The sequence below is a fragment of the Sylvia atricapilla genome, chromosome 1 (assembly GCF_009819655.1).
Source record: "Sylvia atricapilla isolate bSylAtr1 chromosome 1, bSylAtr1.pri, whole genome shotgun sequence".
NCBI lineage: Eukaryota > Metazoa > Chordata > Aves > Passeriformes > Sylviidae > Sylvia > Sylvia atricapilla.
The window spans coordinates 136,028,496-136,172,674 of NC_089140.1; positions in this window are offsets into that span (position 1 = coordinate 136,028,496).

A 144,179-nucleotide genomic window follows, 5' to 3' on the forward strand; every position below is an offset into this window, starting at 1 on the left:
ACTGTTATAATTCCCCAATATTTATCACTTATTTTCTGTAGTGAAAATATATTCAGTTTCTCACTGTCTTTTTCTGAGAAGCTTTTTATCCTAAATTGAAAATTCAGGAAAAAAAAAGTTGGAAATAAAATAGATAATTTAGCCTACATATTGCATACTTGCCTAAGCAACTACAGATCACCATGTGCTTGCTTAGCACCTCTGCTCAGGAGAGTGTGTTCAGGGAAAACTGTGAACCCACATCTGTGCTCTGTGTCTGCCTTTTCCTCATACCACCTCAGCTTTTTCGTTGTATTTTTCTGTCTGACAGATTAAGGAACAGCAAACCCCATTTTGCACAGCTTGATTCACACAGGACTCTCATTACCTATTCTCACATGTACACTCCCCTTATTTATTCTCTCTCCTGGGAAAGTGACTCATGCACTGAAGGGAGCACCCATCCAGTTATTCTGGAGGGAGCTGATAGACCCACTACCTGTTAAACCATCAGCTCAGTTGCAGTTGCTTCAATTCGAGAATATAGTCACAACATGTGGGAAGAATCATGAATCAGAAATTACTAAATTCAGAGCTATTACCATGAATCATGCTGTCACCTCAATGCAGGAATTGTCATTCTAGTGCTGTTCCCAGCATGCAGAAAGAGAGTGAACTGTATTAATTTAGAAAAATTGCTCTTTGCAGAGTGTGATTTTCATAAATATCTTAGACCAATAGGTGCCACCATTGCACTGTGACAGTCACACAAAGACTGAAAGAAAAAATGAGAGGAACTCTTTTGTGTCACAGTTCAGAAAATGCATTTTCTGGGGGAAAAAATAAGCAGGGTTTGGGGTTTTTTTTTCCCCTTTGGAAAACGCAATTTTGGAAATGCAATTTGGTTGTTGGGGTTTCTTTTTTTCGTTTCTTTTCCTTCATGTCTTATTTTTTCTGCCTGATTTATTTTAGTCACAATGTCACAACCTTGACATTTCTTTGTAATCATTCAAAGCCTTTGATCACAAGTATCCAAATGAATTAAGCTTTAGTAAACTGTGTGGATGTGCCTTTGTGTCATTTTGCTGCTGAGCCAACACTACCATGGAATAACTTCATTTGATTAATTTCTCATTCCTTTGGTGACCTAAATAGGGCTGCTCATACAATTCTTTATTGGATTTTTTTCATGGAAGTTACACTAGATATACTGTTGCAAGTTACAAGGTACCATGGAAAATTCTGTTGGGAACAGAATGTTTTGATATTGGTATCCCTTTGTTCTAAATGTAATGAATGGAACTATGGGTTAGGGGTATATTACTGACTTCTGTGCCCATACTAGATTATGCTTCAAAACCTCTGAGTACTGCTGTTCACTAAATAAAGATTGAAGAGAATAGGACTTTTCACAGTTAGAAATTCTGGAAATTAATTATTGATCCACTTAGATAACTTTAGAGCATACCATATTAAATGCAATTTCTTTTCCTCTTTTTAGGCAACTGTAATATCATGGTACTGGCTTATACACATATACTTGCAAAGACATTTCAGATGATGAGGTAAGTTTCCTGTACTACCCAACATACTTGTCTGAACCCAATTCAGTTTGAATCTCCAGGATCAGAAGAAAAATACATAATCAATATCTTTTCAGTCCTGATCTTTCAGTTCTTAACTCTTCCAGATGAGTCAGCACTTATTGAAGGTTTATGTGTAATGGAAATAGATGCAGAAAATATGATAAAGTAACTTCACTTTCAAGTAATTCCAAAATAATTTGCTAGCAGTTAATCAATACCAGTATAACCCGAATTACACCAAACAATATAAAGATAAAAGACTTGCCCTACTTTCTTTGGTTATTTAGTCTTATCTGCATGACTGTATTTTATTTGGTTTTATTTTGTTTAATCCTGTAATGTGCCACTAATGTACTAGTTGGAATACCCTACTCAATCACTTTCACATTGCAGGTATCTAGGGAGGCTAAGTTTTTCCCAGTAAACAAACCAGTTTTTACAACTTTTCCATGAAACCACTGTCAGGGAAGAAAAACAGATATATAATGTTCCACATCTGAGTGAATCAATGCCATTGTGGAAAGGAGTGCTAGGAGACACCATAAAAGCACCCTGCTTTATTGGCTGACAACAGTCCAAAAGAAGTGCTTGCACACATCCGTGCAGCACAATGTCTGGACCACTATGCATTATTAAAAGAAAAAAAAATTCATTTCTGCTACATCTCTGCCTTATCTAAAATAGGCATGCCATATGTCATTGGCTGCCTCTTTTCCCACTAAATTTATGATAGATCATGAATCTCTGCATTGTTTTCCATATAGAAGACTGCTTGGAAATATGTGCAACAGTTAAACTAAATAGGGTAATGGAATGTGCTGATACACCATTATTTTTATCATTTGCTCAACTACAAATTGGCAGTTTTGGTCTTTGTCAGCAGTACAGTGGCCTCTCTCATGCAGTGTCTGGCTGCAGCTTGGGGGGTTGGCTCAGTGTCCTGGTTTGACACCGGCCGAATGCCAGGCACCCATGAAAGTCGCTCACTCACTCTCCCCTGCAGAGGGAGAGGAGAGAAAAATTTAATTAAGTGTTCATGAGTTAAGATAAAGGACCAGGAGAAAACACTCCAAGGGCAAAACAGGCTCATCTTAGAAATACAAAGTGAGTTTATTACAATAAAATCAGAGGAGGATAATGAGAACTAAAACAAGACCTTAAACATCTCTTTTTTCCCAACCCCTACCTCCTTCCCACTGACAGCACAGGCAGACAGTGCATGGGGGTTTTGGTCAATCCATCACCCAAGGTTTTCTTCTGCCTGGCTCAGGGAGAGCAACCCTTCCCCTGTGAGACTGTGGGGTCCCTCCCACAGGAGACAGTTCTCCACTAATTTCCCTGTTGTGGCGCCAAATCTCACGAGCAACAGTTCTCCCAAAACTGCTGCAACATGAGTCTCTCCCACAGGCAGACAATCCTCCCAAAACTGCTGCGGCGTGGGTTGCTCTCCCACGGGGTGGAGTCCTCCGCGGAGAGGCTGCTCCAGCCTGGAAGCAGGGCCCTCTGTCTCTGTTTGGGTCTCCCACGGGATCACAGCCTCCTCCAGGCATCCACCCACTCCAGCATGGGCCTGTGGGTGGATCTGTGGATCCCCCGTGGATCCCCACAGGCTGTGGGTGGATCTCTGCATCCCTCATGGATCCATGGGCTGCAGAGGCACAGCTGCTTCACCATGGTCTCACCACAGCCTGCAGAGGAATCTCAGCTCCGATGCCTGGAGCACCTCCTGCCCTCCTTCTCCACTGACCTTGGTGTTGCCATGTTGTTTCCCCTCACATGTTCTCAGCTCCTCCTCTTCTCTAGCTGGAATTAAAACTGCTCCACCACATTGTCCTGATTTTCTTCTTTAATCTGTTATCACAGAGGCATTACCATCATCTCTACTTGACCCAGCCTCAGCCAGCAGCATGTCCATCTTCAGAGCCACCAATGATTGGCTTTGCTGGACATGGCGGAAGTTTCCAGCAACTTCTCACAGGAACCAACTCTGTGGCCCCGCTGCTACCAAAAACCAGGCTGTGCAAAACCAGCACCCTCAGGTGGAGCACCAAACCTGGGAGAGAGATATCCAAGTCTAAACAGAGTCAAAATGTTTCATCATTGGCAGACTTCAGTTACAAAATATCTTAGTGCTACTGGCATGTTTTTATTTCATATAAAATATTTCATGATACATAAACCTTCCTTTGTTCCTGTCAGCTAATATTTTCACTAAAAATACAAGTAGCTTTCAGAATCTGCATCTATCTGTCAGCTCATACATCAGGAAAGGTGAGCATACCATCAGCAAGTGATAGAGAAGCTCAACTCAGATGCAAAAGGCAAGCTTAGAGGAAAAGATGAGTCAATGAGTGAGCAATCAGACTATTTAATGCACCAGGTTGCCACTTCTCTGTGAAGTCGATTAGACATCTAACTCCAGGATAAGGGTAATAATGAAAGACCCTGAACATACCAAAATACTTACCCTGCTCTGCTTTCTACTCTGTGCTCTGGCCTGGAAAACAAATTACACTGCTTTCATACTCACTCTTGCACCCAGCCTTTCCTTTTTAATTTGCGTACAGGAAACCATCTAGTTTTTCTAAACTATCAAGGCTTTTCTGAAGTGTTACAGGGGTCTGCTTTGGTTGAGCATTTTAACGGTTTTTCTACTAATTACAACAACATGTAATAAAATAGTAAGCCAGAAAAATCTACAGTGTGTTTCCAAACTCTACTTTCAGTAAACCCCTTAGCAAACCCCAATCTTTTGTTTGTTAGTGTTTTGCAGCACTGAATGTTGCTGCCGAACAATTATAGAAGCCTCTCTGTCTCTTTCAGTAACATAATTATGGCTTTTCTAGTACTGCGTTGTACACCGAGGATTATCATCTCTGGTTGCTAAAGAGACAGTGAGGGTAAAATAAATGACTCTTCTAATGCAGGTCTTCAGAAAACAAAAGGAGACATCTAAAAACAAAAGTGATCAAATATTTTAAAATAAATACAATAGATTCTTGTATCTCATGGGCAGTCATTTTACAGAACTTTGTGATACACTTTTGATTAAAATCATGGATATTGCTGATATCACTGACACTGAAACAGTTGTCATAACAGGATAAGTAAATCGGTTTTCTGGACTTTTAAAGTATATGTTCTTCCTCTGGTAAGTCTTTGTGATTACCAGTATTTTTAAGCAGTCCTTTGTAATTTTTGTCAGCATTTTAAGAGAAGTGTTTTAAGCACATCATCCTGCCATTTAAAAAAAAAAATCTCTCAGACTACAGCATAAGTGGAAATATTTTCCAATTTTAATTTTTGTCTGGGAAAATATCTTAGTTGATGGAATATTCAGATCTTTCATTTATTTCCTTCTCCTATGTGTCTGCATTTCTCGCTCTCTCTTTTTACTTGGACCAATTTCAGGAAACATTTGAGCAAATGGTCCTTGTCATAAAGAAGCTGTCATCTGATGTCTGATTCAGAATGCATATAGAGATTTAGCTGAGTAGAAATTAGTTGGATGCTTAACATAAACCAACTGATTAAAGACTTATTTTGGTTCTATATGGTGCAAACTAGAATCTATCCTTCTTGTCCAATTAAGATATATGTAATCAGATTTTTTATTGCACTGGTATTTCAATATCATATTTCTTGAAAATCTTCCTTATATATGACTTCCATGTACTAATGGTTTCATTGACATCAGAGCATTAAATGACATGGCAAAGTCTTATGAAATATTAAGTAATCTCAGATCTTTTCATATTGTTAAGACATCAGTATATTGACAGTTGAATGATTGATTTTAGTACACTTGTTTTTCGTGTTGTCTGTGAGAAATCCTAAATGAGTCAGCAAGAATCAATACAGGTGCTCAGAGTGTGGCATTCCTCTCTTCCATTGTAATTATAGACTACGTGCTTCTTCATGCGTAAAAATCTCTATAATGAGGTTTTATAAGTATGCATTTGCAGAGATTTTTGTTTGTTTGCCTTTTTTTCCATTCTTTCAGGATCTTTTGATAAGCCTTAGGCACCAAAAATTCAGTGTTAAGGGTTCTTCCATTCACAGTCTCTTCAGATAAACTACAGATACTTTCAAATATATTGTTTTACATTTCAACAAAGGTGAAAGATAGTTCTTTAAAACAACAATAACAACAACAACAACAACAAAAACCCAAAAAAAAACCCCAAAAAACCCCACCAACCAACCAACCAAACAAAAAAAATAAAAAATACCCCACATCATAGGGGCAATCATTGCAATTCCATGGCAAAAAATACTGGTTGCTAAAAGCTGATTAGAGTTACACTAAGTTTGTTCATAACTAAAATATTGATGAAATTTTGTTCAGCAGGGTTAACCCAGGAAATTTAAGACAGTGGGTATTCATGAAACTTTTCTGTTCAAAAGCTCTTCAGTCATCAAACCAGAGTCTCATGGTGAACCTTGAAGAAATTTTATTTTTAAGAGAATTCTCTGTGGTTTGGTACTTTTTTCTGAAACTCTCATCCAGATAATTGTCCATACAAATTGAACTTAAATAAAGTTCATATCTCCTTTTAACTCTACTACAACTGTACAGCAATATTACAGTTGTGTAGAGACTTCTGACAGTGAGATCATCCTGAGAACAGGCAGCTGAGGCAGAGTATGGGGGAAACCCAAAATAAGAAGGACCTGGACCTGTTTGAGTGAGTACAGAGAAGGGGCAGAAGAGGGTCAGAGGCTGGAGCACCTCTTCTGTGAAGACAGTCTGGGAGTCTGGGGACTGTTCAGCTTAGGGAAGGTTCTGGGGAGATGTTAGAGCATCTTCCAGTGTTTAAAGGGGGCTACAAGAGAGAGGAAAAGGGGTTTTTGACAGGAGTATGTAATGACACGGCAAGGGGGGGATGGCTTTCAATTGGAAGAGGGTAGAATTTGCTTTGATATTAGGAAAAAATCTTTGCTGTGAGGGGGGAGGCACTGGAACAGGTTGCCCAGAGAAATCATAGATGCCTCAACCATGGAAGTTTTCAAGACCAGGTTGGATGGGGCTTTGAGAACCATAGTCTAGTGGGTTTGTTCCCCAGGCTGAATACCAGAAGCAATGTCATGTAGTCCGTTGGTTGGCATTTTATGTAGAGATTTGAGTGACTGATTCATCTTTCCAATATAGCCACAAAAATAGTTTAATACATTATACCATTAGAAATAGAGGGCAGATGACTACTGTGTTTACTTCATACAATTTACAAGAGGAGAGTATGGCCAAATCTGTAAATGGCTACCAGTCTTAAAAAATAAGAATCACAATTTTTGGCTGTTTTACATTTCAGATATTTTTTAAACGGGTCCTAGAGAAACAGAGAAACATTAGGAAAATATTTTATTTGTTTTGTGCAAATATTAAATGAGCAGAGTTAGATTCATAAGCCTTCTCATAAAAAGTTTCCGTAAGAATGTCTTAGATTTAAATATATCTTCCTATAGTCCTCAACAAATTTTTGCCATGGAACCAGCTAGAAAAAACAAGCAAGGTAGCAGCTATTCCTCTATAATTAAAATCTGCACTCCGTGAAAATTACAGACCTGTAACAGTAATGAACAATTATGCAATGAGTTGCTGCTTTGCATAGCTGAGACAAAGAGCTCACAAACCTTTTACTAAATCAGTTCATGAGTTCAAGAGAGTCCAGGTGACATTTTTCATAGCTAGGACTGTGTATGCACTAACAGTAGAAAATCTAGACTGTCATGAGTTCAGATGTCTCAGAACAATCTGCTTAAAGTGAACAGAATGAAGTAACATTATTTTGATGGACTGTTTTGATCCGGAAAGGAAAACATTTCAGTCATTCAAGAAATGCTAATAATGTATTAATTACATTTTCCTGGATTAATAATTATTTTTGAGAAACTGAGACGCCCAGATTAAAAGCTGCACAAACATAGTTAAAGGGAAAAAGTGACAGACAATTATTTATACCACCAGTTCCATTGGATCAGAAAACCACCTTAATAAATGAAGGCTCATTGAGAGGTGTTCAAGAACAGTATGGCAGATTAGTTTACCAGGACTAACACTTACTGGCGGGTGAGTTAAAGAAATCATTATTTGACTAGGAAAAAGGAAGGGGAAGGGAAGGGAAGGGAAGGGAAGGGAAGGGAAGGGAAGGGAAGGGAAGGGAAGGGAAGGGAAGGGAAGGGAAGGGAAGGGAAGGGAAGGGAAGGGAAGGGAAGGGAAGGGAAGGGAAGGGAAGGGAAGGGAAGGGAAACATTGGTTGTAAAATGATTTGTATCTATATCTATATCTCTTTGTATCTATATCTAAGCAAATATTCACATTTTGGGGCATGACAGAGTGCATTGTAGACACATTGAATCATAGAATGGCTTGGTTTAGAAGGAACCATAAATATAATCTAGTTCAAGTTAGTGCCCTGCCACGCCCAGGAGCACCTCTCACTAGATCAGTTGCTTAAAGCCCCACCCAGCCTGGCCTTGAACACTTCTGAAACAAGAGATCAGCCCCATCAAAACAAAGAATTTCTTGCTAACATCCAATCCAAATAGCTCATTTTAAGTCTAAAATTGTCCCCTGTTGTCCTATTGCTATCAGTCCTTGTAAAACAATTACATTGGGACAATGCTGTCCCATAGGAAAATGCTGTGCATTTTACTGTCATATATGGCAATCCTCTCTGCCCAATTAAGCATGAGAAGTGGCTTGTTCCCCATCTGAACCCGTCCCTGCACATTCAGGTTATTCAGGATTGATCTGCACAGTGTATGACAAGCAGAGTGAGGCAGCTGTCCTCACGTACATGCCAAGTCCCCAGCTCCCAGACCTAGGAAAGGCAATACCTGCTGCGCAAGCAGTCCTTCTGAGCAGATGTTGTGCATCCTGGAATTCCTTGAGTTTTCTTAAACAAGGAGTAATAAAGCTTATCTCATCTTCATTCCCTTGAACTCTTCGACAAAGAAACACCATGTCATTGGCTTCAGGAAGTTGCTTGCTTTAGTTTCCAAATTTGTACAAAAAATTGCATTGAGGAATACAATAAAGTACGTCAGTTTGGAAGGGTCTTCTTTGGTATTTTTGATGTTATTCTGGTAAGTTGGTTGGTTATTTAGGGGTTTTTTTGTTATTTATATACATATAGAAATGGAATGTTGATTTCCCTTATGGATTGATTTGGAGACTACCTCATGAGGTTCTGCCTAGTGAGTTCTTGCTTTGATTTTTCTTTTTTCCTCTGTACCAGGCTAAATCTAGAACAAGGGATTTGATAAGGAACAGAATTAAATTCAGTAGAGGTCTGTCAATCTGAACTAAAACTCTATTGTTTAATACTCCCTCTTTAAAAGTAATAAATATTTGATTTTTTGTTTAATTGAACCTTTTAAATTGCAATATGCACTGATGGCCTAAACAGTCTCAGTAATAAAATCATCAGTCTCAATAAACATAATTCTCTTAACTTTGTGAATTTTATAGGAGCATAAGTTTTATGTATTTGTATAAATATTTTATATTCTTTGCTGTATATAAGATTTGAAAGTAATTTCTTTAGTGCTCTAAAAAAACCTGAAGTAATTTGATTTTTTAATACCATGACTATCAAGTGCATATCCAAGCAATGATGTGTTACATACAAATACATCATGTTATATATGACTGTGTCAGAGGTGAAGCACTGTCAGGACTTCTAGACAAGCTGACTGATAGCAAAATAAAAAGGAGACTTTTGCTTTTGTGCCAGATCAGTGTTTCATGGATTTAAGGCAATATTTTTTTCCACTTTCTTTTTAAGTAAAAACTGTAGGAGAGAAAAGAGCAACATACCCTAATCAACTGGGATTTCATTGGACACAGAATAAATATGAAAAAAAAATCTGGTTTTACAAAAGAAATTACTTTTTAACTATCTAAATGGAAATGATTTCTCATCTGAAAGTCTATAATATTTCAGTTTTCTGAAAAAAACTCATTTAGTACTAGACCAGTTACTCAAATCTGTACACAAAGAAAAGATCAACAGAAAACTCTAGTTGGGGAAAAAGATTGCTGTTGCCAATGTGCTAAGTGCTGGTGCCAAGTAGCTGATTTATGGTTTTGTGCTTTTTATGATTTACTCAAGTCTTAGAGACTGACATATAAACTTTTTAAAATTAATTTTAAATTATCTCAAAAATGATATCAGCATTGAAGTGAATAAAATTAAGGGACTCCTAGTTGTTCAGTGTTAGAAGCTTGGTTACTATTACTTGCTACTGTCGGGTTCCCAGGTATCCATAGTAATTTGCATGCCCCTTACCTTCCCTCAAACATTTGTACCCCAGACCCCAGTTTCTTACTCCTTGTATTGTATGCCCCTTGCCATGGATTGAGTCTCTGCTGCTCCTCCCACTTGTCCTCTGTCTGCTCCACTTCCTTCTTCCTGCCAGTGCCTGGCCTGCCCGTCAAACTGCTGTTGCCACCCTCATGGAAAATCCAAGGACTCCCATGATGCTCTAAGCGGAAGTGCAGTTGCTGGCAAAATGGTCCAAAAGCCACGACCCAACACAAAATCTAGATAAAAGGGAGACACTATAACACCGAGAGTACCCTCAGCTACCTGGCGACTGATTCTGCCTCCTCCCCATGAACACAAAAAGACTGGGCAAAGGTGACACCCCTAGACCACAGGAGCCAAGTGAGTTCCAGAGAACACCCGTGAGGATGAACTCCCGGCTCTGCAGTGGCTCTGCAGCAATGAGAGCAGTGGTAGGACTGGCCCGGACCTCCTCCTCGGTGTAGCAGCAGTGGCATAGGCTTCTGCTTCTTAAATAAAGGCATTGAAGGAGTTAATATCATCTCCTGCCCTGGTCATTTCTAACAAGCATCAGCAAAATTCTCCACATAACTCATTTCAGATTTCTGCTCATTGTTCTTTCCCTTCTGGAGCTGCCTGGACCCGAATTCCAGAAACTGAGAAGTGACTTCTTAGACTGGAGTTTCCCCAGAGTCTTTTTCTTTCCTTTTTGTGAAAAAAAGGTGTAAAGACATGTCATGGCTTGAAACAGTATCTCTCTGCTAGGACCTAGAAAATTTTATAGAAAGGATAAGGACATATGGGGGGGGGGGCAAGTTTTGAATTTCACATGCAGTTCTGACCATTCAGATAACAGAAAGTGACTTTTGGGAATACCCATATAAAAGCTGAAGCTGGGTTGGAGACTTCCTCTTTTTTCCCTGTCCGGTGAGCAGGTAACACGTAACACGTGGGCAGCTGAGGAGAGCCCGGCTTGGGCCCTGGCTGCCCCCAGGGTGGTGGGACCGGCCGGGGCTCCAGAGACACTGTCCCAGGGGAGGCCGGGCTGCAGTCCGGCAGGGTGTCCAGGACTCCAGGAGCCATTGTCCCAGGGGAGGCCGGGCTGCAGTCTGGAAGGGCTGGGTCTCCAGGAGCCATTGCCCCAGAGGAGGCCGGGCTGCAGTCCGGCAGGGTGTCCAGGACTCCAGGAGCCATTATCCCAGGGGAGGCCGGGCTGCAGTCCGGCAGGGTGTCCAGGACTCCAGGAGCCATTGTCCCAGGGGAGGCCGGGCTGCAGTCTGGAAGGGCTGGGTCTCCAGGAGCCATTGCCCCAGAGGAGGCCGGGCTGCAGTCCGGCAGGGTGTCCAGGACTCCAGGAGCCATTATCCCAGGGGAGGCCGGGCTGCAGTCCGGCAGGGTGTCCAGGACTCCAGGAGCCATTGTCCCAGGGGAGGCCGGGCTGCAGTCTGGAAGGGCTGGGTCTCCAGGAGCCATTGCCCCAGAGGAGGCCGGGCTGCAGTCCGGCAGGGTGTCCAGGACTCCAGGAGCCATTACCCCAGGGGAGGCCAGGCTGCAGTCCGGCAGGGCTGGCCGCACGTCTGGGGCCTCAGTGGAGATCGGGGCCAGTTGTGGCAGGACCATGACTTGGGCATCCCTGGCTGCTGGCACTCCTTGCCCAGGGGAGGGTAGAATCCCTCTCCTGCCCCCACTCTACACTGGGCTTTACAGAGCACCTGTGAGCAGCTAGCATCATCAGATCGAGGGGTGGAAAAATAGAGTATCCATCAGCCTTCTCCCCACCAGCATGGCTTTTGAAACATTTGCAGCTGCTGAGGTGGAGATGACCTGACCACCGAAGACCCAGGCAGGATTAAACTCTTTCCTGATATATATTGAGACTTTAAACTGTACCCCTTCTTGGATAGGAAAGAAAAAGCCAAATTTGAGACATGTAAAGGGACAATATGGAGATCTCAAAGTTAGTAAAAGAAGAATAACTTTTAAGTAATAAAGATGACGAGTTGCCTTGGTTTTAGGCTGAAAATCTTCTATGGATTTTGGTAACTGGAAATTCTTTTAAATAGGGGACCATGTAAATTGGGGACATAATTTGTGGATTTGGGCAAAGGTATCTTTGATGAACTGAGTGAACATTTTTGTGCCTTCATGAGAGGTTGAACAGAGAGAGATGAGAAGAAGCCCTCTCTCAGTGAAGAAGTAAAAAGACTATCTCTGTTCCCAGAGCTAAAAACGATCCTTTGTTTGTTTTGAAACAGCTTATTTTTAAAAGGTATCACTCCAATTTGAAAAACCCATGGCCCATAGGTAGTCATGGGAAAGGCTGTGTGGTACGAAAAGTTTCCATACATGCAGATTCTCTGGGCAGGCTGCTTTTGTGTGAAAGTTACCAAAACACAGGAGTAACTTCTCTCTCTCAAAGACTGAATGAAAGACTGTTTTATAAGTGGTACTGACTTGGAGTTCTGAGTTTTACCTTTTTACATTGTTTGTAGAAAATGAACAGTTTGTAGTGAGAGAAAGAGTTGGTTTTAGAAATAAATTTGTGTTGTTTTTATTTTCTTGTTTTTTTCTCTTACTGCATGTTAATGAAATCTATCTAGTTTTGCTTCTAAGTTGAGCCTGCTTTTGCCTATTTCTCCCAAAATCCTATCTCTCCAATAAGCAAACCTAAACCACAACAAGACATCAACAAGCTCCATCAGCACCTGCAACTGCAAACCACCCTGTGCTGTGGGCTTGTGTTAGACCAAGTGATCTCTCACTCTGCCTTGACTTTGGCTTCCACAAAGCCTGAATGCAGGATCAGGGGCCTCAGACCTAGGAATAAAGCTTTCAAAAAACTCCACTGAATACCTCAGCTTTGTCTATGTCTGTCATCACCAGGTCCTCTCCCCACTAAGCAGTGGACTCAACAGTCCTTCTACCAGTGAATTTCTGCAAGCTTGTCTTCCTACCCTTGACATCTGTTCTGAGTGCTGACTCTCACTCTGCTTTGGCTTTTGGATCTCCAACCCAACACATACAAGCAACCTCTCTTCGGCAGCACTCAAGAGGCCAGTGCTTGCCTCCACCCCTCCTTGCACCTCCTTTCTGCATCTGAGCTCTGTCAGGAATTCCTTGTTTGTCTATGCCGACCTTCTGCCTCAGCTGATCAATTTCCTGCATGTCAGAATGAATCCTTCTGTGTTTTGAGGACATTGTCATTGAAGGCCAACCTGCTCTATGGTGCCATTTTTCTTTTAAGGACTTTCTCCCACAGGAACTCCCCAAGCAGAGCACTAAACAAACTGGCATCCTCTCCAGAGGCTTGTGGTTGTCGATCTGCTGTTTATCTTGCTTATTTTTCTCAGGATCTCAAACAGCATTGTTTTGTAGTAGCTGCAGTCAAGGCTGCCCTCAGTAGGCACTTACCAATCAATTCTTTATTCATGTGAAGTAAATCCAGCACATCTGCTTCTGTAGATTCCTGACATCAGAAAATTGTTTTGGTTCTCAGCAGAAACTTTGTATAAAGTTCTGCTCTCAAAGTTAGTGAGCCAGATGAAAAAGGGGGGGGGGGGGGGGTGTCTGTGTTAGTTATTTATTAACTATTCTCACAAATGGCCCCAGACTTGTTTGTGAGCCACAACACTTTGCTGTACCTGATATTCTGGTATTAACTTATGCATATGATTAACCTTCTTCAGACAAACATTTTCTTTTCATGAAAGCTTAAAAAAAAAAAAAAAAGGACAAATATATGTAAATTAATCACAGAACACAATTTATTTCTAACTTTTACAGTATTTTCAGCATAAATATACAAAAAAATAAAATCATTCTTGCACCTTTCTTACTAGGCATAGTTATTTAATTATTTTGGATTGAACATGGGGTAGTCTTTCTCATGTCTATTTTATGCTTGTTCAAATATGCATATGAATTTTTGATGTTTAGGTATAGAGCTGTATTAGTCTAATTTAATTTTTAAAAGGCTACACATTTTACGTGTTAGCAGTGCCTTATGAAATAAGAAATTTTTCTACTCCTCAGCTATCAAAAGTAAGGGTTTTTTGACTTATACTTAATAAATAAAAGTGAAAATATATCTTCAAAATAAATAAAAAACAACCAAACCCCCAATAACCCCTAGAATTTTCCTATTCTATTATTGCTGTTGAAAACAAAATAAAAATCTATATTTTCCAGGTGGTTTTAAATTTATTCTGCTTATAAGCTATGGGGAAACTTAAAAGGGTGCCATTTGTACAAAGCTACATTTTTACAAATTCTTTTTACTGAAAGGCTTAAAAATTTTGGTTTCAGTAAACAGAAAAATTAATTTGACTCAAGTCACTTTTTTTTTTCCTTTGGTTATAATGGTAGGAAGCTTCTTTTTCTTCCCCCTTTAGCAATAAAGTTGTAACATTCAGGATTTATTCAAGTAGAAAACATTGAATAATATGTAAGAAATCCTGAGTAACATCTGTGATTTAGCCAGTTTGCTAATAAAACATGACAAGATACATACAGAATGTCTACTCCTCAGGAACTGGCTGGACATTAGATATTGCATGCGGATTGGACATAAATAATAAAGAATTTTGCTGTGCTTCACTTCTCCATGTGTCCTTGCTTTTCTTCATTAAACTGACTTTATCTTAATCCATTATTTTTTGATCTTATTTTCTCTGCTGTCCTGCAGAGGAGGGGGAGTAAGAGAGTGGCTCAGTGGGCACTTAGCAGCCAGAGAATGTCAACCCATCACATTAACAAGAAAAAAAAAAAAAAAATAAAAAAATCAGGGTTTTACTAACTCCATGCATATGAAGGAGATTATCATGAAATTATTAAATTAATGTTGACAAGTCACACAGATTTACACAAAATCACTCAGACATATATTTTGGTAAACATTTGTTAAATCTTTTGTTCAAAAATTACACTGAAAGTGCTTTAGCAGTTTTTTATAACCCTAACAGGGGTGGTGGAGATCAATTATGTATTGGGACAAGAACACATTCATACTACATCATCACAAAAAAAGATGCCTTAAAATGAATGTAAAGAGTTTTTTGTTAAGATGGGAAGAGGTGAAATGTCTTTGATTCTGATGGCATTTTTGTGAATGACAGAGTTAAATTTTTATGTTCTTTATATGTAGAGGTTTTTAATATATATATTGTATAGAAAATTAGTATGCACATGGATTTATGCGCAGTTAATGTGCAGTTTATGTGCAGTTAATATTTTCTGGGAAAATGTTATTGTAAATCAATATGAAATCCTTAGCAACAAGCGATAATAGGAAATACTAAACAGTAGTTAATTAGTTTACAATTATTTGCAACAAAATAATATATAAATTTAGAATCAGGGTTCATGTCTAGATGCACATTTTGCAATGTATATATTCATTAAAACTCTTACCAAAGAATCAGAAAACTGCACCATGAAAAAAGATTTTGTTAAACAACTATTTAAATATTCACTTGTGTGTCTAATCCCACGTTAGTTCATGAATTTCTTAGTACAAACTTTTTATTTTCTCTTTTTATTTCTCCTATGTTTTTATTAGGTTTAAATGAGAAATATCTAATTCTGTGGGATCTTGTCTGTCCCATGCATGCTGTAAGAAATATTTGCATACATAAATAATTTCTTCTAAGTCTCATGAGATTTTACCTCTGCTTCAAATAAGCAAATGACTGTACAAGGAATCATCAGATCAGTGTGCTTCCACCATTTCCTGAAAACATGTCTAATATATCCTTCCTAATTCCTTTTCCTCAGTATGCATCAGATTTCAGTTAGCATGGCAATCCTATCATGGTACTCCATGAAACAATCAGAATAAACTGCTTAGAATACAGTGCACTTCATATATTGAAGTGCAATTGAGCTTGAGCACTTTTATAGAAAGAGAACAAAAAGCTGAAGGTAGTGACAAAGTCCCTAATTCCTTACATAGCACAGTATTACGCCACTAGCGGATTCTACATGTTGGAGTTTATACATTGTGTTAAAACTTGTTAATAATTGAATTTTTAAAAGGCATAATATGATGAGAAAAAAAAAATTGTAAGATTTCAGTCAATAGATTTTACTATCTGGTGCCAAAACATGCATTAACAGCTGACCAACAGCAAACTTCCCCACCTTTTAAGAGCTGAAGACAGAGGCAAAACACATAAAATTCCTATAAGTTTACTGGCTTCTTAGTGTGTTTAGATAGAAACAATGCCCTGTCAGATACAACATAATAATAATACCACATGACAAATTGTAATTTATTGTAACATGATGTGATGTGCTAACAAAATACAACTTGTAAATGCGTATTACCTATGGCAAACTAAGTCCTGTCAAAACTAATGAAAATTAAAATATTTTCCTGTCACTGATGAATAGAATTTATTTTTATACTATTTCTCTCTGACATGTAAATACATTAGGGTAATGATAAGGTAAGTCTAAAAACTATTTCTGTCTAAAGAAGTGGAATTTAGAGAAAGATCAAGGCAGTTTGGAGAAAGTTGGAATTTATGAAAGGGAGGCACAAGATGAAAATGTTGCACTTGGCTGGCTGAGGTCACATATGACATGGCATAACTTATACACCTGCAGTGAGATGCTATTGAGTTTCTCATATCATGCCTGAATACTGTCCTCAGAAACATTGTTGTCAAAAGAGATTCAGCTGAAATAGAATGTTGATTAACAGGCATAGTGACATTTTCCCATGAGTAGAACCTGTGGCAGTTCTGCATCTGGCTGGTATTTGGAAGATATTTCAGCTATTTTTCAAGTTCATCTCCAGTTGAAGATGATTAATGTGCTAACTAAAGGATTGCTGGAAGCTAAGCCTCAGGGCTGCTTGAGAGCATAAACTTTAGCTCAGAGTTAATCTGACCAGACTTCCAAGTAAGGAACAGGTATAGGAAATGATTTCTGAATGTTGTGTGCTTGGGAAGATCAGCATTCATGCCAGCAAATCTGAGTCTTTGAAGTCTTTGCCCACTTCCCAAATTTTAATTCTCTGTTATTCTCTTCAAAATCCTCTAAAACTTCATGCCAAAGCTCACACACACGGTGGTGTGCACACTTAAGCTGGGTCTTTTTTTTTTTTTTTTTTTTTTTTTCCTTAAGGTCCAGGCAGCATTGCTATATCATACTTGCTGTTCTATTTTAGCTTTTGCAGCAAGTGAGATTCATTTTCCTTACTAAAATATCTTTAGTAAAACATTCCTAATATATTTCTTGTGTCTAAAGGAATTATTAAAATTAGGAGTCATAGTAATGATTGCTGCATATTGTCTACATATATGTAAGCAAATGCACACATACATGTGTACAAATATGTATATAATTTGATATCCTTTATAATCATGACCTCTTTACAAAACAAAGATCTATCTTCCAAAGGAGAGAACACAGTTCTCAGAGATAAGTTGATAACTCAGCAGCAGAGCTTTTTTAAAGTAAGGAAGATGAGCTGCAGATCCATACGGTGCTTGGGATCTTTGCCAGGGTTCATGGAAAGGACTGGTCTTCCCAGGAATGGGCCGAAACAGCCGATGATATCATACACAAAGTGAATGATCTAGGCTGGAGATGCCATAACACTCATAATCAGGAAGGATAAAAGTATTGAACCTCTTGTTAAAACACTTGAATTTCCCACTTGACATTTGAATCTGTTCTTCCTTAGTGCAAAATATGATTGGTTAAAACATGGAGATCCAAAATATTGGAATGGGAAAATATTTGACATACCTCACATATTCCAGGCTTGGTTGTCTTTTATCTCTGATGCTACAAGAAGGGTCGCAAAAAATTTCACAAAATCCTTTTCTAAGCTTAATAATTGTGTATACATTTGAATTGTATTCTCAGTTGTAGTTGTCTGGTGTACACTTTTGTGGAAGAGGTTTTTGACAGGAGTTTTAAACTCTATATCTATTAAAATGCTGATTTTGATAAAAGGGTATTATTTACCTAGTACACAAAAGCACAGTAAGTTATTTTCTTTGCTTTTCAGTCATAGGAGAGAGTGTTTCAGAGGGATTTAGAGAAAGACCAACTGCTGTTATATTTACAACAGTTGAAGTAAGAAGCAATCTCATGGTAAATAATCGATTTCTTCTCTGTGGTCACCAGTAACAGAACCCAAAGGAATGGCCTGAAGTTGTGTCAGTGGGGGTTTAGGTTGGATATTAGAAAAAGGTTCTTCATCTTAGAGGGTGGTTGGGCGCTGGAACAAGCTCCTCAATGAAGTGATGACAGCGCCGAGCCTGAGACAGTTAGATAAGCATTTGGACGGTGTTTTCAGGCACATGGTGTGACTCTTTGGGACAGTCCTATGCAGGGTCAGGGGTTCAACTCAATGATCTCTGAGTGTTCCTTACAACTCAGGTTATTCTACAGTTTTGTGATTTATTTGAGTTTAAAGATTAAATAAGAATACATAGAATCAGAAACTGAACATCAGTACTGTGGTAGTGAACAGAAGTTTGAACTGAACTGTAAGTTAAAGGGAAGAATCATCAGATTAATTAAAAGCTGGATGAGCAACTCCCAATGAGCAAAACATTGTAGTGCTTGTCTGAGTAATCTTGAAGTAATTTATACTCAAATTAATGTTTAATTTATTCTTACACATGGCACAAAAGCATTTTATTCTTCAACTAACCGTGGCTATTATCACCCCTTAAAGAGAAAATGAACACTGGAAAGTGGACTGAATCAGACCCACCAGTGTATGTATATTTCTAAGGAAATGTTTCAGACAGCTCATCCCATGAGTGTGAACTTCTTTGCAACTACTAGTCAATGTCACTAAAAAGAAAAATTTGATAAATTTTAGATTATTCTGTCCTTAGTCAGGAGGAGTCATCAGGAAATCAAGACAAGGTGAGCATGAAAATGTATAAAATATGCTGATATACTACCAAATTATTTTACTGTAATTAGGTTTTTATTCCTACTGAAATACTTTGTGCTTTAATATTAGAGTTACAGTGGGAAGATTGTGTTGATGTTAATGTTGATGGGACAAATGTGTTAATGAAAAAATAGCTATGGTAAAGAAACTTATGAAAATGCATCACATCTAAAAAGATAAACTAAATCTCTATTAAACTGAAAATCAAATTTCCATTCATAACATCACAACAGATTATTATTACCTATGTGCATAAAAATGTCCCAGAGTTATGTCCTGGTAGAATAAGACTTAGAGTGGAGAAAAGATCCTGGAGCCAACTAATAAACAGATAAAAATTGAGTTGTACAATTGAAAGTCTAGTAGCATTTAAACTAATATGACATTAATGACATCATAGAAAAAAATTTCTTTTCAAAATTTCATAAAATTTCAAGTGCAGTCTTTAGAAAAATTACAATTTACAGACAAACAGGGCTCAGTTTGGGGGTTGTTTTATTGTGGTTTGGTTTTGGGCTTTTTTTTAATAAAATCTCCTTAGTGAAATGAAAATATTTTTTCCCTACAGTGGACATCTTGTTACCTGTAGATTTCTAATTTGAAATAAAAGAGCCTTTGTATTCACTACATTAATATACATTCCTATCAATGTGTTGGGGAAGACAGTTGTAATATTATGAATGTGTAATCCCTAAATCTGTTAAATTGTGATTGGCTTTATTATGTGCAACTGATTTGTCCGCCACAAAATTAAGCAATATAACTTCCTTACATTGCTATTATACTGAGAGTGAAATAGTTATTTACCATCACCATTTACTGTAAGCTGGAGTATTCCCAACATTTCTAGTTTCTACCTTTTCATAAGACTTACTTTATTTTTTAATTACTTAGCAAAGTCTGGTGAAGGAGACAACTGAGACATCTATAAAAATAAGTGGGAGAATATGTTTTAGGATAACTTGAAAAATAAACTATACTGAAATGGAATTATGGTGAGAATTTCCAGCATAAATAAGGGCTTCTTGCAACATACCATAGATGGAAGAAAAAAAAAGTAAAAAAAAATTGAAGAAAATAATTTTTTTAATAGGATGATGAAGGCAAAATGAGATTATTCAGCATGTACTTCAAGTTTTCCCTTAAATGACTAAAAAAAGCCCTTAGGAGGCCAGGCAAGGCTTTTACTATCATTTACAAGCAGTGTATTTTTAATATAAACTATACTACATATTACAATATTAAGAGAAGCACTACCTTTAAAAAGAAAATACATTTCAGATTCACATTTTATAATTTACCTATGGTCTCTTTCCTAGCTACATCTCTTATGAACAAAGGTTTGTTTGTTCAATTTATTCCATTCTTTACAAACAGGGTCTTTCACTTCGGATTCCACAGATCTTAACTTGCCACTTCTGCCACAGATTTCTAATGTGATGTAACACAAGATAACTGGAAGAAGTGATGTGAAATTGACACCTCTCTGTGTTTCATGGAGGAATGAGGTTCTCTGTTCTACACTGTGCATGAGGGGTAGAAAACATTGTCCTCTACTCATTCCATTGGGATTTGGGAACCAAGACACACTGCTTAGAGTAGGACTCAACCTTCATGTTGCTAAAATAGAGATGAATCCTTGATTCTCTCATCCAGTGTCATAGACAAGGTCACTCTCAGACCAAAAAAATATATGTGAAATAGTATATCAGGAAACACTTCTGATGTTTGCAAGCAAAACTGAAATATAATGATTTTTAATTATGTTCTTTGATGTTAAAGGAAGATTTTTCAGAATGCAAGAAATCTTTGGCAAAATAAAGGACAGAAGGCCTTACTTGGTGGGCCAGGATCTAAAAACTAAAAAGGCTTAGATTTCCTCTTCCCAGTAATGTTATTTTCTTTGATTTTTGGGGTTTTTGGTTTTTTTCATGTAGAGACAGTTCTACGTCAGAGGGGCCATAGCAAGTCTCATTAGACATTAGACATTTAAATACCTTAACAGAACAAAGAGCAAGTTTAAAACTGTAAATTCCATCCTTTTGAGTTTATATTCAAGCAAAGAGTTTGTGAAATGAAAAATGGGGGTTGTCCTAAATCTGTAGAACTGTTTAAATACTATTATATTTTGTTTTTAAAATGATCAAAGAAAATTAAGTATACATGTGATTAACCAGTGTCAATAGCATGCAAAGTTTAATTACCCTACCCTGAAGTACATCTAATGTCAAATTCAATTAAGAATGCCATCTGGAAAACTCTTTCATAATGAATTTCAAACAATTGACTGATCTTTTAATAATAGTTGATGGTTAGACATTCCGAAGGCCAGTGGGAAAACACTGCCTTTTAATGAGGAAAATTATAGCAACATTGAATTTAGTAGTGCTATTTTTTTTCTTTGAATGGCCTTCTACAACAAAATAATCAATTTGAGCAGAACCTTAGAAAATCGGACACTAATCAAGGCATCTTTGCCTAAGAAAAATGCAAAATAAAGGTAGTCTGCTGATAGCATCTTATTAAGACAAAGTAGATTTCTAAGTTTTGACTGATTTCAGAAGAGATACTTAAATATTGCTGAATCTATTAGAAGTGTCTTGGACTTTTTGAAGTAGAATCACTTCATAAAAACCTAGAGAAAAAAAAAAAACAAATTCTAAATAAATTAATTCTAAGAAAAAAGAAAATCCTACATAAACAATGGATGTGATTGTAAAGAAGCTAAGGGAAAGGGAGAGACCTTTAGAGTTGTTTCAGAAGAAACACTTTTATAACAATTTTCCCCCTCATAGCTTTTATTGCTGAGCAGATACCATAGGTACGAAATAACCCTTTGGTCAGTTTGGTAAGCTGTCCCAGCAGCGTCCCTTGCCATCCTCTACTCCACCCTCAACCTCTCTGTGTTGGAGAGGGACTGCTGGAGACACAGCCTTGATACTCAGTGAGTACAGCTCAGCACTAGCCAAGACACTGTTGTGTTATCAACACTCTTCTACCTACAAATACAAAAGAACAGTCTTATAAGTATTGCAGCCTTTGGTTTTGGTTAGCTTGGAACCTAAATAGCAGCTTACAAAAAGTTTCCCTGTTTTTACAGCCCTAGAACATTATATTATCTCACATCAATTATATACTGTGTATAGTCCTAAAATGTTTTACAATTCTACCATGAAAATTGCTATATGCCCATTATCATTACAAAAGAGGAAATAACACGTTATAACAATTTAAATGCAAGGAAGGGAACTCGCACTTGTGGTTCTTGTAAAAAATCTTCTTTGGATGATATTTTTCATCATAGCTGTAATTTAATATATCATATGCCATAGCTTGGAAATATCAAGTGATACCATAATCAATTGCAAATACATTCAAATTTTACCTTTTACTAAGTGGTTACTCCACCCTCAAATCTGAAATATGACTAGATAATATAAAGGAAATTCCGATATCCTTAAAGTACAGGTTGGGAGCAAAATCACTGAGGATTTAAGGAAAACAATCCTAGGGAACACAATCCATATGCTTTTTCTAATCCTCAGGAATATGTTTGTATACCAAGGCTAATAATTTGATTTATGTTGTATTTAAAAGCAAAGAAGATGAGCTTGAAGAATTTGGACCCAAGTGAGAGGTAAAGCTGAGATGAACAGTCTGTAATAGCCTTGCAACAAATCCTGAACAGTGCTTTATTCTCTAATCCATTGTTATTCTCCTTGGATTCACCTCTACTTTAGTTAAAATCTAACCAAACTGAAAAAGATCCAACCACAAAGAAGCAGAAAAACCCAAGCATGTGACTGTGAGATCAATCCTATAAATTTCTTGTTAAGAATAACTAGAAGACCTCAGAACTGTGCAAAACCCTTTCATTAGAATTCTTAATTGATGAACTTAACACATAGCCCATTCCTGTTTTGTATGCACTGCGCATAGTACAGCAGTGATGCATTTTGAGAAGGAGAGATATTATTTACCATTATAAAATGTCATGTCTTTTCCTGCCAAAACTCTTAGCCCATCTTAAAAGTAATTAGTTTTGTCATGACTATTCAGAAGTCATTAATAGAAAATTCTGGCTGATTAAGCTCGTCCAGGGCCAAGACTCACAAACAGTGATTCCTCTGATTTACATGGATTCCAGAGTAAATGTTTATCTGATACTGAGCCAAATTGCCTAAATCCTTTGTATTATGTTATTAAAGATTACTTTTGCTCTTGATCACACAATTTCACTGCCCTTATAAAAAATAGGAGAGAAGGCTCAAATACCTATTACTTACTTGTGGAGACTAAAGTCTAAATGTATTTAGCCATTGTTCAAGAGATAGCATTTCCAATAGTTTTTTATATTTCCCTGTTGGTAGGAGAAAGAAACTTGAAAAATTAGCACAAAACCTGTTTTTTTAAAAAAATCTCTCCCACTCCACACAGCGTGGAGTCTCTGTTGTCTATTGCCTTCTTCCCCATCTACCATCTAGCAATTTCATATATTCTATTGATAAGCCTCCAGAGAAATACTGGTTACACTGCATTGCTCACATTTTGACAACATCTGCAAATTAACCACTGCCAAAGTTAAGAACATGTAAGATAGTCTACATTCAAAGAAAGGGGCAGAATAAGGAAGGAAACAAACTCTGCGATGAGAATACAAAGGTTAATTCTTAGAAATTAATTTTTTTTCTGAAATTCATATCACTACTTAAATTGCTTCTTTCAACAAATTGCTTTCTAGATTTTTCTACAAAGCTACATGAGTTCATGAAGAGATAAACTTGAAAACTGTCTGTAACGTTGTGTGTATATTGTGGAACTGTTTGTTGATTAAGTAGAAATTGTGACATTTATATTCAAAAGTCTTCTCCAGTCAGACAAAGAACATCAAGAATCATTCTTAGATTTTGAGGTGTTTCTAAGTATTCTTAATTGTGTTCTGTGATGTCTTAGCTATAACAAGAAATACCAATCAAATTCTATATGCACAGTTATGAATCTCCTAATAATTTTAGTGTAAATATTTGTTAACACTGTTTTTTTCTGTTGTGAGTTTATAAGGTTTCAGCTTAATATTACAGATCATGAATTAATAATACCTGTTTTCTATTGAACTAAGGAGCCACATAAATTCCTGTTATTACTGTGAATAACAGAAAAGAGTGAAAGAAGCTATATAGTGAAAATCATTCTGAAGAGAAAGCTTTTAAAATTATACTGGCATTGCAGCAATGGAAGTGCACTGGGATTTGGATTAATAGTCTAAAATTTAGAGAACACAGGTGGAAACTAACATTTTGAAAGATTTCTACTCCCATTAGACCTGTAAAGTTAAAGAAGGTTTGAGAAGTTTTTGTACGTTTGGATAAGCAAAATGTTTAAGACAATTTCCCATGACAGTTTTGCTCACAGCTACAAGAACATGAAAAAGAACTCATTCACATGAATGATGCAACCTAGGAAGAAAACAAAATTACTTGTTTCTGTCTTTCAGCTACTTGCCAGACTGAAACATATTTGTATACTAACTTTTACTAAACTGTTTTCTTTTCCATAGACATCCCAAGACTTATATCATATCCATTTTCATTAAAGAGATAGATCTGTTGTAAAAATAACATAAAAGTGTAAAAGAAACCAAACTTGAAGATTATGTAAATCATTTGTGAAGAATATTCCACATATAGAATGAATCCTAGTCCCTCTTAAAGCAAATTATTAAGGATCATACATCAGCAAAAAAAGTAAGTTCTTTACAACCGCAAAAATGGCGTTTCATGTTAGTTTTTGAACAGTTTAGGAATGTTTTATTTCCTGAATACTATCTCTGTCAGCATTCTGGAAGTGAAAGAGTCGGAGAGGCATTGCTGCAGCATCCAACCAGATGTGTCTTTCTCTTCTGAACTTAGTTTTGTGAAGTGTATAAAAGCAAATAATAGAATCGATTACTCAGCTCCATAATGAATATTCATTGTGCATTGTTTGATTGCAGCCCCTGGCAGGAAGAAATAAAAATAGTACAGAGGCCTTCAGAGGATATATTTTCTCTCATTTCCATATGTCTCCTTTGACATCCTGTACTAGTTTCACTACTGTTTCAAAGAGTGAGAAAATTATTGGGATTTATACATAGAATCTCACTCAAAATCTGTTGAGAGCTACCAGTAGTCAGAAAAATATAGAAATTGTGAAGATTGACACTGAAAAGATATTTGTGATATCAGAGGTGATTCATCTGTCTTGTGGAAAAAGAGAATCAGTCTTAAGGTTGCCTGTAGACAGCCTCTAGTCCAGGAGAGTGCCGGTGTGTGTCCTGATAGCAATAGCGAACTGTCCTTTGGAACTGGCAAGGTACAAGACATAGATATAATATAACAAATTCCATCATTTCCTTGAAGATTCTTAAGGAAGAGAATTTTATGTCATTGCAGGATTTCCTGCCCATTTTTCTGTCCATTTTCTGCCCTTTGTCATAAAGAAACCTGGGGAATCATTTTGCTCTGTTATTGCATTTCTATTTGTAGGTCCAAAACATTGTTATTTTTGACTTGACGTGATTATTGAATTTCTGATGAAAAATCAGTAATTTTGTAAAAAATTTTATTTTTCATTCCAGAAGATCCTTTGCATTGTTCAGCTAGTTAATTGCAAGCATGGAGAGATTGGTAAAGCGTAGATTTCCATGTGTAGCGTGCAGCATTAGACCTTATTAATCCTACAATTCATTGTATCCCAGAGGAACCTGATTCTATATTATTTCACTCTTATTGGAGTACTGTTACCTCTTTAGGATAAGTGTGAAATATTCCTAATCAAATCTGGAAATTTTTCATAGTAATTTTGAACAAATAATTTACATCTGCACAAGGTAAAATAAAACCAGGTGAGGAAAGCATCCAAGAATTTAAGACTAAAAGAAATACATCAAAATCAGTCTGCTCCTCAACTACAACGCTGCAGATGTTGAACAGTATTATAATCTCAAAGAAAAAAAATATATTTTACTATTAAATAGGGTATATAAAGACAAATGTCTTTACCCATTGTCTCAAGACTTTCCCATAAGCTGCTTATTGTATACAACTATTTGTTACCTTCTGGTCTACATTCTTACCTGTATTTTTCAAACTAAGGAAAGAAAAATGGAGCCTGTACCATTGTATTTTATCTTGAGTGACTAACACCTTTCTTAGTGATCTGAAAGTGTTCTAGTGCTGCTAGGTACCCCATATTCTTTCTGCTTCAGCAGCTCAATTTGTCACCCAGGGTCATAAATTGTTACAGAGTCTATCTTTTAGTTTCTTGGTTGTCTTTTGGTTGATGGAAAATTACATGAGCTGGCAATGTGCACTTGCAGCCCAGAAAGCCAACTGTATTCTGAGCTGCATCAACAGGAACATGGCCAAAGGTCAAGGGAGGTGATTCTGCCTCTCTGCTCTTCTTTTGTGACATCCCACCTGGAGTGCTGCATCCAGCTCTGGTGTCACCAACATAAGGATATGGAACTGCTGGAGCAAGTCAGAAAATAAAATTTGAGATCTTTCCTACAGTGACTTGGTCTGAATATTGTGGAGGTTTTACCACCTAAAACTTTGCACAACATCTATACATATTCTGTTAGCGCATTACTTTCACTATATAAAAGTATACACCAATATATTCACATCTCAGACACAAGGGGATTGCTGGAGTTTCTGTCTGTGACCACTGTTACATGTCAGTGAAGCAGTGAATGAATTAAACAAGTGAGCATGGAACAATGAGAACTAACTAGGGATATGAATACTATTAAAAGTTAAAATAGTAATAGCATAATGTTCCAGTAATCATTGAAAGGGCTTAGTTAATCACCCTAAAGACTCGAAGGAAGTTTTTGTCTCTTTAAATTGAGTACAATTTGTTGAAGAAGAAAGAAATAATAAGGACTGTCAAGAGAACATGAAGACTTGAAACAGTGGAAAGATAGTTTAATAATTAAGACTTTAATTTACAAGCAATAAGATGAATCTTGCACTTATATCTTCTATGAGCTCTGGGACAAATTATTCCACATAGTACTCGTCTCAGCAAATGCTATCTGTAGTCATAATCAATACAGGAAAAGAGGTGCTGGGCTTATCAGAACGCTTGAGCAGATGTTTATGGTCCCTAGATGTATCCTTTTGGCTGTAGAAACCACCTCATGATTAGTGATGGCCTGATAAAGCAGCTTGGTGTCTCTCCCAGAAAGCAGTCACAGTACTAAGTGTAGCAGATAAAAAGACAGGTTAGGATAGCAGGCAATCAGAGTTCAGACAAGTAATTAAATACAGCTATATAGGCTTAGACTTAAGACCTGGAGTGCACCAGACTTCAGGCTGCACACTCTGAGTAGTATAGCTAATGCTTCTAGGACTCCAGGCATAAAATTGGAATATCCAACAGTTTGGTATCCCATGGGGAAGAGGAAAAGAATCAGTAACCACACAGTGGTAATCAGTATTAGTAACAGTAAATCCTACTTATCATCAATAGAGTAAGACTCGTAAACAAAAATTTTGTCAAAAAGAGAGTAGAAGAAAATATAAATGCAAGGATTAGGATGTTTATCTTAATCCATAGCAGAATGGTAAAAAAAGAACAGAATTATCATGAAGTAAATCTACTGAAAAATAAGTAACTCTCATCAGCAAAAGCAGATCATTATATAACTTATACTAAAAATAAAGGGCTATAACTTTGAATTTTCCAACCTTTTCTTTTTTTTTTTTTTTTTTTTTTTTTTCTCCCAAGGATAGCTCTGCAAAGTCATTAAGTTTTTGCTTCCATAAGCTGCCTAAGAAACAAAATGTCTGACCTGCAAAACATGTATAACATTTACAAATGGCTGCAACCTAACTCAAACCATGAAAAGTTAAAAAATATTGGGTTTTGTGTAGTGGAACTGAAATCCCACAGGATTGCACTGAGTTTCCAAATTTCTCCAGCTGTTCTTTAATGAATTGCTTCCTCACAAGGTTTCTGCAAACCAGCACATTAGCTAAGTGAGCTCTATGAGTCAGCAAGGGGAGCATTGGATGGTAGTTTCTAGAGCTGCTAACAGAATGTAGCTGCTTCCAGGAAAACTACTTCTGCCTTTTTGTGGTGTCAACAGTCCAATGGGCAATGAGGTGGACAGACAAGTCAGAAGAGAGTTGCTCTAGCCATCCAGAAAGCTTAGGAAGTTGATACAGTTTAACACATGGCCAGTGTGTTATGAGCTTCTTGTAAATGTATCAGTCTCTGAGGGTCCAGCCCTTGCAGAGGGGCTTAAAATAATTTGAGCAAGACTGCTCTTTAGAGCTGTTCTGTAAAGTAAAAGATTTAATAGATGAAAAAACCCAAACGTTACAGAAAACAAAAGCAAAGCTGGCACAAGGTGTCTGAGAAACCCTCTGACACCCTGCTAGAAACACTCCAAAAAGCCCCTTAGTTCCTTTGTGCTCCTTCCTAAATATTGAATGGTAATGCTTCAGGAGGTAAAATCTGTATTGCTGCCAAAATCCTGTATCAGAGGTACAGGATTTGAAGAGCAGGGTAAGGTTCAATAGATGCTTCTCTCTTGGCACTGAGCCAATCACTGTCAGAAGGGAATCAAAGTTTTTGGGTTCTTTACCTTATAAGAGATGCAAGGGGTGAGTCTTAGACTTTTCCCTGTATGGAAAACACTTGCTGGGTTTGGGAAATGCATTCCTACAGGAGACATTTGGTTAAATCTGCAAACCAGGACAGAAAAAGGGACAGCAGCTAAAGAAACCTTGAAATTTTCATTTCTGAAATGCATTTAACTAAATATTGGTCTGCAAACCTGCTCAAGCTCATGCCCTAACATCTGGGAATGCTCCTCCCTGAGAGCTCTGCTGCTTTGCTCACCAATGCTGTGGTCTTTTTGGCTGGTTCACAGGACGAACAGCTGTGGTGTGCATGGGGTTGGAGAGACAAACAACTCAGCAGATGGGGAGCAGCAGAAATTTGTAAAATGAGTTGTAGGAGCTTGGGAAAATCACTGTAAATTTGTTTCGAAGACTTGGGAAACAGAATGATTTCCGTATGAAATATTGATATGATTTAGCATTTCCCTGAAATATTTAATTTCTCTCAATATTTTTTACTGTCAATTGCATTTCTGTCACTAATCTCATGACCTATTCAAAGAAGTCAAACATTTTTTCTTGTTCCGGGTAAGTGTACAACAAGAAAAGCTGATACTTAATATTATTATCCATTTATAATTTGTACTTTTAATTTAAAGAGTCAATTTAGTCTTTCAAGAAAAACAAACTAAAAATGCCACCAAATGTCGTATAATTTGGGGCTGTAATATCTAACTGAGAAATCCAACCCAGGTGTTAAGACTGTCAGTATCCATTCTCTTGACCTTTTAGTTCTGAAACCATTTCCTTCTCCCTTGTTTCTGGAGATTTCTAGGCCTGCGAGCAAGTTCTTTTCTTTCTACTTTAAAATATCACTCTCTAGTTTTGGGGCTAAATTGAAAATCTATTTGTCTGATTTAACACTTAAAAATGTTCTTGGCTTTTGTAATATTACTGACTAAATTTTTTGCTGCTCTGTTGGGGGTGGAAAATAGCTGCACAACAATGGCACCTGGATTGATTTTCCTTCATTAACTTTGAAAAGACATAAACATCCTGAACAACCTATTCATTCAAAATTTATCATTTCTCCTTATGTTTTAATCAAGCTTTAGCAACTGATTTTATTCTTCAAAGAAGTCAGTAATAAAATAATGAATTATAATTCCACTAAAAATAAATTGAAACTGCCTCTCAGCAGATAACTTAGCCCTACTACAATGGAAACGTTTTAAGGATTTAAACTTAGGCACAGCACAATCTTCCATGTGCTTTTATGTATGCACATATATGTGCATATATGTACGGAAAAATGAAATTCATCTTCATAATTTCTATTTTTGTGATTTGCATTGACTACAATTTACAAAAATTTTATGTACACACACATATTTATATTAATATTTTTAATATTTTGATAATAGTTTTGAATTTATCTTCTAAATAACTTCTCAAATCCTTGAATGGGGAATTCACACAATTATTTTATGAAAATAAAAAAGAGAAGCTGTAGAAATGTGTAGAGAAATACATGCATTATCATACATACACACACATCCTAAAAATTATTTCATTGATTATCAACAGATATCAGAATGCCACCACAAATTTATGAGCTCTTAAAATTATTCTCTTTGCACAGTTCTTTCCTTCTTTCTTTTTCTTTCTTTCTTTTTCTTTCTTTCCTTCCTTCCTTCCTTCCTTCCTTCCTTCCTTCCTTCCTTCCTTCCTTCCTTCCTTCCTTCCTTCCTTCCTTCCTTCCTTCCTTCCTTCTTTCTTTCTTTTTTCTTGTTACTTCCTTACTTATTACTTTTTAACTTCATACTTTCTTAATTCTTTCCATCTCTTTTGGTCTATTTTGGTCTCTCTCTGTGTCTTTCCATCTATTTTTTTCTGTCTTTTTTTCTCAGCCTTCCAACATTGTCCAACAAGATTATTGTTTAATCATTTTTGATTCCCTGTCACATATAAACATTTCTGTGACAGTAAGTAATTGATTCAGAAACACAGATTTTCTTTTTCAGATTGCTAGGGCCGTTCCATATTCTAACCACTTTTGGAAGGCAATCAGAGAATCTAGCATGAAGGCTGAACTCATTCTTATGTAATACAGGAATGAATTTTCCTGAAAGTAAACTTCCAAGTCTGGGAGAGAGGGAAATTCCAGCAACAGAGCAGTGGAGATTTGTTCTACTCCTTTGGTTCTTGTTTGGAAGTACAGTGTCAGAAAAAGAGCTTCGGGATTATTTTAACTGGAAGCTTTGCCTTTGCAGTGTAGTGGTAACAGTGTGCTGAGAAATCATCAGCCTGGAGGAGCTCTCTTTATATTGATGGTAGTGAGGTACTTCAGAAATACCAATCACATGTCTGAATTTTTATGGTTTAGTTTTTCAACATCTCTTATCTGTGCCAGAGTATATGGCTCATTTGACAAAGATGAGAAGTACAGATTACCTGACCTGAGCTGTGCTCAGGCATTAGCATTGTTTTGACAACTCTGCAGAAGATGTTACAGCACATAAAAGCTCTAAAATATATTGGCAACTGAAGGGGAAATGTGCTATGACCTGACAGCAGATGATGCCTCCTAACCCATTCTACTAAATCCTGTAGCTCAGCAACTGATGGTTGAAGCTTTCTGTAGATTTTTATGAAAAATGTTGCAATTGCACTTTCAGAATTAATCTGTTACTCATCGCTGGAGTAGCAAAAACCTTGCAGTGTGATTTGTGCACACTATCTTCTTCTATAAATATTGCTACAGGAAGACTATGCATGTATGAAGAAATAAATGATAGATAAATATGAATGAAGCAAGTGAAATGAAATATTTTAAAACTCTTCAAGTAATATTCTTCAAAAGAAACTTTTAGATTTTAAGAAATTAATAGTAATGAGCCATCTTCAAAGACTTTTCAACATCTGATTCTTCCTTTTAAAAAATCAGGATATTGAATGCAAGTCAATTTACAACTTCATGAGACTCTAAATCGTTGACTTTCCAGACTATACATGTTCATGCAGCAAAGACTTGCCTTATTTCTACACTTCTGCAGAAAGATGCTGCTTCTTTTCCTGAGGAGATCTCAGTGTTCTGTCTTATTTTATGAAGTAAAAGGGTATGAAATAATTTATGTCTGGGGAAGAATTTCCTGTCTGGATCTGTTTTCTCAGGATAAGATAGCCATAGGCCCAACCTCCATCTTCAAAGTGGGAAGGAATTTCTCAGTGCCTAAAAAAGAAATGCAAATGGAATAAAAAAGGCTACCCTGAAAGCATTTTTAAAATGCTCTCTGTGGTTATGTGTTGTGTACATCTTCATTCTTCATAAGTGCATTCACATACCCCATTAACTGCTGTGTCAAAGTTGGCAAAAATTATATCAATTTACATACACAAGGCTACTTTTTATATTCAATAAGATGAAAATAAAAAAATAAAAATTCCAGATCAGTGAAAAGAAAGACACGAATTGCATACAGTTCTGAATTCCGCCTTATTTTCTTCAAAGCTATGATTCACAAGGCTGACAAAGACTCCTGTCTTTTTTTTAGGTAATTTTTATTATTCGGCCTGTCTAGACTTTTGACTAAGTTTTCTTTCAAATACAAAAATATAAGATAAAAATGCTTGAATTCAAATAGTTCTTGAATAGTTGTTTTTAGATCTTTCTGGAACAAATAAAAAAAAATCAATCTCATGTGTAAGTTAGTTAGGTAGTTGAAATCTTTCCAAAGAAAACATTATTTTTTAGAATACACTGAAATATCAAATATTGAATTCCATGGGATCCTCGCAATCAGAGAGACTTTGCCTTTAGGATACGATTTCTCCTTAGAATTATTAATTAGTCAGGTAATTCAGTGTTCAGACATCATCTCTAATATTTGTCACACAGAGCCAAAAGTCTACTTTAAAACCCAAGCTACAGTTTCATACACTACCTCACCACGTCCAGCATAGCAGCTAAGGTGTGCTGAGGGCAGAGTCTCTCTCATTTTCTCCTACTTCTTACAGTGTCTGTCAAAAATGAAATATGCTTCAGAGTAGACACTTCACTTTGGTCTCTCCAAGGCTGTATGCATGAGACTTTGATTTGTTTATTTTCCTTCCAACATGAAGGTAAATTTTTGAAATTTTTTCACCCTCTGACTTAATAAGGTGTAATTATTTAACAATCCTAATATTCTCATTTAGTCTCTTTCTTTAAGGCTACATAGCTCTTACCAAAATTTAAAAATAAATTCAGAGATTCTTGAAACAAGTTTGGACATCAGGGAAAATAAAATATCCTCCTTTAATCTCAGAGGCTTCTAATTTTAAATATTAATATGAAGATTTTTCAAAAACCTTTTAAGAATGAGTAAACCTAAAAAAAAATACTTGCTATTTGTGTCCTTAAGGCTTCAGAATTGTTTTCTGCAGTATTTTTATTCTTCTTTTTTAATAAAAAATGCAATAACATTCCTTTCCTTTTTCAAATTAAAATAGATTAACCTTTAGACACAAAGCCATTATGTAAAATCACAGTATCACAGAGCCACGAAATAGTGATGCTGGAAGGGACATTTGAAGGTCCTCCTTTCCAACTCCTCTTCTAAAGCAAGATCATGTAGAGTTGACTGTCCAGGATCATGTCCAGATGGCTTTTGACTACCTTGAAGGAGGGAAACTCCCCAACATCCCTGGTTAATCTGTGTCAGAGATCAGCCACTGCCACTGTATTTTGTGAGATGTCAGAAGGAACGTCCTGTGTTTTAGTTTTTGCCCTTTGCTGTCAGTGAACACCACTGAAAAGAGCTTGGCTCCACCTTTTGTGCACCTTCCTTCCAAGTATTTATAAGGTCCTCCCTCCAAGCCTTCTCCAGGCTGAGCAGTCCCAGCTTTCTCAATCTTTCATTATATGAGAGATACTGCAGTGCCTTAGTCATCTTAGTGGTTGTGATGCCTTAAGCTTTACCTTAAGATTTTGTGCTGCCTTGGGATGTAGTTCTGAGCTTCATATTAAGTGCTAGTGAGCTCTCTTCACAGAGTACATACACAAAACAAATCCTTTTCCTGCTGAGAACCAAGGACAGCTTTCAGCTCAACAGCATGAAAAACGGTGGACTGAAGAGAGAAAACAAAGATGAGATCTCACAACTTGAAGGTGTAATTAGACAGTTAAAGCCCAATATGCAAATGGACCAAAACTTATAAAAATGTAAGATCTCGTGATTGGTCAGCCATTTTTGGGACCATTCTTAGTCCACCTCGGGTGTAGTCCTGGCCAGGCTCCTGTCCTGCCCAAGGTGGATCCTGGAGGCCTTTCAATAAATACATACTTTTTTCTCTAGCTCTGTCCAGTCTCTGTTTCAGGTTAGCCTTCCAAGACATCAGTTTGGCTCTGTCCTATGGCTCTGTGTTGTAGTGAGGAGCCAAGAATGAACACAGTACTCCAGGTGTGGCCTCGCTTGTACTGAGAAGAGCGAAAGGATCACCTCGCTGAACCCAGTGACTTTTCCTAACAGAGCCCAGGATCCCATAAGTACTCTTGGCTGCAAAGGTACTTTGCTTGCTTGTGTTCAACATGGTGTTCACTGGGACTTCAAGGTCTTTTTCTGACAATCTGCTTTCCATACAGCTCCACCCAGCAGATATTGTTGTGTAGGGCTGCTTCTCCCTAGGTAAGCACCTAGGACTTCTAAAAAAAGGACTTCTCTCCTTTCACAGATTAAAAATCACAAAGTCTAGGTTTAGAATAAACTTTATAAATAATGACAAATAAGTATCTTTTCCTGAATCCTGCAAATATTGAAGATACATAAATCAGAAACACCATTTGGGAAACTGATCATACATTGTGTCTATGCACATAAAAACTGCCTGGATGGATTGGAAAAAACAGGGACAAATGCCTAAGAGAAGAGTTCACCAAAAAGAAGGAAAGAGGGGGCCTAGAAAGAAAGTGGTGAAGCTACTGGCTGGAGAAAATATCCTGGAGGTGGAGGAAGTGTGTGAAACTGGGGAAGATACATATGGATGAATAGAGGGGGAAGCTAAGGACTCTGGCCGGTAACACCTGAGACTGATGACTCCAAGGAGTGGCAATCTGTCCTGGCTTGGAATAAATTAGGGAAGAACCTCCAAAAGGAGTCCCCTAAACCAAGCCTCCACCACCCCTTCCCTCCCCAGCCCTGGATTCGGGAAGGAAAATACCTTGGAGGGAAAGTGGAAAAACCGGTTTATTGACAAAAAAACACTCCCCAACACTGAATAGTGGGAAAGACGGCTTACTGTGATGATGAGGAGGGTGCTGACGCATCTGTTGCGAGCCCCGGGACTTCTCCAACTTCTCAGATCAGGTCAGGTCCGGAGCCGGTTCAAACCTGGGGGGGAGGGGAAAGAAGGAAGGAGGGAAAATAAACCAAACAGAAGCAGCGGGGGGGGGGGGGGGGGGGGGGGGAAACGGCGGCAGGGGCAGCCGGAGAGCAAAGCAAAGCAAAGCAAAGCGAAGAAGGCAAAGGCAGCTGAGCTAGCCAAAGCAAGAGCCGAAACAGCAAAGAAAGAAAAGAAAGAAACTGCAGGCACCCGCCCAAGAGGGAGGGATTCAGCTGCGAGACATAACAATGTATCCAAGATATGGGATGGATATATGGGATAGGAGGCAGGTCAACCCAGAACACAATCCAAGCAAAATCCAACAAAACTTTGTCACTTTAAAATTGTCAGATGTATTTGAATTAATTTTTTAATGCAAAACTGAATAAAGTAAAACACTGATAAAAGAGTTTAAATTATCCTTAATAGCTGATATGCTCTTGAAATTCAAAAATAAACATTTGAGTAATGTTAATATAAAAAGCAGTGTTTATTTCTCTATATTTACGGTATTGATCCATCCAGGAAATTACTCCATAAAGCAGGAGATTTGTTTAAAAAATAATGGCCAATGTAATTGAAATGTATTATTATGATCATTGATGACAGTAACCTGATGTGGCTTAACAAATTTTTTTTTTGTTGTCTTTTAATGATAGTTACTAAGTAATCTAAAGGTGTAACTCTCATTGTCTGAAACATATAAAGAGTAATTTGGTTTTTTTGTCTTCTTGGGCATCAGCGACTATAGATACCTTGTTTTTTTTTATTACAGCACCATGTTAGAATTGACAAATTGTGGCAGATCTATAGCACAGCAGGTGCTGTCAGCCTTCCTAAGAGAGCTCTAGAAAAATAAAATTTTCAGTGTTATTATGCAAATAAGGTATACTTCCAGATGAGATAATTGAATCATGAATGATTTAGGTTGGAAAAGACCTTTAACATCATCAAGTCAAACCATCAACCCAGCCTTGCCAAGTACCACTGAAAATCTTTACACACCTCCAGGGATGGTGACTCAACCACTTCCCTTGGCAGCCTGTTCTAGGCCTTGGCAACCCTTTCAGGGGAGAATTCTGTCCTAATGTCCAATCCAAACCTCCACTGGTATGACTTGAGGCCATTTTTTCTTGTCCTACAAGATACCAAGACTTTTGTACCAGTTTAGATACAATGAACAGAAAATACTTTCCTTGGAATGATGTAATGTATCTTGAGGATCTCTTATCAAAATGTCTAAATACTGTCTAAAACCACATCTAACCAGTCAACATGACATAATAGTTAGTGACACTCTGCATTTCTTCTTTTTCAGCAAATAAATACGAGCTGGCAGGCTAACAGGCTATTTTACTTTTCCTGTATTCTGTGTTTGAAAAGACTACAACTGAGAAGTCCAAAATCTTCCTGGTAGATCTATCACATAGAAAACAAAATATATTTAGTAAATGGTATCTCTGCTTTTTGATTATCAAACATCTGTCAATCATGTTTTTTAGTTTTGACTTATAGCACAACAGTTATTGATTTCAAAACCTGTATTTTTATCATATCCAATCTTAACATTTAAATCCCTGCTATTTCCAGATTGTTTTGATAGTCCTTCCCATAGAGCAATCTAAAAATGACTATATATATATTCTCTAATCTTCCTTCCCTCATTCATTTGCTTCTCTTTGTTTAAGAAACCCTAGAAGTATTTCCGGCATTCATATAAATGTATTACCTCATCACTAGTTACTTTTTATGATTGAGAATGACTGACAGAATTTTTTGTTTTCAAGTTTTACAATTTATTTTTTTATAGATAAGTACCTGAAAATCTTTTGAAGATGATTAGAAGTAAATTATTGTTTTAAAATATGTTATTGAAAGATTTCTGTATAATATCTTATACTTCTGAGATTATAATTTTGTGTTTAGTAGAGCTATCTTTATAATGTAGTTAGATGGAGTGAAGTGCCATTTTGGAGTGAAGGGACTGATTTTATAGCATGTTGATTTGGCAGTCTCAGAGCGCAAAATCTCCCACATCAGCAACAGAAAGCTCAACATTTTCCATGATGCTTTGTTGAGACTCAAATCACTTCATTTTTTGGACCCTGCCAGTAAAGATGCCAATTTTACTCCCATATTGCAAGAGACAATCAAGGAAGAAGAATTTCAAGCTTTAAATTGATACTGATAAGTAGAGGACATGTTTTGAAGTTGAAGGATAAAATATTTCTATCTGAATTGGCCCATCTGAAAACCCCGTGTAAGCCACATATGTCCAGGGATTTCCATCTAGCAAAGCAAACTCACCAGTGGAATGTGGCATTTCTTAGCTTAATTACAATATTAATTACAATGCCTATTATACATATTATACATATACATATATATATATATACACACACATATATGCAATACATATATAATACATATATATTAAACAATATTATCCATTATAATATTAATAACAGTTCATTACAACCATCTGGATGGTTGTATATGCTGCATTAGGATATGCAGGCCACACAACTATTACAGAATATATTCTTGGATTAGTGGTCAAATAAATCCAATCATGTCTCTCCATGCTGTAACCTCCATAATACCATTACAGGGACATTTCCCACAATATGTATTAATTACAGAAATACTTCTAGGCACGTGCTTGCTTTTCCATTTGTATTAGATATGCTTCTGAAATTGCATGCTACACTTGGCTTTCCAGGACATCTTGAGTGAATTTCATGCCCACTAAGGGAGATACTAAAATGAAAAATTTGAGGGGAAGGATGGCAAGATCTAAAAGATTGTGTCTGTGCAGATGTTTGTGACAGTTTTAGATCCCCAGAAACATCTTGGTTGTCTCAAAAAATTGGGTGCACTGTCCCGTTACAGTTCTAGCATCTTTTTTTTTAAAAACCCAGGCATGCAGAAAAGCAAACAAACAAAGGAACAAAAAAACTCTGAAAGGTGAATTAGTACTCCATTTCTCCAGTCTGTGTGGTGGAAAAAAAAAAAAAGCATCTTAGGATCTATAATACAGAACTTCTATTCCATAAAGTAGTTTTGCTCCACTTGTCTCCTTGCTTGTTGATTATTCCCTGTGTAGATTTGGAGATGTTTGGAGTTGTTAGCAACACTCTCAAAATAATGACCTGGCTTGATAAATTCAGTCAAAAGTTTTTCAGCTTTTGAAGAAATATACTAAGACACAGTTATCCAGAGACAAAATGAAATTTTGTTTTGTGTAGGCAAGCATTCACCCCTATAAAAGAGGTCAGCCCAAGGAAATCCAATTGATATCCTAAGTATTAGAAAACTTAGATGAATCATTCTAAACAATGAAAGCACTGCAAGAAAAAAAAAAAAACCAAACCAAACCAACAAAATCTACTGAGCAAATGGTAAACATAAGGGAAGTTTCAGAATATAGTTGTAAAACCAGTTTTATATGATATTTCATGATTTTCATTGCCTGATACTTGAAATAATTTGTTGCATATTAGGGAAACCAAGTGTCATGGGTTGACACTGACCAAATGCCAGGCACCCATGAAAACCATTCACTCACTCCCCTCTGCAGAGGGGCAGAGGAGACAAAATTTAATGAATTTAATGTTAATTGGTTGAGATAAGGACCAGGAGAGATCACTCATCAAATACTGTTAGGGGCAAAATAGGCTCAACTTAGAGATATGAAGTGAATTTATTACACTAACAAAATCAGAGCAGGATAATGAGAAGTAAAATAAACCCCTGAAACACTTTCCCTCTACCCTTCCTTCCTTCTAGCTCTACCTCCCACCCCAGCAGCACAATGAGGCAGGGAATCGGGTTATTGTCAGTTCATCACCCAAGGCTTCTCCTGCTGCCCAGGGAGAGGAACCTTCCCCTGCTGCACCACAGGGTCCCTCCCACAGGAGACAGTTCTCCATTAACTTCTTCAATGTGAGCCCATCTCACAAGGCACAGTCATCCTCAAACTGCTCAGTGTGAGCCACTCCTCCATGGGGTGCAGTCCTTTGAGGACAGGCTGCTCCAACAGGGCTGCAGGCCCCTCTCTCCATGAGTGTCCCACAGGGTCACAGCCTCCTCCAGGCATCCAGCTGCTCCGGTGTGGGACTGACTCCTCCATGGGCTGCAAGCGGATCTCTGCATCCCCATGGACCTCTGTGAGCTGCAGGGCACAGCTGCCTCACCATGGGCTGTACCATGGGCTGCAAAGGAATCTCAGCTTCAACACCTGGAACATCTCCTGCCTCTCCTTCTCCACTGACCCTAGTGGCTGAAGAGCTGTTCCTTTCACATGTTCTCACTCCACTCTTCTCTGGCTGTGATTAAAACTGGGCAACAACTTTTTTGTTTTTCTTTCTTCTTAAATCTGTTATCACAGAGATTTTACTACCATTTCTAATTGGCCTAGTCTCAGCCAATTGGCCAATCTAATTGGCCCAGTCTCCATGTCTGTCTTTGGAGCCACCAAGGATTGGCTCTGCTGGATATGATGGAAGCTTCTAGGAGCTTTTCACAGAAGCCACCCCTGTAGACCCCCACCTCCAACCAAAACCAAGCCATGCAAAACCAATATACAGAATAAAATTACACTTACAATAATAACTTAAATTTGTTTCTGTGGATGTTAGTGAACTCCATTTAAGGTGATCTGGTACCACATCTTTATTATGCCTGGAATTACAGCTGCAAGCAAACAAAAAAGAACATTTTTTTTCCCCTCTCACTTTTTTCTTTAATTTGTTTCTATGTGTGACAACTCAAAAAATATACAGAATACAGGGTATATTCTGACATAGCTTGAATTTTTCCCTCTGGCTATCCATGCACTTTTAAAACATGACTATTTTTTTTTATAGAGTTTAATGTTTCTTGTGTTTAAATTCATGTTGCTTCTAACCTTTCTTTCCTTTTCTCACTCAGTATAAATTTCAATTCTTCAGGTCTTCCTCACAGTGTGATTCATCACCAATGAGAGAGTAAGAGGTTTTTAGTATCTGTGAAAATCACCTTTTACCTATCTACACATTCTCATCAGAATTTTGTTAAATTAAAAAAAAAAAGGACAGTTCTGTTCTAGAGAGTTCTAGGAGATTTCTAGATAGATTAAATGAGTTTATTAGTAATGTTTCCTAAAAATAATTCTTATGAAGTTCTAATGAAGCAATCAAAATTATTTTTATAGACAAAAGTGAAGAAATGGATAACTGTTTGAAAGTTTATTGGGTTTCCATGAGAATGTTTTGGTAGTGGGTAAGATGAAAGGTGATTTTTTTGAGCAGCTGCTGGAAGCTTCTCTTATGTACAGCAGAGCCAATGCCAGGCTCTACAAGACAGATCTGCTGTTGATCAAGGATGAGCCCATCAGTGGTGGTGGAGCCTCAGGGACAGCACATCTGGAGAGAGAATATGTGGGAGAAACTGTTCTGCAGAGACCAGATCTGTGAGAAGGGAGGGGAAGGAGGTTCCCCAGGCCCCAGGGCGGAGATTCCCTTCTAGCCTGATGTGCACACCACAGAGTGGCAGCTGTGCCCCTGCAGCCCATGGATGTGTGTAGTGGAGCAGAGAACCACTGCAGACCCTGGAGGTTCCACCACAGCAGAAGGATGTTCCCAAAGGAGGCTGTGAACCTGTGGGAAACTCACCCTGGAGCAGGCTCCTGGGGACCTGGGGCCCTGTGGAGAGAGGAGCCCACCATGGAGCAGGTTTGCTGGCAGGACTTGTGACCCTCTGGGGAATCCATGCTGAAGCAATTCATAAACAAATGCAGCCCATAGGAATTACACAGGAGAAACTCATGGAGGACAGTCTCTCATGGGTGAGGCTCTGTGCAGAACAAGGAAACAGAAGAAAAGTATTAACACAATTTGCTTGAAGCCAGGTAAAGGATCTTTCCCAGGATAAAAAGAATCCATCTAATTACTACAGGCAGTTTGCTTCAGGAGTAAAGCTTCTGACAGGAAAAAAAACTAAAATAATATCATAGGTTTTGTTGCTGTTTTTTTGATACTGTGGATTAAGCACTAGATAGAAATCTCTCCTTGTTTGTTACATTTTAGTGAGTGTGTGTGGGAAGTGCTGAGTGTTTTTTATTCCCTTAGGGGTGCCTTTTACCTCTATTTCACTGATGTTCTAGTCTTTCAGCCACACTGGGTGAAATTAAATCTAGCATATAATAGAAACTTTTATATTTATATTTTGTGAAAAGAAAAAGTTATTAGAAAAACCAAAGAATTGTTATTAAACCCAGGGTATTATTCTGTACTATGTGCAGCATAATGAGAAAGAGGGCTTTAAAAAAAATCTCAGAGATGTTCCAACAATTAAAACATCTTCATTTTGCTGATGCAAAATTGAAGCAGATCTAAAAATATCGATGAGGAAGAGCAAATGTATTTCATGGAATCATAAAATCATATAGGTTAAAAGAGACCTGTTAGATGATCTAGACCACAGTCAACCCAGCGCTACCACTGTAAATCCAGCAGTATCACCCTAAACCACTAAACCAGATGACCCAGCACCAGATCCCGACACCTCTTAAACACCTCCAGGGATGGTGGCTCCACCATCTCTCTGGGCAATCTATTCCAATGCCTGAGCACCCTAACAGTGATTTTTTTTTTTCTGATATCTAATCTAAACTCCCCTATCTCAGCTTAAAACCATTTTCTCTGGTCCTGTCACTGCAGACACAGCAGAAGGAACGGGGCCCCACCTCACTACAACCTCCTTTCAGGTACTTGTAGAGCTTAATGAGGTCCCTCCTGAGCATCCTCTGCTGTAAACCAATGAACCCAGCTCCATCAGCTATATGACATATTTCCCATACCTACCACAAACCTTGTTGTCTTTTTCTGGACACATTCCAGCACCTCAATCTCCTTTTTAAAGGGAGGGGCCCAGAACTGAAGGCAGCATTTCAGGTGTATCTTCACCAGTGCCAAGTACAGGGGACGATTATTTCCCTGGTCCTACTAGCTGCACTATTCCTGATAGAGGCAAGATGCCACCCAGACACCCTGCTGGCTCGTGTACAGACTTCATATTCCATTGCATTGCACTTTATATGCATTGGACATGTAACTTTGAGGACATATGCAAAACTTTAATATAATTTTCCATATTTTTCTATTTCATTTGTTATCAAACAGGTTATGTAGATAATCTCATCTTACACACAAAGTCTGAAAATTGAAATATTGTAGTAATATCTTTGACAGCTATTCAAAGTTTTAATTTATTGTATTAGAATGAATTATCAGTGCATGAAGTGGGGGACTAAGGAAAAGAATTATGAAGACTCACCATCTCCTGTCATCAAATATCCATTGGCCCATGTTACATTTAAATTCTTGTCACTTCCACATCCTATATCGGATGCTTCAGGCCAGCAGTCAAGTGTGCCGAAAAAACCTCGATGGTTGGCAAACAATTGCATTTGAACCAGATATAGAATGCTGTTTATTTATTTTTTTGTACTGTTCAACCAGTGCTTTAGCTTACTGGCTTGTTACTAGAACAACCATGATTTAATTTCTTTCCCAAGGTGAATATGAAAACAGAAAGTAAGAATGAAACTTTTGACAAATTTTGTCTATAATATTTATCAATTCTATTATTCAGATGATGATGAAAATTTTTATTTTATTCTAATATTTCTTATGCATAAAATATAGTACAGAGCTGAGGCTCTATTTCTGTTTTTACAATTCTTATACATTTGGAAAACTGAGAAGTTCAGCAAGGTTTATAGAGACTTGCAGAGTTTAACATGTTGAAAGAGAAAGTAGGTTAGTGTTCATCCAGGACAGGAACATACACACGGGAATCTTTTTAAATGCATATTTGATTAATAAACCAAACTGCATTTTACCCTGAAATCCTCACATAGCAGAAATTAGTCCTCTACTTCTTTTTAATTTTGCCAGAACTTTTAGAAACCTAAGGACTTAATCACAGTTTTGGTATAATTTTCTTAGTTAATTTGTAGGAAAAGCGTGAAAGAAATTCCAAATTATTAAAGAGTCCCATATTACCCATTGGTGCTTTACAATAACACACTGTACAGCTGGAATTCTGTCATACGGTAAAATATGTTTCTTCCCCATGACTGAGAGTCTGCAGCTGGAGTAAAAAAGTGTTCCTACAATAGGGTTTCTCAGGTTTTATACTTATTCCTGTACACAGATATGTTTGGAATTTTTTTCCTCTTGAAATCTTTTGGCAAAATGGCCATATTTGACACACCTGAACATTTCTATACCTCTTTATTAACTGTTGTCTTTTACATGTAGGAGCAACATATAAGAGTCACTGAAGGACTGAGAAAATTCAATATTCAAATTTATAGTTAATTATTATATTAGGAAACTTATATAGAGAAGTAGTTGATAAAGGTTTCAGAGTCTAATAGATATTGAAACGCATGATAATTCAAAGCACTTTTTCACAGTTGGGTGATCTAATTTCATTTGCTTTTCCAGTGCTGCTGTATTGTGCATTTCAGTTCAGTTTATTTCTAATCTTAACAGCTTTTCTTTTTTTACCCCCGAAAACTCTTTCAGTATTTGATATATTTTTATGAGAATTTTAGCTCTCTATTTTAAACCCAGTACATTTCTTGCCCTTTCAGGAAAACCTGAAAAGTAAACGTTAGTGCACCTAGCCGTTTAGAACACAATATGTAAATAGAACAAACCTCTCACATACATGATATTTAATTTGTTCTACTTATAGATTTTCGGTGTAAGGGGTTCATAAAGCTGTGGATGTTTCTCTTCCTCCACTGGTACAAATATAATGATAAACCTACTTCTGGGAACTGAAGTTGGACACTTTCATATATCTCCCACAGGGTTTCATTTCTTTATGCCTTGGAAAAGGTTCCTTCAAAAACAATACAAAAATTATAGCACACTCATTTTAATGTTCTCACTGCTCTTTTGTATCAATCAAATGTACCTATGTTATTTCATAGGAAAGTAAATGAACTAAAGTGACAGTATAACTGAAAGTTCCTTATTTATGAATGTAAAGGACCAATCCTCAAAAATTAAAAAAAACTATCTCCTTAATTTATTCTATTAAATACATTAAAATAAATTAATAATAATAATAATAATAATAATATAATAAAGCTTTTCAAATAGAAATATTTCAAGCATGTAACAGCTGACTAGGGTTTTGAAAAAGTGTTCAGCTCAATATCACTCTGAAATTGACAATTACAGTTGTGCAATAAAAACTTATTCTTGATATCTCATCTAATATCAAAAGAAACAAGACCACCCATGTATAGAATCCTAAAACAAAGTTGTGATTTTATTCAATGTTTGAGCTAAGGCAGCTTTAAATGAGTTTTGTTGGGTGTTTTGCCAGTTTGCTTTGGGGGTTTGGATTATTTGTTTGTTTGTTTTAAGAACTTATAGTGACTACTTATACGCAATATCTATGTCGTATTACAAAGGGGAATCCCTACCTGATGTCCTTCTCAGTAGTACAGGATGTGGTATATGAAGAAGGCTACTTATTGAACCAAAAACCTATATCTGCTTTTCACTTCAATAACTGAAAGTTACTGCTGCAAACCCTGTGAGTACAACAGACATTAGAAGGCCTTAGTGATAACAGAAGATGAGAACATTCCATCTTTAGCTTGTTTCATACTTTTACCCTCAGATTCAAGATGTCTATGCAAGAAATAGAAATTTTCCTTATTCTTCCTTTCATTGCCTGTTAAGCTAAAGATTTATGAGACATAAACGCAGAAAATATGGCAAGGAAGTTGTTAAGGGCCAGTTTTTTGAATAGAAGGCTATATTCTGCTTAAAAGTGTTTGGCAATTTTTGGCAGTTACTCATTTTCCTTTCTACAGCAGAAATAAAATGACAAAATTAAAGTGATAAGATTAGAGGAAATACATAGGAAATCTTATCAAATATGTATACTAAATACTATAGCCATGGTAACTAAGCCTCTTAGCCTAATCTTTCCCTTAGAAGTAGTACTCTCCAAAGCTACTGTTGCTCAGTAAAACAGGCAAAGTTAAATATAGAAGTATATAGTTTTGTTTGCATGTTGACAATGGTTCTTAAACCCAAATCTACTCAGCCATTCACCTTCCCCTTATTTATTTACTTATTATTTATTATTTGTTTGTTTATTTATGGTGAGATACAGAGTATGGTCTTATTAGTTTTAGTAGAAGTGATTACAAGCACAAAAAATACTTGATCTCAGATATCTAAAGCGATTTTATTTCATTTGAGAAATGAAAATTTCCTCTACTTTTGTTTACACTGTTGTCAAAGCAGAATAGCAAAAAAAAATATTTCTGATGAGAATTGTTCAAGAATTTACACAATTAAACCCAGTATAAATGAAAATAAATCAACTCTATCCTTCTGTTGCAGTTTTAATATTGGCTTTTCTTTCTTTTTTTTTTTTCTTAAATATTAGGGTTATCTAATCTACCTAAATATTATCTAATCTAATGCTTCAGAGTTAGAAAATTTTATGTGAAATTTCTTATTTTTTATATGACATAGACCAGATTAGATACAGGAACAAATTCTACCTAAATCTTGATAACTACCAATTTTAATATGCATTCAATCAAGTCATAAATAACATTATTATTTTTAATCTTTTTTTTTAATCTTATTGATTGGGAGAAATTTTGGGATTTTCTCTTGTTTGTAAAATCCCTTTTTTTAAAATTTTTTGTAGGACATAAATTAATGATCTTACGGAATGTATGATATGTATGTTATATGAATGTATGATACTGAATGTATGAGTGTATGTTGTGATATTATCATGTGGTTGTTTCAAAAGCATAGTTAAAATCATCAGATAAAGTAATTCAACAGTTGGGTTGAATTAACAGTTCTTGGTTAGTCAGTTATTTGTTTCCTACTTTCATATTAATAGCTTGCAGATGGTTGTTACATTGTTTCTTTCACAGACTTATGAGTTCCGTATACATGGAGATTTGATTATTTCTTTTTTTCTAGATTCAGATACAAGTACTCTTCACATTAGTTAAAGTTAAAATGTGATGTGAAAAATGACGTGTCGAGTTGTGAGAACTTCCTTAAGGATCTGAAGTGAAGTCAGACATCTTACACTGAATTTTCCTGAAGTCTTACTTAATTTTTATAGTTTTTGGGACGGTAAAAGACAGCAGGAACCCTTTTTATCTGTATTTTAATCACTGAAAGCAAATTCAGTAAATCATATTGTGTTATTCTTAGAACTAGCTTGTCTTGAGTTCTCATTAAAGATTCCTTTTTCTCTCGTTTCTCTTTTTTGTTATTTATTTATTTTAAATTTACTTGAGGTGCTAGAATTCCCTGGAGTGCATTTGCCATCACTTTGGACTGGATTCATTAGTGTGCGGCTGTGATATTTTATTATAAGTATTAATTTTCACTTTTCATTCTTTTATGGGAAATAAGGAATATTTACTTTTATATAACTTGATTGTGTATATAGGCCAAGACTTTGTTTTTCTTTATTCAAATTTGGTTTTCTTTTTTGGCAATTTGATTTGACTTATGGCTAAAGCATGTTTTCCTGCTAAGTTGTCAGCTGTGCTTTGGTTATTACTTCATCTTCATTAACCTGACCTTAGAAACTATTCCACTTACTTTGACTTTTACATATGAAAACCATAATATCATAATTTGTTCTTTAAAGCAAACTGACAGAGTGGAGATTTAGCCATTAAGAAAGGAAAAATAAAAGAAAATTAATAGTATTTTTCCAATTCCCCAAAAATGTAAGTTTTCAGAATTCATTTCATAGAACTAAGGTGGTATGATTCCAGCACATGATCTTCTATTACGTGGTTCAAGTAAAACTAACACTTCAACATGATTTTTAAGTTTTTTGACTTTACATTTTAAGTAGAGCTATCATGTGTATCTGTCCATTAGTAACAATTCTATTCCCACTGCTGAGCCACATGATGAAAACTATACAACATGAAACACTTAATGAAAAACATTACTTCAAATTTCATGAAAAGGTCGTTCTGTTTATTTCAAGCAATGAAGATCCATGTTTTTCTTTCAGTATGTTCTGAACTCATCCTTTAAATTACATCAGAGACAAAAAGTAAGAATATTCCTCAAAATAATATAGTTAAAGTCCATAAATGGATCTTACCTTCTACTTGTAACAGGCTTTAAATTAGGAAGACAGTAACACCAGCAGATTTTCTGCTTCTTTTTTCAAATGAATAGTAATAGCCCAGTAGACCTAGTTCTGTCCCTATGTATACAGCTGCAACTTTTTGTATGTGAAAGCATACAAATCAAAAGGACAAACCTCAATTTGGAACACAACCAAATACAGAGATGAAAATAACTTGTTCAAAACTCCACATCTCCTGTACTTGATATCTAAAATAGACAGACTAAAATAATTTAGTCTACTATTTCCCAAACTAAGAAAATAACACAAAGAATGATCTGCCATGGAATGACCTACTAGGATGTCCAAGAAGTATAGGACAAACCCAAAAGAGATAACTGAAATAAACCCTTACTTCTTACATGTTCTAATTTTGGATTTATTTATAAGATGTTCTTCTTATTATGAAGGATGAAGAGAGAAAAGATAAATTTTTTATGTATTCAAATAGTGAAAAGAATAAATATGCACAAAGTAAAAATCCAATATTATATTTCTTATTTGGAGTTCTTCAAATCATCCCAGAGATGGAGTACAGTAAAACAATCTAAACCTTTAATGGAGGTTACTATTTTCTTTCTCAGATTCCAGATGAAAGGTACTAGGATGCCCACAGACTTCAGATGTTTTAAGGAAAAGTAAGTAACAATTCAGAACAAAACAAAACCCAAACAACTCTAACTAAACCAGCAGAAAATTATATAATAAGTCCATCTGAAATTCTCCACTTGGGAGATTTATCTTTCCAAGTTTGTGCATCCCCACTGGCTTACCTGAGGTTGCTTCAGACTGCTCTTGGCTGCAGTGCTGAGGTCTGAGCAAAACCCAGGAGGGGCTTGGGGATGTTGTCTTCTCGCTTGCAGCAATACCTTGGTTGTCAGGGTGAGGAGGGATCAGCAAGCAGCAATATTGAATCCTTCTCTACAAATTCAGGGGTGGCTATATGTGCAAGATAGCACCCAAGAAAAATCTGCATCTTTGCTGACCTGAGAGTAAGACTGGGAGAATCCAGCCAAGATGACAAAGTGACACCCATCTTGCTGACTCCATAGAGTCTGTTATTAAACACAAGTTTTTATCTGTATATTATATAGGGCAATAGTTATTTCTAATCTTCAGACTCATTCCTTTTTATTAGGAATTTCTTTTATCGATGCAATTTATCAACAAGGCTTGTAATAAACATTTTCTTATTTGTGTTATATGCTTGAATTGAAAAACTCTGAAATATTACCAGCCACTGAAATTAAATAAATATAGTCATCTTGCAACATGATGTGTGGTGGTGTGTTTTGGGTTATGTATGTTTTCATTACTTGAAGTTATTTATAATGGTTTGTTCCATGTACCCCTTTGGTTATTCCCCGCTTGGTTTACCCCAGTCACCGTTTTCTGTCAATCCTTTGTTATGTAACCCAGGGGCCCTGCCTGTCACCTCGAGGCCTCTCCTTACCTCTGGAAAGTTCTAGGGGGAGCCTCGAGTGATAGGACAGGATTCCTGATTTCCCCTCCTACCCCACCTTGGTTTGTTCCCCTGTGTGTCTATTGTGTCTTGAGCCACGCCTGAGTTACCTCTGATTGGACCCACACAGAACCCATCCCTCTGTACCACCCCCGGGATAAAAGTTACTGCACAAAGGATGACTCTGAACTCTGTGGAGGCAGGCACCCTGGGCAAATAAACCCAGTTTGGTTGACCCTCATAGCGTCCCCTCTTTCTCTCTCGCGCCATCACTGCCTCCAGCCAAGGGCCAGCCAGGACCCACAGGATCTCGAAGGTGACCCGGTCACTGGAGAGTACCTTTCCTGCAGCGGTGTCAGGGTTAGCCAGGGCAGGAACAGCCGTGACAACGCAACAATGATGCACAATATAGTTCAGTTGCTGAGGGTGGGGGGAGAGTTGCTGTACTTTTCAGTAAAAAACTCATTGGCAATACATAAAAATATGTCAGTAGTCAAAGACTAGGAATGAGTACACTTACAGGCACTTCTGGGCTGCCTGTGTTAAGGCTGATAATCCTTGACTGCTGCAGTGTTTTCACCTGAACAGATTGCCACTTTAATGTCTTTATTACTTTATTATAAAACAAGTTGTCTGCTTTCTGAGCCAGGCATAATCTGTTTGTTTAGTTTTAAGTAGGACTAAGTCACCATTTCTAAGGATGTTGAACTTAATGAAATAATAGGGAAACCCTCCTGTGTTTCAGGAGGTTTCACCTGGGTATGAAGAACTATATTGTGCAGGTGACCACATACTGGAAGAGATTGCCCAGAGAGCTTGTGGATCTCTCTCTCTAACTGGAGGTATTCAAGAACTGTCTAGACAAATTCCTGTGGAATATATCTAGGGTAGGGTGGACCTGATGACCAGCTCTGGTCTCTTCCAATTTTATTAATTCTGATTTACTTCTACAGAAAGACACATTTTGATATAATTTCTTTGCAATCATTTCCATAAGATTTTTTATTTCTTAGTACATTTTTTCCCAGGTTTATGTCAAAGTAAATTAATATTTATGATTCCTTTTTGCAAAAGAAACCCCTCTGATGCGGTTTAACAAGGGAATTTTCTCTATTTTGATTTGTGTCCTCTCAGATCCAGAGTCTTTCAGAGAAAAGAAGAATGGATATGAGAATGTCTTGAACATATATCAGTTTATCATCCAGATTAGTCTGTACAATAATCTCTGACTTTACTTCATATTTTGTGTTGATGTCTAAAGATATTCTGCCTGTTTTTTAGGGCAGCCATCCATTCTAATCCTTCATTTTAAGCTAAGCAGGTATTTTTATCCATTATTTTTATTATCATGAAATTTCTTTCTCATATCTGTGTTTTCTCACTATAACAGCAAGAAGACAAAAATGGTTACCTCCTCCAGGTTAATCCTATGAGATTTTACATGGAATTCTTAAGAGTCCATAAATTATTATAAACAGAGATCATTATTCATAATTCATTATTCATAGTTCATAATTATTCTGTCTGTTCAAAAAACAGTCAACTTCAGATCTAATTTTGTACCACTGATCAACATTAGCCAACTAGATATAGCAAAATAATAAAAAAAAATCAGTATCAGACAGAACACAGCTTTTTTTGTCCTGTATTATAAAGACATAGCAAAAATACTCTTTATATTTTGAAGAAGTTGTTTGGTTGGTTTTCTTTCATTTTTTTCCTTCCTTTTTTTGGTTTTGCTAATGGAAATCAAACTTTGCAATGAGTATCAATATTTCTGAACAAAATATTTTTTTATGCTTGAGATATTTTTTAATAGAATGAAGAGAGAATATTTGAAACAGAAAATGGCTGTTTATGACTGATTAAGATATATTTTGGATGAACATGAGATACAATCTGTTTAGCGACAGGTGAAAAATTACCTCAATGCAAATAAAGCTGATGTAAATTTTCACTTTTGATTGATGAAAAGCTCAAGTAATCTTTATTCAATTCTACACTGGAAGTCATTTAAGTCCATCTGCTCTGCCAGTGTTTTATTTGGCCAGAAAAATAGCTATCAGGAAAAAAGCAAAAGTAACAACTGTTACAGGTACTCCTGGGCTGCCTGTGTTAAGGCTGATAATCCTTGACTTCTGAAATGTTCTCACCTGAACAGATTGCTGTTTTGATTTCTTTATTACTTTAATATAAAACGAGTTGTCTGTTTTCTGAGCCAAGCGTAATCTGTTTGTTTAGTTTTAAGTAGGACTAAGTCAACATTTCTAAGGATGTAAAACTTAATTAGTGCTGTTACAGTTCCTGACATAGATAACATCTCTTCTTTATCTAATTTCCTCTGAGCCATTTACAGAACATTGAAAATAATAACTCTTCTTATTTACTTTGGACCCTCTTCTTTGTATTGACTACACACCAGGAAGAAAAGATATCACTTTGTGATCTCGAGTGTTCGGGAACAATGTGTCAAATTTCTTTTGAAGAAAATGTAATATTTATTCAGCTGTTTTAAGATTAATTCATGTTACTGAAATAGGCTTTGCTGTATGTAAGGTACAGCATTGCCATGATACAGGATTCTAGGATTTTCAAGTAGAATGTGATTCAATGACATTATCTATGTAGGCACGATACATGCACAGAAAACAAACCTCTTTATGTTTGCATGAATACTGCTGTTATTTTAGAGTAGTCTGTTACTTATACTGTTCCTCTTAGGGTCACACATGACTATATCTCCAAATTAATTTTGGAATAAATTCTGTAATTTTTAATAATTTTAAAACTCTCTCTGTTCCTTGGCACAAAAACTTGCTTACCATAATCCCTTCAATTTATTGTTTCCATGAAGGTTTTATTAGAATTTTTTTCCCATAGTGCTTAAATTTAAATTATAGATTAAAAACACACATAAAAATACAAATCAGCCTGGGATGGTAGTAAACTTTGCCACTGCCAAATTAATGTTAAGTTGCTTTATAAGTAAAAGAGATTTTTTTTTTTTTTACTTAGAAAGATATAAAGAAATATTTTGACTACAAACCACTCCATCTATTTCTACTGGAATTTCTATTATTCCTTTTACCTAAACATTCAGAAAAAAAAGTGATTAGTGAGTACTGAAATTTGCTGGTATAGTGTGTTTCAGGAGAAACAAAACACAAGATCTGGAAGAATTTCCTGAGATTAAAAGACAAGTGAATTAATTTAAAATGAATTAAAAAAAAGCATTTTGGGGGAAGTGAGGGGGTTTGGACAACCCCACAAACTCACTATTTACTATTTTTCAACAAAGTAATTGTATGTATTCACAAAAATATTTCCTAAACTATCACTACTTAGAAAAACGTTAGCACCTCAGAATCATGGCTTTCTGAATGCATATAGTCAAGCATTGATGAAGATCAAAAAGAGGAATATATTACTATAAACTACAAAGAAATTAACTGTGAATAAATCACCCACGCCTCTAATTTTACAATTTTTCTGGCCTTGTGTTCCTGAAAGGAATTAGTAGTGCTGGTTTGTAGAAATATTCAAAGAAAGAAAAAATGTGATTTGAAATATGAAATAACTGCAAAGTAAAAATAAAAAAAACAATAAAGAATTTTCAAAAAATTGAAGTGAAAGTTAAGCTACAGATCTAAAAATCATGATTTTTATGGAGAGAGTGAATAGAGAAGTGATTACTATTTGACCAAAAAAAAAAAAAAAGTTGGGCGCCCTGTGGAATAATCAAACAAAAAACCCCTATTCACACAGTACATAATTAAAGAAGGAGAACCAGGGCCAGAATTTCTTATTGAAGCCTGAAATTTTGATTAGGTCACTGATTAGTCCAATTCAAAGAAAATAGGTATATCAGAGCTATTCATGATGCTGGGATGCATGCAATCTCCTGTTGAAGAGGATTGTGAGACTATGGAGTGTGTGCCAGTGAGTGCCTACCACCCCATACTTAAACCATCACCCCATATTTAAATTAGTCTTTATGTTCTTTTCGTAGCCACCTGGTAATAAATTCGTATTGTTTTCCTTGTAGATAAGATAGTCCTAGATATTTCAAATAATGTAGAATATGTCCTAAGTTGCCAGTGGTCTTGCCTTCTTGGAAATTATTTTCAAAACTTATTTCTACTCAGCTCAATTGCACTGATTTAAAAGATGGATCCTACACTGAGAACAATGGAATTCTCCCTCATTAAAGCTTGAAAAGATGTGTTCAAAGAAAAAAAATTCAGAAATATTTTTCTCTGGGCAAAGCATTGATAATAGTAGTGCACATGACAGTATTGACACCAAGGACCTCCTCAAAACAGAAAACATTCCAACTGCAGCTGGTCTCATTATTCAGACTTGGTGGGGGAGTTGCTTGCTTAGTAGCTACTTAGCTCCTCGACTACTATTTAGGGAGTATAATGTAAATTGAGCTCAATCATGCATGAAACCAGATCCTTCTACTGGTTTGGATGGCACGAGGGTTCAATACATTCAGTAAATATATTATTGTACTAATTAAGAATTAGAGTCATTGATATTTAACCTTGTGTATCATGATAAATTAGTTATTTTTCTGAGCTATGAAAGTTTTTAAATTTATAGAAGCAAAAAAAAAAAAAAAGTTCAAACATCATAAAAGACTGTAGAACTCAATATAAAAATTAAAAAGTAAAAAGTTTATATGGCAGTAACAATGATCACCTCATACACACTTGTAATATGCCTTCTTACAGGATTTCAGCTGTATTTCATCTAGAAACCTCAAGTACTCTAGCACTGCCAGATTTCCTAGGCAACAAAATCTAAACTGATTGGTAATTTTTTTTCAGTAAAGATAACTTATTTCATTATTAATAAACCACTGTCCTACCAGGAGAGAGGGTTTTGGGAGAGTCAATAGCCTGAGTTCCTTTTTGCTGTTTTTCATCATGGTCCCTACTATGGTTTTGTAAAAACAATAATTCTTTGTGGAATAAATGTCCTTGAAATGTTACAAGGTGGAAAATTACTACCTGCTTGTAATATCCAGCACAAATAGCTTGGTTTCTTTGCAACAACCTGGTCCACTTACCATCTGTTAATCTTACAAGCTAAGAGTCCAAGACACAAAATTTGTAGCACATGTGGTCACTTTTAGATGAAATATCTTTGTTCTTTATTTCTGCTAACACCTACAAAGATGCAGCATCATGTTTTTTCAAATTGCTCATGAAAATTTTCCTGTGGTGACCTTTAAAAGAGATCTTGACAAAGGTGAGGTGATCTGTATGCTCAGACTGCTTCCTGACATGCTAATAAATATTATCTCACTGTCCCACTGCAGTCCATTCTATTGTCTTTGTTATCCTCTCACAAACTCATTGCTAGAGCTCTTTTACATTATTATGTAACTGTCTTTGACAAAGTAGTTTTTGTTCAGATGGCCTTGTTTCCATAGTTATAAAGCAAAAACTAAATTTAGTCACCTTCAGAGTTTTAGAAAAATAATCTAAACAGGTGGGGGTGCAAAGTTCTTTTAAATAGAATCTTGCCAGCTAAAAGTGATCAGATGTGGAAATAATTATATAATTTTTTTTATTATTATTCATTTATCGGAAGAAGAGAAACTCTTTGTTATAAACAAGTCCTGATCACAAAAAGGAAATAACTGGTTTTGAATATCATCTACACAAAATAATTAAAAGCAATTCTGACTAGTGTCTCAATCAACCTCAGTATTCAAGCTTTAGATCTGATTAAAAAGTAGTCTACTGGGTTTATATTGTCAAAATGATTATGTAGATAACTTTAGATATTTTGTTTCTACTTTTCAAAGATTCTGACAATAAAACTACAGACCTAGAGGTTTAATGCCAAGTGATTTTATATTGTTTTGCTAATAGCATCAAAGAAATTAATTACTTTCACTTCTTTAATGTACGTGGAATGCTTTACCTTGGTTGGTTGCCAGGTGCCCACCAAGCCACTCACGCACCTCCAGATTCTGAGAATCTGCACTGTCAATGGTTAATGACTCAAAACAGTTGTAGAGTTGCCAGGGGGCTTTGCTGAGGCTGGGTTTGCATCCCTGAGAGGTAAGAGGGAGGTTTTTGAGCAATTCCCACAAGACAGAAAGGGCCATCTGTGACACTGACAAGAGGCAAATCCTGCAAGGTGGGATGGCACCTTCTATCATGGTGATTGTCCTCCTCTACACAAGTGCTTACATGTAAAATTCCTCCTCCATCCTCCCACGGGAAGGTTTGATAACTGTCATAACTGACTCGATTGCTGATGTGAGAGGCAACTCTGATGTCTTAAAAGGCGTCAAAAGCCATTAAAGAGCCCTAAAATGCCCTCAGGCTCTTTCCTGAGGCCTTCCACCAGAGGATTGCACATAATCCAAGTGTTGCAACAGAATCTATTGCCAAAGACAGTGAAAAACTCCCCTACACTTAGGGCACGTGCCTGAGCCTTCTTACTTATCCTGAATGCGAAACAAGAGACCTCTTTTATTGCTAATAAATCTCATGATAAAAAAATATTGTGAATATTTGCATGTTCCACAGGCTTTATTCTAGCTATCTTTTTTTTTTTTTTTTACTCTCAATGAGTTTCATAATGAGGTTTGAGACAATGTCTCAAAAAATTACACAAAATTTGTTTAATAGGTGATCAAATTTCATTTGTTAGGAAAGTTAGTGTCCTGGTTTATTACACAGCTGGCTTGAAACATGTTAACCTCTAGCTAATGTATGCATAGCTTATAATTCAGTCAAGGATTTCAACTCTTTTAGTAAGAAGGGAAATTTCTATCTTTTTATTACAAATTCTGAATATCTTACTGATATGTGCACATGTATTTATATAATGATACATTCTTCCTGTCTTGTAACATCTGAAAGCATATGAGGCACTAATACATTTTACAGTAATAAATGCAATCCAAATCATGCATTATTTCCCTTGTAGTTCTAGGTCATCCTTCTAAAACTTAACAAGGCAGGTTCATTTTTATCAGTTTTATATATTCATTTTTATTCCTGTAATGTAGCAAGCTATCAACTGTTTCTCAGATGAGAGGAAAGAACTGTGTTCTCTTGAATTAGTTAGAAAATACACAAAAGGAAATACATTAAATTAACTCAAACACTACAGTACAAGTTTAATAATGAATAACATCCAAAACAATAATACTTGATATGCCATCTTTTACATGACATTTGTAGCTAAGGGTCTTCTAGGGCTATATAACCACTAGGTAGAAAATTTTTAATGCAAGTTGTATTATACAATTAATCATATTTTTTTAAAACCTGAAAGACATTTCATTAAAGATTTTTATCCTGTAATACATGAAAGGGTTGGTAATCTACAGTTTTACGCATTTTATGAAAATATGTGTAGCTTTGCAAATATACACGTGCATTTCTGTCTAGATATTAAAATAAATAGAACAGGTTATGTTTGCAAATTGTTTAAACATTCATAATTAACATTAAACTGTGTTTAGACAAACTGCTCCATCATGGCCAGACCTCTAAGTTACCTTATGGTGCCCTAGGGTATAATTTTATTTACCTAATTATTCATTTGTTTAAAGGAAACAGGGAGAGAAAGAACTTATTTACTCGGTTTATCTTTTCTTTTTTTCTACATACTAGAAGCACACAAAACCACTACCAAGTTGTGTTGTCATAAAGCTAACAAATGGAACTCCATGTATTTTAGCTTTCTGTTTTCTGTTCTCTAACTGATTGTAGTCCTCCTTCAGTGTACCGAATTTGAATGGTACCTCTGCAGTATGCAGGGAGGTGTAATGAAGGACTGCACTCATCCAGAGCTAAGTTAGTTATGAGGATGTCAAATGTGAGAACAGAGTCTGTATGACAAAGCTGAGGAGCATGGTCTAAGATGTGTGAGAAGCTGAGCAGCCCTTGACAACTGCTGTTCCATGTCTGTTACAGAGGCCAGAGTCTAATCCAAAAGAATTAGTAAAGTAAATGCTAAGACCACTATGGGGTAACAGTAATTTGATTTTATATTAAAATCTATTGGAAATGTTATAATTTTACAATGCAGTATTTTCTCTAGGTGTTAAATTTCCCAAAATAGCCAGGGGAATGATTTTTAAAATGAATGTCTTATCTCTAAGAACCATTGTATTTAACTCGACCAACCCTTGGAATATTTCCAAAAAGCACTTTTGGAAATTATTTTTCAGGCTTATGTTTTCAGAATGCAAGTTCAATGTCTTTAATACAGTTTGATCCTTCCTACTTTGTCATGGTAGTCTTGGAAGAGAGAGAATCTCTCAAAACAAGATTTGTGTATATGATCTTGTGGCAGAAATTTTATCTCTCTCTTGAATGTAGACTCTCATGAAAGCATTAACAGGTAGGCATGGTAGAATAAAATACCTGATTTTTAGTTTCATTTAGATTCATTCAAAGGAAAAAAAATACAAGGGTCAGAAAAATTTGCTTTAGTCATAGGGTGGACTGTGGTGGTGCATCCTGCCCCCTAGGCCATGCTATGATCTGAGAAGACACCCTGTACTTACTTAACATCATTCATTCCACCTATTCTAGGTGTTTATATAATATCCAAATTCAGCAGATTTTTCTTTTGTTTTAAAGATGAAAAAAAATTCTTACAACATGTAAATCCTGGGATCTTTTTTCACAAATGTCACTCTGGCACATCATGAATGTTCTAGTAGTTTGAAATTTGAATTAGGTCATTGTTTTTGGAAGAATAATAATTGTCCATGAGAAAAATAGCAAGTTTAAAGCAAGATTCTTAACAGGTTTTCTTGTATACTTAAGGTCTACAATTAGGAACTGTTTGAACAAATTGACTTAGGGAAATTAATTTAATTAATTACCAATCAAATCAGAGTAGGATAATGAGAAATAAAAACGAATCTCAAAACACCTTCCCTCTATCCCTCTACTGATTATCTTTTCTCCTCTTTGTCTCAGGGGGACTGGGAATGGGGATTGTCTTTGCCTTTCATTCCTCCTCACTCTTTCCCCCTGCTCCAGTGTTGGGGTTCCACCCACAGGAAACAATCTTCCACGAATTTCTCCAAATGGGTCCTTCTCACAAACCTGTGCCCCAGGGGGTCACAAGTCCTGGCAGCACCCCTGCTGTAGTGTGGGCTTCCCATGGGGTCACAGACTCCTTCAAAGATATCCACCTGTTCCAGTGTGGGGTTCCCCAGGTGCAGCTGTGGACCTCCATGGGCTGCAGCAGGACAGGTTCCTTACCATGGTCTTCCCCATGGCTGCAGGGGATCTCTGCTCCAGCCCTGGGAGCCCTTCTCGTGTTGGCAGAGCAGTTTCTCCCCATGGTCTCACTGCCCTGTTTGGCTGCTGCTGCAGCAGTTTTGTTTGTACAGGGCTTTTCAGTTCTCCTCTCTGTGACCCCAGAAGCACTACCACCAGCACTGATGGGCTTGGCCTTGGAAAGTGGCAGATCAATCTTGGAGCCAGCTGGCATTGGCTCTACTGAACATGGGGAAAGCTTCCAGCAGCTTCCACAGAAGTCAAAACTTGTAGCCATTCCTGCTACCAAACCCTTACTACTCAAACAATCCACTGTGTATTTTATTTTCAATTACAAATAAATGCAGTAGAAAATAGCTTTCTGGAGGATATAGATTTAAATTTTGAAGTAACGCTGGAAACAATGCAAAGCTAGAAATTTGAAACTAAGAATGATAAAATTAGTATGACTAAAAAGCAAATTTGCATTTAACTACCTCTTTGGCTCTGCAATTTAGATATCTTTTTTCTATACGTATTTTTGCTACGTTTGATTTAAAATTAATCAGGAAAATATGAGCAGTATTTCTTGTCTTCTTACTCAGCCACTGAAAGAAAAATTACTTTGTGTTAAATCAGACCTTATTTACTTCCATATTTTTGCTGCAACAGAAAGCTAAACTATCTCAATGATGACCCAGTCCCTTTGATAAATTTGTTTCATAAAAGATGACCACTACTTCAGGACACAAAGCAGGAAAAGAAGTAGAAAATTAGGAATGACAAGAGAATTAGCCTTTAATTCAAAGCAGAGCAAATTTGTGGAATAAAGTATCAAGTATATCTGAAGAAAATGGAATTTAAATTGAAATAGAAAATACAAAATTATATATATTATGAAAACCTTACAAGTAAGAATTTTTGGAGTTCAATTAATAGCAAGAACACTTACAAGCAAACCTTGTAGACTGTCCTAGATTTGTAGTGTAAGAGTTGGCTTACTTTACAATTCCTATTGTTGAAGCAGAAGAAGAAATCAGAATACTTAACTTTGAAGACTTTATTTAAATATATTTATGCTTTTCTCAATGAACCTTTGCCATTTTATTGGCATTTCTTTTGCCACTGACATTTTTGGTTTTTGTTTTTTGGGTTTTTTTTAAATAACCTCCATATTAACTTATAGATATTTCTTGAACATTTTTTATCTTAAATTCTAGACCAGTACAGGAATTACAGTATGCTTTTGCTACAAAAAGATATCTCTCATTCATTACCTTATCCACTAGCAAAATCTAGAATTAGAATAGAAGACCATGTATTCTTTATTCAGATGCAATGGGTGTTCTTTAAAGACTATGTCCTCAGCTAATGCTAATCTGTTTCTAGAATTACTGTTTAGTGCAGGTGAACTAGCTTGGAAATCACAGAAAATTTCCATGGTGTGGCAGGATGCATTCAGTTACAAGACACATAATGTCATTCTCATTCAACACTTTCCTATTGGAATCAGTGTATCTTTGCAGAGAAAATAAGGATAATGTGTCCAAAATCATTGTACATATGACAATTAATTGAAAAGCTGAAACTGTAAAAAAAAAAAGTCTCCACATTTTAAAATACAAATTATCCATTATATAAATATATATATTCATAACTGTATTATTTTTGTTGGCATATAAAGTCAATTAAAAATTTTGAAGAAAACAATGTTCCCAATTCTAAATAATGCCCACGTTTCCTTGCTAATAATGGAAATGCTTCTTTCTTACCTTGAGTTGAGTCACTGTGAGCTCCTACTTATGCGTTGTGTGACAGGATAGGTGTAAGCTTGAAACAAATATCAGCATTTGAATATCAGCATTTCTCTCAAGATATCCACTTCTTTTCTAATAAAGCAATTAATTGTTTTTTCCCCTTGACATGATGAAAATTCTAAGTGCACATATGTAAAGCTACACATCATGCTATGCCTCTGGTTATGGTTGCAGCCTGCATGCTTAAATGTTAAGAATATTTCTGTAGTCACACTTAGATTCTACTGCTAGACTTTTCAAAATATCAACTATTCATTGCAGAAAGTGACTCTCACTTTAACTGAGACTTGTTAAGCATTGTGTCAATTAAGAATGAATTTAAATCTCTCTCCTTAGACTTTCAGTGAATACTCATTTTCAACTGAGCACTATAAACTCTTCTGGGTAATGAAATTATTTATTTAGATAATGTGAAAGAATAAATGGAATGCAGAAAGTAAATAAAACGGAGCAGGAGAATCAAACTTAGTGCTGGCTAATATCTCTCTTTAGTACTGAAGAAGCAGAAGATGCATATTATTGAACCACTTCCTTATTGTAGCAGATGCCTCAGCCCTAAAATTACAAGCCAAACAAGATTAAAATGAGAAGTGAGTACCATTTGTTGAAGGTCCGCCAGGTGCACTTATGGCAGAATACCTATGTAATGTAGGGTTTCAACATTTTTATGTTTAGTAACTTAGCGTAATTGACAAGAATCCCCAAGTACAGTTAACGGAGTAATTCCCTCTCTTGGTTTGGCCTCCTAGTAAAGCCTCCCCCTTTGCATCTATCTCCACATTGTTTATGCCTAAATACATAGGAAAGTGACATGGTCTTGGTCCACTGAAAAAACAGCATTAAAATAGGATTCCAGCAATTTTTTGTCTAAAAAAATACAGAAGAAACTATATAACTACACATTACTAGTTTACAGAACTATGAATATATGAAAAATAAATAGAAAGCAAAAATCTCTTGGCATCATAGACATGTTCAGGAAAGCAGACAACTCAACTATTTTTACCTTTTTTTCTTTTTCTGTAAATATCACTAAAGCCATTTGCAAGGATTCAGTGTTTTATGGATTTTACATAGAGATAAATCATAACATCAGAGTGTTGTGCTAAAGAAAAAATACATATTTTAAGAAATAAATCATGAACCACTAGTCTTGCTTCCCAAAACAGCTTTTTTAATGTTGCTTTGGTTGACATCCATTTACTATGTCAACTCTCAGGATTTAGTGCATTTTATATAAATAATAGATAATAATTAATACAAATTATTGTGACATCTTAATGTGTGGAAAATTAATCTTTTAGAAGTAGGAATGTGCTATGTAGCAATAGTTAGAAGCTATTTTCAAATGTAGAATTTAATTTAGAGAAAAATTCATCTTTCACCCCCCCAATACATATGTCATAATGAGAGTATTGAATACTCTTTCTTCTAAATATTAGGTTAACAAGAACTAGGAAGGCTTTCATAGTGAGTAGGATTTTTCTCTTTCTGAGTAAGATTCACCCCTACTCCCTAGCCACTAGTCAGTCAACTTTTGTTTCAGTTCCTTCTGTCTACTGGAATGTCTATAAAACTGTTAAGCATGAATTTTACTCTAGAGAGCTTGAGATCATATCTTGATGATTAAAATATTCATCTGGAATATAGAAAGCCAGATTCATACCAACAATTCTCCTAAGGTCTGATAAATCTTTAAAAGAAGGACTCATCATTAATTGACATTACTTAGATTTTTTTTTCTCATTGAAAATTCTACTTGTATCAGATAAAGCTACTGCATTTCTATTTCCTTGAACTTTATAATATTCTGAAACTCTTATTGCCTTAATGCTTCATGTATTCTAAATCTAACCACATTACAAGTAGATGTGGTAAAAACCTCCTTAGGGAGCTTACTACGATGTGGTCCTCCAAATTTAAGTCAGATGATCTGCCCAAAGGAATATGGGAACAGGTTTTTGTGGTTTATTTTGACAGAAGATTATGTCTCTCCACAATTGTCAAGAGACTCTTACAGCATTTAAAGGATCATGTCTGAAAAAATACAGGCTGTTGCAGTGCCTTTAGGGAGTTTATGATTTACACGCACAGGTCTCTCCATCCACCACCAGACTCCATTGTCTCTCTGGAAGTTGGATTGGACACTCTGCTGTGGTCCCTGTTGTCCAGGCGCCTCGTTCCAAGGGACAAGGGACAAATCCCCACCGCTGGCTCCCAAACAGGCCTTGTCACCTTTTTGCTGAATTGCCTGCCTGACCTCTGCTAGCAATCACAGCCTGGCTTCTGCACCCACACTCCCTCCAGCTGCTGGCACCTTGGACATGGAACAGGCTGGTCCCTCTCCAGGCCTCATTTATGCTCCAGTGCACAAGAGGGAGACTTGTCTCAGGAGATGAGTTAGAAATGGTGTTTAACTGGAAAACAGAACAGACTGCACAAACCAGGGCAGGGCACAGTCAGATAAGTGTTCTGGCCAGCACACTGTTTACAGATGGCCAGACCTTTTTCTATTCCCTGTGCCTTTATTATCTCACATTTTTTCCTTCACACAGTTTCTTTATGCCATGGTGAAAGAAATGCAGTAATTAGATATCTTGTAAAATTTTTATTATGATACTTTCATGTACAATAATGGTACATAATATCTAAAGCATATTATTTATTTCAGCTAAAAATCTAAAAGGTTTTCACAAAATAAAACAAGGAAAATGAATATAACATATTGGTCTTGACTTGCCAGTCTTAGCCTCAGTAATTTAGCAAAAAAAATTAAGAATACTTTTGCACGGAATATTGTTTAAAGATGATGGTTAGAGAAAGATTAAGATTTGGTCATTACAAGCAGTTTCAGTGAAGATTGAAAGAGAAATCAGACTGTAACAGTAAATTTCTAGGGTAGGAACTCCATTAATCTGTTCTGGTCAGCAAGGTATGTAAACTAGGAGAAGGACCCAAGAAACTGGCCAGTCAGCCTCACCTCCACTCCTGGAAAGATGATGAAACAGGTCATTCTGAAGGTTATCACAAGGCATGTAGTAGAAAATAAGGTCATCAGGAGTAGTCAACATGGATTCCTCAAGAGGAAATCATGCTTGACCAATCTGATATAATTACACCTTTTCCCACTAAAAACTGTGTCTTTCGAATGTTCCTTGGTAACTTCTATGGAGCAGAAGACTCCATAGAAAGACTTGATATATTTCTTGGGTAAGGGGTTAACCATTAATTATTTTATACATTTGTCCATGATGAAAATTCATAGTGTATTTACCATACAAAGCTATGTTCTTGCAAAAATAAATCAAACCCATTGTGAATTCTTTAAAAAGAAGCAACATATTGTGTATTTAAATGTAAAAAGATTCACAGTGGTTTGGACAAAGGTAAAATAATATTACTCTTAAGTATATTGAAAGGAAGGAAGGAAAATATGTTGAGAAAATATGCAGGGAATCTATGGAACATTTTCTCCTGACTTTTAGGGGCGAGTTTTAAAAAGTGAGACTGTAAAATTAATGGCAATTCATTCCTAGAAGTTGAAGCTAATTGAGATGAGCTTCATGACTTAGGCAATGTCTTTGCCTAAGCACAGGGGAGTTAGATGGTCAGAAATTTTGGAGAGAGATGGACAGACTTGCAGATAAGTGGTGACTTGCATATTGTCACACACAGACAACCTGAAACCTGAGTCCTTAATTTTTCCTACCAGTAAGAGAATTTTGCATTTCATGGGTGCTGTGCACTTTCTGATTCTTCTTGTGAATCTCCTGACAAATTCCATGTTGTCATAACACTGCATGATATAAGCTCCAATACTATGGAAGAGATTCAAAACATACAGCTATAATATATATATAAAAATATATATATATAAACATGTATATATAGAAATGTGATCTCTTTATATATAAAAATGCAAATCTCTTTTCACTATAATAGCATCATTAATCTACTCTTATTTGGATATTTTTTCTTTTTTAATTTTTTTCCCTGTGAAATATAAATCAAAGGAAAATTGCAGAATACCAGGTGCAAGTTTTTGTGAAAAGTCTCTTACAAAATTATCATGAAATTTTGTCTCTCAGATAAAGGTCAAGGACAAAAGGAAGCAGTAAGTATGCAGTATGAAAGCAATCAACCCTTACATTTATTTAAAAGGAGGACACCTTTAAAAAACCATTAATGTGTGTCACAAAATCAATAGGTCTGATTCTTATTTCACTAGCACAAATATAAATTGGGAGTAAATCCAAGTTTATGAATGAAGTTTTATTTTCATATATGTCAATGTATGATGTGTCTAGAGGACAAAATTATTGAATGGTTTCTGTTTGCATAATTCCAGTGTCACAGTCTTATGTGAAACAATTGCCCTTTTTAAGTTAACTTGAAATATAAAACAGCAATGAGGACAATTTTAATCTTTTCATCTTAATCCAAAGCAAAGCATTTTGAAGTATCAGGTGATGGGGGGTTGGTTCATTTTAGTTAGGTTTTCTTTATTCTTTTTCCTCTGAGAGTGGTAGTGTGAGACATCACAATCAGGAATTCAAGTTTTTATACTCTTGTAAATAATATTTATCTTAATTAAATTAACTAAATATGTGTTTGTGTGGCCTGTGTAGTCAGGCTAAATATGTAGTAAAACACTATAGAGTGATTGAATATACATTTCCTTACTTCAAAAAACGTTTATCATTAGATTGTATATTGCAAAAGTAGAGTTTCTTATAGATGTTCTATTTTTCTCTCTAGAATGTTAAGCAAAGTCATGCAAGCTTATAAATATTCTTTGTCCTGTTGAAGTCAGCATTTAAGTTAAGTATAGCTGAGTTTCTCTGCAGGAATGATGTTTTGGGAATTATCTTGAAATATTCTTTGTACTAGCGGTCCATTGCATTGACCTGAAGTGCCACTGACCTGACTGAGACTCAGGGAGATGCAGAGTTCCAGCTGCACTGAACTCATTACAGAGCAGTAGGGTGGGAACTCCCGTTGCTTTCCAAAAGCTCACGTTGCCTTCAGTGGGACCAGAACATTTCTCCCAAAACACAGGCTATTCAAGTGAAAACAAAGAAAATAGTAAAGGCTCTGAAACTTAATTTAAGGATATGCTTCACCAACAAAAATATTTTTAAAAATTCTATATTTTAAGCAATCTGCACCGAAACTTATAACATTTGTATTCTAATTTTATTAAGTATGGTATATCGGCATATTTTTTAAATGGGGAAAAATATCACTCAATATTGTCAGGGTTTTTTGCCATTTTACTTAATTTGCAAAACAAGTATGGTTATAGATTACTTCTTGATTTTCTTTTGTGCTTCCACTGCTTTTTAAAATCTGAATTCCAAGTACCTTGCTAGCGCATAAAAGACATTTTTAATATTAATGTAATTCAATGATAATTTATTTTAAAGGTTAAATGTTACTGCTCACTGAGTTCTTGGTAGGCTTCACGGGGTGGAAAAAAACTCCACAGCATAAATTTAAAGAAAGATGAACTCTTATCTGTTGACCATTTTTCAATTGAATGCCATTGCATTTAAGGAAACAATAACACAAATTTTAAGGTGAGAAATATGATCCAACTAAAATTAGAACAATACTGTTCTTGCTCACTTGGTTTTACTTAGCAGTTATTAAATTACTATTTGATATTAACTTTGGAGAATTTTCTTGTATAACATAATGTTTTAGGTACATTAGTAAGACTTTTCTCAATGGATATTTCTTCAAACATAGTTTTTCTGACCCTGTTCATGCAAAAAGGTTTTAGATCCTCTTAGCTGCAAACAGATAGCTTGTGTTTATCTTGCCACCCTAATTATTTTTCTTTTCTTTTCTTAGTGAGCAAGCATTTTGGAACTTATTACCATAGTGGCAATATATGAGTGAGATCCCACTACTAAAGTGGTGTTAATCACTGTCATACTAGCCAATTAATTATAAAATTCAGATATTAAAATTTACAGTTTTAAATTCACTGGAAGGTAATGTACACACAAGCAAAAAAAGCCATCCTTGGCCAGAAGAAATGTGTGTAGTGACAGTTCTTAGCTGCTGGTGTTGTATGTTCCCATCAAAACTTCTGTTCCATAAAGACCTTTACTTCTTGGTCTTTGCAGAACTTTAATATGGCTCCTATGACTTCTGAGGAGGGTGCCTACTTTCAATTACCTATCATAGTTTTATGATAGGTAACTAGCTATTTTTACAAGACTATATGGATAAATAATAAAAAATACATAGTAAAATTAAGAGAAATAGCTCACAATTATGAAAGGCTGACAGTTTCCGCTTGGTGCTGATTAGCAAGAGAGTACGAAATCCTAAGACACCAAAGTGCAGACTGGGACTGTTGACAGTTCATTTTATAGTGCTTTTATTGTCAGACAAAAGTATGTGTCCATTTTTTTAAATGGAATAATCATGTTGTCATAACATCTGATATACAATTGCAGACATTCTCACTTAAGATTTTTGCTTAGTACCCGTCTATTTTTATATGGTCAATTTTGGCCAAAATAGGACTTTTCCTTTCACTTCCAGGGTAGTAGAACTGCTACTCTGATCTTCAATAGAGCAAATCTTAAGCTGTTGCTATTCTGGAAGCTATTTAACAGAGTATCCTGGAAGTATGTTTTTGAGGCCTCAGGAGTCCACAAATGTTGGTCAGTCTTTAAGAAACCCTCTTACAAGCACAAGAGCAGTCAATTCTGTTATGTCAAACAAGCAGAGCTCAAGACCAGCTTGACAGGCCAGGAAAGAAAAGCTTCCTTTTGAAACTCAAGGGAAAGAAGAAACTATATGATCTCAGGAAGCAAGGGAAGAAAGGCAAGGCTTCACAGGAAGAGTACAGAGTTGGGATTCATTTATGCAGGGAGAAGACACAAAAGACCAAACTCAGGGTTGAGACTGACCAGCATTGCACCAGATAACAAGGGCTTTGTTAAGTGTGTTATTAGCAAGACATGGTCTAAAAAAATTGGACCTTGGCTGTTTAATACTGTCTCTGACAACATGCTTGTAGTCAGTTATCCAACTGCAGGATGAGCTGGTACATGGTGCACTCGGGGAGGAACTAGCTGAACATAGGGGTTAGACATTGAAGGCACCATTAGTGATTTTGTTGATAATACTACACTGGAATGGTGCTATTGTCCCTCTTGAGGGACAAGAGAACTTGAAAAAGGGTTTAGATGGTCTGGAGCAATGGGCTATGATTAATGGAAATTAATTCCATGATATTTGATGGTATGGTGGGTTCTGAACTTAGGAGGGAGTAACACTGGACACAAGTATAAACTGGGATGTTGACTGGGGAGCAGCCCTGAAGAGAGGGATCTGACAGTTCTGGATCCAGGGCAATAGAAGGAAGGCTCAATAGAAGACTCAATAGAAGTCAGCAGTGTGCCTGGGCAGTCCAGAGGGAAAACTGCATCCTGGAGTGTATCGAACACAGTATGACCAGCTGGTCAAAAGGGGTGATTAAACTGCTATATATTCAGTGTTAGTGTTGCCTCAATTTGAAATGAAACAGGCTTTCCCTGGAAGTGGTCAGTCAAACTCCCAAACTAGTCAGTGATTAAGAGGCACTTGGACAATATTCTTGATAACATGCCTTAGCTACTTTTAAATCAGTCAGGCAGTTGGAGTAGATCTTCCAACTGAAAGTCCTTTCCAACTTGAAGGATCTGGTCTATTCTATTCTGTATTTTCATCTCAAATCCAAATATGATCCAGGAAAATTTTATGGAGAGCTGATTAAGTTTTTCAAAAGGTGCAAACTGCTCCTGACAGACAGTTTATTTGCACATCTCAACCCTGCCACTTGTGTGGGATTAAACAAGAATGGGTGAGCAAGACAAGACAGAAGCTGCACTCAGTGGTACTGAAAGTTCCCTTCCATCTCTCCAGGCTGTCTGAACTAAGCTTCTTAATTCAACAGAAAGCCAGTTTTAATTTATTACTTTCAAAACAGGCCAGACTAGCTCTCCAGATGTCATGCCCTTTAGATAGCTGTAGGGGCAGCAATAAAAGTTAGCAAGCAGCAGTAGATGGAAGACAGCAAAATGCCCTTTTCAGCAGCAAATTACACTAGAATAAATTACATATAATGGAACTTCTCTCAAAAGATGTTTTTCAATCTAAAACTGAATTCTTCTGTCACTCTTGGATAATAACATCATACTTGCAATGCTTTATACTTGAGTAAAATTATCAGTTAACAGTTATCAGTTATCAGTTATGTTATCATAAGTTATCAGTTGTCAGTTATCAGTTATCAGTTATCACCAATCTTGAGGATGCATCTAGAACATGTCTGAACATATTGCTGTCCTTTTCCAGTCCTCATTTCATTTGTTGAATTCAAAATTCAGTATTATTATTTCAGTCTTATAAGTCTGAAGATATAAGCAAGGCAGACACGGAAAAACACACAAGTTTGACCATAGAGTATTCCTTCAGATGTGAAACAATAGTAAAGTAAACTCTTTAGCATAGCTATTCAACAAAGAAAGTTGAATTCAAGCAATGAATTTTGGTAGCAATAGTTATTAATTCAAGAAGCTAAAGAAAATGTAATGATTTTCCACTAAAATATTGGGTCTTTCAAAACCCACAAAGGTATAAATTTAACAAAACAATAAATATTCAAGGTCATTATCTATAATTCCTTAGCAATGTTCTTTACAATCTTGTAGTGAAATGAATATGAGCATTATATGCAGAATAAACAGACTGGAAAACCAAAAGCATGGACAGCATATTATTGCTGCCCTTCATACACATCTCTATCCCATTACAAAATTATTGTCATGTCATTGAAAAATCTGTAACACAAGATAAGGGGATTGAAAAATAGAGTTTCAAATTTAGCAAATGTTACTAAACATTCTTAAATAACAGGCGAAAGGGTCTTTCACTAGCTTCCAGACTTATGGCTGTGTCCCTGTCAAAATAACCCTCCGGAGATATCTTTACCTTTTCATTTCATGGGACTAGGAATTACATTCCAACTTTAAGATTGGAATTCAACCTAAGCCCTGCATCTGACAGAATATGACCTCATTTTAATTAGACACATCCTAACTGGCAGATGCAGGATTGATCAGGATAAAAACACAAAGCTGATGAACAGGATTAACAGGAAAAAACAAGTATACCTGAAATGTATGTTTAATGTTTTCATCTATCATCTGTCTTTTTTTATTTCAATTTTTCCTATACTACTTGTGTGAGTCCAAAAGGATGGAATCAGGTTTTGGTCTCCAGAGTCCTACCTGACAAAGAAAACAGTTTACAAGGGGAAACATAAACATTTGAGCCCCTCTAACATGTCAGACTACAGAGACTGCCTGCTTTAATCCTCAGTTTATTAGACAATTGATTCCTTCAGCTTCTGACCTATTCAATTCAGATTTTTTCTTGCAGAAATTTAAATATCTTGCAGAAACAAATTCTGTGTTTCCTCCGTAGCACAAACACAGAACCTATCTGCACCTAGAAAAAAAGTTCATTACCTTTCTAAAATCTCTAAGAGGACTAATTTTTTTTTTTTTTTTTTTTTTTTTTTTTTTTTTTTCCCCTGAAAGGCAAAGAAGTTTTTTTCCTGACAGGAAGCTTTGATTTTTCATATAATACAAGAATGTTTCATGTGAAATGCATAACAGCCTTTCACATGGACTTAAGATCTCTGTAAACCTACATAAGATTTCTTAGTGATGCTGAGAAACAAATTCTGAAGATCTAGTGACTTCCCTGAAAAATTTGTTGATATGCTGCTATCTAAATTTTAAAAGTCATGAAGACAGGTACAGCATACTAATGTACCTTCCTATAAACAAAATATTCACTCTTCAGGGGAGTAAAAGGCATAGAAAATAATACGCCCTCAGGAGATGTCACATACAGGCAAACTGCTCCCTGGACAGCCACATTGTTCCGTCTCTGTCTCCCAGATTTCAGCAAAGTGTTCAGTTTTCCTCTAACAGTTATTGTATTGGGCACTAATGCTGGCCACTGCCTATCTGCCTGCTGGATAATCATCTCCTGAAGATACACTGCACTGTCACCCCTCAGCTGCTGGTTTGTCCATTACTCAAATCTATCTGTTAATCAGATACTAAGTGCAAGGCTGCAGCACACATGGTAGAGAATTTTAAATAAAGAGAAAGAAATCCTTACCCTCTCTTCTCCGTGTTGTTCTAAAAAACACATTTCCTGAAAATGTTGTATTCCTCAGCTGTCCTACACACTCCTATAAGAACTCTATAAAGAAGTCTTCTCATTTATGAATTTTTAGGCCTATGGCATGAATAAGAATGGTAATTTGATTTCTATCTAAAAGAGTAGGGTAATTGGAGTATTCTTCATTTTCTGCAGCAAAAAAAATCACACAGTGCACATGATGTCATAAGTTTTAGCTTTCATGTTTTTCAGATTCTGTGCTGTTTAGGGGTGAAGTTCTCAGCCTCATATTGTTAGTCAGTTCTCTTCACAGAGCAGGTAGATAAAACAAATCCTTTTCCTGCTGATCAAGGACAGGGTGGGGGTACAAGTTTTGGGCCCAAAAGTATAAACGGTGGACTGAAGAGAGAAAACAAGAAGGATGGGATCTCCTAATCTGAAGCTGTAATTATATAATAAAACCGCAATATGCAAATGGACCAAAACTTATAAAATTGTTAGACCTCGTGACCAGTCATCCATTCTGTGATCATTTTGGGTCCACTTTGGTTGTAGCCCTGGCCGGGCTCTTGTTCTGCCCAAGGTGTGTCCTTAAAGGCCTTTTAATAAATACCTACTTAATTCTCTGGTTCTATCCTGTCTCCGTTCCAGGTCGGTCTTCCTAAGGCATCACACAGGACAAGGCAGCAGCTCAAAACATAACAAACCTATGCACCATGGTTGAGCACATGCTTTGAGATAAGTTTCCCTCATGTAGAAGTAATAATTTGAGAAGTAGCATGCTTTGGCAGTTATCTCAGATGCAATTGCATCAGAGCAGCTACACTGCAGCTTTTGCTTCAATGCATCTCAGTTTCAGATAAACCGATTAGTGTAGACATGCCCCAAGAGGTAACCATATGGTAAGTTTGTGAGGCTACATGAACTACATAGTAGAAGTCTCAAAAATTCAAGCCATTCTTCAAGTGACAGCTGTGTCTTTATTTTTAATCGTCATGATTACCTGCATCATCAAATGTTCCAGGCTTCAGGTGCTCCTGCTTGATTGTATGCTGCTGCTTGACATTATTTGTACATTTAAAGATGCATGTAAAGGAAGCTGAGGGACAAAGATATTTAATTTAAATTAAGGAAGTTAAATACCTGTTAGGTTCTTGTTATTAATATTAGTGCCTTTGAAATAATCACCTCCCTTTTATTGAAGCAAAAAATAAAACTAAATTTAAAAAAAAAAAGTCTGCCCTCTAAATCAACCACATCTGATGCATCCAGTAGCTCTGAAAGAGATTCTACACACACTGTTTAAAACACAGCATTCCTTTCCTTGACTGGCAGCATCTTGTTTCAAAATCTATGTGGGTTCCTATGTCTGTGACATATAAAAGCAAAAAAATGTTGGATAAGAAATCAAGGGGTTTTATACCTTGACCTTGATAAGACTTATAGTATTCTCTAAAGATTCAGAAGCTGCAGTTATTGCAGTTTCTTCTATTTTTGGAAGAGTAAATTGCCGAATTTAAAAGGTGAATTTTAATTATGAAAGCAGTCTGAAAGAAACACAGATGTGGTTACAAGGTTACAGCAGGAGCAGCCATAATAAACTTATGGAAGGGATGAATGTTTCATTCAATACATGCAAATAACCTTGTGGTATAAAAGAGTTGATATGAAATGGAATTTTTTCTAGATACTCATAATATCTTAGGTAGTTCATAGACCACTGTTCAGAAAACAGAATGATACATGTGAGTGTTGTCATATACATCATGCATCAGTTGAGACCAAAAAAGTTTTATCTCTTGTTTTGAGGAGATTATATAAAACATCAGTAGCATTAGATTGCTGCTATGGAACTTGCAGACCATATCACATTGCTTTTTTTAAAGCCAGATTCCTACCTCCCCCTGAAAATTTCAGGTATAATTCTATATGCAATTTCCTCAAAAAATACTTCTTTCACAGAATAGGGTAAAGATGCATTTAAATGTCTTCAGCAATTAGCATTTCACAAAAGAGGAATAATGGTAGAACATGTGATAATATTATTCTTTATTCTGTTTTAGCCACCAATATTCAAATTTATTTATATAACTGCTGCAAATTCAATATTATAGGATTACACAGACTTTTTCCAGGAAGAAATGTGTTTGATAGATAGAAACTTGATGGGAAAAGGAAACTTCATAGTTGTCTGTGTGCTGAATCATTGATTTTGTCGACATATCACTTGTAAGATATCCTCACATAAAAATATATATTTACATATGAAGTCTGGTATTGTTTAAAACCCTGTCCTTGATCCTTATGATAAAAACAATGACATATCTAATAGCTATAAAATGCATATTCCTAAATAACAATGATGATGTGCAATGTTTTTAGACAATGTTTGACAGAGACTATACCTGGTATTCTACAGATCTTCATATTTTTTCCACTTGTTCAGTTGAGCCTTAAGGTCTGAAAACATTCTAGAAAGTTTACTGCTTTCTCTTGCTAATAATTCCCTATTATTAATGGATGAAAGCAAGAGTGAAGTGACATTATGAACGAGCTAAGATGTAACCTCAGAGTTGCTATCCCACAGGCAGATGATGCTGTCTCTCACTTGTAAGAAGGACAAGAATGATCTGGGTCACGAAGTTTATAGAAATATTGTAATTGGCACACTATAGGGCAAAGCTGGGGTGCAGGGATGTGGTTTTATTAGGGGTACATTACTCCTTATGAGATCACAAAATGAAGTGCAACGGCTTGGCAGTCTTTGATGGCCAAGTTAAAATCAGTTTATGAACAAAGGAGTTACAAAAATCTCTTTCTTGTCCCCCTAAACCCTTTTTCCTATTTGAAAGCTTATCTTTCCTACTAAAAATTCAACAAACTTCTTGACTCAGACTTGAGTATATCCAATATCAGTACTCAAGAATGTTCAGGGACTTTACTGAACATCAAGAAAACCAAAGAAAATAATATAGAAGCTGGAGGAAGAAATGCCCTGCTCACCACAGTTTGACACCTAAGGCATGAAAACAAGAGTTCTATGGAAACTTGAAGAATTTCTAGTGTTTTAGATATGTCCGTGTTGTACATATAAATTTATAAATTCTCACATGGTATATATATGGCATCTACACATGTGATTATTTAGCTACCTAGTTTAGTCCTTGGTCCTTCATTTGGCTATATTATATAAATGCTGTTTTTCATCCTCTTTTGGTACAAGCCAGCCAGTTTCCTTCAAGATGTCTTCATCAGGATGCTTCTGGAGATGATTCAGACCTGAGGGTTCTTCTAGTAAACAGTATCCACTAGACTTTATGTCTTTACCCTGAAGAGGTCTCTAGTCCTGTTTCAGCAGTTGAAGTAGCAGTATCTATATTTTTCCTTCACGTGATAGGCAGGCAGAATATTACCCTGTCCTGTGAGTTACCCTGGTGGGCTGTAAAACAGCCTTCCACTTATTTCGGGTACTGTACACATACACATGTGTACACAGATTATTTCTTAGAGTTCCAGAAGGACCATGTCAGATGCAGGAGAAACCTTTAATCAAATGTGACCAATTCACCACAGAAAAGATCATCTTTGATGAGATCTGTCATCACTATTTTTAATACTGGGAACACTTTCTGTAGAAAACATGCAAAGACCTCATATGACATACTGTCTTCTATTACCTCAATAAATTTTCATATACAGCTTTCATTGAGATCTTCATGAAAATTAAATTCCTGAATTTATTTCTTAAAATAAATAATCAAGTAGAGTTGCAATAAAAACTGAACTACTGGGAAAACTTCTAGTTGAGGTCAATGCCTCTTAAAAGCTTGAAAATCTTCAGAACATGAAGGAGGTATTAAGAGTCCTTTAAATTAACATAATCCCTAGCCACAAATTCTTAAATAATTTTTTATCATAGAATAATAGACTCATTTAGTTTGGAAAAGAGATCATAGAGTTCAAGCCATTGACCCAGCTAGAATCATTTAGGTTGGAAAAGAGATCATAGAGTTCAACCATTGACCCAGCACTGCCAACTCTACCACTGAGCCATGTTCCTAAGTGCCAGCTCGACATGTCTTTTAATACCTCCAGATATGGTGAATTCCCTGGGCAGCCTGTTCCAACGCTTGACAATCTTTTCAGTGAATAATTTTTTTTTAATATCAAATCTAAATCTCCCCTCGTGCAAATTGAGGCAATTTCATCTTGTCACATCACTTTATCACTTGACAGAAGTGTCTGACCCATACTTCACCACAACCTCCTTTCAGGGAAATAGAGAGTGATAAGGTGTCCCCTGAGCCTCCTCCAGCCTAAGCAACTCCAGCTCCCTTGGCTGCTCTTCATAAGATTTGTGCTCCAGACATTTTACCAGTGTCATCGCCTTTCTTTGGGCACTCTTCAGCACCTAAATGTGAGAGGCCCAAAACTGAACCCAGTACTTGAGATCCAGTCTCACCAGGGTCACATACAAGGAGACAATCACAAATAAAACATTTTTATATAGTTATTTTCTATTAAATTGAATGCATTTGGAACCAGTGGTGAATATGTAGATTTAATAAGTTCTCTTCACTCTGAGAATGTAGTGCAATAATTTGAGTTAAACTCAGGTATCCGTGATGTAGGATTAGGACTCTGGTCAATTCAAGGATATTACATTTTTTCAGATTTTCCCAGTGTTTTTTTCTCCAGATAAAACAAGCTATGGCACAGACCATCTTGAGAACTGACGTTAATAATAAGAAAGGAATAGCAGCCAGCTGTCACACCATATTAGATCAGATTTGTGCCTCTACTCCCTCTGGGAAATGTTCTGAATCATAATTAGTGCATAATCAGTTTGTGGTTTTAATTGAGTGAAAGCCAGGTAGACAAGAATCACAAAGTAAAATTTTTTTGTTCTTGAACTTAAAAAAAAAAAAAAAAAAAAAAAAAAAAAAAAAGAGAATGGTGATCAAAATGGCCTTCTGTCTGTTAAATGAAAGTCACCAGTTGCTTACAAAACATCTAACATTTTTTTCAGGCTCTTTCAATATGGTATCTATCCACATTTTCCAGAAAGCTGTTGTTGTAAACACAGATCTTTCGCTCAAGAACTGCCAGTAACATCATAAAAGGAAATAGAAGCAGACAGTATTTATTTATGTATGCTATTTTTTAGAAGAATGAAAGGAAAACACAGAATTTTGCTACTAGTTTCAAAAAGTTAAGCCAGTAACTGGAAAAAATGGAAAATGCATTAGGTGTCCAAATTCCACATTATACTCCAGATATATATTTGCTCACCTGTAATTTAAGATATACATTAATAAATCAAAGGATTATATTCTCTTAATCTCAAGACTAACTTCATTAAGAATTCTTAAATATATTCTGATCAAAAAATAAGAATTTTAGGAGCATGTGGTATATCCGGAACATTATGAATTTAATGTGAACAGTGACTTTTTATTCCGTAGATTCGTGTTCCTTTTTTAAAATCTCAAAACCTTCACTAGGAAGCAAAATAGTATAATACATACTAAGTATTTTAGTGTTTTCCCAAGAGACTTATTAATTTTCAATGTTGCAAAAATACCAGTAGGTGTCTCTATTGCTCCATTATTGCCAGAGGTTAAAAAACAGAAACCCAAACCAAAAGTGACAAAAACCACCACCACAACAACAAACCAAACCCTACAGCAATCATCACCATAGTCCTGCATCACCACAACATGTCTGGAATTTCATGTCTGGAAAAGACACATGAAGCTTACAGATATAAGTGGAAAATACTGTGGTTCTTCTCTTCTACCTTACTGTTTTCCTATGGAAAGTAAAGGGTTTACTTAACATTATATCATTTTTATAACAGTATTATTACCATTGCCATTTGGATTATAAATATGAAGTATTTATAATCTAGAGTTGGGCTTGTTTTCCTGGAATTTGTTATTCCTTGTTTTCTAAGGAGAAGTCTTCTGTGAAGGCTTGTGTCTTTGTGAAGGCTTGTGCGCCAAAGCCAAATCTAGTGACATCTCTCCTCAGGGTCATACTCATCTCCTTCTAGTTTGGTTTTCACACAGCAGATCGTTAGCAATTATATTTTCCACTTTTAAAGAATAAGCTTTGATAAAATTCTCTGAACATCTAACGGGTTTATGGCTTAAGAGTACTCATAATTACTGAATCTTAACATTATGTCTATAAAAAAGTTATTTCTTATTAGCGCCAGAGAAAAAAGGAGTTGTTGGAATAATGAAGGAACAGCTCTTCTGAAGAAATTCTGTTCGAGGAACGGAGAAGAAGAAGTACTCAGTGCCACCACAGTGTCAAAAAATGTACCATCACTTGAAAATAAATGAAAAAAAAACCCCCTAACAAACATAAGATTAATAAAATGGAACACAGTTGCTTTGTTCTAAATAAGCATAGTTAAAGTCCTAATGTAGCTGGCCAAAGCACAATAATGCAGTTTCTCTACATTCTTTCTCAGATTCTTTTAGACTAGTCATGTCCCCTGAAAACCTGAAATACTGTTAGAAATTACAGGGGAAAGGAGAAAAAAAACCCCAACCCCACTCCCCCCAAAAACAAAACAAATAAACCCCCCCAATAATCCCCAAAACAAACCATACACAAAACCCCCCCAAACTCGAAAAAATCCCCACACACTTATACTGGAAAAATAAAAAAAAAGTTTAAGTTGACTTGATACAGCATGAAACTTCAAGAGGCAGCTAAAAATAATCCAAAAACTCTATTGAGGCTAAGGTCAGCATTTTACTTTTCCCTTCCCATTATTCTGTACATCTGTTTTTGTCTACCTAGAAGTAGTCTGCTTGAATAGGAAGCAGAGGTACCCCAGGTAGTATTCATGCTGTCTTATTGCATTTCTAATTTTTTTTAAGAAAACAGGGATATTTATTAGTAAAATATATGGGTTCTTGCTAAATATTTGTATTGGGGCTTTGAACTCCAATTCAATATCATTGAACTCAAAGGGCATTTTGAATCAGGGAGTATTTCAGGATAAGGTCTGCATGCAGCTACTGTCTCCAACACTTTGTCATTGATATGGCACAGTGAAAGCAAAATGTCAAAAAATCAGCAATGATGAAAGACAAAAAGTGCAAAGTACAAAATGTAACTTAATCTCCCTCTCACATAAAATCACATCCTGAATTAGTGTAAATATTTTATTTTGGTGAAAAATGTCTTATTCTTAGCTTCTTTTATTTGTGAAGCCATTTAGATACTCTTTTCTTTTAATTCCCTTATTTTTTCTTTTATAACTAGAGAGAAAAGGAATATAGAAAGATCGGAAAGAAGCACAAACATGAAAATACCTCAAATACAACTATGTTTGCCTATATTTCAAATACCTAAGTTTTAGCAATTTACTTACATGAGACATAATTCAAATGATATGTGGATGTAGCACACCATAAGCAAACAAACAAAGCACAAAACAAGAAAGGAAAAAAGAAGACTCAGGATCAATTAATTGCAATATCTAGGAACAAAGGTAGTGGAGCCTAAAGTCCACTCAGTCTTTTTAAATCATAACACAGTCATCAAAGAACGTGTTAGTCAGTGACATTGCTCCATCAAATGTCGAATATTTTTGCTGCCACCAGAAAGACAACTGCTTCAGTTTGAGCTCTCAGGGTCTCATTTGGTGAACTTGTGATTTTTAGCAGTCTCTAGTAGAGCTGACATTTGATTTTAACTGACACTATAACAATATTCTCATACTTTTGGCATAATCATAGATGTTATTAGGAATAAATAGCACATATATGGATATTTATTGTAACAAAAATGTTCTTTGGATTTAAAATTAGTTGAGTTTTATATATTCAGAATCACGTACAATCTCTTAATGAACCCATATGATAATTAACTGGAATTATCTCTGCCTCCTGAATTATACAGCAATATGTCTCATCTTAACAATTGAGTTAGATTCTGAGACAGCTTCAAAATTAAAAAGGCCCTGAAATCATCTCAAATTACTGCAAATATAAGAATATAGTCACACTGTTTCTTTTGTTACCCAGTCCATGAAATGAAAGTCAAATTTTTCAAATGTAATTTATCCTAATTATCACTTTCTATGAAAATATTTTTACTAGAATTATACAAAAGAATCTTATTTCCATAATAAGTGAGAATACATTATGTTTAAAGCAGGTGAACATAAATCATTCTTAATATCTCAAACAGTGTCAGGCAGGATGACTCTTTTTGGATTGTGGTAAAAAAAAGTCATTAGGATATGGAACTTCTCAAATAAGCATTCAAGATTTTGAAGACCTATGAAGCTATAAAGTGTGCAGTCACAAGTCTATACATTTCTATTCTTAGTTATAATTGTTCCATGTCTTTATCAAACCAGAGATTCAGTATTTAACAGCTGAATAGAATTTGAATAGTCTAGAATGGGAAAAATATATGCTGTCCTTATAATGTACAGATGTTACTGTACAAACATATACACTACATGCAAAAATTATGTCCACAGCTGAACAGACCCTGTGTTTAGTTTCCTTCGGAAGGACATTGTTTATCTGTATCTACATTTATTCACACAGAGAGAAAATAATGACTTCAGTAGTTAACTTTTTAGTTAATATTCAATACAAAATGCCATATCTTTTTATTTAACACATTCATCAGCTGGAATGTACAATCTTCTCTTTCTATACCTTGCAATTTTTTTTCTGTACAATAATTAAAAGAAAACGAATGCTTAAAAAGCAATGACTAAACTCCCAGTCTGTACTCATGTTTGGGACTGCCCCAATCCAGGCTAAGCACCCTGTACTTGGACTTGTTGAACTTAATGAGATTTCCACAGGCCCACTTCTCAGGTTTGTCCAGGTCCCTATGGATGGGATCCTTTTCTTCCATTCTTCAACTGTACTGTTCAGCCTTTGCTGTCTGCAAACTTGCTGAGGGTGCACTCAGTCTCACTGCCTGTGTCCTCGATGAAGACAATCAAAAGCTTCGGTCCCAGGACAGTCTTGAGGGACACCACTTGGTGCATATCTCCAACTGAACACAGACCCAACTGACCACAACTCTCTGGCTACGTCCATCAAGTCAATTCATTATCAACTGAACCCACATCACTACAATTTTGAGATAAGTTTGTCACATGAAATCTTATCAACAACTGTACAGAATTCTAGATATATGACATCAGTCAGTCTTCCTTTGCCAACCATTGCCATTGCTCCATCACAGAGAGCCGCAAGATTGGTCAGGTACAATTTACCCTTAGTAAAGCCATTTCAGCTACCATGAATTACATCCATGTCTTTTATGTGCCTTAACTTATCTTCTAGGAGGATCTGTTCCATAAAATTCACAGGCACAGAGGTGAGGTTCACAAATCTGTAGTTCCCTGGATTTTCCTTTCTTGCCTTTTTAAATATTTCCATATCTTTTCCAATATGTTGGAGAGTGGCTTGGCAACAATATCAGCCAGTTCCTTCAGGAGCAAGTTTCACAGATTCTGCTTTATGAATACTGAACTGACTGCTGCTGAGGTAGGCGGTAGAAAATATTTGCATTTGAGATAAATGGCATCCTTACACATTTATTAATCCACAGTTTGCTGCAGAAGTACTACATATTTCTGCAAAGGACAGGGACTGGTCAGCACAGAGAACGTCTGCGTGCTTTGCCTGCACTGCTGCTAGCTGTCACTTCACAGGAACCAATGCAGAGTTCAACCTTTCCCCTGGAAACACTCTGCAGTCTGTGGGGTTGTAATGTCAGAGCACATGCAGGCAGCAAAAAGGGAATCATCTCCATGAATCCAGATGTTCACACCTCTAAGGTGAAAAAAGAAAAAGAAACTGATTGTAGAAATAAGTAAGTATAAAAAAAAACCCACCACAAAAGAAACAAGTAAACAAAAAAAAAAAAAAAAAAAGACCAGCAAAAACACATCAAACCAAAATACAGAGGGCTTAGCAACAAGATGACTTTTTGAACACTCTTGACTGTTTGGATTTAAGATTGAAGGACATTGAAAATTTTTAAACTAAAATATAAGATCAAAGGTAAGGGCTTTCTCTGCAAGTGCTTTGGGTAACTAAATGTAACCTTGCTACCTCTAGAAAGAATTTCTGTGATGTTTACTCGTATGAAAGCATTTTTACTAGATCTCAGTTTCATATAAAATATTCAGAGTTATAGAAGTTAGATCATGAGAGATCAAAATTAGCCTAAAAACAGCCTGCAAATAGTCTATAAAAAATCATGGAGATGGATAACTGACTGAAAGTTAATGTGTGTTTCGATGTGTGGCCGCTCCACTGCAAGACTGTTTATCTCTTCTTCTTAAGGGCTAATAAGGCAGGACATGACTAGCAGATCTTGCAGTAAACTGGTAGATATTTTAATCTTTAAAATGCTGTGTAGTTTGCATAGCATTTACTGTTCAGCTTTCCCTCTGAAGGTCAAAATATTGTTCTGAAAAGGCACATTGTGCTAGGATTAAACACATGATCAGAACAACCACTTTTCAGGAGGCTGAATGCATGAAGGAGGCTGGCTTGAGTGAAGCCACAATTTTGGATTATCTCAGCTTTTCCCTACCCCAGAGGTACCACTCTTTCAGAGGTACCTCTTCAGAACTACTTACTACTAGTCTGAAATATGGACTCCAGGCTGATGACAAAAATTGCTGGTTGTTGCACAGTCTGAGAGCTCATCGTATCCTTAACTTAATTGCTGACTTGTTTTTCCTTTCCAAAACCAACAATCAGCTGTTTTTCAGAAAGAGAAGATGAAACGGATACACAAGGACACACAGAAGACCTCTCTGTAATGTTAAAGAGGATGTAAAAATTATGCAATAGAGATAATAAATTCTGCTAGAAATGCTGAACAAAAATTCTCCTTGCCATGTGTGGGTATGTAGGTTTGAATATGAGTGAGCTGTTTGGCTGCCCTTAATGTGGCTACTTGTTTCCACTGAAATTTTATTATGGGATATGATATTAAGAAGCACTGAGTTTGATATCCCAACTTTGAGTGTTAATATTTCATGGTTGTAATGAGAGCTACAAAATATTTACAAAAACCCTACACTTACATTATTCTTAAGTTTAAATAATATGCATTATGAAATATTACTTTGATTTTTACTATTTTAGTAAAGAAATACATAGAAAGTTATCGTGAGATAAAGGTGTTTAAAATATACATTATAAGAAATAATATCTATTTAAATCATATGCAACCTATTCTTTATACTTCATCTGATCTCAGGTCCTGAATTTTCTTCTTTATTTCTTTTAAACATGAGGCCATCATCATCATCTGTGTTTTGGGTTCTTTTTATTATTATCTTATTTATTTTCTGTAACAGTTTTGAGAAGATTCTAATTTTTGTGGGAAGGTGAGTGATGACAATATCACATGGGTACTTACCCAATTCCATTAGCAATTTGCTTCCAGCACAGTATCACTCACGTTTCTGGTATCACACTCATTTTGTATTTTTTAGTGTTTCATCAAGTTTGTGGCAATCATAATGTGCTTTTATTGCCTAAAAAATAATATAGCGTCAAATCAAAACATTTCTGAAAATCAGACAAATCAACCAGCTGATCTAGCTAGAATAAGAGAGATGTATCTATTCCATCTATAAGAAAGCTCTGCTTTTCTGATGAACTAATATCTTCATTAGTACATATCAATTACTTGCAATTATTATTATATTAATCAGATATTAAAAACTTTTTATCTAGCCAGCAAATTACATGACTAATTGTGAAGACAGAAACTTCTCATTGCTTTTTTACTTGACCAAACACTTTCAAAGGCAAAAATAATTTCGTTGTTTATTTTTCTCGTCTGGATTTTTTAAAGACCATGACAATGATGGTGTCTATTTTGACCATTGTGGGTTACTTTTTCTCAAGAGAGGAGCCATGATCCTTTTACAATATAAATTACTACTTTCAAGTACATGGTGCTTTTTTACCATCTATCATTTTTGATAAATAAGAATTTTTATTAAAAATAAATATTTTTCAGACAGAACCTTGAGTCTTCAGACATTCATGAGCAGGAAGTGAATAATTCTTTAACAGCCCAATATACACACATTTTTTGAAGAATTTAAAAACCTTATAGTTTCAATGGATTATGTGAATTATGCTCCACAAAAAATCTTTAGGTTGCAAACAGATAAACTAAAAAATCCCAACAATTAAAAAAATCTGCATCCTACAATAATTAGAGGACAATTATATTAATTAGAATAATTATAAGTATATTTTGAGATATTATTTCATAGTTTTTATCAGTGGAATTCACTAACACTTCTTTTCATCCCCAACAGCGTGCTCAGCTTGCCTTTTTACTTAAAGAAATAAGCACGTGAGACACAATAGTTTTATTTTAATGTTTAGAAAACACTCCTTGTCATTAATTCTGAAATTCATGGGAGGTTTAATTTTATTTTTGAGATGTAAGTGTTGGGGTAATTCCCCTTTTAAGTTTTTTACATTGTGTTGTTTAATTTTTATGTTTATTCTCTTTTTAATTTTGTTGAGTTTTGCTGATTTTGTTGAATATAACTATAATTAATGAATTACAATACTATTTTGCATCATATTTGATCTATCTATAATAGGCCAGAAAAATTTAAAGCATTCACATAGAATTCTACTGTGGTTCTGTTTTGTTTTGTTTGGTTGGGTTTTTTTTCTTCATTTTTAAAATTCCCTTTTACAGGGAATAATACAATGAAATCTAGTTTTAATTTTGATCTTCTCTTGATTAACTGCTGCCTGATGATCACTTGAAGTCTAGGAGATAATTTTAGGTGCTACCTTTTCCATTTGCTTTCTCATTTATTTTCCTTCTGGAACTTTCTTCTAGAATTCTTCAATGTGATTTTTTCAAGAAAGGTGGGAGGAAAGAAAAGAAATATTTTCCATTCTCCCAAACTTCATGTTAAGAATTTTCATTGAAAATTGTCTATAGGTTACTTCCAAAAATTTGGAATGGAAGTGGATTACTTAATGCATATGGAAGCAATTATTAGTTTTATTCTTATGAGAAGAAAGCAGTAAAACAAGAATGAATGTCATCCAGTAAAATTTAATGTTTAGAAAAGAGAAAGAATATGGAAAAAATATAACAAGATAACAGAACCTGAAGAAGACATTATTCTAATATGCAAGGCTATTCTACAAATAACAAAGTATTTTCCTTTCTATTCACAAGCATTTTTGGTAGTTTCCTGACAGACAACATTGCATTAACTGCTTTTACCATAGGAAGGGAAAATGATAATGTTGATATAGCACTCAGGAGAGGTGATATCTTGCAAGGACAATATCCTGCTTTTATTCATCTGCACAGGAGAAAAATATATTAGGAGTCCTTCTAGTTCATGGAAAACAATCAAATATTGAAGCTCCACTGAAAGATAAGATTCTGGGCAGAACTCCTCCCTCTCCTGCATGAAAAAAACCATGAATAGCTGAAAAGTCAAAAAAATGAACCTGCAATTCCTGGCTCAATATATAAATAAGACATAATCAACAGTCGTAAGGCCCCAACAAAGTGCTGTCATCTAATATTTTTCAGGTCTAAAGTTAGACTAGATCTTTACTCGAGACTGAACTAGAAAAGATGATACAGTTCAGGATTATGGATTCTCATTAAAGCTGTGTCAGAGAGGATTTAGATTGGATATTAGGAAAAGATTCTTCCCCCAGAAGGCAGTTGGACACTGAGAGAGCCTCCCCAGGGCAGTGGTCACATCATTAAGCTTAAGAGTTTAAGAAGTGTTTAGACAACACTCTCAGGCACATGGTGTGACAATTGGGCATGGTGTTGTTCAGGGCAGGAGTTGGTCATTCATGATCCTTGTGGGTCACTTCCAACTCAGGATATTCTATTATTCTATGATTCACTAGTAGAAAATTCCAAGTTTTAAAATTTTCAGTTTGAATCCAGTTGATATCTCTTTTGGAAATTTATATATGCTATGTTTTGATCCCTCAATCAATTAATTAGAAGCTGTTCATTATCCCAGCTGGTGGATGGGGTCTGCCACTTGGGACCCAGAGAGCCACAGCCACCCCAAAAGATGTCTCGCTAGAAACAGCTCCTTGGGGGGTCAGGGCACCCCTCAGCTGGCAGAGGGGCTTCTCAGCTGGCAGGCAGAGCAGTGATTTTTCAGCTCAGTGATTTCAGCTCTCAGTGATTTCAGCTCTCAGTGATTTCAGCTCATGCCCTTGTGAGTTAGCCCCTCTTTTAGCCAGCCATGGTGAGAGAGAGAGAGGTCTCGTATGGAATTTCCGCAGGTGGTACTTTATTGCAAAGGTACCAGCGAAAGGGATCCAGGGACGAGGAACCTCTGCCAACCAGAGGAAACCCAGGGGTTTTTATGGGACACCAGGGTGGGAGGAAAAGGGTACAGAACCAATCAATTGTAACAGATCTACATAAAATCCCGAGGGAGCTTGTGGGTCTCCGGACAGGTCGCAGTGACTAGAAGGTCTTTTGTCTTAAGGGCTCTGGGTGAAGTTGCGAAATTCTTTCTTAACTCCTCAGCTTGGCCCTCTCCAGGGCAAGGCAGCTGGGGCTCTGCCCACTCCCACAGTTCATATATACAGCAATGGGGAAAAAAGACAGGAACCCCCTTGTGCATGTGAAGGCAATCACTTTATTGTAGAAGTTACCACCCTTTTATACCTTTAATTTCAACTAGACAGAACCAAAATGTAACAGGAGAAGAGCACCACTGGCTGGCTCAGCTGTAGTGTGTTGTCCATGAGTCAGAGCTATCTCTCACCCTCAGCTGACCTCCAACAGTCCAGCCTGCAGCTGTGCCTTCCTACAGGGCTTTCTGGGAAACATGAGCCTTAACAGCCTTAACAATTATAACCCCGTATCTTACACATTTGAATAGTTTTAATTTTTAGAAGTTCCCAACTTATGCCTATGCGTTTCATATTGTTGTAAGAGCAGAGTAAGATAATTACAAGAACTTGTCTCTGAGGTCTTCTTCAAAGACTTCTGAACACTCAATGTGTCTCTTGTGCTGAGATCTGAAGTGTTATCTGAACACCTGCAACCTACATCAAAGCCATATACTTCTGCAGATGTTTTCTTTCCCTCTAGCTCTACTGAACAGCAAAGTAATACTATTTCTATTTAGTCCTTAAGTTTGTCTATAAAATTGATTAGACATTGAAGCAACAAGAGAGTAAAAGGTGATTTGGAATTTACTAGAAATGGACTTGGAATAGATCTGTGAATTAGTAGAAGTGATACCATGAGTGATAGAATTAGTGCAAGGCTTTAAGAAATAGTAGAGTCAAAGTAACGTTGAAGTGAAATTGATCAAAGCAAGAAATATTGCAAGTTTTAAGAAGGATAACTAGACCATTCTCTTCCTCAGAAAAATCCCCTAAAATGTCATAGATCACTATTTTGTGTTTTGACTTGGCTTTTCAAAAAAAAAAAAAAATCTGAAAGTGGAATTCAAATGGAGGTGTACACTCCACTATATTAGAACATTATACCATGCACTGAATAATTCTGTGACACCACTGTTTGTCAGAGAAATCTTTAGAACAAAGTTCTACTAGAATGTTGTTATTTTCTAGGAAATAATAGAAATACATAAATTACATATTGGTTAAAATTTTTAATTATTGGATATATTTTTCACAGAATAATTAATAGTACACATTTTTCAGAAATATTTTAAAATTATCTCTTTAAAATTAAGTACAGAATTTTTTTCTGAAACATCTTAAAAATTATTGAAGTCATTTGTATGCCCCTTGTTTGCTCCAAGTAAATGGCCAGATTTTGTCAGCAGCAGAACAAATCAAATGGAAGAGTTATTTAGTCGAATTGGAGAAAATTTAAATTAAGAATTCTTGTGATCAAGTTTGTAATTAATAATATGACAGGTAAAATTTTAAGTACCTTTCTTTAGTGACTGAATTCAGATAATATTTGTATTACATTAGTGTTTTAGACACTGAGGAGAGTAATGAATGCAATGTGCATGTGTTTCTTCTCTATTCATTTATTGATTTCATTAGATGTATGCTACAGAGTTATTTTTTAAACAGCTAATTAAACTAATGAATTAAATTAAATACTCAATGTTTTCATCTAATATTTCGGGGAATGCTTTGCAGTAGTTATACTATGTCAAGAGAAATTATTTGACAATATCCTAATTAACAAAATGCAAGTGACATATATTAAATAAAGTTCTGAAGGAACACTATTACATTTATTAACACTATTCTTTAAGACTTGTGTTCTCCTAAATATCTTCTTTACATTAGTATTTACTTTTGTCCTGCGTCGTAGTATAGGATGTATTATATCACCATTTTCATATAATGGCCCATTTTTCATCAATGCTGTGCCCATGACTCATAGATAACTCCCTCCGGGAGTTACCTCTCTTTAATGGGCCATCAAGGAGCCCCTGTATGACTCATCATCCCATTGTGAGATGCTCCGCCCAGGGGGAGGAGCCAAGCATTCTCACCTGGATATAAGATGGGATTTAGGACAATATAGGCAGCCCTTACCCACTGGATTCCCAGAGGATCAGAGCTACCAAACCTTTCTATGGGATCACTGCTTCAGGAAGACCACCTCACCTGGACTGCTTCCATCACCCTGCTCAGGTTGTATTCTGACTCTGTCAGTGGTCTTTTTTTTTGTATTATTGCATTTATTTTATTTCTTTTTCCTTTTCTTCTCATTAAATTGTATTTCTGGCTTGGAGCCTGTCACTCGGTTTGTTTTCAAACCACAATAACTTTATAACATTAGTGTTTTCTTTTGTCTCCCAAAATTTAGCTACTTTTCTTTAAAACTAGAATTTAATATTTTTTGTAGTATTTATTTCATGTTTAAAAAATAAACAATATTTAGAGTATTGTGTAATAATGAAATAATGGTATGACTTGTGCTGCTGTAAATATGTTTGCTCTTGAATTTGAGATTTTGTGATCTGTCACTACAACACTAACCATTATAACTGAGTAACTGATGAAGATGTCTGCAAGTAAGTAAGAAATGAGGATTCTAAAAATATAACGAACCAAGAAAATAAAGCACACCAAAAAATAGACCATGTAATTTTTGAAGTAGCAATAGAGCTATCTGTTTAATCAAACAGGAAAGGTTAATTAAAAATCTAAACATCCAAAAGAGGTTGCAGTCTATGAAACTTATCTAACATATATTATATATTATATCATGTATCTGTTCTAATGTGAAGCACCTTAGAAACTGCATGCAGGGTGAGGTTTTTGGGTAATTTTTTTGAGATGGAGGAGTCTTTACAAGCATTATTTATCATATCAAATAATTATTACAAAATATTCTAGGAAGGAAATGCAGTGATTTAACACCCAGGGACTGTAGTTTTTGTTAGGAATAAATGGTATAAAGGGAAAAAACCCAAACACTTTAACAGTTTAAAACATCATGAACTGTGTTCAGAAAAATGCTAAACAAAGGCATTTTTTTAAAAAATAGTAGTTGACTGCCTTTTTCAGTTTTCAGAAAATTTGTCACATTTCCCAGCTAGAATTCCATGATTTGAGAGATGTAGTGTTCAGTCTGAATCCATCCCCTACAATTTTCCTTCATATCATTGGGGATGAACTAATAGCAACCATGAACAAAGAAAACTTTTTATTATAGCAGATACATACCTTCCTATGTTCTCCTCTGCTTAAACTCTAAGACATGAAAATTACAGGATATATCTTGAAAAAATTGCTGTCAAACTGGGAAATGTTTTTATTTCTGTTTTATCTATGCTGTGCCTACCAGACTTGGGGTGGTATCTTGTAAGTGTAATGATCCATTTGCAGTTTCATGCTGCAACAACCTGATAGCAGTGGTAGTTGGTAGATGACTATCAGGGTTTGTACTTGCAACATGTTCCCTTGTACTTTGCAAACACTAACTTTCCAAGAGCTGCAACATTACTTAATTGTATTTACAATAAGGACAGCAGGTAGAAATTGCTGACACCTTCCATTCTAAGACATTCTTCAGCTGATAAGAACTCTGCTACATTTCAGGGTAGAATTTCTATGAGATATACATTTTTTTCTGAACATAAACGTAATTTTCATCATTTCAGCAAAACCTGTTCAGTAAGATTGAATTTGGGGCAAATTTTCCCATATAAAAGAAGCATTAAAAGATATCTGAAGGATTTTTTGGGTACCTGCTTGAAATGGGTGTTTGCGTGTCCGGCTATGTATCAAAGGAATGGTGATTGGTAGAGGAAAAATATATTTGTTTATACAAAATCCAATTATATTTGACCAGGTTGTGGCCATCTAAAAAGGCAGTTGCATATTTCATTTATCTGAATATTTATAGGTAGCTGATTTGTCCTTGGTGTGTTCTATTCTTGGTGGAGCACATTAGAAAATCAGCTTTCTTATGAGCTACTGCTTCTGGCTGGAGTGCAGTGCTACACATGAACCAGGAGCATGGAGAGCACTGGTGTTCCCAGCTCCCTGCCTTGCTCAGCCAATGCAGCTGGAAATGGAGGGAGCATTCAGCTGGATACAGAGGGGTAAATAAAGAGCATGATTATATATCCTCAGTTTTGAGCTGAGGTGAAGACTTTTTCACATTTCTGAATGCAGGACTGTGCAACCTTCAGGCTCTTTAAATGTGGTTTTGTCACTTTTCATGATCTCTGCCAATGTCAGTGAGTGGTGCATTTCTAATTATGTGGATTTTCAAAGTCACATTAAAGTAAATGAAAACATAATTTTGACTTTCCACTAAACTCTGCATTTAAAAATCAAGAAATTAAGAAGCTTATGCTAGTAATACAAGAACATATTTTTTACAGGTGTTAAAGGAAATACATATTTAGATACTTTTGCCTTGCTCCTGGGATGTTGGGTAGCTTTATAAATCTTTATGGTCACCTGACTCCACTGATTTAAGAAGTATTTTTGTTGCCATGATGAGACAAATGATGAGTGAGATCATTTACTGAGAAATATTTGCAGGTTGTAAAGTAGAGTTTTCATAAGCAAATAGATATGTACCTTCCTTGACCAGGATGATACTGAGCATGCATTTCAGCCTGTGCTGAAGTATTGTCCATACTGCTGTGGTAAGATATTCCTGTGGGTTTTCCGCTTGGCTTTGGCATTCACTCTGAAAATGGATATGAAGATCCAAGGTTTCCCATTTTTTACCAAAATGCAGTAGACATTCTTCCCCAAATCCTTTTCTCCATGTCTCCCAGAGCTCTCTTAGAATTTTGCTATACCCAGCTTGTTTCATTTTCTGATGCCACATTTTCTCTCACACTGGAAGTTAGATCTGGAACATGTATGTTTACAGAAACATAGAATTTAAATGTTCATTGTATATTTATACCTATCACAGAAGCTTTATATCATATGGCTAGAAGGAAAAGTGTTAGCATTAGTCTCAGCTGATATGTGTTTATAATGTCAGCAAGAGGTATTCTAATCCTTATCCTCAGCCCTGATATCCATACCAACCAGGTTTTCTCTTGGGCCTTGAAATACATGACTAATCTTCATATTTGCCATGGTGCAAGAGAATTTAGAACATTTCCTTACACACTTGTTCCTGAATTGCAGATGTGCACTGGTGACACAACCTACTACCCAGGGTGTGATGACAACTAGGATAACAAAGGAGTTAAGGCAGTGACAAAGAAAGCCATAAAATACTTATCAAAATTCTCAGCTTCTTCCAATTCTTGAGATCGTAATTTTTTCTGTTCCAGGTTACTAGCACAGTGCAGGAAAAAAACCTACAAAATCTACAGGCTTGTATTCCTTGAGTGCTTTCACTTGATAAGAAGAGAGGTGACCTTGCAGTCTGAGGCTTAAGGGCAATATCATGTTCTGACTCCATTCTTTATTATCTTTTTCTTATCTATTATTAATTGGGATCAGTATTCAGTCCTCCCTACAGAAGTGTACCAAGCTTCTTGGACTCAGAACAGGTAGGAAATACTATCAAGGATAAATGGAAGAACAGCCAAAAATAATATTCTCATGCATGAGCACTTTATAAAAAAAGACTCTAAAAGAATTCAGCATCAATACAAAGACAAAAATACTCTAAAGTTACATACCACATCAAATTCACATACCCACATGCATGTGAAAAGATTCAGTCAATATTAATAACCATATACAAGCAAATCTTGCACACTCCTGTTTCTAAACTACACAATAAAAAAAATTCAATCAGAACTCAATGGACTTTAAATCAATCTGGAAATAAAACAGAAAAAGCCTGGGGGTTACACCGTCAGAACCAGTATATGATTTTCATATTTTCTGCAATGTTTGTTGTTCAGTCATTACAATGTTCTCTTCACTTATCAGAGTTCTGGCAGAAACAATTAATTACTCATATGCTTTCTTCAAGGTAATATTTAAGAGCCTTTTTAGTCTTCTGTTGAAATGGAGCATAGATATTAATCTCTGAAATCATAGAAGCCAGTCTGTATGCACAGAGTTTTGACTTGTCCCTCAGCTGGTATTTTGAACCCCAGAGCAAGTTGAAAGATGTAATTGGAAATTTCATGAGTTAGTTTTCAGATAAAGATTTCAGCAGTAGTTAAAACACAAAATCATATTCAGAATTCTAAGAAAGGGAAGTGTTTTTATAACCTCTTAATCATGAGAAAAGGGAAAAAATAACCAAATGCCTTCTCACAATGGGAAAATCCTTCCTTGATATTTTTTCAGCTCTTTATTGGGTCTTAATTTCTGCAAAAGAACTTTTAACTAGCACCAGAATTTATCCCTTGCAGAAATAAAAATACATATTCCTAGATAGCATCTCCTGCTACTAAAGCAGCTTAATTAGATAAAAGGTTGCTTGACTAAAAAAATGAAGACTGATGTTCTTTTCCTTACACAAATACCTGCAAGAAATATGTACTTTAGAAATGAAAATGTTGTTTCTGTTTCTTCTTTTATCAGCAACCCATGAATCAGCAGATCAGGGTAACACTGTGCTGTAGGTCTGTGTGTCCTAGTATTGTGATTCTGTGGCTTATTCTGATTACCAGCCACATGAAAATGCTGATCAGTCATCATCTCTTGCAATATCAAACAGAATTCCTATGTGAGTCAATAGGATGAGCCTCTTTTCATTTACTGAGAGGGTAGCATTTAATAAAGAGAGAAAGCCTTTCCTAATCAAACCAGTCAGTTCTTTGTCTTATCACAGGTGAGGCTATTAGCATTTACCACTTGAAGTTAGGTGAAAAAAGACATGGTTTCAACCAGGAAAATATTGAGGAAAAATACATCTTGAAAAAGGAATGATTTTGAACTAACTTTTTGTAATCATCAGTGAGCTCTTAGTCTCTGAAACATGCATACGGATTACTAGTTTTACATATGTTACAGCCTGGTTTGTTGACTCTGTCAAATGTAGACCCTCATCTGTCATTTAACAACCATCTGGTGTTTGTTGGCAAAGCATCACTCCATCATCTGTAGAATATTGTTCATGTGAGGGCTCTAGTCCTAAAGCAAATCTGCAGATATTCATATATTCAGCATGACCAGGCTTTTTTTTCTTTTTTTTTTTTTCTCTTTCAGTTCTCAACTTTGTGGATTGTTATTGATATACAAAGTGTCATTTTCAAGCAGAAACATATTTAACTCAGCCTCACACCCTGAGGCTCAAAATTAGATAATTATGTCCATATTTAGGCACAAAACAAGAAGTCTGCTCAGGATTTAGAGAACCAATCAACATATGTCACTTACATAGACTCAAGCCCAAGTTTGCTGGTGCTCATCTGTCCTCACTGTACTCAGCAAGTCTGGTAGGTGTTCGATAAGGTAATTCATCCATAGTGCTAAGCGTGAATTAAAAGTTTAATTTTAAAGAGCAGCTCTTAAAGCTATTTGTTATACTAATTTTCCCTACACTAACAGCCTTTGACAAGTGCCTCTCTAATTTTCTAACTGTTGCTTTGATTTTATATTGCTGTCTAATAGAATATCAGTAAACTATCAGATTCAGTGGAAAGGAAACAATGGCCTCCCAATTTGATTTGATGCCAAATTTTCAAAATTTTTGCAAGTACAGTATGACAATTATGCAGAGTTACTGCCAAGTGTAGACTACTGTACAAACACTTTGAAATAATATGAGTGTTATAATAAAGGAGAGATTCTTACATCTGATTGTTCTTAGATGTTTGGATACAGTCATTGAATGCACTGGAGATTTTTTTTGTTTCCATTCTGCAGCCTTTGGTTGAGAGTTGCTGGGATTTTAAAGCACAATCACTGTCTATTTTCTCCAGCATGTAATTTTCTCAGAAAACCCTGGGCAACTCTGTTGATTTTTCAGTTGTTCTTACTGTGCTCAAAGATGACAACGTAAGTGCTTGCAGGCAGACTCAAGGAGTTGTTAACCACAAATTATGTCATGTGGAATTTTCTAGCTTTGGGAATATGCAAAAGTATGTCTTAGGTACATTTGAAACCTATTATTTGTCACATTCAATATTCTTCTGAAAAATAAATTATTCTGTTAGCTATTCAATGCCTGCAGTTCTTTGTCTTTTGTTCAGATATATAACATAATCAGAACACAGTTGTCACTAGTAAGTGGATGAATGTTTGCATGTGGGTTGTAACTCTAATAATGTGCCAACCCTGCAGTCGAAAGGACTTGTGTATGGGTGGTGCTGTCATTACTGTATCTATAGAAAAATAAGGCACCATATGTACTAGCTGCTCACACTGATTTAGCAGCTTCTGCTGAGTTTGGCTACAGTACTGTGGGTAGTTAGGTGAAACAGTTCAATTCTTATTCTTAGCTTAAATCCTTCTGCCACCTCAATGTACTTCTGCATTAAAAGTTACTAACTCTACTTAAAATTACTGATTCTCAATGCTTAAACTCTCTTGAAGTGGAATACAGAGAAGACATCTAGTTTTAAATATCTGGAAAACCTTTTAGTTCTCCTCAGTTCTCATACTTTATTTTCATGTTTAAAGTTCTCAGAGGAGGTTGTCCTTGGTTACTGAGAATATTCCCCAAAAAATTACTTTTTCTATCCTTATCTGCTTAAAGATATATATTTTGCAATGTGTTTAGTGCCAAAGCAGATTATAGCAAAGCAATCATAAAAAAGGCTTTTGTTTTTCCAAAATAATTTCATGAATATTCATGAAGAAATAAACTGTTTCAGCATTTTTTCCTTCATGATTTTTGGCATTGCATATGTCCTCCTTGCTTTTGGATTAGCTAAATACTGAATGAGAAATGAAAAAGTTCTTGTTAAATAATGTCACCCGGTATTAAGTGTTCAGAGATTGGAACATTATTTGCAAAAATGAACCTAATTAGCAACACAGAGCAGGAGTGGACTTGAGGTCAACCTCACTACCAGACTTGCTAACTTTCCTCATTCTTATTTAATGCTGGTGCAATCTATGTTTAGCTCTGATACAACATTGTACTGCTTTGCAGTTGAAGAGAGACCTCAGACAACAAGGCACATTTAGATACAGATAAAAATGAACTCAAATTTCTTAAGAGTGCAGGTATCCACTCCTGTGAAATGTGTGTCTGTTTCATGGCATTATATACCAGGCTGCCACAACTTTTTGTTTGTTTGTTTGTTTATATCTATTGTAGGTGACCATCTCTGAGCTGAGAAGATGATTTAGACTTCTTCCTGGAAGGACCTTTGGGGCAATTGCTAAGGGAAACAATTCCAGACACAAAGTCAAATAGGATTATAAACACACTGAATACATTTTGTGTTTTGGCTTGGTCTCAGGATCTGAATCCTTTATGATTTGAGCAATAGCTGCACAAAGGCAAAATTTTACCTGGAATTTTTGAAAGATTAAACTGATCTTTCTCCTTTTGCCATCTTAACTATTTGAAATGACACTGTTCTGAATTTAGCAAAAGAAAATATCATCAACTAATTAAACTCATTCTGTCCATAAAAGGCTAAAATCTGACATTGAAAACAGTCAGGAACTCTATCTTATATATACATGTGTTACCTAGAAGATGTTATAATTAAGATATTCTCTATCTCACAAAAATACTTAAATTCTATGTCTTTGATTGAGTTGTCACCAATCAGTGTACCTGTACTTGTATCTCTGCTGTTCTGTTGTCACATGGTGGAAACTCTGTGACTCAGTCACCATATCTAACGTGGCTACTAACGAGATCCTCTTTTTTAATTGGAGACTTATAAATTGGATTGTGACAGTATCTGTTTGATTTGAGATTTAAGCAGAAACATGTTGAATATCTGTAACCCCACTGAAGCAGCAGCTGGGTGCTCAGTTGCTACCTCTGATCTCCCAGTGGTGAGAGATTTCTTGGGAATACCCAGAGAAACTATTTTTCGTGTGCAGAAAAGCTTTTGTTCAGAAATATGTATGTGTCTGTGATCAGCTGTTGAGTGAGCACAAACAAACCTAACCCTCCTGCAAACACCTTTCCTGGCCAGTCTGGCACTATTTCTGACCCTGGTTTCCCCGACTGGGCCTGTCCCCTGTTCCTGATCCCTGCATGTGAGTTGACATCCCTGCCTAGCTTCATCCCATGTCCGAGGACATGCCCAGGGCTGGGGCTGCTTCAGTGCTCCCCAGCTGCCTTGCCTCTAGCTGAGATGGTGGGAATGGCCTGGGATGCCAAGTCCTGCCCTGCTGACTTGGGCAGTCCCTGCTGCCCCCAAACCCCAGAGAGCAGATGTCCCATGAGGCAGCCTGACTTCAAGAATTCAAAAATGAAATGTGTTAAAGTTCAGCCTAACTCTGGAAATGCAAGTGTACTGAAAGTGGTGAGGGTTCAAATTTGGTTTGCTTGACATGGGTTTTTTGGGCTACAGAATGCTTTGGGTGGAAAAGTATATAGGAACTGAAAAGGCTCTCAAGAGAAAAGGTGACATTATTCTGATGAGAAAAATACAATATGGCTTTTCAGGTTTAATTTGTGATTACGGGGAACATTAACTGTATGTAAGGAATGGGTCTGACAGTTGCATTGTCATAGGTTTTGGCAAAGCATTGCAGGAGATCCTAACCGTGCCAGATCCTGTTAGATGTGCATGCTGATGAACCAGTTTTCCATTCTCCATTTAAATTAATGCTTAGAGACATTTAAAACAAAAGCAAAGTTGAGGGAACATGACACTGTACAGCATTTTTTGTCCTGACAGATCTTGTGAAGGATTCCAGTGAGTTTTTAAAGGTCTAGTGCTAATTCTTTCTCATTCGTTAACTAAGAAATCACAGCTTCTAAGTGCTTTTAGACATTCTCTCTGCATTAATGTGGTTCCCTCACTACTCTGTAAAGTGTCACTTTCTAAGACTAGACTTTCCTTTGGGTTATACAATTTCATTAATGGAGAATTCGAAATTACTCTCTTTATTTCTTTTTCTTGTATTTCTGTACTTTCCCGTACGATGACTTTTAAGTAGTTGTCTCAGGAGCTCATGTTCTTTTTTGAGAAGTGATAAAGAAAGTCCAGCACTATCCTTTGACTCTGACATATTCATGGGTCTGAACATCTTTGTGATTTTTCATATAGATCAAAGTTTAGTAATTATTTGTCAGCAAAAACATGACACAAGGCAATTTCTCTTACTAAGCCAAATAATGTGCAGCTTCAAGTTAGCCAGATTCTGTTTCATATTTTTCTCTTTATTTTCAGTTTCTGCATATGACCTGTTGTTCCCACGTAATGAAAATTTCAGTAATTATCTGTTTAAGAGTCAGACAGTTTTCCTGTCTGACTGACTAAACTAAACCACAATTTAGTTTTAATCGAGGGATTTCTTACATGTATTATGTTTTAACTACCCATAATTAGGTAGTATCTAGTAGAAAAATAAAAAACCTAGTGAAATGTTTTCTGTAACTTCTATTTCTTGTTCAGTGATCTTGAATGCAAATATGTTATTTACAGACTTGTGGTAAATTTACCCTAAGAAATGAACTGATGAAAACTGAATTTACCCTAAAAGAAATGAGCTGATGAATTCCTTTACATGTTATATGTGTGTTAAATTTGGACATATAACAAACTGTGACTGTCTTGTATTCACAAATATATTTTTGTTTCTCTGAGTAGTTAATTGTGTTTCTTCTGAAACAGACACAGCATTATATCTGTTGTCAAGGAAAGGTATGAGGCTGAGTTATGAAGTGTTCATAGACATACCTAACAACATTGAGATCATATATTTTGATTTAATTCTTCATATATTCATTTCAAAACCTGGGATATTTTACTAGAAGCATTTTACTTTCACTGTTTTATGCAAGGCAACATTTAAGACACATATTCAACTGGTTATGTTTGCTGACACTGAGACAGAAAGAAAAAAATGAAAACACTAGGATTTTTTCCCCCATTTTGACATAGTTTTTTTGTTTTGGTTTGGTTTTGTTTTAAAGTTTTGGGATTGTTTTGGTTTAGATCCAATGTAGAATGAACACAAATGTCATACACTGGGAGTTTCATGCACTGAATTGTTATTCTCCAGACAATTACAGCTATGCTGTGAGTGTGTCATGTGTGTAAATAAAGGAAATGAGATATTACTGCAAATGCCTTCACCTATGAAATAACTAAATAAAAAGTGAAAAAAACCACATTGTATAAAAATTGCGAAACTGGATGAGGACACCCACATTTGATATGAAAACGAGAAAGATACAAATAACTCCAAAACTTCAGGTGCAAGCAATCAAACCAATGTTGTCTTGCACTCCAGTCACATCTTTTATTGCATATAAAATATACATGTCTCCCTAACACTTTGCAACAAGTACCTGGTCATTACTTATTCCTCTGGTATTCAATGTAGGGTGATAACGATCATGATGACCTCACTGGGTTTTACATGTGGGATTATCTAATATTCCAACAAGGCCTACACAGTGGATTCAGAATATGCAGCAGCAGTGGCATTATTTTTTCCTGCACTAAGGGATTTTCATGGCAACACAAAACAGTGCTCTGGCTGTTTCTTCCCATGGCACAAGAATGTTCAGTGGGGTACAATTATTACTCTAATATATATAGTTATAATACTAATAACCAGAAAAAAACATTTGTCACATGACAGCGCTATTAAATCTAATGCATTTTATCTGTATAAACAAAATTTTAGATCTACAATAACACCAGAGTGTGTGAAAGCCTAACTTTGACAGGTGTAGTTGCTTTTGATCAAATTTCTAATTTTGGAATATACTTACTCCTCTTCCCTGTTCCTCAGGTCAGCATCAGGCCATCTCTCAGCTCTTCCTCACTCAAATAAAAATATCTGAGCGGTTCTGAAAGTTAAGCTTCTAGACTGTAACACAGACAAAATACAATCTTCAATTCTTTCCAGTTTTCACCTATCTTAGGCCTCTGAGATTAACCATATTACAAATGTAATTGCTTTCTTATTCACAGGAAAGCAGGAAACATTTTTAATGGATGTAATATTCACCCAAGAACTTTGCTCCTGAACGGTTGTACTCAGGTCAGATCGGTTTTACATGTGTGCAAAAAATGTTTGTTTTTTTTTTTTTTTTTTTTTTCTTCCCCCATATACCTTGAATTTCACCTGCTCTATCATTGACTACTGACTCCGTATATACTGCTAAAGTAATAATTTTTTTGCCCTCATAGAACCTGTTTTAACTATTGATATCTATGCTGAGTTACATAAACCCAAGTGGAAGTCTTCTGGTTACTGTCAATACTGGATGAACAACTGAACATTTATTCTTAGCTCCTTTTTCCTGACTTTTATACAACTGCTTAATGAAATGTCTTCCTACCTTTGACTTTGTTTACAAGCTTGTTTTTGTCCCTTATTCTTCTGTAAAATCTGTTGAATCTAAATGAATCATCACAATTATGAAGTTGTATGCTTCTAACAGGATCATTGAACGGTATCATTGTTTTGCATCAAAAAAAGAGGAACTTTCTTACTGAACAGGGCTTCTGATTAACTGATCCTAGAACAAACATAGTTTTATTCTCTTAAAATATCATCTGTTTAATTTCCCGCACTGACATTTGACAAATTGATAGAAGGATGCTGACACTATCTGGAAAAGCTTTATTGCCTGCTCTTACTTTCTTGTGTGAGAATCTGGTAATCAGTATCATTATTCTGGCCAGACACTCTCTGACAGTTACCCAAATGTATATTGTCATTTAGGATTGGTATTTTGGTCCATTAAAACTCTGTTTTGAATATGTTCATATTTTTTAATTGAAGTTCTCTTTTTTCTCATACTAGGCTCTCACATTCACCTTTGCATTTACCATCCCAGTGACTGTCAAAAAAATTCTGGTGCATCTATTTCATGAATTTGTTCATCTAGGGAAAAATATTTCAGTTTATTTTTTCTTGTTTCTTGTTTCCTCAGACACCTTATTCCCTTAGATATTTAATATTGATATGGAAACACACTTGTCCCTTATTTGGCTTGCTTATTTTCATACTATTTAAGTAGCACACATTACTTCTTTTTTTTTTTTTTTTTTTTTTTTTTTCCATTCCTAGCATTTTTTGTGTGTCATATTTCAGAATGTAGAAATCTTTATGTGTACAGTTTTGGCTTAAACTTCCCCAAATACTTATTTTCTACACCTTTTAGACAGTTATCTTCCCCAAACTCATTAGTTTCTAAGTTCAGTCACAATTTACTTAGATTTAAGCATCAACAACTTTGCTCTCAAAGTGATGCCAAATCTAGGCCTATAGTAAGATTGTGACAAGATTTGTAAGATGAGAAGTCTTCTGATTGAAGTGCATTCATACATTTAGCACTAGTCCTGTATCTCTAGAGCTAACATGAGTAAAAAATGCTCTTTTTAATATATTTAATACTGCTTTATTTTATTTTATTGATTATATGATACCCCAGTGTGCATGACGCATAGATGAGAAATAGATGGCCCATGTCCTTTTGTGTATCAACATATCATATTTGACTTCGGTCAAAATATTTTAAATAATATGCTCTCTGTAGTTTTTAATTTTTTAATTTTAGATTAAAATTTAAAAATTTTGCTCATTTGTATTTCTTTTCTTCATCGCTTTGTTAAACTTCTCTAATCTCAGTTCATATAGACCTGCAGTGCAAACCGTGCAATATTTTCAACAGCGTTCACAACCAAAATTCAAAAAAATCTGCCTCTTTCACTAAAAAAAATTTATTCCCTTGAAGTGAACCTACAGTCCATAACCTTCCCTTCTCCTGTGAAGATTTTTGACGACTGACACCACATCTTGACAGAGCTGGATGGCTCAGAATACAGCTTGCATTAAGACCAGTCAGAATTTTGGTACTATTCACTCCTCTAATTAATTTTCCTGAAAGATTTCAGTCTAGAGCATTTTCTAGGATCATGTCAAAGCATGACATCAGGATCAAATCCTCTGGAAAATACAGTGATGATTCTTCTTTCTTTTGAAAGCACGAGGTAGTGATATTTTTTGATGTAACTCCTACTATAATACTCAGGCTTATAGCCTGCAGACCAGTATGTACAGCATTGCCATTACTAGCAACAGGCCACTGATTTTTGCAGATTTTTTTCTTTTCCTTTTTTTTTCGTTTCTTTGCCTGCAGCAGCATTTTTTTGACTGTGGTTTTTTGGGGGGGTTTAAGTGCTTTTCCTCATCTTTTTATGGTATAACCATAATTTTTTTATGAAGTAATAAGGAGTAATTTTTCTGTAGAGAATTAAATATGAGACCATGATAATAAAAGTGAGACAGAGATTTCCATGGTGCAGAGAAGTATAAGAATGAGATGATAAAAAAATATACACTTAAGAATGAAGCTATGAAAAATTCAACAGTGTGAGCTATTGTGGTGCAGATTTGGGAACTGGACAGAACACAAGTTGCAGTAATTAAAATAAAAAAGAGTATCTAAAATATAGAATTATATTCTTCATTTTTAAATATATTACCTACATAAATTTATAGAAAGAAAAGCCTGAAGTGGATCCACAATAAAGAAGAAACAATCAGAATCAATAACATATTTCTTCCTGGCAAAGCAAAATAAATTCCATGATTAACACTACTTTCCTCGAGGAGATGATCAGGGAAACAGTGTAGAGGGATTTACAGCAGAGAAAAGGAAGAACTAGAAATTTTATATATAACAAATTTTAAGTGTATTAATAATAAGATTTGGTTTAAGTTATTTACATGATTTAGACTATGAATGTTAGTATAATTTTAACAGGACTAATCATACAAAATGGTGTAAATTAGTTATGCCTTTGAAACTTTGAAGAGACTAGTAGTAAATTTTTGATGTCTGATGGAAATCATATTCCCTTATTTGAACATAAAGTGTTTTTGAGTATTATGGTGTCCTCAAGTAGGACACATCCATGAGTTTTCTCCTCCACCAGTAAAATTTATGTCTTTACCTATAAATCATTATGAAGTTGTTCAGGTTGAAGCTGTTTCAATTTAAAAGAATTAAATTAGGAATGAGTAATATATCGATTTACACTAGTTGGGATGATAGGTGATGTTCAATTTTTTTTTCTTTTCCCTTCAACTCATTCATGATACTCAAAAATCCCGTCACTCAGGCCTTGGTTTTGTATACCACAAGTAGAAGAATTTGTATTGGTTATTACGATGGTTCTTTGGAAAGTTCAATTTTGTCTGCTTTACAAGGAAGTTTTTCCTGAATGACTTAAAATTGGAGAAGGAAAATTACTGGAACTGGAGTACAGAAAAGTGCCTTGTCATGCTGGAAGTTTATGGATGGCTTACTAAAGCATGGATTTCACTCGTACATTCTGAATTCCAGTTCAATTCTTTAACACAGAGCAATTTATTTTTTTCATCTTATCTCCCAAAATAGCTATGAACTGACTCACTTTTTTTTTTTATATATTTCTGTTTCTTTCAAGGAGTGGGGGGAGGGGGGGGGCGCAGGGGACAGGGGACAGGGGAGAGAACAGTAAAAAAAATAGATGGATTAGAGGTATAATATCTTATTAGGCTTAAAAGATTGTATAATGTCTTCAGACAGCCTATATATATTCTACTTTTTGACTGGAGTAGTATCCTTCTTATTGTCATGACTAAATCTCTGTAAGATGTACATGTAGGATGTGTAAATAGAAAGCAAAATAGGATCTAAAAAGACCGCTGCTGAGAGTTTATAGGAAAAGTAGGAGCTAATGGAAAAAGTAATATAGTTACTTCATAATTCCAAATCAATAGCCTAATAATCTTTAAAGGAGTATCTTTGAATTTTTTTTGAAAAATAATTTTGTTATTTGAAGAGTGTAAATTTATGAGAAAGAAATTATTATTTGTATAAAGTGCCAGAAATGTGAGAAACAGAGAAAAAATTACAGGTAACCTTAACTTTATTCAGTTAAGGGTGGTACATCAGCAGCCCTGGTTAGTCTTTCAACTTTATTATATAATAAGTTTTATAAATAATTTATAGTAAAAAAATAATATGGTCTCTTTTCTTTCTGTTTCATTTCCTTTACTTTTGACAAGCTGTCTTTCTACATCTGTGTTCCATGATGTGCCTCAGAAATGGTCTCCCACTAAAAGTCTAATTTATCCTCTGGCAAATGCCCATTCTTCATATTAGCTTACTAGTGTATTAATTATTTTCTTTATTCCAGGGTATTACCCAGAGATAAAAATGTGTAACTTTTGAATACATTTCAGCAAAAACTCTTCTGGTAAATAAAAAATAATTTGAATTTACAAGTTTTAGACTAGAATACAAAATGTCACTATTTTCTATATCTAGATATATTTTGATGTAAAAATTACTGAACAGGTTTTTTTTTTTTTTAATCTATTAAAACTAAATTAACATGTTTGCTTGATACTAGAAATTGTCAGTGCAATGATTTGGATGCAGAGGTTCCAGTTGATTAAAAGTACATCCCACTACACTACATTATTTTCTAATTTTGTAAAGTGTAAGACAATATGAGATTGCCTACTGCAATTGTATAATTTCTGTAAGAATTAAGGAAGCATATAAAATAAATTAGTATGTTTTTAGAGTACTGTTACCATAAGATTTTTTTGAATGGGACCAATTAACAACAAAATTAACAACAACAATAACAATAATAATAGTAATAATAATAATAATAATAGTGTTTTGTTTCCTTAATACACCATGCTATTTCATGTTGGAACATCAGAGAGTAGGCATAATACTTTTCCTCCTTTTGGAACTGATGTGCAGTCCTTTTTGCTTTCAACTACTACTACTGCTTATAGCTTTCCATATTGCCAGTGGGCCTCTCTGTAAAGACCTTTGGCTTCTGAATCGGTAAGCAGTAGGCTAAATTTGATATTTGGGCAGAAAAAAATTTGTTTATACTTCATATCTGAAGGAGATAGAATAAATACACAAAGATGCTGAAGAGAATTTAGCGGTGGTAGCAAGTGCTTTTTGGTGTCACGACTCATATAATTTACTCTTGTTCAATCTTATGAGGATGGTGATATTTCACTGTATTAGCACTATAGGTAATCCATTTATTATACAGTGCAGTTTGTCTTAAAGAAAATTTCTGAATGGTTTTCTTTTTGTGTTTGGAGATTTGAGTGGTAATTTTTGGTTATTATTGCTATTTTCTTGTTTTGTCTCAGTTTTGTAGTTTTAGTCTAGTCCTTTTCAAGGAAAGTGTAATTAATAGATTAGATTAGATTAGATTAGATTAGATTAGATTAGAGAATGGCAGAAAGTTCCAAATGTCTCTTTATGAACAGGCTAGCAACAATAATTCAAATACCTTACTATGTCTGTTTAAAGACCTCAGTATTTCAAGATGTTAGTGGAAATGAAGAATGGTAGTGAGGGTTATCTTCAGTAATGAAAATGATGCATCAGCTCTCTGACAGTCCTATATACTCCTCCTTGCTTAGGATAAAGGTCAATGGAGTTTCATTACTAACAGAACAGTTCCAGGAACAAATGAAATGAAAATTACAGGGTTTTATTTTGCATATAAAAATCAATACTTTGGATTGAGAAAATTAGCTAAGCAGACTTCCTTTTAAAATTTTGATACATTTTTCATTATGTCAGTGTCTAGTATCCATCAAGTGCCAACCTTGTCCTTTTCTCCAGACATGCAATGTTGTCTTTCATTATCTAAAATTGCAAGATCATATCTGTGATTGTGCAAACTTGACAGAATAATGGAAAACTGTTCAGAACATTATTGAACTGTGTACTACTTGTAATTAAATACAACATCACTCTAAATCAGAGCTGGTTGCTTTAACATGCACAGTTTTCCTTAAGCCAGGGATTTATAATTTACTTCTAGTCCTGGTTCTGGCCCGGATCAGTGGGAAGGAGCATGGCCTAGATATTTTGTTATTCAATAGCACATTACATCATTGCCAGGGGTGGGGAAGATGGACTTTCTCACTTCTGGGAAGGAGAGACATCCCTTTCTGGGGTAACGAAGCCTGGCAACAGGGGGCGGAGCCTGTTCTCTCTTTTTGCATATTTCTGTTAATAATATCGTTTCTCTTACTGTTTGTTTCCTTGTCTCATTGCTTTTTTTCAGGAAATTGTTATATCAACTTGTGATCTTTGCCTTTTGTGCCAGAAATGCTCTTCTCCAGCCCATTGGGGGAGGCAGGAGGGTGGAAGATGGGCTGGAGAAGGGAGAGGAGGTGGGAGAGGGAGTGAGCAAGCAGCAGTGTGGTTTGAGAGGTCTTGGTGGGAGAACTAGATTTGGGAATACCATTCCTAAACTACAACACTTCCCTATATCTAAGTCTTTATACTTTTTCCTCCTGAGGATTAAGTCACTGATAAACGTTTGGCAAGATGTTGAGGATTCAAATTCCTTATTTCTTGCTTTTCCTTTATGTAGTCAAGCAAAAGTACCTTGGAGTGAGGAGTTGAAGAGGATTTACCCAACTAGGTATGCACAATCAACATGAAGATGATAGTTGTCTATTTTTCAGAACAAGTCAAAATTCTGGTAAAAATTTTAGCTTTCAATAACTGCTGGAGAAAGTGAAACTTCAAACGTTTCAGCAAGACTTCAAATGTTTATAGGTGGCATGGATGGTTACAGAAAAAAAAAACCCCCTAGAAGAGTCAAACATAAATACGTCATTTTGCAGACTGTTGCCTCAAGTTTGCCTGCTTTTCACTCTTTGCATTTTGTTCTCACTCAGCTTCAAGTAAACTATGTATGTTTTTAGAAAATTGTCTTTGTTTACATACTTCTCCTCTCTAGGAAGAGAAAGATGATTGATGGTGACGTTCACCAACGAGGTCAAAAGGTGGCTACTTGTGTGGCCAATCTTGGCCTGTCTGTAAAACTGTATATATTATGGAGTCAGAAAAATAAAGTAGAATCTTTCCTGCTTGACCTGCTGACCTGCCTCGTCCTTTCGTGCTCCTAACAGCAGCCACAAGTGTGACCCTCCGTCACAGCAGACCTTTTGTGGAGCCTTTTCCTATCATTGATTCTCTCTGAGCACTCTGTCTCTCAGGCTACATTTCTCTGAGTGAAATTCATATTTTGAAGGATGTTAACTTTTTTAACCATTCTGCTTTGTTGAACAACTACAAGAGTGCCTTGCAGGTTCTGTCATTCTCTTCTAAAAATTACTTCTGTTTTACTTTATTTGCAGAATCTTTTGCCATCTTTCTCTCACCCCTTTGGTAGATTTGATGCCATCTCTCACACTCCTTGAAGCCAACGACTCAGCAATAGATTAATTTTCTCTTTTCCTCCTCTTTCCTTACCCTAACATTTCCCCCTTTATGTATGCATTACAACATGACTGATGAAATGAATAGACAACATTGCATATACTTGTTAACCTTATGAAAACTTATGATTGAGATTCCTCAGATAAAATCAATGATTCTAAGCTGAGGTCAAACATGACTGTAAGTAATTTTTCTATCTTGATGATGAGTATGAATGAAACCATAATACACATACATCTGTGAACTACTAATTTCTCAAAGCATTTCCAGATATTCTGGAAAAGACTTATGGAAGTGTACCATGTGGCTGAAACTCACAGGTGATTTGCTAGTCTAGAATGAATCTATTTATTTGTTATGAGGCCAAATATTTTTCTCTTGATGAGACATCAAAGAGGGAGACACATAATTCTTAAAGAGCTGGATTGGAATTTAGTACTGTTAAATACTGTAACTGCATGTTTCAGAGTAAATACTGGTTCTTTTTTCCTCTGCACTAAAAAAGTAGAAAAGATTAATTGATCAAAACATCATCAAAAAGAAAGTGAATCAGAAACTGAAGAACTATTTGTGGTGAAAACACGGGTATAGATAACTTTCTTCAAAGCTAGTCCTATCAACATGATAAAATGTAGTGTTTCAGAAAACCAGAGAATGAAGGAAAGAGATATAGTTCTTTGTCTAATTTTTTCTGATTTTCAGTTCTAAAAAAATAGTTATGATTGGAGATCTCTGAACAGTGTTGCAACATTCTTTTTTGCCTGAAACATTACTCAGTAAAGCAAGAGAGCTATATGAACAGGTTTCAGATTCCATGTCATTTTGTATCAGCTGCATGTAGAATGCATCCTGGATGTCATCTTAGACACTCACTTTTTACTCCTTCTCAACAATGCTGTAGGGAATGCAAGACCTGCATGTTAAATGTCCTCTTCAGAGGCAGACAATGTGAAAGGCAGAGAGGTATACTTCATATGTTTGCTAAATGATAAATAACTTGGTAATACTGTTGGACACAATACAACTTTTGGTGACAATACTAGTCTTTAAATATTGGTTTTAAAGTACGAGTTTTCCTTCCTAAGTCTATTCCATTTTGCATGCTCCAACATTTATATCAAAATAGATATAAAATATGAGTATGAATGAAACCATAATACACATACATCTGTGAATTACTCAGATGCATGTAAATTACTTAAAATTTAATTTAAAATATAAAATATAAAGACAATTTCAGAATTGTCTGGATTTTTGCTCCCTCCGCCCCCTTTTTAGGCTTTCTGCCTGACACACTGAGTGCACAAAAGCAGTAGCTTGTTTCAGAGTCCTGTTACTGAAGTACTGTGGGAGCAGCTGTTCATAGATAATTTTCTTTAAAGCATGAAGATGAGAAAAGCATTAGCTTGAGTCAGGAGGACACATAGTTGATTCACTGGAGATTACTTTATCATATGGGAGAAATACAAAATAGCTAAAATAGTCAAACAAAAGTGTTTTACAGACATAATGATCTTTGAGAATTCTTAGTGTTGTTGTGAAAAGCAGTGGCCATGGCTCAGAATTAAATAAATAATTTTTATATTAGAAATTCATCTGTGTAGTTATAAGATAGCATACGTAGAGTAATAAGCAAAAGAATAAGGACATTTGCAATTTTATAGTTATTATTATTAGTGTAGATCATCATAGATTGTTTACTGTAATGTAAATTGCTTTCCTAAAAAATATTGAGTTACCTTTATATCTATGAGGTCATTTCACATGGCTTTGGTATCTCTGGTTTTTTTTTTTTTAGAATTATCTATATATTACGAGAGCAAGGAATGATATCAGAAATTTCTATGAAGATTAAGATTCACTCTACAACCTATTTTTTTTCCACTGGGAAACAGGAAGGTAAGACACCAAAACGGTAATGTGGCCTTAAAAATAATTTTCAGACTTTCTTGAAACTACTTCATTGCTCACCAGTTGTAGCAGGTTCAGATGCAAATCTCCCCAGCCAGAAACTGGGATTGTGTAGGTTGTTTAGCCTGGAGAAAAGAAGGCTGGGGGAGACCTTATCACCCTCTACAACTCCCTGAAAGGAGAGTGTAACCAGGGGGGGTCAGTCTCTTCTTCCAAGTAACCAGTGACAGGACAAGAGGAAGTGGCTCAAGCTGTACCAGGGAAGGTTCAGATTGGATGTCAGGAGGAATTTCTTCACAGAAAGAGTTCTAAACATTGAAATGTATGGCCCAGGGTGGGGGTGGAATCTCCATGCCTGAAGGTGCACAAGAAATGACCAAATGTGGCATTGGCACTTATTGCCATGGTCTAGTTGGCAAAGTGGTGGTCGGTCAAAGGTTGGTCTCAATGATCCCAGAGGTCTTTTCCAACCTAAATGAATCAGTGATTCTCTGATCTGTACTCCTGATGTTGTTACCATGATAGTCAAGGGTAATTGTCACTGACTTTACAAGGATAGAACTGAATTTCCTGCAACAGCCAACTACAACAGAAACTAAATAACGAGTGTCTATGACTCTCACAACTGGCTCAATAGTGTCTCTAATTTAAGAGGATTATGAAGTACTGCCTGCAGTATAGGCTTCTTCCTTAATTCAGAAGAGAGTGCTGTCAGTTCTAAACTGTATTAATTCTCTACTGCTTTGAAGAGTTTGGGAAGTGTTTTGTTTTCCCTTTTTATGTATATCTAAAAGTAAGTCTCCTCTGCTATATAACTTAGATTTTTGTATGCCAGACTTCTATTAGCCTGCTTTGGATGAATTCAAATTTTCATTTACTCTCGACTTGTCTTTTCAAGTAATTTTTTTTCCAGAGAAAACCTGTTGAGTTTTTTTGTTGGTTGGTTGCTTTTGTCTTTTTTTTTCTGAAATTTCACTCAAGGGAGATCTTATATTGCACACAGCAGCACTGTGTTTATTTTGTTGTGCCTTATACAGCCTTCTACTGCTGTATCAGAAGAATTCTTTGTCCTAAAGCTTTGTCATAAACTGAAAGGAAATATGTATGCACAGTATGTAATTCCCTTATTCACATTTTATAAGAAACATCTAGACATCTGATAGCATTTTGTGCTTTATGCTAGTGGATCACAAAGTGCTTTATAAACAAATAGAATACTACCAGTTTAATAACCTACAGTAATCACTTACTCAGCATTGACATACTACACAGACCATTTAGAGAAAAAGTCGTAGAATACCACTCAGTAATTACTTCAGGATGATTTACCATAAGTATGCACATCTTCACTGACAGGGTATCATTTATTATAGCATTTGTGCCCATATAAGTAGGCATAACATCATTGCCCAGCTTGACTCTTTGTCCTAAACACAGATAATCATGTCACATGGATGTTTGCATGGTCCATTTGAAATAAGATACTGCTAGCAGTCCTCTGTCACCTTGTGCCATGAATGCAATGATTTTGGAGATGGGGTATATTTTTTTTGCACATCTCCCACACCAGTTTGGAATCAAAATATAACTCTTGACTGTCCAATTGACTACACAAATCATCTTATTCTCAAATATGCTTTCTTGGCTCACCACCATTCCATTAAATATAATTTGCCTGAAAGCTGTGAAATTATGTACTAGAAATTTTCATTTATCACTAGTAGAAAGAAAAAGTATTATTAACCTCCTTAAGTTTCTTGAAAGAGGAGAGGATGAAGAAAGGAAGCACCTACATTGCAGAGGAAAACACACTGGACCGGTTTATCTTACAAGTGGTACGAATATATGAGTTCAGGTTAGGACTAGGCAGAATTATTTGCCACTTACTCTTCACATTCAGATTATTTTTCAAAGAAAATCAACTGCATGTAGAGAGTATGTGCACCCAAATGCATATCTCAGTAGGAATGACCAAGATGCTAGGATATCAGGACATATGGAGAGTGTACTGTCACTGCAGTTGGTCTGTAGTCCAAGCACCCATTCTGCAAGCAGAGCTGTAAGATACTGATCCATCTGGTGATTTAATTATGGTTAATTACACAGTCCAGTAAATGTTGTTCCTGTCAGATGGTTAAAATTTCCTATCTGGCGTGAAAAGTTAAATATATTTCTTCAATAACCTTACATTTAAAAATTAATTTACCAGTTTCTACTGATTGAAAATGCTATGGTTTTTTTTGCACAGAACACTTGTTTCCCATGATCTTGGATACAGCTTTTTTGTCTCCTTTTTGGGTACTGTGCCACATTCAGACATGCAGAGTTTTCATAAAAGAATTTGTCAGAACAACAATAAAGGGGAAAATTGTAGAGACATTTTATTTAAAATTATTAAACAGTGGCCAAAGAGGAGATCTTTAGAATACAATTTACAGAATTAGAACTGCATAACTCCAGAAAACAAAGTTGAATGTAGGTTGGTTGATTTGTTTTCCAGTCTGAAACCACACATTTGGGAATAGATGAGGAGTGGATTTACGTATTTTTTCTCCAGTTTATGAGCAATAAGTTGTTATTTAAAGACTAAAAGCTAAATTTCATTGGATTGAAGCAATATTATGTGTATATTGAATTTGGGAACTTAATTATATTGTAGTGCTTTAAGAAAAATATTTTTCCTTCCTGAGTAATTTTCTATTGAAAAAAAATTATACATAAAGAGGGTTTTCTTTCTTTCCTAAATAGCATATCTGTCTGGATTACTTTTTTGGGCTCTCTGGTAAAGTCAAGTGTTTTTGCAGCTGGTGCACTTGAAGTAATTAAGTGATGGGAATTCATCTTACCAAAAGAAAAATGAAGCCAATTAAGAGAATAAAAAGTTAATTTTAAATGTCATCCTGCACACAGTCAAATGCTAATGTTTTGTAGTGCAGAACCACTACAGCTTGAAAGAGATGCATAGAAATATAATTATATCAGTTAATTTTTTTAATGGGCTTAAAGAGCTATTTCTGCTTTATATCTTTTTAAAAGAGCAGATGTATTGTTATTCAATAACAGACTATTATCTTTTTTTAAATTAATTAATGCCCTATCTCTTATTCTGTGCACAAACAAGTAACAAAGCCTACATTCCTACAATCTTTAATAAAGGAAGTATTGTTAGGTTGCAGTGCACATGACAAAAGGCTTCATCCTCAGATATTTTTACCAGGAAATTCAGTAGTTGAACATGAAATCAAAAATATTTGTTGAGCAACCAAAAGTGGAATCAATCACAAAAAGATTAAAATGCAAATCAGCTTTCCACCAATAAGGTACACTAACATGGTATCAACAGTTAAGAAAGCTTGTTTAATTTACTTTGGTAATGAAATTTATATGTTTGTGAAGTACCCAACAAATCTGTTTAATTATTTTAATAAGAGTTATTAAAAATAGAAGTCTGATGCTGGGGAAGCATCATGGGCTCTGGATTGGATGGACAGCATGAATTTTTTGATCTGTTGATATCATTAAGAGAGCAGAGAGCAGGGGAGTACAGTCGACTTATCTCAAGGATGTATACGAAACAAAGATTTTTAAATATTTGCTTTTTCATATAACTGAAGAATTTATAAATGTCAGCTACTCACTAGATACTTTAAACTTATTCTACCCTGTGGGATGTCACCTCTAGAGAAGAATTACCCATTTTTCCCTTTAGAAATACTAGAAATAATCTTGGAATATATACATATATATGTGTGTGTGTGTACATGTATATATGTAATGCAATTGCATTTCTTCTTAATCAAACGCTGTACATGTAAATTACAAAGACTTCTTAGGGTTCCTGATATTTTTCTCTAGTTCATCTTCTCACTATGCAAAAAAACGTAAGCATGCTGAACATGGAAATGTTCTCCTTTTGACAAAAAAAAAAAGGCCTCACAGCATCTGGCAGCACATCTGTGTCCCACTTTCATACTGAGTTTCTTGGTGGCTTTGGACAAATGTCTGTCTAGAATATCCATTATTTCTTAATGTGCAAATTTTTTGTTTAGAGAAGGGTAAAAAGTTCTATATTCAAAATTCTTAAAGGTATGAAGTTTTTTAATTAATCTGTGGGGGATGGCTTTGTGAATTCCCTGTCCAGGTACCGAAAGGTACCGCCTGCTCTGCCTGCCCTTGCCCAGCCCAGGACTCCCCTCACATGGCCTGAGGTTAAAGACCCCTTGCCAGTCTCCCAGGGCCCTGAGCCCCTGCCTCGTTGTAGTGGCATGTTTTTGGTTTTATCAGTTCTATGTATGTATTTGTTCGATAGTGGTTTTTATCAGTTGTAATGGTTTGTCCCATATACCCTCATGTTAACCCCTTCATGGTTTCACCCGAGTTATAGTCATGTGTCAATCATCAGTTTTGTACCTCCGGGGTCCAATCCATCACGTCGAGGCCTTGCCCTGATGTCTAGAAAGTTCTAGTGAGGGCATTGAGTGATTCAACAGGATCTCTGCTGTTCCCTCGCTTGTCTCATTGATTTGTTCTATTGATTGTCATTTATGTACAGGGTCACCCTCTCCGTACCCCTGACTGGTTCCATACTGTTCCCTTCCCCCTTTCTCCACCCCCATACTCCAGGTGTTACACAAGGGAAATCTGCTCTCTCGTGGGCAGATTTTCTGGTGGACAGGGGTTCCCCTGTGGACCTCAATAAACTCCAGCAGAAGTTCCCTATGAGAGTCCTTCCTTTATTCCTCATCACTCCTCACGCTTCTTCAGGGCAAAGACCCACAGGACCAGGGAAGTATCTCAGGATACCAAACCATACCTTCCCTGCAGCTGGTGTCAGGGCTGGCCAGGCACACCGGACACACTGGACCACCGCACCAGGCCATGGGTCCTGCTGAACCCACGTCCTTTCCTGACTTCAGCATGTCTGCATCTCCAGGGAGGAGCCTGACTCCTGGGACTGCGGTTACCCAGGGCACCCAGCTGCCTGCTCATGGCTGCCTGCTCCTAGCTGGGCTGGCCCTGAGATCTCATGGCATGTTTCCCTGGCAGTATCCATCACTGACCCCTGGCAACTTGCTGCTCATCTATACAGAGGACACAAAAATAAAATTCTGAAGATAGTACTGAACTGCTTGGAAAATTTAAATTGTAATCATAGGTTCTAATTACGTTTTTTAATAAAATAAAATTTTATTTAAAATTCAATTTAATAAAACAATTTAAAATATATTCATCTTTGAATGTGGTTTTTAAATACAAATTCCTGAAATGTTATGTTTTAGCTGTTTCTAAACAGAATGATTTATTTTTCACAGGGAACATATTTGAATTACTCTTGGTTAAGATTTTTGACTTTCTTCTCAAGCCTGAACTGTCATAGGCTGATTCCAGTAGCTCTAAGTGGCAGCAAGTATCAGAGTTTGATAAATCACAGATTGTTTAAACTGTGTAATTGCAATACAGTTTCAAAAATGTTCAAGTGATTCTTGACCACTCTTTATTAAATAGTGGACTAAAATTAAAACATATAAAATTATAATTACTTGACATTCATTTTCATATTTTATTTTCAAAAATTTGGGGGTGGTTTTGGTGGTTTGTTCTGGGGATTTTTGCAGGGGAGAGATGTAAGTGTGGATTTGGTGGGGTTTTTTACTGCAGCTTTTGAGCAAGGAAGATTTCCATTGAATAAGTATATATCAAAATATATACTCAGAACTGCTATACATAAGAAAAAACACCATTTTTATGGGTCTAAATATTGAAGTGCCTAGAGTTGGGCTACTTTTTCCAGACATCATTGTATTCTAGTGACAGGATCACAATAGGTGATCAGATTTCAAGTAAATACATTTGAACAACTCAATTTAAGGAGATGATGGAGAACTTTTATAGATTTGGGGGGTTGATCTTTTGTTTGCTTTGTGGGGGGTTGTGGGTTTGTTATTTTATTTCTTTTATAATTTTGTGGGTTTTTTTTTAAATTCTGTTTTTGACTCTGCATCTTCTTCTTTCTGTACTCTCCTTGAGCCAATTCTGTCTGTCTTCTTTCCATCTGATTATTGCAAGACACTTTGATTCTGTAATTTACAGTACTACTGGTGCAATTATTAATTCTATTAGCCATGCTCTTTATATTTCTTCTAGAATATGTAGATTGCAAAGAGCTTAAAGAGTAGATGGGAAGTTCTGTCTCAGTCATCTGAGTCTAGGCAAGCAGCCTCCATTTAAATACTTAAAAGGCTAGTACCTTCAACTTCTTTAAAAGTGAGTCACCACTTCTAGCAATAAGAGCCTTGTAAGACTGGATCACAGCTTTAAGACAAATATGCTATTCCAGCCATTAGTCATGATCCAAGCACGCTTCCTTCTAAAATTTCCAGATAAATCATCAGACCACTGTAAAGAAAAGTAGAATTTGTCGTTACTATTGAACAGGTTTTTGGGTTTTTTTTCCTAAGATGAAGTTCTTGAAATCTTCCTGTGCCTTGGCCCCTTCATTATTTCTACATTTATAAGTCTGATATGGATTAATAGTTGTCATGCTCCCATCATAAAAATTATTTTCAAAGAGAGAGAAGGATAGAGATTAATTAATCTTTATCCCAATTAATTAACCTCACCTTAAACAGTAGCATTAAGTCAGCACTTACCCTCAGGTACCTAGACACAGAAAGCTCGATTTCAGTGTTATTTCTTCCCAATTAGTGGACTGACAGAAAAATATACATTGAGAAAACTTTTTTAAATTTATTTCATTTCAGACATCTTTTGTGCATTAGCCTATTCTTTAGACATTGTTATGATGGTGAAAGTAATGACTATTATTATGAAAAAAGCCATTAAAAAACCTTAAGATATTGTCATAGTGAGTCTTTGAGATCTTTGCTTTATCAGACCTAACTTCAGACAGAAGGTCAAATGCTGGAGGAAATATTCACATTTCACTGGAACTAAAAGAAAAAAAAGATTAAACCATCCACAATCACCCTTCCCAAAAAATCCAAACATCTCCTTTTCAATGAGTGATCTAGTTCAGAAAGAGAGAGGTCCACCAGTGCTAGGAAAATGTGGGTTCTATTTTGCACACACTTAGCTAAACTCTGCAAATAACTATCCTTTTCTAATGTAGCTGTCTTGTACCTAAAACTCTGTTGGGTGATTTTCTTCCTTTGATTTCATTACAGAAAGGAAAGACAAGAACTAGGTATGGGCCAAGAATTTTGCTCTGACTGCAAGGCAGAATTAACCTATCTACCCAATTAGACTTGCAGTGTCTGGGATTTTAGTCTATTGTAGTTTCAGCTATACAATGTCTTTGACAAACTGCTCTGACAGCTTGATGAGTAATTATCATTGACCTTCCAGTGTTTTATTGAAAATGAAACTTCTGAACACAATTATCTTCTAAGAACCATCGAAATCAGCAAATTTTGTGTTTGACTGCATTATGTTTTGTGGAAAAGATGATAAACTCATGCGCAGTAGAAAACATACAATTACCATTATTGTTAATATGCTAATGACTTTTTTAAGATACAAAGGCATAATTAATTTTCATGTTTACTGGCTCACATTTATTCCTCTTATATTGTCAATGGAGAATTTTTATATTACTTTCAGCATGTTGAATAATGGAATAACAGAATTCTATTAACATAAATATGGCAATTTTTCCAGATGAATGCATTTGAAAAATTATGTCCATTGAATATCGGAGCCACTAAGATTTCTCTCTAAGCAAGCTAGATGATATTAATGAAGAGGGCTTCTTTTCACCTGGACAGTTTATTTAGTTGGCAGATTGAGCTTGAAGAGATACTATGTTAAGAATTCTTATATATTTTGTAATCTTTCCTACTCAGAAGAACTCATTCAGTTGATACACAGAAAAAGCTATAATTTCTAAAATATATATCAGCAAAAACTTTAATTGGTGAAACAATGTCATTAATGAAGACTCTACATTCTTAGATTTTAAGCAAGCGAAGTTTCAGCCTCCTGCTGTGAAAACAGTATATATAAATATTCTATGCATACTCTCTGAAGAATGGGGTTTGCCATTATTTTTAAGCCTCAAGATATATGTTTGCCTCAGCATCTTCTTTTAACTTGAATCAATCTTCAAAACTATTTCCCAGAGAACCTCATTTTAAGATTTTTGTTTTGTTCACATTAAGAATGTCCCAGCTGCAGTTACTATGCATGGAGATAAATGGATTCTATAGCTGTCAGAAATACCATAACATTTTTAAGCAGAATATGGGTGCTTAAGAATAGATGCTTAATCAGGATGGTTAAGAACTTTCACGAAACATGGGAAACATCTTGATTTCAACAGAGGTTTTTTAGCCTGAATTTTGCTAGGGAGGTTTAGGGCTCACAGTCCACTGATTGGTCTTCTTTCTTGCAAGTCTTTTCCTGAAATTTTTTCCCCTTTAAAAAAAAACCCAACAAACTTGAGTAGAGGCTAAAATGCAGATAAAACTAATGTCTATTTAACAGATTTTTAAGCTTTCAGAAATAGTGTGGAGTTAATACTGAATGGACTCTATGTGCTTCAGCAGAACACTGGGCTCTGAAAAGAAAGTAGCTTAATACAAAAATATGATGATCCGGCTTGTAAGATCCAGTATTTTATGTTGATTCAATACAGGAGTATTATTTTTCTGTGCTGTACCCAGATCAGGCAGGGCTCCACGGATCTCTGCATTGTGTTTGTCAGGCACTGTGGAGAGTCAATGAAGGAATGTAGTCTGTGTTGGCTGTACTATTTGTCTATGCAAAAGGAATGTAACCTATGTATAGGTTTGCACTTTCCCTTTGGAGAATCAAACATAGGGTCATAGAATCTTTAAGATTGGAAAAGACTTCCAAGATGATTGAGTCCAACCATTAACCCAGCACCACTCCATCACTATATATCCCTTTATATATCCCCTAGTGCTGCATGTGTCTTTTGAACACTTCCAGGGATGAGCAGCCTATTCTGCTGTCTGACGAGGTCTGCACTGAAGAAATATTTCCTGATATCCAATCTAAACCTCTCCTGGCACCTGAGACCATTTTTTCTGGTCCTGTTACCTAGGACTGCCCCCTACCTTGCTGCAATCTCTTTAAGTTAGTTGTAGAGTGATGTTAAATGTAAGCATCAGCATTATACTTCCCCCATGTTCTTCTTGCTCACATTTGATTTTTATGGTATTTTTGAAGGAAACTTCTTGTCAAGCAACATGATTGCTTAAAAAATATCATGGTTTTAGAAAGCTGATGTAGAACAACAGTCTGTCCTATATAAGATATAAACCTCATATTGAAATTTCAAATCTTTGTGCTATTTTGGGGTTCAGACATGGTCACAAATAGTAAAAGTTTCTTTGAAGTTTTAATAAAGTGATAGCTATTCCTTTTAAGCATTACATCTGGCATTCTTTTATAATAACTTACTCCCTGGTTTTTTTTGTCCATTTTGAGGGAAGTGATCAGACACTGATTGGAAGCGGTGAAAAGTAAGCTGACAGGTTTGAACATCAAAAAGTAGAAAAACTACAATCTTTTTTTTAATACTTCAGACAAAGACTTAAGTTTTTTGCTCATTCTGTAAGCATGTACCTTCATGATGTTTCAGTTAACTCACTCCCATCACTAGCAGGACTGGGGAGAGTATCAGAAGAGTAAAAGTGAGAAAACTCATGTGTTGAGATGAAGAAAATTGAATAGGGAAAGCAAAAGCCCTGTACTCAAGCAAAGAAAAATCAGTAATTCACAGAATCAGTCAGGGACCACAGTGGCTCATCTGGTTCAAGCTCCCTGCTTAAACAGGGTCCTCTTAGAGCACATGGCACAGGATTGCATCCAGAAGGTTTTTTTAATATCTCCAAGAAGGAAAACTCTACAGCCTCTCTGGGAAATCTGTTCTAGTTCATGTCACCTTCACAATAAAGCTCATCCTCCTGTTCAGGTGGAGCTTCCTGTACATCAGCTTTGCCTATTGCCTCTTGTTTTATTGGTTGGCACCACTGAGAAGAGCCTAGCTTCATTCTCTTGATACATCCCGCCTTCAGCCACTTACAGACATTGATGAGATCCCCCCTTCACTGCCTCAAGACTGAACAGGACCAGCTCCCTCAGTCTGTCCTTATAAGAGAGATTCTCCAGACCCTTGGCCAACTTAGCAGCTCGCTGCTGGACCTGGTCCAGGATCTCCGTGTCTCTCTTTTTCACTGAGGAGCCCAGAACTGGACACAACAGTCCAAAGGCTGAGTAGAAGGCCATGACTTGTCTCAGCTTGCTGGCAGTATTCCTCCTAATGGATCACAGTATTACTTTGACTTTCTTGACCACACTTCTGGCTCATAGACAATGTGTTTCCCACCAACACCATCAGGTTCTTCTCCACAGAGCAGGCTAATCTCCCAGCACATTAGCCCCCAGCCTGTATTAGTCCGTGGGAATATTCTTCCCCAGGTGCAGGACCCTGAATTTGCCTTTGTGAAATTCAGAAAGTTCTTTTCTGCCCATCTCTCTAACATATCAAGGTTCCTCTGAGGGGCTGCACAGACCTCTCAGATATTGGCCACTCCTCACAATTTTGGCATCCCTGAACTTGCTGAAGTGGCACTCTATTCCCTCATCAGAGTCAGTGATGACCAAATTAAGTAGCACTGAGCCAAGTATAGAACTCTGGGGGACACCACTAGTGATAGGCCTCAAAACTAGACTCTGTACCACTGGTCACACCTCCCTGAGATCTGCCACTGAGCTAGTTCCCTGTCCCATCCATCCCACTATCCACTCATCCGACCCACACTTCCTGAATTTGCCAGTGAGTATGTCATGAGAGACAGTGGCAAAAGCCCTGCTGAAGTCAAGGTAGACAATGTCCATTGCCAATTCCTTCATCTCTTCCCATGGGTCAGCAAGCATTCAGCCATCCCCAGGAAAGCAGGGCTCCATTATGCATAACTATGAATTGAGAAGAAGAGTGCCATTATCCTAAATATCCCTGCCTTCTTCCTCTTCCCTCTTCTTAATATAGCCTCTCTATAGTTTAAACTACACCAAGTGGTTTATTGATTTACCAATGACATATAATTAATCAGCAATCAGTGAACTATAGATTCAAGAAGATTATCTGCAATTCTAAAGGAAAATCACTTACTAGGCTCCTCTGGAATGTTTACTCACAATTTTCTCAACATAGTTGTGTTCTTAATCCTGAAAGGTTTTTCTTAGAGGCACACACACAGAGTTACTCTCCTTATTTGCATACTCCTTCTGAGAGTGCTCCAGCTTTAGGCAAAGCTATGGATATCCAAAGACCTTATTGATCTCCAATCCAGTGAGAAAGCCCTCCACAAGCTCAGGCTCATGTCCTCTGAGTGTGGGTCTCTGTGTGCCACATCCCCCTTTGGTACTGCAGTATTTGGGGTCAGGCACTTCACATCAGTTGATACTTTGCAGTGTTGGTAGGGAGCAGCAAATGCTGGTGCTTTCAGCCCAAGGTCTCTCCCCACTGTTTAAATATATTAATGTTTCTTTATGTTACCTCTTTTCAAGCTGAAGTCTTTGTTTCAAATGATTCTATGAATCCCCTAACTACTTTTTAATCTGATTGATGGTCATGTCATCTTTCACATGATGAGGGCAAACATCGGCACAAAGAACTTTGGGAGTCCCATTGACACACATTGTGTATATTCAAATTTCTGTCTTAACATCTGTTGTTATTCAGGCCACAGGTGAGCCCTGAAGGCACTCCACACCAGTCTAAATGCATAAGCCAGTTAGAGAGTAATAAAATGTGACATTTTAAGAGCAGAACACTATAAAGAGATAGTCCCAAAAAATTAGCTATTCAGAAATAATTCTAAGAGTTTTCATGACAGTTGTTGTGGTACAACTTCTCATACTATATGGAATATTCCTTCCTCCCACTTTCTATGCCTCAGTTTTGCCTGTGTCATATTTTTCCATTATGAACTCAACTGTAAGCTAGGTTCCACATCAGATGTCCTATTTTTCATTGTCATCTGTTTTATTTCTTTACATCAGAACAAAGAGTATGTAAAGATTCATTAATTCAGAAAAGTAGTAATTTTCACCAGTTTGCAGTCAGTGCACACAGATGGAATTGACTACAGGTGAAAATCAGTAAGATATCCAGCCCAAGATATCTATGTCATACAATTTAATGCAGTTGATTCCTCAAAGATGTATATAGTTATTCAAGGTAATCATGCACATATATATATATTTTTTGCAATGAGTAATAGTCAAATACGTCCACTTCTTTGAATACATATATTTAAAAAAAGTGAACCAGAATAATAAAACCTCTTTTTTTTCAGTGTAATTAATAACTTCCCTGATTTTTTATACTTTAGGACAGGGAAATGAGGGAGAAAAGAAAAAGAGATAAAACCCATAATGAGTTATTTTTCAAAGTCAAAATTACATGTGCTATAGTACTTATGATTTCAATTTCAATTGGAAGAGGAAGAGATGGGAGAGTTTCCAAAGGATGCAGCTAGAAAGAATGCATAGATGCAGCTAGAAAGGGAAAGTTCACAAAAGTAGTATTTAATAAGAGGGTTATAGAGAGAAAGAACAATGGAGGAGACCGATCCTCTGGGACATTGTTATGAATGAAATCTGGCATTAGAAGATGCCCAATGTGATGTCACAAATATAACCATTTCTGCAAAAAAGAAATAAAAATCCTTACACTACTGGAAAAAAGAAACCTACGACATTATGTTCCCTTCACAGAAAATAAGGCATATGGTTATCTTGAGCATTATGTAGCTCTGCTTTTAATGACTGGCTGCCAGAATTAACAAAGCTTTTCCTGAAATGCTAAGATTAACATGCAGAACATGCTGGTGATGCTGTCTCTTGACCCGCAGCTCCTTCCTTGTAAGCAGGGTTTGTTTTTTCTCCCACAGGAACTACAGATATAAAATTGTAATAAAGAAAAACATTCAAGTAAAGAGTAAATTGCTTTTTTTGAAAAGTGAAGGTTTACAGAATAAAAGTTGTAGCAGAAATGCACTGCTCTTTTTCTACTACCCTCAGTCATGTTTTTTTAAAGCAAATTAAAGTATATGCTTTTAGAATAACTGTTTAACAAAACATTGTTGCATATGAAATAATATTCTAATTATTTTAGAGTTATAACAATATTTGGTTTATAACAATTTGTTAAATTGCAATAGCAACATATTTGTTTTACTAAATATAAAGATTACTAAATTCTTTTATCTTTGAATTACATAAACTGATTTCATGTTAGGAAATCTCTGAATCATCTTTTTGAACTTAGGATTAGCAACTTTATTTTTAGATTAATTTAGCATGTTAATTTCTATGTTTCACGATAGACTGACAGGAACTAAAGAGACCAAATTATCTATCCAGCAGATGAGACTGAAGAATTTATGGTAAAACGACTAGAATTTTACACTCATTATTTAGAAGAGGTTCTATAATTCATTAAAAACTATCAAATTAATTTTGATATTCAAATGTAAATAAATAATATGTAATCATTTGTACATGTCTAATGTTCACTTAAATTGTTAATGTTTGCCATAAAGGCTGCAAATCCTGTACTTTTTAGAGAAATTCACAGAATAGTCTCTTGATGCTGTTCCTTCTAAGTAGATATTTTATGTAATGATGTAGGTCTACATACAGCAAATGTTCTTGAAACACTTCTAATCAGTTGTTGCTTTCAACACTGTTTTTCATTAGCTTTAGTGGGGTTTACAGAGTCAGAATTTCTGAAAATTAAGTTGTTCAAGTAAAAATACATAAGCATTGATCCTGGAGCCTTACTGACCAAAGAAAGATAGGGAATTAACTCTGATAAGATAGATTAATTATTCTACTATCTGTACTCTCAGTACTAAAAGTTCAAATGTTCAGTGTATCAATTCAGTCTTTGAATATCCTCCCTGTGCCTTCAAAGGGATCTGACAGGTAGAAATGTGTTAATGGAAGTACTCACTGTCTTGATGATAAGTAACTATGCCTTGATGGTAAATTAACCCAAGATCAAATAAGAAATAGTTTCCTGTAGAACCCATGTGTTCTCATTTAAAACCACACTGGAGTAATTTCACGGCAGTCTTCTAAGTCGGTGCACACCAAGTGAAGCAAAATGAACAGGAGTTAAAGGCAATTTTTTTTCATGTTCTTTTTTCCATAAATTTCAAAGCAAGTACCCCTGTAATTAGCATTACCTGGTAGATGTTTTCACTGTCTTTCTTAAACGGAAAAGAACAAGACTATAAAGTATGAAATGCCCTGGTGTGTGGCCTTGATTAATCACCACTTAAATTCACTTCCTAAGGATTTTGTTAAAATTTGGAGTCTTTGTAAAGTACTGTACAACCTTCCCCTTTTTCAACCAGGTCTTTTATTCTAGGAAAACATTCCTACATTGTTTCTTATGTGTAAATCACAGGTCTACTTGATTCCTCTGGTTTAAACATTTCTCATGTTTAGAGTTCTCTGGTCAAAGAGCTTACAACAGAAGCCTTTACAGAAGCCTTCTGAAATACGTTTTGATAGATTCACAAACTTTAAGGCCAAAAAAGAAAATGATCCATGTCTATTGCAGAACAGTCAGTCCTAGATGTTAATAATTACAACATTATACCTTTATTTTTTTTGTACCATATCTAATCTGTGGTTTAAATGTTTACCAGTGTAAATTCTGCAGCATGACCTGGGTGAGACATGCCAGTGTTTAATAACCCTCAAAGTAAAAGAAAATTGTAATGCTTGACTCTATTTCACATTTAGAATTCGCATTTGATGGAGAAAATAAAAAAAAAAAAAAAATCTAAGCTATTTGGAATGCATAAACCATAGTTTTACCAAACTTCTTGACCACATTCCAGATATTTCCCTTGCTTCCTACTGAGTGCAAGGCTGAGTATTTGCATGTAAAATTGATTGTACTGGCATAAACATTTTTATTACCAATTTAGTCTTCCCATTTTTGTTGATCATAGTGATTAATGATAAAAAAGCCACACTGAGCAGTATGATGAGAGAAAAAGATGTGTAATTTGTGATGTGCATGTGAAATATCCCAGGTGGAAGCTAAAACTTCTTGCCAAAAGCAGCTCAATCTAATGACTAAATTGTGCTGGAGTGCTGAATTAACAAGAATGTAATCTATTTAGTGCTGTCACTGCAGAGTAGTAAAACATTAGGCTCCAACTCAGCCTCCATAGACTTTCATCATGAGACAAATTGTAGATGTAGTGTATTATTTTTAGCATACTTCTCAATTGTTCCACCACTGGTTTAAAAACTGGTGCCACAAATGGGTATGCTGTCTCAGTTGTGCTGTCCTACTTGAGTTTACACTTCAATGGGTTGACTTCCTTTTAAGCCACTGCATCATGCTATAAACTCATTTTTGGCTGCAGTGTTGCTGTCTTTCTTCAAGGCTTTGAACAATTCAGGTGTTTTAAAATATAGTTTCTGTTTAGATCCTTTGGCTTTCTTCTTATTAATGGCTATTATACTAACACACCACAGTGTTTTGGACAGAATCTGCAAGAGTCTAGGTGTTCAGTATAATGTAAGCACAATGGGTGTAAAGTAATCTCTATCATCAACAGAGTTATCACTAATTCAAAATTACCACTGGTTTAAAATTAATGGGTCATGTTTATAGTTTCCTGAGTGTCATCAGAACAGTTTATAAATGAGTGACAGTGGAATCACTTTGGTCACATTTTTTAGAAAACCTTTGAAATAAGAAACACTTCAGTTATAAATCATGTGTTTTTGATTTATTGGTAAGTCTAACAACCATTGCAGCCTGCTTCTGATTATGATATATCAAGAAAAATGAAGGAGTGGTTATTGGATCTTCTACCATATTGACAGTAGGTTGCTCTCTTAGAGTGAGGAAAAAATTACTATTGAAAGAGAGCCCATAAAATTTACAAGTAGAGTATTTCACCCAAGACTTGTGGGTCTGTATCAACTGATGGTATGTTCTTCCTTCAAAGCTTTAATGTACTTTGCTGACAGAGAGAAAAATTATCTATCCACCCTTATTGTCTTGCTTAACTGACCTGATCTTCTTTTATATCAAGGTGACCCACTTAACAGAGGCAGGAAAGACTGTGGATGTGTCTACCTGAACTTTAGTAAAGCCTTTGACACCATTTTGTACAGCATCCTTTGTGACAAAGTGGCTGCTCATGGCTTGGACACATACACTGTTCATTGGGTAAAAACCCAACTGGATAACTGGGCCCAGAGCGGGGTGGTGAAGGATGTTACATCCAGCTAGTGACCGATCACAAGTGGTATCTCCCAGGGCTCAGTACTGGGGCCAGTCCTGTTTAATGTCTTTATCAATGATATAGTCAAGGGGATTGAGTGCATCCTCAGTCAATTTATAGACAACACCAAGTTGGGAGGGAACATTGATCTCTTGGACCGCAGGAAGGTTCTTCAAAGGGATTTGGACTGTGGTAAATGTAATGGATAAATTTGTGTATCAAAGATTTGGTCTATTAAAAAGCTACTCCAGGGCATCTCAGAGATTCTGAGACCTGTGGTGCAAGCTGCAAAACCACAACATTTGCAACAGAAATTACATAGCCAGACTGGAGATGACCCATTCATCAAGGATGGGCCTCCACTTCACAGCTCCTTGATATCTAATATCAATCTTGATGGGGGATCTGGAGGATGATCAAATCTGCACCCCAAAGACGAGATCTGGGAAGACTATCAACGTCTTTTCATACTTACGGGAACCCCTCTCAAGACCTCGCTTGGAAATAAAGACATATATGAATATTTGAAATTTCAATGGACTTAGCCTCAGGGCAAATAAACTGTACAAAAACTGTACGCCGAGACCCAGTGGTGTGTGGTTGAAGTTGGATGGTACCGTTGTTACTGTCACTCTGCCCACCCAGCATTCGATTGATGTTGTCCGAATTTATTGTGGCTTTTTAATTTGGTCTTTTTTTGAAATTTGCTAAATAAATTCTGTTAATTTGAATTGGCTTCTTATCATTTATAACATGGACCACCTGGATTGCTGGGCCAAAGTCTATGGTGTGAGGTTCAATAAGATGAATTGCTGTGTCCTGCACTTGATCATAACAATCCCCTGCAGTGCTACAGGCTGGGGGAAGAGTGGCTGGAAAGCTGCCCACCAAAGGACCTGGGGATGCTGGTAGACAGCGAATTGGTTTTGACTGAGATAGAGTTAATACTCTTCACAGTGGAACTAGAAATTCTTCTAGTATGGGGCTGTGTTTTGGATTTGGACTTGTGAAAAATGCCACTGGTTAATGACTCAAACAATCAACCTCTTAACCACCCAGGTGCAGAGGGTGAGCACTCTTCACCTCAGGCTACAGTTGTGTGTTGAATGAGATAAGAAAAGCAGTAAGGAAAGAGGCAAACCCTGTACTGCCTCTTTGACCTTTCACTTCAGCTGTAATAACTCCCATGCCAGGAAGTACTGGGACATTCAGAGTGTATCTTGAAGGTATTCAGCTCTGCTTATGGGCAATAATGGACCATAATTGACTCAACTGCACTGACCTAATAGGCAGCTGTAAAGACTTAGAAATTGTCAAAGACTCATGAAGTGTCCTGTGATCCACGGTGTTACATCATTTAGTGTGAAACTCCCTGCCCCAGGGGAGGTCCTTGAAGATGAGTGAATAGAACCCAGGAAACTTTGCTGTTTTGGTGGCTTTTCTCCACTCTGATGGATTGACACAGTGACCAACTATGACCACCAGACACAGAAATTGCAGCAATCAAGTCTTGTCATGGAGATTATACACCTTTCTACTCTTATTCCTTTTTTCATTTCTCTATTTCTTTCAATTTCTCTCTATCTCATATTTACTGTTAAATAAAAATCCATACTATTGATTTCAACATATGGTCTTGTTTACACCTTAATTTCAGGCAGAAGTATCTCTAATAATTTAAATAATTGAATCTTAAAAGGACTGAAAACAGTGTAAATCATAGAGATTTTTTAGTATTGGTGAGTAGCATTTGCACAATGTCAAAATCTTTTCTGCTTTTTATATTGCCATACTGGCAATAAGGAAGGGAGTGAGTGGGAAGTTGGTCTTCCCTGGGGACATAACCAAGAAAATAGACCCCAACAGGCCAAAGGGATATTCCAGACTCTATGATGTCGTGGTCAGTATATAGAGAGGGGGGAATAAGGAAGAAGGTGAAGATGTTTGATATCATGCATGACAGAGCCCTGCTGTCCTACAGCTGGCTGAAAACCATGCCAGCTGATGGGAAGCAGTGAATGAAGGCCTTGTTTTGCTTTGCTTGTATGTGCGGATTTTGCTTTATCTAATTGATTGTATTCATATTGAGCCATTCATTTTCTAGCTTTTACCCTTCCAACTGTCTTTCCCGTCCCACTAGGAGAGGGTGAGCAAGTCTGTGTGGTGCTTGATTGCTGGCTAGAGATACATAATGACAAAACATGATAAATCATGAGCAGCCCAGGTGTTCAAGAAGGCCAATGGTATCATGGCCTGTATCAGAAAAGAGCAGCCAGCAAAAACAGGGAAATTATTTTCTGCCTGTACTTGGCCATGGTGTGGCCACACCTTGAATCTTGTGTTCATTTAGACCCCTCAGTACAAGAAAGACAGTGAGGTGCTGGACCATGTCCAGTGAAGGACAGCAAAGTTTGTGAAGGCTCTGGAGCACAAGTCTTACAAGGAGCTGCTGAGAGAGCTGGGGTTGTTCAGCCTGGAGAAAAGGAGGCTCAGAGAAAACCTTATTGCTCTCCTCAATACCCTGGAGAGAGGATGTAGCCATGTGGGAATCAGGTTCTTCTACTGAGTAATAATTGACAAGACAGGAAGAAATGGCTTCAAGTTGCACTAGGGAGATTTATATTGAATATTAGGAAAAATTTCTCCACTGAAAGGATTGTCAGTCTCTGGAACAAGCTGACCAGGAGAGTGATTTGGTCACCATCCCTGGGGATACTTAGGAGATTGATAGAAGTGGCAGTTAAGGACATGGCTTAGCCATGCCCTTGGCAGTACTGGGTTAATGACTGGATGCAATGATCATAAATATCTTTTCCAATCTAAACCATTCTATGATTATTCTTCTACTTGTGCAGTTGTTGTTTTTTTTAAATCTTAGAATTTCAATGAAATTCACTGAGAGTTATTAAAATAGGCCAAATTAATTAGGTATTTCAGTAGAAGATCAATGTAAGACATCAATTTCAGGTCTTAGACACGAAGAACCATACATTTCAATATCTTAATTACAAATTCTTATGTTATATATAATATTTGGTGGCATGCACATGTGTATCACAATCAGATTGGCATATATATTCATATGTGATAATTCCTACACAGTGCCAGATTTCTTTTCTAAAAGTGTACTTTTTGAAGTGTATCCATTCAAATGACATAAGCATTTTCTCTTTCCCAGCTGAGAACCATAAGCATGTTTTTGAGAAATGGAAAATTTCTTTTTATCTGTTTATTTCTTGTCAAATCTATTGACAATCTGGATACTTATATTGTTGGACATTTAGATTACAGACTTCAGGATGAAAATAAAAGTGTTAGTTTGTAAACTAACAAAAAAGATCTGCTGTGTAGGGAAAGTACTAACAACTAAAAATACTAAAATACCATTGTTATATCACTACTAGATTGTTTGCCTTATAAATAAGCACATCCATGGATATCTGCCACTATATAATAAATAATATTCTGCTTTCTCTTATTCTTTTTCATTATTCTATCAAGACATCTGGTAGAAAAGAATTATAGAAGTTTAGCAGCAAAAGATGTTAGACCTATTTTAGAAAGAGGTATCTATTCTGTATCCAGATTTTTACATTAAAGCAAGACAGTATCAGAGAAATTAATGTTTAACAAGTGAGTGTTACTAAGAAGCAAAACAGCAAAAAATCCAACAGTAAATAATCACTAGATTACAAAACTGCTAGATCTCACAAACCCCTCCCCACAGGAACGAAGAGAAACTTAAAATGGCAGAGTGACCCCTCCTAAGATGGCAGCTGCCATGGGCAACCATATGTAGGGAGGCAAAGGGTAAAGGGCATCAGCCTTGCCTCCTCACTTCTCTCTCTGGCAGCAGCAGCTCTGTCCAGAAAGGCAGCGGGAACACTCCAGTGGCTGGGACTTGGTCAAGGGCTAGAACTCATGAAGATACTTCTTCACCTTTCTCTTGGCAGGAGATGATAAGACAAGGAAAGGCAAGGCAAAGCAGCTGGGCTGGAAAGACTTGGTGCCATCTCTCCTTGCACTTGGACATGGAGCAGGCACTCCATTCTTCCAGGGATAGGGCCACGACTTCAGGCAGACCCTCCTGGAATCTGCCTTGAGACAGTGCAAGATGCAAGGGAGAAACATAGAAAAAAACCCAAATACTTGAAGTCTCTGCCTTGAGATAAAGACACCAAGCAAAAAAGAACTTGGCTTGGGTATTTTGACTTTTGAATGCAAATGGCAAACCTGGGCCTGAGTGTTTCCTTAACCAGCCATAGCAACAGCTTTTAAAGAGACAGTAACAATCTTAAGCACAGGTAGATATGGAATACCATTTGGATTACCCAGGACAGGGACCTTGAAGATTACCTAGTTCCAAAACCCCAGTCATAGGCAGGGAAACCATCATTTGGACCAGGCCTTGAACACCTCCAGGGATGAGGCGTATGCAACTTGGACAGCCTGTTCCTGTGCCTCACCATCCTAACAGCAAAGAATATTTTTCCTAATGTCTGATTTAAACATTTTCCTCTTTCAGTTTAAACTCATTACAGATACTCTTGCAAATAGGCTTGCACCATCTTTACTGTAAGTTCTCTGCAGGAGCTGGAAGGCTGCAATTTGGTCACCATGAACTGCTTTCTTTTCGAGGTTGAACAATCCCAAGTCTCTCAGCTTTTTCACATAGGAGAGGTTCTCCATTCCTCAGATCAACTTGGTGGCTCTTCTCTGGATTCACTCCACCAGAATAATGACTTTCCTATGTTGGGGAAACATGATACACTACTTGAGGTGTTTTTTAGCATTATGTAAAATTGTGTTGCCTAATTCCATCTCATTATATTTCCCTTATTTTCACCTTTTTTTCCCCCAAATATTCTGTGCCTTAAGACTGTATTTAATATTCTCTCTTTTCTTTCCTTCCTGGTAGACTACTGAAATAATAATATATGAAACAAGACAATGAGACATACAATTTTTTAAAAGCTATTATGGGATACAGTTTGTAGTTTCTTTTCAGTATTATGTGTCAATACTCAAAATCTCCTCTGACATGTAACTTCTGAGAGAATAAAAAAGTTCTGGTTGGAGACTAACAACATAAAAATGTCAGAGAGCCTTAACTAGTGCAAATAACTGGGCATATCTTCAGTTTTTTAAATTCTTCAATATATCATTCATGACTCCATCAAAAGTATTTGTCACCAAAGCACTTAGCTGATTTAAAGCTACCATAAGAATAACCTGAAAGGAATCCTAACTTTCTGCCTTCCTGTGGGCTCTGTTTAAGAGCTGATACAACATTATTAAAATTATTAGAAAGATGCCTCTGGCTGAATTGAGGTGCAAATGAGACCATACGCCAAAGCCAGTAGTGTGGATCATTTAGCTGTAAATGTGAGGTAGAAAAGGTTAGATAGAAATAGGAAAAGGGAGAGATCTTCCTTTTTTCCCTTTTCAAAAATGGTACTTAGATTTCCTCCTTTGCAATGAATGAGAATTTCACTGTACTGCCATGACTTCTCAAATACTATGGATAGTGGTTTAGCCCTCAGGAGCCACAGGTGCATCTCATCAAGTCCCATGGACTTGTGTACCTTCATGTTCCTTAGATGCTCTCAAATTGATTTTCTCCTGCAGTGGGTTTCTATTCATTTTCCCAGTACCTGACTTGCCTTCTGTGATTAAGGCAGTGTGACCACACTTGCCAGTGAAGACTGAGGTATGAAAGTCATTGGGTACTGCAGCCTTCTCCATGTCCAGGTAACCAGGTCTCCTTTTTCCTTCTGTACAGGCTTATGTTTTCCTTAGTCTTCTGTTTATAACTGATGTACCTACAGAAGTGTTTTTGGTTGCTTGTGATGGCCCTGGACATGTTTAATTCTACCAAGGCTTTAGCTTTCTTAGCCAGGCAATTTTTCGGTATGCCACCCAGGCTGCCTATCCTCACTTCCACCCTCTGTGGGCTTTTTTTTGGTGTGTGTTTGAGTTTGTCCAGGAACTTCTTGTTCATTCACACAGGCCTCCTGACATTTGTGCCTGATTTCCTCAATGCATCCTTGAGATGCATTACCCCTGAATTTGGAGCAGACAATCCTTGAATATCAACCAACTTTCTGGTTTACCTCTTCCCTCCAGGTGTTTATCTCACAGTATTCTATCAAGCAGGTCCCTGAAGAGGTCAAAGTATGCTCTCCTAAAATACAGAGTAGTGAGCTCATTGCTCATCCTCCTTCCCACCCTAAGGATTTTGAACTCTGCCATTTCATGGTCACTGCAGCCCAGGCAGCCAAATACCTGTGCAAAATAAGCAAAACTGAAGAGAAGTGCTGAGTAAATAATGGATATTTCAGTTCAGTGGAGGGTCTCAAAAGAGCAACCAAATGTTTCCAGCAACACTTTAAAGGACATTTTTCTCTAAAATTAGGATGAAAGAGAAAATAAAAGAAAAATCAATTAACCAAAACTCATTTGTTTTATATAAAACTGGTTTCCTTAGATTCTGAATTATTTTAAACTTTTAAAATAGAATGAAATTTTACCTCAAATAAAATTATTATTTGAATGATATAAAACTAAGCTCTTCAATATTTTGGTAGAAGGGATTGTATTTTGGATAAATAAATGTGATGATGTCTAAAATATATATATATGCATACAAGAAATATCACCTAAAGTTGTTTCAGAATGATACCAAATAAATACAAAAATGATAATTGAGGAATTATTCTGTTCTGCATAATTTGCCATGACATATTCATTAATTAATTACCTGAATGTACTTCTTTGGTTTAAATGTGCAATAAAATACTTAGCCATATATTAAATAAATGTTATATCCTTTTGCACTCATTGCAATCTGAGGCTTGAGACACAGTACAGACAGTAAAATAATTTTCCAGTGACTGAACTTCAAAATGTGATTTGTGGTTTTGGTATTAAGCACCAATCATTCTTTTTGCATCCAGATTCTTTGATGCAGCATGTGTAGTATTGTTTCAGGAATAACTTGTTTCTGTTTTTATATGTTTAAACTCATCTGTTTTTTAACTCTTAGTTCCAAGTGGTATCTTATGCCCTTCTACTGCGAGGTCCTCACAAAACCAGTTGAGAGAAGAGATACTTAACAGTATCAAGTAGCAACAAAAGACTCTCAAACTAATTTAACAGTACCCCTATTTTACTGTCTTTCATTTAGTTCTAATGGGATTGGTCCACTTTCATGAGTCAACAATCAATGTAATTCATGAAATCAGGAGACCATGGCTTGAATAATGGTATGACACCAATTGATTTGCAATTTGCAAGATCTACCCAAAGTATACATGTTCATATTTCTTAATTTTAAAAAGTCTATAAAATAAACTTTAAATTAATATCCTCTAAATTTATGTTCCAAGTTCAGATTTTATTCTGAAGAAAAAGAAGTTCTGAAGAAAAAAGTATGCTAGATTTCACAGAAGTAGTGTTATGCATTTTTGTATGCTCATTTATTTTTCATGCTGTGTTCTTCTTTTCTAGCCAAGTTGCAACCTGGAAAGCATTTATCTGAGTCTTGTAACTTCACCAGCTGTCTCTCAATAGAGATGACTCACTATTGTTCATTAAGGGAAGAAAAGAAACATAGTGAAAGGCAACTCTAATGGTATGCTTTATTTAAGAATTCAGACTCATTGACATATTTTCTCATGAGGAAGATTTAGTAACATTGCTATGTGCTGAAGTTCATTTGATTTAATAATAATTAAATTTTTTTCCCATAAAACCAGCTCATCACTGTCTCTCTCTTGACCATAAACTGTAACTTGCTTTTCAAATTTCACTGATGCCAGCATGTTGATGACCTACCAGAGCTTAGAGAGGAACACAACAATGTTAAAATATGCCTCTGAGATTTTTCTATAGTCTATTTGACCACCTTATACTTTCTCTATAATTTATCTTTTGGAATTCCAAAAGCAAGCCTTACTGTAAGGTCACAAGAGACTTTTTGTGGAGCAAATGAGCAAGGCTTTAAAATAATCAAAGACTTTGTTGCCATGTGTTTCTGCTTGTATTGGATTGCCCAGAGCTTTACTGTTGAGTTCACTCCATTAAATGAGGCAGATCTTACCACAAAACTCCAAAGTAATTTAAACCCTGGCTTCTCAAGCATTTGTGCATGAGGACAGCAGGAGGCATTCTGTCTTAGGGAGAATTATGCTCTCCCTTTACCTATTCTTATGAGTATCTCTGTAAATGCTGCAAGGGCTATGAAGTCCCTTTAGATATGTTGATAAGGGTGTTCAGTTTGTAGTAATGTTTATGCAGTATTGCAGCATGTTTTGTTGATATGATTATGCCTATTCAGTTGTCTCCTGGGTCCTATTAACAAAGGATGCTACAAAGAAGCCAGCCAAAATAAGTGATATATTAGTTCCTCACTAACCTTGAGGTTAAATTCTAAGAGCTGCTGGCATTCAGTTCAATAATGAATAACAAGGGCTCCTCTTTCATTGTTGCAGCTGCAGAAAAAACAAAGCAGATTGGAGGAGAACAGATGCACAATAAAATATCTATTGAACTGTAAAAAACTTAGTCAATTTATCATCTGACACTTTACAAATGGATATTTCCTGTGCTTTTGCTAAATTTCTAAAATAATTATTTTCCATATGTTTTGATTGTTTTACATGTTTACAGATATGAAATATACCTGGGTTTGATGTAGTTGGTATGTTTTCTTAGTTTTTCAAACATATTTCCCATTCTGCAAGTGGTGAGGAAGAAGGTAAGTCATTCACATAGAAGTTTTTTTTTGGTGGTGTTTTTTGTTTGTTTGTTTTTTGTTGTTGTTTGTTTGTTGGTTGGTTGGTTGGTTTTTTTTTTTAATGAAAGTGTGCTTCACTAGTAAAAGCTTATTTTAATTCCGAGAAATAAAATAAAGGCAATCTCACAAGCACACCTTACAGACCAAATGCACAAATTTTTCAAAGTTTATTCCATAATTTTGTCCACTGTAATTTAATTTCAGTTGTTTCCTTTGTTGTGTTATCTGCATTTCTGAAGTAGTCAAATCTGTGGGTGTCAAAAGGTAATCTAACTAACAAGAAAGATGAATATCTATTTCTGTGGGACACTTTAACCCCTCTTCCCCCCACCTGCCAACAGACAAAAGCCTAAATAACATTATTGGGAAAAGCCAACCAACCAACCAACCTATGCTCCTCCCCCACCCCTAAGGGAAAAAAAAAATCAAAGCAAACCTAAAACCAATCAAACAAAAAAACCTCACTTCAAAAACCCAACCCAACCTTTCCAGTAAAATTGGGTATTTTCATGCAGTATCGGTTCCTTGAGGCTTTCCAGTTTCTAGGCGCTGCTAGATGAAGAAAGTGTCCCAATTCTAGATCATCTTCCTTTATATAGCTCTTCCTTATGAGAAATAAGAGACAGTTATTTTGGTAAACAATCAATCTCTTCTTAAATTAAAGGATGCAATGTAGAAAAAATCCTGTACAAATATATACTTACATAAACTATCAGCCTAACTAGGGCAGGCAAGATTTTTGAAAGCCTTTTTGCTTCAGAACTTTCAAGGAAAGTTTCAGAATATTAAAAAGAGCTGATGAGTTGATTGTTGGACAGTCAGAATTCTTGCATTTGCCAGAGAGGAGAGATTGCATAACACAGAGCTCCCAATACTGAAGTTGATTTTATTAGCCTGATCAGCTGCCTCTTAGCATTTCATGGTAGAGTAGTCTAGTGAAAGGAGTGAGTAAAGAAAGAAAGGCACATAGTAAGACCCTGTATTAGAAAACCAGAATACTTTTAATGTACAGTGTAGCAACGTGAGATTTTGGTGGTGGTTGCTGGTACCTATTTCCCAATAAGCATCTCTTTCAGAAAGGCCACTTGGGTAGGCATCCAGGCAAAGCAGTCAAGTCCACACACCACACACACCATGGCTGTCTCAGTAAGGAGACGCAAGAAGGGTCTTTTGTACAATAAATTCCAGCAAAGGTTTATTCCAACACACTGAAGGGAATCAGGGACAGAACACCCAGACCATGTGGTGCTCAGTGGTTGAGTAAGGGGTCTGAGGGCACAGGAGTGGTACAAAGGACAGGGTAAAGGGCAGTGCCCTATAGGGGACATGGGGGCAGGTCACCAGGGATACCACAACAAATGGGGAAACAGGGAAAGGAGAAACCATAAGAATTAGGGACATATGGGGAAAGCAAAACCGGGGTACATCATATAGTGTTGCAAGGCACCATGGGGGAAGTCTTTTCTTTCAGCCTAGGTGGAGACTTTGTGGTATATTTTTCCAGGGCAAGGCCCTGGGGATTTTCCTGAGGGGTTGAAACGTTTCCACAGTACAGTACTACAAAAAATTCAAATCAGCAGGAATTAACAGCACTGACTTAATTTTTCATGAAGTACTCTCAAAAGGTTTAATCTAAATATTTTTTTTAATATAAAAGGTCACTGTCAATATTCACAATTCTATTAATTTATCCTCTATATTATTAATTTCTTCCTTTTTAGTGTTGAACCACCAACCACAATCACTGTTTCAACTCTGAATTTCAGGAGATGTTGGTACTCACTTTTCTTCCAAGAAGTGTAAACCATTTAAATTTTTTACCTATTCTGAGCCTTTTTTTCTATGACAAGCATTTTGCTTTCAACTTCCTTGACGTGACTGGACAGGAAGTCCGATTTTTTAGATTTGCTTTTTTTTAATTTGCTTTGTAGCAAATGATGATTGTTGATTAATGTTGAAATAATGATTGGCTGGTCCCTCATTATTTACTTATCCATTTAACTGTAATTTTAGGTTCTGATTTTGCCCTTTTTAAGTGCAGACTCCTAACAATTGATGTAAAATTATGTAAACATTGACTTGGATTATTGATATTACTTGAAGCCTTAGAGTACCCTTAATGGATTTGGAATGAGAACTGCATAATTTGGTACTGTGTCTCACAAACACAGGCTGTGAGTGGGTGTCTGCCTTTCAGAAACACCTGCAATACAAATGGATGATATACACAGATGCTCATCACTAACTCTTTTTTCCATAATGGTATTTTTACTTTCCCTTCTTTTCTTTCATCAATTACAAGACTTGATAAACTTCTGCAGATTCCTTCACTGTATCCTGGTTAAAATGTCTACATATGATATTTCATCTTAAAAACATACTTACAAAATTAATTATTGTAAAAATATTTAGTTTAAAGATAACACAGGCCTAGTTCACTGAATGTGTTTCAAACGCACTGAAAGTGATTTGAAATTATGTTTGAAAACACACCAAGTTGTTTTTAAGAGAATAAATTCCCAGTTTATGGTAGCATTCATGCAGAGCTGATTAAAAAAGCAAAACACAAGGAAAAAAACAAAGAAAAAGCAAACCAACCAACCAAAAATCCTAAACAAACCAACAAAAATCCAAAACCCAACAATCTCCCCTGCCCTCAAAATCCAACAATCAACCAACCAACCAACCACAAACCAACAAGGTATGTAGTTTGCTTTGCTTTAGCATATAATATCCTAGAAGGGAAACATTTGCTTCATGACAGAAAATGATATTCCTTTACTCATATTTTTCTGTGTTAACGGTTCTTTCCTTATGCTTTTCTATACTGACTACTATTTGACTGGACTTTGCATCAGTGCAAAGAATTCTTCTAGTTCTATCCTCCCACTCAACACATTCTTTGGCTTCTTATTTTATTTTTATTCTCACTTCTTATTTTGAGCCTTGGCTGCCCTCCCCTTCAATGTTTTCTGCAGACTCAGTGTTGTCAAAATCTGATAAATTGGTGTTTCTATTTGGAACATATTCCATATCTTCTCAGTCCCTAATCCATCTGCTTACAACAGTGATTTTTGACAGCTCTGTTGCACTGGTGTTTTTGTCAATATCATTTAATTATAACTGTTGACTGGACTGTTTCTCTGCTTCACAGCCTTTGTTATTTTATGACTGTTTTAAGAACCTAAAATTGTCATTCCCGATGTGTACAATTTAAAGTAGAATGTGAAATTTTCCAATAACAAAAGCAAATATATTAACACTATTGATAGCTATATATTGAAAGTATTTATATTTCAGTATTGATGTTACATAATATGGCATCAATCAGCATTAAACCAGATTTTCATATTTCTAAGAGGAAAAACCAGAATAAATTCACTGTCATTACAGTAAGATTTTATCTATGTAAACTCCTGGAATTTCTTTTCTCTAATGTGGAGTCTAATTGTTTCAATCTCCAAATAAGATTTTTATTTGAATTCAGTCCCATATTTTATCATTATAATCATATGAGATCTTTGGAGCTGCATAAGCAAAAATAACTGCATAATAGAAAACACAGGTGTCCTGTCTACAGAATGGCAAAAAACTGGATAACACTGCAAAACTTCTAAAGAGCAGATGTATTTCAGATAGGGTTCCCTTGAAAATATGTTTCAAGGGGCAGGAGGACCTTCTTGGATTGGACATGATGACCATTTTACTTTGACTTGTTTCCAGATAATTAAGGACCTAGATACAAAACAATATGGTGAAATTACTGGTAAGTATTACCTGCTTAATTATTTCTAAATCCCTCTACTTTATACCACATTTTCAGGTTCTAGAGGATTTTTTAAGCCCTGAAAATAAAAATATATTAGTCAATTAGAAATTAGTAATTTCCTTTAGAGCTAAATGTAATTCTTTCATAATTCTTGAACAAAAAAAGTCACACTTTCTTACTTCTGAATTTTCATATTTTACTAAATTGCATTATTTTGATTTTTCTGATTTAGTAAAATGTAATTGTAATCTGTTATTCAGATTATTAAATTGTTTTTCCACAAGCAGAACTACAGACTTTAATCTTGTCTTCCTGCTTCTTATTGTCCTCCAAAACTTTTATCATCAATGTAAAACCTAGGAAAATAACTTTTCTGATTTCATTCCCCCACTGAGTAGGTTGTCCATATTTATTACAGACACTGATCTGAAAGATTTTGCTAATCTTGGTTCCAGGGATGTCTGGATCATTGCCAATTTCACCCTTGATGAATTCAGTTCTTTATTTATTTTGCTTAAAAAATCAAATCTCTAGTTTGATGCATAACAATATTTCCACTGTCTAACCTTTCATTGGAAGTGAAAAAGTGGAAGGCTTCTTTTCTCATTCTTGGTCTCTTAAAAAAACTTTGAGGTACGTTTTGGATTGTGATAGAATTCTCTGTTGCTTTGTTATCTTAGCACTACCACATGCTTTACATTGAGGCTAATTTATTGTCTAGGGAAAGAAGTCATAAACTACTCATACCTTTTTGTCCTGGCATAAGTGAGAAAACACAATCATCCACAGAGAAGATGGAAGACTAGAAGGGCCTGTTTAGAACACAGGTGAAAGATTTTAAAATGTTGAGAAGTAATTAGAAAACATATCCATACTTTGGAGATTTATATTTCTGTAGTAATAATCACTCTATTAGAAATAGTCCAGATGGGATAGAACATAATTGTAATAGGATCATGAAGATATAGTAGCAGACTTCTTAAATGCAGAAGACTGCAACATTTTAATCATCCTGAAATAGCCCAACTTGAATTCAAACAAGGAAAAACAAGTGTTTCAAGAAACTAAAGGTTGAATTTAGACTCTGTATGAGGTTTTAAAGAAACTCCTCATAACCTCATTATTATATTTTTTGATTAATCTACTGCAATATTACTTTAAAGCTGTACTAACTATTTCTATTATATATGCAATATCAGTACTAACACATTATATTTTTAAGCATCCAGAGGCTCAGCATTATTTAGTCTGTAAATGCTGTGATAATAAATAAGTTTGATGCAAAAACAGGGAAGAAATATTCACTTCCAGACAAAATGAAGTTCAGATTGATGAAATGTGTTCAGTAATAGAGTTCCAGAGAACACTTTGAATACTTCAGTCTGAACTTACTTTAACAACGAGTACCATGCCCATGAGGAATGAACTTGTGGAGTGAAACAGGGACTGAAGACCAGCATCTAAACCTTCTTTCTATATGTATTGTCTGTGTATATATAATATGCATACATATATGAATATATAAATATGTATAGATAGATGCATAGATATGCATAGGCAGAGCAATTCCTATGGAGGAGCCTTAGCTCCAATTAAAACTGAAAGTCACCACCATTTGGAACACTTTACTTTCCCTTTTAGTTTAGTTACATGTAGGAGAATGGACTACAGTCAACCTCACCCCTGATAAATCTCAGCTGTGCTAACTACCAAAACCAGCTTTGCCCTTAATATGTTACAGCTATATGCAATAAGGATGAGTTTGATGAAAGAGTGGGTTAGCTCCTGGGGGGAGGACTGACCAAATGGGAGAGGAAATTACTGCTGTGAGGTCAGTCTGAGTCTGCAGTCACAGTTTGGCAGGAAAAGCCTGCACTCAGAGTCGGCCAGGGAAGCCTACAGAGGGAGTCTGCTGTAGTCTGAGTCAGTGAGGAGCTGGAGTCTGTTGGCCAGGCTGTGAGGAAGAATAAACCAGGACATTTTCACTCTGCTAAGCAAGAGTGTGTGTGTTGGCTCATTTATATCTCTAAGTGAGGTCTGCTGCAACAGTTACATGTGAAACAAATTCAGTTCTAATCTGAACTTGGACTCTGGAATAGACATATCCTGTGTAACAATATTCTTCTAACAGACTGTTTATGATAGTGTTTTTTCCTAGTAGATTTCTCATTTAAAGAGCAGTTACTGTCATTTTCAATTTGATAGCTACAAACACATATTCAGCATTTTTCACATTTGTTGACAACAAAGGAAAATTGTGGGAAACTATTCAATAATTAATTTGTACAAAAAAATTATCACAACCTTACAGTGATATACAATTTCTTTAAATATGGCCAGTTGGGACATACAAGATGTATTTTACATGTCTGTTGAAAAACAGAGATTTTATTTCTCTTCAAGTTTTGCTTGTGGCTTGCAACATCCTGTTATGGATTGAATGGAATTATTAACAAAATAACAGTCCAATAATGCTTGTCATCTCTGTGATGTCTGAGGTTCCAAGTTTTAGTGGTTTTTAGCCTCTTTAACTGATCAGTTTCAAGTTTTTCTTCAGATTACAAAAACAGAACATAGCAATATGCTCTTCACGGAGTATCTTGTATTGTAAATTCTGACAAATTTCTCGCCTTCAAGAATATTTTTACTTTCTATGTAAGACAGAATTCTCTTTAAGGGATATAGGGACTTTGGGAAGACCAAAGTCAGCCATTTTGAGAATTTACCTCCTCTTCCATTCCAAGATTTATCTTTAAATAGGATTTGACAGTATCTGATAATTTTATTTTGTTTTTAACTGTATTTTTTTGCATTGTTTCCCATACAGTGTAGCATCATATAAAATTCTTATGTGGCAACATATTCCTTACTTCCACTACCTTTGCAGAATCAAGTTCATGGAGATGCTTTTAATCATTCTAAATTTCATCCTTTAAACTTTGATTATATAATCAGCTTGTTATTTAATGTTTTGTTACTAATGCTATGTCTTATGACAGAATTTTCTCACGTCAGGCAGATCTACAAGACTTTCACCTTATGGTGCTCTAATCTTCTGTTTCCATTTCAGGTCTCAAATTATATTCTAAATGGACTATAATTTCTTTGTTGTGGTTTTTTTTTTTCTTCTTAGTCTTTGCTGTTTAAAATATTAATATTTTTGTTTAATTAAATATCAATTTTGAATGGGTTTTTTATTCCCCATGCACTTAACTGTTTGTAGTATTCTTTGAATAGCTTTTTTTTCTGACTAAACTTCCACATATTATTTAAATATTTTCAGTTCTTGTGAGTTTAATTTCTGTTTTGTTTTGGTTTTCATGTGGGATTAATCTATTTCACATATTCAACTTGGTCAATTTGATCCCTAAGTTACAGAGAAATAAAAAAATGTTGTATCTACACTGGCAATTCCTTTTTTTTGTCCCTGTCTATTGTTTTCTTTTCCTCAATTCTTTTTTCATTCACTTATAATGCTTTCAGAAGCAATTAATTCATTCTAATTATGGAACAAACCAGTTTATCTTTTATAGCCTGTTAATATTCCAAAAGTAGTGAGTTTGCTCCAGTTGCTGAGCATGCAGTAAAATTAAAAGTCTTAAGAATCACAATGTTGCATTTATAATGGTGAACAAGCTTAACCCAGTCATGAATTCAAACAAAAGAAAAATTACTCTTTTTTTAGGTTTTTCTTCTAAATTAATATTATAATCCATATTGTTCAGTCATCACACATGAAATTAGCATATAATATCTGAACTGTTGTCTTGGTTTGAATTTTTTTCATGCTTCTATATAATACAGATTTGTAGCAGTTGCACCACCATTGTGATGGGACAACATTCATTTCTAGTGCAGGATTTCTAGAAGCTTTCAAATCCCAACCTCAGAGATACCTGCCAGTGACTTCTTGGTAGCCAAGACTGCCAGACAGACAAAAATTGTAGAAGAGTTTTTCTCGTCTCTCCCTGTTATCTTGCTTGAGTAAATTTGTCCTCCTCTGGCTGTAGAAGTGCACAAATATCCCATTTTATTTTCAGACAGATGTAAGCATTTGAAGGCCCAACCTGCCCACGTTTTCAGATGAGGTGTGTGAGTTAGCTGGGAAGGCAAATATATTCACAAACATAAAATCCATGGGGTGAGGAACAGATTTCAGATCAGAGAGGGAAGAATTTGACAGACACAAGATATAACAGAGATTTGTGTAGAGAGAAGTAAAGGGCTGTGAATTACAGTACCACATACTACAGCAGTGTCCACAGAGTGAGAAAGTTCATGAAATTAAGTTTAACACCTTTCATTTGGGGAAACAGCAGGACACCTGTAAGGTCTTAGTCTAGGCAGAGAGATTCATGGTGGGGAAACATGAAATTCACAGTCTCAGTTGTAGTGGATGAATCTGTGGAAGCACTTGGTAGATTATAAAAAATAATTCAATTAATTCAGTTTTGCTTTAAAGTTCAAAAACTGACTAGCCATTTAGTGACTCAGAATTCTCAGTCCTTATTACAAATAATCTGTCACAAAAAAATGGCATGAATTGCATACCAATGAGCTGTTTCACAAACATTACAGGAAAATCACACGAAACATTGAGAGCCTTCATTGTGTATTCATCTTCCCAAAATTACATGCATTAAAATAATGCTGCTGCATTATATTTTTCTTCATAAAAGTATTTCCTCATGTAGAGAATGATAATTCTTTATAAGGGTAACTATGGCACAATGTGCAATTATGGCATAATTTACAGTAATATCCAAGACTGGAAAACACAAGCATTAAAAGAAAAAGTGTTGTTGTTTTTTTTTTTTTAAAAAGTACAATTCCTATGATCTCTTATACAGATATCATTTGTACAATGCTTTATTACTTAAGTTTCTAATATTATAACATTTTACATCTGTATATGGGTGAATTTGAGGGTGAGTAGTGTTTAGGTTTTCTTTTCATTTGTAAGCAACCTGTACAGAGTTTTCCACAAAATAATGTCTGGCCGTCTGTCTTAAATTCTCTTTTGTAATGATCTGGTATGAAAAAATCTTCAAACATACAAATAGATTAAAAATTGGTTTTCTTCTGACTTTGCTACCAGTACATTTTGTACTGAAGCATAAGTAAAAGTAATCTTACCCTAGGAAGTAATATGACCATAGAAAATGAATGAAAATGGTAACATTTACAGCAATAATTCAAATTTAACAAATAAATATTCATCCAATGGCTTCAGATTTTAATAGCCTGTCTATTTTGTTTAGAAAAATTATTGTTCTAAAGGTATTCAGAAAACTTTAAAAATCCAAAAGTAATTTGAAATGGCATTTAAAGAAAATATGTTGGCTATGCAGGGAAATATAATACTATTTGTCCTTCAAATAGTTTGGAAGAAAAAATAATTCAGCATAAGTAGAATAAAAACAAAAACAATAAAATAAATTGGCTTCTTGATTGCTCCAAGTCAACACAGAAAAATTTTTATGGAAACAAAATCATATATATTACTACTGTGTGCTTTGAAACTCAGTTTTAATTATCTACTACACTCTATTTGTGTGTATGTATATATTTATATATGAATGTTTATACATGTTAATGAATCTGTGAGCTTTAACTTTCATAAAACAACACCCAAACAGTTGTCTGATAGTTGTACCTGACTTAATTTCTGACTTTGAGCAACCTAACTGATCCTAATGAAACTGGAGGTTCGCTTTCCAGGCCATTATTGATTAGATAGCAGATTTCCTCAGTCAGAATGCTTAATTGTTTATAACTGCTGTGCACTGTATCAGTAATGATGAAGATATTCTTTTTTATAGATCATTGTTATTCATGACAATCTAAACCTTCATTTGGGATCTTAGCTCTTACATAACTTATCATTGAATAGACAGATCTCGGGAATAAAACATTTTCAAGTCCATATAATTTGGAATAAAATACAATTTACTAAAAGCTGTGCTCATTAAGAATTTGACTGTATTTGGACTGAAACTATTATTTTTTAAGGTGCACAGATAACAAAGTCACTGCAAGAGGGAAAGTATACAGATTGTGTTCCAAATCTTTTACATTTACATAAAAACTTGCATAAGTAAAAATTATAGAATGCTTTAACATCATGCAGATTCTGTGTCATTAAGCAATGCCCATCTCTGTGAATGTCCTGCTCCAGCACTTTGTGAAGGCAATAAGTTATTTAAATCAAATGATGTTTTTGTGTATGTGACATCAAAGTTTTAGAGATAAAACTTCTGTGTTGTGTTCAGTTACTGCATTTTTAGCTTAATTTGTGTTATTTTTGTGATAAATATGAGCTGAAAGCTTTCAGATTGTCACTGAAAAGCTTAAATAAGATTCACTTGAGAAATCTTTGAGATATTAATCAGCTCGATGAAAAACATTTCACTGCAATATGTTACATCACTCAAAACAGATCTGATGTTCAGTTCATTTGAGAGATTGTGTTTCAAGCTGAAAATACATTAATAAGTATCATCTTAGTTTTTATTTGAGGATGTAGCTATGTTACATATATAAATCATAATAAATTCCTAATTTCTGATGTAAACAGACACTTTGATAAATAAGATTAGTAGCTGAATTGAGACACCAGCAATTAGCATACCACACATCCAGAAAGAGGCTTCTAGTCTGTAATATAACCTGGAGCAATTGAAGGAAACCACTCAGTGGTTTATGAAGAAAATTCCTTGAATGTTTAGAGAGAAAGGACAGAAAAGCATATATGTGTATATATGTGAGGCACTGCGAATACTGGCATGAACCTTTGGTGGAAATGAGCCTTGGTAAATAGTGATAGCTAGTCTTGGATGTGAACTTGTTGACCTACTGTTTCAGCAGAGTCGTTTTGATTAATTTCTTGTGCACCAAATTTTTTAAAATATAGTATTCTAACAAAAGATCTAATTCATTTAAATACAGTAAGAAAGAAAGAGGAATTTGTACTGGATGCATTTCTTTATCTGTTTCTTTAAAATGCCACATGTAAAAAGAATCTGACCTTTTAAGACAGACACAGATTTTGTCTGGCACACAAAAATTCATGTCTTATTTATTTATCTACTCTTAAGAACAAATATCTTCTAAAAAGAATTTCTATGTCTCTTACTCTAGAGCATGTTCCATCCTTCCACTTCTATCAAATGAAAAAACAGGGGAGTGAAAAGTATTTCTTTACATATATATGCTTATGGAGTGAAGTGTGCCCTTTATTTTCAAGCTGGAGAGTAAAATTTTCCACAGTCGGGAAGAGATTATTAAAACTGTACAAAATGAAATGTTTTATCTTCACTTCTTATAATTCCTCATATTTTTACACTATAACAATTGATCATATTTTTATGCAATGAGAGCAGCAGGCATTTATTAAATAGAAGTCAATGTTACCAAAAATATGCACTTTGCTTGTTCATAATACAACTTTGAAAACACTGGGATGATGAGAATCAGGACAAAGAAAATCACAGAGGAGTCATTAGCTCATACTATATATTTAAATATAACAGTCACATTGTTACAATGCCTGAATAGAAACTCACAAATAATAACACATTAAAAAAAAATTACTGTTAAAATGTTAGGGAAAAAAAAAAAAAAAAAAAAAAAAAAAAAAAAAAAAAAAAAAAAGGACCTTTTTACCTTTTTTTAAAGGAAATATTCCTTTTTTAAGGGAACCATTTTTCATTAGTTGATAAAAACAAAGTTGTGGTAGTTTTGACTGGGGTAAAGTTCATTTTCTTCACCATAGCTGGTATGGGGCTGTGTTTTGAATTTGTGCTGAAAACAGTGTTGCTAACAAAAGAATGAATGTTTCTGCTATTGCTGAGCAGTGCTTTTACTGCTCAGCAGTAAAAAATCCAGGCCTATTCTTCTTGTACCACTGGTGACAAGGCTGGAGGTGTACAAGGAGTTGGGAGGGACACAACTAGGACAGCTGATCTCAAATGATCCAGTGATATACCATGCCATATGGTGTCATGCTCAAAACATAAAGCTGGGGGAGGAAAGAGGAAGGGGGTGGGGGGACATTCAATTGATGGTGTTGGTCTTCCCAAGTCACCGCTATATGTGACAGAGCCTTTCTGTTTTGGGGACGGCTGAACATCTGTCTGCCCTAGAAAGTGCCAAATGAATTCTTTGTTTCAATTTGCTTGTGTGGGGCTTTTGCTTTACCTAGGAAACTGTCTTTACCTTAATCCATGTGGTTTCTCACTTTTACCCTTTGGATTCTCTCCCTGACTCCACTTGAATGGGAAGTGAGCAAGTGTCTGCGTTGTATTTGGATGCTATTTGGTACAGATTTGTAACAAGAAACAAGACTGGTTTAGCACATATTTAAGTAATTACAAAATCACTTTTTTTTTTTTTTTTAATAATGCTTCCCCCAGCAACTTGGAGAAATAATAGCAATATCTCTGTGTCGTATTCTTCCAATATTACTGTGTATTGATTACTTATAATATCCTACTTTATATTTTTAATATTACTAGCACCAAAAAACTTTTTTCCTAAAAGGCCTTTGTTTTATTAATGCACATCTCAGAATATTTTAAATATTTTAAAATAGAACAATGGTTCTATTTTAAAATAATTTATTCATTCAAGAATTAACTGTAATTCCAGAATAGTTACTCATTAGACATTGCTTTTACAAACCACCAAAATTGCATTATTCTCAAGATTATTTTATGGTAGTTGACTATTCATGAAGACTTCTATAAAAATCTGATTATATGGTGGGAATTTCCAAAACTCTTTCTGGCTCACTAATTTGCTGTCAGAAAATGCTCAGCCTGCAGACATGAGAGGGGTTAGAAGGAATAGCACTGCTACAGCCTCATCTCGAATATTTTGT